This window comes from Homalodisca vitripennis, chromosome 2 (genome assembly GCF_021130785.1).
Source record: "Homalodisca vitripennis isolate AUS2020 chromosome 2, UT_GWSS_2.1, whole genome shotgun sequence".
NCBI lineage: Eukaryota > Metazoa > Arthropoda > Insecta > Hemiptera > Cicadellidae > Homalodisca > Homalodisca vitripennis.
This window is the reverse complement of record NC_060208.1, coordinates 125,684,862-125,788,341: the sequence shown is the minus strand read 5'-3', so window position 1 is coordinate 125,788,341 and position 103,480 is coordinate 125,684,862. Positions and strand designations below refer to the sequence as shown.

Sequence of the window (103,480 nt, the reverse complement as noted above, 5' to 3'; positions counted from 1 at the left end):
CTGTACCTTTGTAGCTCTGGTCACTATAGTCTCCTCAAACAACAAATTTGTTGAATCTTATTAACCCCAATTAAGATTATTCAGATAAGGTAACTATATGCAAATATCCGGTCTTATTACTAATTTTTGACGCAATTTTAAATAAATATTTAAATATGCGGTTCAATATCGAGATGGCAGTGGCTGAACAGTATGTACGTATTCTATTAGAGCTCCCTATTAAACCCTTTACAAATAGTAAAATACCAAACTAATGTTCAACTTTTGACTTTATATTACAACATAAGTAAATATCTGTGTCTACATCAAGTGGAATTTGCTACAGTTTCTTTTAAATTTGAGAAAAGTAAATATAAGTGGTGCTTACGTCATCATAACCTCAAAATGGCGATGTGTGCAGTCTGTAACAGATCAATAACTGCTAAGCAGATAAAGATAACGTGGTGTGATTGTGAGAAAGACTTCCATGGGTCATGCGTTAAAGTAAGTAAAGCTGATATTGAGTATCAAACTGGTGCTGGAATTGTATGGAGATGCAATCCATGTAATGAGGATATTGAAAGATAGAAATCAAGTGTTAGAGGACAAGTTGGATGAGACTGACCAGTATTCTAGAAGAAATTGCGTTGAAATCCACGGTGTGCCAGTTAAGGATGATGTTGTGATGCAAGCAGTGAAAGATGTGGGTAGTGCCTTGGGATTTAGAATTCAGGATACCATGATTGACGCATGCCATACTCTAGGAAAGAAACCTAATTCCAAGGATCCTCCTGGAATTATAGCCAAATTCGTGAAAAGAATGGATGCGGATACATTATTGGCAAAAAGAAGAGTTAAGAAGGACCTTTCTACAAGGCATCTGAACTTGCCAACGGACAGTCCTGTTTATCTGAACGAGTCATTAACCCCAATGAGAAGGAAGCTGCTAGCTATGGCAAGGGATGAGAAGTGAAAACAAGGCTACAACTGGTTGTGGGTGCGGAGAGGAAACATTTTTGTAAGAAAATTCGATAAGGGACCGGTAATATTAATAAAAGTACATCTATATAAAATTCCTAATTATATTCTATACGTTAAAACAAATGAATTTTGTAAAGTTGGAGGTGTTGCTATTTTTATACATTCAGTAAGTATCAATTCAGTCGAAGAGGTAACAATAAACTTCAAAACATCCGATGTAATAATTCTTACATTTAATGAATTGGGCTGTGAAATGAGTGTAATGGCTTTTTACCGAAGGCATCAGTATTCAAGTACTATGTTTATTGATGAACTAAGGGAACATTTGAGTAAACCAAGCATTAAAACATACAACAATTTTGTGATTGTTTGGGATATAAATTGGAATATTTTAGAGGATAATAATGTTGTAGATGAATATTATGATCTTATCTTATAATGGATTTGAATCGTTAGTAAACTTACCAACCAGGGTGTGTGGTAATTCCAAGTCTTGTATAGATCATATCTTAGTGAAGAATCACAATAGAAGTTAGACATTAAGGCAGAGGTTATAAGGAGTTATGTAATGGATCACTTTTTGACAGCTGTAATGTTAAAAACAATAACAGCTGGGATGCCAGCTGATGCGTTCAAGGTCACAGTTGAGCGGCCGGCATATCGTGTCAACAATGAATAGTTGATGAGTAGACTCGACTCTCAAGACTGGAGTAGTGTTTACAATCAATCAAATGCCTCGCTCGCTTATGATAAGTTTTATGACCTTCTAATTTCTATAGTAACACAATCAAAACAAATTACTAACCATAAATTACCTCGAATTGTAAAATTGAAACCCTGGATAAATTCCAATTTATGCAAGCTTATTAAAGTAAAAAACAACCTACTAAAGGCTATAAAAGCTAATCCTCACAACATTGATAAAATCAAGTATTTTAGAGGGTATGGAAATAAATTGCAAACTGACATTCGCAATGTAAGAAATAGTTACTATGCTGAGAAGTTCAACAATTATTGTGGTGATCATAAAAAAACTTGGAGAAATATTAAAGAAATTACAGGACAGGAAAGGTATAATGGTTCTGCAATAGTATTACAAATAGAAGGAAGCACTGTCCATAATCCTGAATCGATAGCAAATTAATTTAATAATTATTTTCTATCTATTGCAGGGGAACTAAGTGAAAAAGTAAAGGAGCCTAATCCTTTATTACACGTTAATTTAAAAATCGTTTTAAGCGAAAGAGCAGTTAAATCAATTTTTTTGAGACCTGTCACGGAAGTTGAGTTGAATTAAGAACAGCTGTATATTCTCTAAAAACCGGTACCTCACCGGGACTTGATGGTATTACTTCCTCGTTTATTAAGCTAATATATTGTAAGATATTAAATATTTTGTTGTATATTATTAATTTAAGTTTAGAAAAAGGAGAATCTCCTGAAAAACTAAAACAAGCTTTTATTATACCTGTATATAAAAAGGGTTCAAGGACAAGTTGTTGTAACTATAGGCCAATATCGGCAAGAGATGAGTACAGAGACAGCGTTGCATGATTTTATGGATACAGTAACGAAAGGACTTAATAACAAAAAGAAAATTACTGGACGTTTTTTAGATATTACTAAAGCATTTGACACGGTTCACCATGATGTACTTCTAAATAAATTATACAGTGCCGGAATCAGAGGAGTTGCCTATAACTGGTTGAAATGTTATCTGTCTGTGCGGAAATAGTGTGTTAAAGTTAAAGATTCGAGAAGTAAATTCGGGGATGTAAAATTTGGAGTACCTAAAGGGTCGGTGTTGGGAGCAACATTATTTTTAATTTATATAAATGATCTTTGTGATGTGAGTTTTAATGGAAAAGTAACCTCTTTAGCTGATGATACAGCACTATGTTATGTTGAAGATACATGGAGAGATATAAGGGTCAAGATTAATTTTGATTTGCAAGCACTTAGATGGAGGTTTTTAAAAATAACATGGTGTTAAGTCCGGAGAAGACCAAATTTATAAATTTTAGTCTCAGAGGAAATTTTAACTTTAAAAATAGCATAATTTACAAATGTTTGGACTGTATAAATAACAATAGTGCATGTAACGCAGAGTGTGTACTGGTAAAGAGTGAGAAATCTTTGAAATATTTAGGAGTTTGGCTGGACAAACAATTGAACTAGAAGATTCATCTAACATACTTGAAGAATAAACTGAATAATTTAATTGGAATCTTTTATTTTTTTAGGAATATTTGTGATTAAAAACTCTTGAGAATGTTATACTTTTCCTTAGTCCACAGTAGGATAGATTATGCGATCTCGTGTTGGGGAGGGACGTACATATCAAATCTCAAACCTGTAATTACAATGCAAAAACATTTTATACGAATAATATTGAAAAAGAGAGTAACAGAGTCATGTTTTCCTTTGTTTTTGGAATTGAGGATTCTACCTCTCAGATATATGTATGTGTACAAGGTACTAAAATTATTTTATATAAGAAGCAAAAATAAAAAGAAAGTAATGAATATAAATTGAGATTAATGAATGCTGACAGTTTATACCACACCAATGCCAACAAACAACTTCTTTTTAGCACCAACATTGTTTAATGCATTACCTTGTCAAATTAGTAATCTGTCGCTTATACCATTCTTGAAATGTATTAAAGAGTGGGTATTTTCATTCCAGAATGTTGAATGTTTATTAAATGTAAATTAAATGTGTTTAAATGTATTTTATGTACTGTTTTGATGTCCAGTTTTATTGTACAAAACAAGTGGGAGTGATATGCACTGTTAATGGCCATGGTTTAATAATAAACACTAATGCTGAAATAATAGTATTTTGTCTTTGTATTATGAGTTATGTACAAAATGTTGTATTGTTCGTTGATAGGGAAATGTATGTGTGGGTGTAGGAAATTGTACAATGGATAGTATTTGTTTAAAATAGATGTGGACATAATGAGGATTATAATTTATAATTTATTTTATATAATTAGTGTATGTGTGATTTATCTGTTTATCTTGCAAGTATGAATCTGAATGAATTTTGTTGGAATGATGGTTTTAGGATTATGTTATAATATTTGAAGATGTGTAATTGTTGTTCTATCACTGCTAGTTCTTTTATTTATATGAATTATGTAAATACCTCAAAACAGGGTTTGCCTTGGAGGCCAATACTTTGTTTCTCAGTATATGTATGTATGTATGTATGTGTGGCATGAATGTTAATGTGTCAATTTCAGCCAGTACTGATATACTCTGTAATCACGTGCTATGCACAAGATTATTTTGCTATGTATGTGGTTTGCAGTTATATTTGTTGTATATTTGTATTGCATATGTTGTAATGTGTGCATATTTATGAGAAATAAAGTTTATTATATTCGATATAACGAGCTAAAAACTATTTGATGAGCGAACACTCTGTGATACCTGCCCCGCTAGTTTACTTATTCTCAAAGAGACACAACTAACACCCGTGAAGAACTCCCTGTTCTTTTAACCCAGGTCAACATGACCCCTACTTCAATTTCTGAACAACCACTTTGGTACGGTCACATGATGTCCTGATTGAATTAAATCTGTTGATCAACTTGTTCTTCTGATAAAGATTACTGTAAAACACCCCACACCGTCTACTTTTTCGTAACAAACACAAATACCTACGGAAAAGCATACGCTAGGGTATTTTAACTCTCGATAAAGTCCCCCACCATGGGAATCACTGCGATTGTTCCAGATAATCTCCTAGATAAATTAGAAACCTTTATTAAAATAATATTATTATGCTGATGATGGTCCCTGCTAATCGTAAAGCCCTCTTCTGGTAATTAAAAGACATTGTAGTTATAACCTTCTTTGGCACTAACTTACTTAGGTTATAATATTTAATTCAATATTCCTGAAATAATAGATATAAACCTTGAAATTTTGCACTAATAATTGAAGCTTAATTGCCATCTTTTCATCAGATTAGAACATCTGATAACTGGACATTATTCACTTTTAACTACTCAAAAACAACAGAATAGCTGTAAAATGCTACTTATAACGGCCACGGCCTAACCAAATTTCATTACCCAAGTTGGAATACATAATCATGGAAAATAAAATAAGATGCCTACAAAAGTAGCAGCTATTTTTCTGTCGTATCTCTAACAATTAAGCAATAAAATGTCTGGAAAACCAAATTCCAAATTCGGCTAATTCTACACTTGGACGAATTTAGCTGTGTTCGTAGGGCCCAAATACTACCCTTCCAACAAAGAAACGCTGTCTGTGTGGCGGGTTCCGTTTACGTGCTAACCGCTGAGATGAAGGAGAAACAATTTCTATGACTTTAAACTCACGATTTTGATATGCAGATTATTACTGGCAAATACGTTATTTTCAAAAACACGTTAAAACAATACAACAACTTAAAAACAAGGATAAGTCCTATTATTGCAATTATTAGGTATTCTCTTATCATTGAATTCCACCACAACCAGCCCTGTCACAAAACAGACTTATTGTAGCGAGTTTGATGAGTTATTTGGGCCAATACGATTCCTGTAAGGAGGGTTTTACCCATGAGTCACAGGAAATGTTTTCGGGACGCAGCGCATAATGCTACCCCGCTACCCCTCCCGCCTAAAGCTAAAGTCCTCGAACTGTACAACAGCGGCTTGAGGGCGCAACCTACTAAAGCAGAGTTGATCTTTAAGTGCCACGGATAAGTTCGTCTGCCATGCTTGGTACCCGATTACATTGCAATATTATGACCGTTCCAATTTTGAATAAATAACATATAACGTTTAATCAGGTCAGGGATAGTTTATAAATATATATATATATATATATATATATATATATATATATATATATATATATATATATATATATATATATATAACCCTAAGACACCAGATAGAACAGTTGAGAGGGGTAAAATCCAGGGTTCGAAAGGGAGAGGTAGTTTCCAAGTTCAGCTCAGAACCGAATTAATGTAGAACCAAAAGCCGAAGCAAATACAGCACCGATGATCAACGGATCAACATGCTTTCATCATCGCAGACTCGGAAACGAAAGGGAATAAAGGGAAGGAGTCAGCATTTACTTTTGGATAACTGTTCCACTACCTACACGTTCCCTAATACGACAGTTGCTAGTTCAACTGAAGCTCGAAAACGAGGAACGCTGTAGCCAATTTACGTCAAGAAACCCAGCGGCCTCTAAAAGAAACGATGAACTAAATAAAAACTACATGAGAACACTACTTCGCTCGAAATCGCGCCTAGCTCGATTCGAGCTCGAAACTAAGGAACGCTGGTGCCAATGTACGTTAAGCGACCCAGCGGCCTCGAAAAGAAACGATAAACTAAATAGAAGCTAAATGCGAACACTAGTTCGTTCGAAATCGCGCCTAGCTCGACTAGAGCTCCAAACTAAGGAACGCTGGTGCCAACGTACGTCAAGCGACCCAGCGGCCTCAGAAAGAAACGATAAACTAAATAAAAACTCTTCGTTACTCTTAATAGAATCTAATCCTATTCGTACTGATCTATTTTCTTGCTATACTTTATATCTAAAATTATATTCTGTTAGAAGCTTAAGTACGCAATGTCATGTACTTATCCTATCGTTAGTGACTAGGCAAGTTCAGGTATAAGCGTGTTTTGGCAGGTAAATAAGTACCTGCTTACTTGCACCTTATCGTGGCGTGTGTGGGGGCGGCGACTCCGACTCGACGACTCCGACTCGACGACTCCGACTCGACGACTCCGACTGCTAGACACCGACCGAAAGACAGCGACCGAGAGAGCGAGGAAGCCAGACACAGCGTAATTACGTACTGTAGTACTGGAGTCGTCCGCTGTAAGGCGCTTCAGCCCTTGAAGCGAACTCCGGCGGATGTATCCTGAAACTCCGCGTCTTACCCGGTCGAGCCGGACCTCGCCAGCTGACGTCTCCCGCGATATCGTTGAGCTACTGGAGTACAATTGTAGGTGGAAGAAATAAAAATCATAACATGTCATTAAACTAAAAAAAATATTCTCCTCTCAAAAAAATAAAAATGCCTAATTTAAAACCCCTGTAAAAATGACATGTTACAAACAAACAATCGCGTTATAAATGGACCTAGAGGTAAAAAAATTATGTTTCATAAATATTTTGTAAAAGGCAATACTTCAATCCCATATTTGAACGTTCGTTCCGATATAGCGGATATTATTTTTTAAATAATCACAACTCGATCTTGTATTTAAATATAAATCATATTAATACAAAAGTTGTCTACCCACATTTTTGACAGCGAGAAAGGACTATTGTATTAAAGCTTCAAAACTGGTTCTAACCCCTAACATTTATGATGTTTTATTTGTGATTGAGGATTGACATTAAATAAAAATGATTTTTTAAATTAAAAATACAGCAAAATAATGTATATTTTGAGAAAGAGAAAGGCATTCTTTTTATTGATAACATTCATCTCAAGAGGAATAAAATTACTAAATATATAAAATGTGAAGGAAACTATCAGTTACAATGATGCAGGGATACTGCATTTTGTACAACTCTGTTTGTTAATATAATTATATTTTCACTGCATCATATCTTTAGAAAATTACTGTTTTCTAAAAATTTTAAAAAATTTTACAGAAGTAGGATAGTTCGGAGTTACACTCTCCGGTCTGCCAAGTGTAAGGTTCGCTTCTATACGGAAACTATCAGAGGCATCTGGCTCTCCATATTTCCAGTTGGTGTGCATAAACCTTTTTCCTGTCGACCTCCACATATAACACCTTTTGAAGTCCAATCGGACCCAGACAACTACATATAACGTTGTATCCCTGAAAAATATGTGTTGGTAAAAGCAAACAATTCATTAGTAACAGGGGAAATAAGTATAAACCTAATTGGAAACTTTTTTTATATCCATAGAGGGTGAAAACGTCGTAACGACCCTCCTTCTACTTTGTTATAAAGCTTATACAGTATAAGGAGATATTTAAGTAGTGGTGAAATGTAGAAAATAAGTTTCAATTGTTGATTTTGAACGTTTTTTTTATATTTCCCAAAGATGCGGGTTTCTGGGAGCAACTAAAAAAATGTACATAAACCCCTTTCAAGTGATCATTATTATTAATTATTGTAACGTTTGCAAATGCAGTTCTCCTTTATCCATAATAAAAAGTGGTTCTAATATGGAATTTCCAAAAATCCCGACCCAAATATTTATTTTTTCTGCGTATTGGGTGCAGGATTCACGAAAAACATGGATATTTTCTCAAGCACCTGCAATTGTGTTTATTTACACTCCACTGATAAACTAAACTGCATTAATGACCGAATTACTGTTAATAGGGAAAATGGGCATGAATTTGATGAAGATATCGTTCACTTCCAGCTATCTCCAGCTTTCACATTCCTGTAAGCCTTTTTATGCTTTTTAAAAGGAGGGATGAAACCTCCTCTCCATATTTCATCACTACCCGAATGATATATCGATATATAAACTTTAGCACAAAATATGGTGGGAGGGTTATGACTTTTTATTCGTGTTTTTGGTACATATTATTTCAGTTTTACTTGTTAAGAGGTTCAAAAACAATTCCACTGGCTGTTATTTCCTGGTTTGGACGTGAATAATTATTTCCAGTTATACTTAATTATATTTAATAACCCACTGTAAAGTTTGCCCTCCTTATGAAGAAAGTTAATCTGAAAAGTAGTCTTTGGTAAAAAAAAGTGACTACTTTCGGTCATTTGAATCTACTTCCAGTACAAAAACAGCGAGTGTACTATTTTTCTGGAAGAAAAATATACAATACCTAGATCCGAAAATGTAATTGTTATCAAAAGGTAAATACAAGCATTTTAATTTTTATCATACTCAGAGTATTTTTGGGCGCCACAGTAGCGTCTAAATTGTTATCATAATACAATAATTATTTACATACAAAGGCCTAGAATGTCTTCTGCTATAAAAACGTGTATACGAGTACTCTGCTCCTAGTCTTAGGTATTTCTGGCATTATATGTGTTTGTCATGTTCTTCCAGTAAAACAATTTGCTTTAAAATATTAATTCGTCAAAACAGCGACCAATAATGATCATTTCAAAATACCAATGTTAAAGGTGTTTTTGTGTGGTAGTAGAGCTTGAAATTTTGCCCTGATCTTGAAAATATATAGATATATCTATGGAAAGTTTTTTTTGTAAAAAGCGACTACTTCAGGTGATTGTAATATTCATACGATCTAAGGTGTTGAAGAAATTATAAAAAACGTATATAAATTTATACATATGCCGTCTGGAAATTTTAAAGTAATTATAGATATTTTAGGGGTTGCGATATAGGTAGAAGAGGGTGCCATCTGTATGAAAATTCGGTTGTCTTTCTATTTAGCTGATGAGAAATCGTATATAAAATTTCATCATAAAGAATGCAGGAAGTTTAGAACAATAATGTAGTTCTTATAAGTTTTGAATACCTATTTCCGTTCCTATAAATTGTAGATTTTCATGGAAAAATATTTTTTAATGTTGAGATCATGAGGTGTGTATGTGTAAAGTTTAATATTCATAGAATATTAAATCGTGTAGACCCCTTTGGCGGTTAATCTTCGTGAAAAATCTGTTCTTTGTCTGTTAATAGTAGGAATCGTGTACCGTATATCTGCTTATGACATCTAAAGTAAAACGTATAGTTCTTCTAGGGATTGCAATCACATTTCAGCTCCTATGGATCGTAGATCTTTATGAAAATGTATGTATATGTACATATATATTTTATATGTGTGTGTATATATATATAAAACCTCAAACTCAAAGACTGGATTATTGGTAGGTTTATCTATGAAAATACGTTGAGATTGTAATATTAAAACTTAGTTAAAAATAACAATTGATATTTCAAGTGTAAATTAACAATATAATGTAACATTTCTGTAACAATATCTAAAAAGTTACGAACCAGAAGCGATATATGTTCTCTGAATATCGGCCTGTTCTTTTGCGCTCATAATCGTAGCAAGTTGCATGCCCTTACTGCGGCATCGCTCATTAGTAGACATCCGATTTACCCGTAAAGAAAGTGAGACTAATAGCAAATTTATTCCTGCTAAGTCTGTCGTGATATGTTGTAGTATACAGTTTAGTTCAATTTCAGAATAATATTTTACCCATAGGTGTGAATCAGCTTTAGTGTCTCAATCAAAAAGGCTGAAACCTGGGCGTAAACTTAAAAGTTAATTTCTTTAATTGCTGTTGTTTTTATCGACTTCAAGCAAATAGGCGTATATATATATAAATTGCATTAATATTGCATAAAATTGCATTAATTTTTTTATTTGTGTTATGTTTTGTGTTAGATGTGTACATATTTATACAAAGATAAACATGTTAATTTGTTTCCATCAAAGCAGAATGGCCCATAAACAAATGATCGGGATATCGTACAAAACACATTGATTTTGGGGGAATCTCGTACATGTTCAATGCTTACATATAGAGTATATTCGCCACAAATTTGAACATTGTGTTTGTCTGCCTGACCACTAGCATGGAAAGTCGCTCACAGAACACGATACGTTGTGCGGAAGTGTTATCATGGTCAATAGCATAAAGAATGTCATTACAAAATAACACACGTTTGCGTTCGTCATCAGGATGCAATGTGTAACAGCTGCAATTTGTACAACTTTATAACTATTTCAAAACATTGTTGTTATTGTTGTTGTAGGCAGTTTTAACTCTTTACTGGCACAAAAAAAAGATTTAAGCTTGAAAGCAGTTTAAAATCGTACAACATTTCCTTTTGGAACACGAGGGCGGCCAGTGTTCTTTACTTTACTTAACACACCCTGTATCTGCAAACTGTCAATGCTATCTCTGAATGTTCCACCACTTCGGATAAATTAGGTACCTTAACCTGAGTCGTATTTGCACTGTAATTACAGAACTTTGGAAACTCGAGAACATAAAATGATTTCTGCTGCGGAGTAGCCAATTTAAACATATGCCAATTAACAAGCGAAACAAAACACAACCGACATTGAGTGGATATTAATATAAACTAGACTATGTATTCCTTTCTCCTAAAGTTGAGCCCAGGAACAGTGACCGATAGTTTGGCAAAAATAATACTTTGTATTACCTATATTCTTTTTTAAACACCCTGTATCTAATGAATTTTAAATAACATTTAAAATTGTTACAAAACCAATCTTAATTAAGAAAGCTGTGAACCACTCAAACATAAGGTACACAAATATATGTGGCTTCCTTCAGATAGCATTTTAATAGTAGCTTATGGAAAAACAGAGAACTGAACACTAACATACCTGAAAAGGTCAATAAACTATTTCAGTTAAAAAGCGTTTACGTCAAGCCCTTGTCATATACATCAAGTCTAAAGTTTTTCCAGTACCGTTGTAGAGTTTGCCTTGTTCTGACGAAAGAATATACATACTTACGTAGGACGTAATAGTTTACCTCGTTTAAGAGGTGCTACTTCCAACCGTTTCAATTCACTTACAGTGTTACAGTATTGTTTGAATAAAAACTATATACTATGTAGCACTCGGAAATCTACATTACAACACTTTTTTATTTCCATTTGTTAGAACCTACATTTGGTCTAAAATAATTCCAGTCCCATAGTTGAGTTTGCCTAGTTTTCCCGATGAAAAAGTATATCAACACTCCTAAACGAACAGACAGTAATCTGAAAAAGAATAAGACTTTTATAACCCAAACTGTTTATATTACCAAACAATTATATTTTAATGTAGCATGAACTTATTTTAGATTTTCAACTCTTTTCTTAGTAGATAACAAGCCTCTGATCTAGATGCGTTTTGTCTAAAGTAACCTTCTCAAGACAGAAGTCAAAATCGACTATAGCATCAAAAATACCGTAGACGAAAAATAAATTGCAATGGTCTTAAGCATACACTTTTGTTTATCCAAAGAGGCTTCTAAGACCTGAAGTACTCGTACTCATTTTTTTGATCGGGGAAACAAGAAAACCTAATTCTATTTGAATATCTGAATTCATGAACATAAAACACTGATAATTAAACTTAAAGTCCTATTAATATGAAATAGATAAGGGGAATATAATATTTTTTTATATGTGGCACGAGTCGATACACTTATATGTGACAACGGACAAATCAATAATCTATCAAAACTATGCTGTTTAAGGCATTGGGATAGCCCATATTAAAATACGATATTTTTTCGTATTAGAGTGATCGTGGTTCTAATATTCGGCTAAGTTCAGTTTATAACCAATTACCTAAATAAATCAGTCACTAACTATTTAATGCATTCAGTTTTAATCAAACAATCAAATAAATGATCTTTATGCACCAATGAACAGTACTATATTCAGATAAACTCTTCAACTATTTTACATTAAATGCTTGACACTATAATTGTTTTTGTTTTTTGTTTGACGTTGATAAATATTTTAATTGTTTGAATTTGGATCGGCGATCAGTTTAATGGTGAAGAAGAATGTGGTTTATCGTTTTTTACATAATAATATTCGTATAATTTTTATTGGTTTATTTTACATCATTATCTTAAGAAATTAATTCTTTACAAGTTTTGTTAAAGAATTTTACGTGTTTGTTACACATTTAACAAAGTTAATCTACATGAAACCTAAATGAAACTTGTTTTTGGACACCGAATTTTGCGTATTTCTTCAGATATCTTAAAAATTACTGCAGCTAGAGGTCTGGTACCAATGTTATTCAATTTTTCAGTTCAATTTGCATAATATACATTAAATCTTACGTCCTGGGTAACGCCCAAAATAATTTAATAGGGCTCCCTTTTAACGATGGCACTGAAATCTGGACGAAATCTTTCACCCTGTATAGCTCGCTAACTAAGCGTTTCTGGACCTATGTGTATATGAACTTTTTTCATTATTTTCACCGTAAGAACAAGTCCTGACAGTTTCTCCGTTTCTTCATGGGACACCCTGTATATATATATATATATATATATATATATATATATATATATATATATATATATATATATATATATATGCAACACTGATTTATTTGACGGTCTTTCTCTTTAAACGTTCTGTTGTATTTACACTTGTGTTTAATTTGATCCACACCTTCTACAAAATTGTAGGCAAAATTACTTACAATATCTTATTAGTATGCTTTGCACTCATTGCTACCATTATTACTTCATTTTAGGACTTCCTTTGTTTTCTGCTCAGTAGAGTATTTAAACTCTGCCAACGTAGTACTTGTTTTTCTCTTGTATATAATCATATTGTTCACTCTGTTTCTGAAGTTAGTATATCCTTTTTTATATTGTTAGTTAGTTGGATTAGACTTCCATATTATAAATAGCCTATTCCATCCCTTAACCATATAAAGTAGGTCTTAGTCCATCCACCCTTTTATTATTTTATGTTTTTTATTTACTGATAACATATTCTATGGTGAGGTTGGTTTTCTCTTCGCATTACACACTTCATTGAATGTGAATGCAATTTTTCAAACCCCTCATTGACATCTTCTGTAACTATTGCCCTCAAATCGATGTTTGTCAAATTGTACCTTAACTTTCTTTCGTTATACAGGCCTCTTTTTTAAGTAGTTTTATGGTTATTATTATCTGAATTGTTATTTAAATTTAACTGAAAAATTATGGGTTAACGGTCTGATATTTTTGTTATTATTAATTCAGTATTATTGTTCTCAAATAATTTTCTCATAAATATATGGCCTATACTCGTACATGATTTGAATACTAATCCTAATCTGTCTTCCTCTCTGGTATACCCCCACATTCCCCTGCTTAGTCCCCAAGCAGCTAGAATTATTTCATACCCCTTAATTTGTTGATCTTTCTTATCAGTTAAATCTATATAAACATATTTTATAATTGCTCAACTTCTTAAATACTTAATCTCTATAAAGTGTCTGTATCTTTATAGAGCAATTGTTTAGCTAAGGTAAATAAGTAGAGGTTTACTGGAATATTATATAAATTTTTATTTTACGTAATCTTACTATTTTATCAGAAATAAAAAATTACACCAATGTTTAGAAGTTATATATTTTATGCCTTTCTTTAACTACTACGAGCACATTTAATTGATAATATTGTATGTATGTATATATATATATATATACATACATACATACATTTTATAAATGTTACTTATTTGTTATTTTTGAAGGGTAAAAATATTTCTTCCCCTTTCAAAGCTGGATAGAATGGAGCAATTGTAGATTGTATCTTTAGAGATGCACCACTATCTTAAGATGTAATTTTAAACTTCTTTTAAATAGAAACATAATGATTCTAAGAAAACATCGCTGTGCTTAAATACACAATATACTGCATATAATTTATCAATTAAATATGTTTGTAGTAGTCAAATAAACGCATAAAATATATAAGTTCTCCACATTAACGTTATTATAAACTTACCAATTCATATAAAATGGTAAGATTATGTAAAATAAAAATCTAATATCCTATGTTGTCTATCTGTTAAAACATCAGATTATGATGGTGGTATCGGTGATTCAACCAATATTGCAGTAAATAAATATTCACTTTCTTCACTTTCAGTCGAGCCCGTATCATACAGATGTAGGATTTTCTTCCATAGCAACCACAGAGCAGGTTACTTATTTTGCCAATGTACAGTGGACAAGGTATACAACGAAATCTACTTAACAAATCTTGGTCATAAATCATAATTGTCAAATATTGATATTTTATTAGTACAATATTATGTTAGAATAATAAAATAGTAGAATACTTACAATATTACGTTGTTGTATGATAAAAATAATGCCTACTCAATTTAGGAATTGCAATTATCAATAAATTAAAACTTTAAGGTATAACAACATGTAAATTAACCACGAAATGGCTTTAATATGGCTCTATGGGTAGCAGCTTACGTAGAGCTTTCTTAAGAAAACGTTAAAAAATCCAATAGAATAATTCCTGTAACAGGAAAGCTATCAGTTGATCACTTATATTAAAAAATTAATTTTCTGAATTTAAAGAATTACTATTTCTATTTATTGATATAGTCTATAAATATCAGGTTGAAATTTTACACCTCATATTTATGCCATTTCTGTTAAGGGTTTTGTTCTAGGTTATTATCATACTCGGAATGTAGCAGTCGCTCTTTTAAATAACGCTACAAATTAATACAGCTTTTAACCAAGATGTCGTGTCAGATTTTCAGTTGGGTTACTGGGGATATTCAAGGGACTTATTCTGTAGTACGAGTTGATGAAAACTGTCTTGATAAAGTTAAGAAGTGTGACAGTTTAAGCAGGATCTTGCTATGTAAAGTCTGTAGGTCCTTCCAGGATTACAGTTTTAGTCTGGACATGGACCTAGAGCTTGATGTGATAAATGGTGTGCTCTGTTTAGTCAGCTTTACTGCGACCATCTCGTTACTTGGAGGTTCGGACTAGTTAGCTGTACAACTCTAACTATGTAGGTTCAACAAATGATTGCATGTAATATAAAAGATACCTGATTTGTTGGCTTTACAAAGAGATTCATAATTTTGCAACACCTATAACTATTTCAATGACGAAAGAACAGAATGATTAGCGCCACTAATGATAAAATAATTTATTATTACAAAAGGACCTTCGAAGAAAACTCAATAAAATACAAGGAGTATTTAAAAAATTTAAAATGATTATTAGTATTAGGTGGAAAGAACAATATAGACTATGTCACGTACAAGAAACGGATGTGAGAAAATATATCAATACAAATATATTGACTGGCTTAGTTGCATACTTCTTTGGGGGAATATTATGTGCAAAAACATAATCGTGCTCTTAAGGATGGATAATATAAAATAATCTTGAAGTAATTGCGTGATAAAATTCTCTATTTACCCAAAGTAACTAATTTAAAGATTAATATCATAAAATACTAAATCTCATAAATTAGCCTAAATAGGTAGGATAACAATTATGTAGTAAACCCTTTTGTATAATCTATTTCTGAGCCACTACTTTTATAACTTTACTATTACAAGTATCTTCCCACAGTGTTTGGTAAGGTCCACATGACACAGATTAAAAATGCTCAATATATTAATTTTTTGCAATTTTTCTTTTGCAAATTTGATTAATCCCTATAGGCAACATGTTATGTAGAATGACCAAAAGAGTTTTCGCTATTTTATCTTAACATCTGCTACACATAATATAGTGGCTTATAGCAAGGCAAATTTTACAATGTGCAGTTGTATTAAATCTTAAGATTGCAATTGTTACTTATGCTTTCGGTTGCTTTGTATCGCTATTTAGTTGTATTTTATATAATACATATTTTCCCAATCCTGTTACTCTTTACTGGTTAATATAAGTTACATCTGATGTTCTTGGAACTAAATTCCTGTCGGATTAATAACCTAATTGGCAAGCGTATTAATTTTTCTCTCCAGAACTTTGTATCTGACCATCTTGCTGCCGAGAAACACCTCGCGCGCATTATCCTTAAATAAAATTTTATGTTAGTATTTTAAATTAGCCCTTTCATGCCAGACATCCAATTTTGAATGCAATATAAAGTAAAGTAGTAAATAATAAAGTAACTTATCTTGGTTTATGTTTTATTTAGCAGATTATTATTGATAATAGTGTGGTGATGAGATACCATGTTGTCATGAATCTTATGTTGTCTCAATAAATGGTTAATACTGTTGTGATTTTATTTTAGGCGAGTTAAACCGAGTCTTTTTTTAACTTCGAGTATCTTATTTCAACTTCGAGTGCTTCCATCATTCATGTTTTAGAATTCTAATCTACTATCTTCACTTTTTCCGACTACAGCTGCAATGTCGAGCAAAGATGCTTTGACGTCCGCGCTTGTGAGTCGACATCAATGTGAATGTAAATTTTAAAGTTTTATAGTTACTACGTTTGTATGCAAAATTCCCATAGAACATTGCAGCCATCAATCCCGCCCTTATGATATAATTTAGTTCATTGTCACTCTATTCGGCAGCAACGTGGCAATACATTTTACTTTTAACATCTAGAAGCGGTGCTTTTATGTTTATTTGCCACAAATAAACATATAAGTAAACTTTGGAAATCGAGAACTCATTACTACGATCTCAGCGGTATCCAACCCCATGTGTTTCGTCTATTAGGTACAATTTAACAGTTTACTATACTCTCGCGTTCAGCTCTTTATAGGTAAACTATATCCTTTAATACATTTATAATTATAAATACAATAGAAAGGTTGAGTTATGTAATAAAAATGTAATTTTTAACATTGTTCTCAGTATAATAGCATCCATTGTTCAATATTATGATCATAAATCCTTAGGTGCTTAACGTATTTCCAAACTCGGCGGCTTCTTCTCGTTCTTAAAACACAATTGTGCAAAAAATACTCTACTTCTAGTGGTGAAAACTACTATTTACTAATGAGTACCAATAATTTCTAAGCAAAAAGAAGACATTGGCTACAAATATTTGGACCAACAATCAGATGTAACCAACCAGGTACCGCAGTCTTATATGAGCTAAAGCAACAGGAACTTCGTACGTGATCTATATCGCAAAATACATAATTATAGCCTACTTTTTACGGTATTCCGTAGCAGTGACGTAAAATATGCCTCGGCTTAATGTTAAGAATCCCTATTATAAGTACAAGGTATACCGGTATTTATATACGATTTTCTAATGAACTATATACAGAATAAATTAAATGAAATTTTTTTCAAACATTGAATACTTATTTTAATGCACTTGCATGTAATGGTTTTCCGTTAAATAAATGTAATAACATGAATAAATAATAATAATATAGTCTTATTTTTTGTAAACTTTAATACTTTGGTATATGCTAAAGATATTATTATGAGGTTACATGGAAGGGAATTAAGAAATATCGGATATTATATTTTTATCTATTGACTGAAATGATGATCCTTATAACTTAAATTTTAGTAAAAAAATTATCGTGACTATTTATTACGAATAAAAATAACTATTTTAAGGAAGGTAAACACTACATGGTTCAGTTTTCGTCAATGATTTGCTACTAAACTCGGTTGCCGAAGCTAAAGTTTTTAGTGTTCGTGATCTTGAATATCATCTTTTTACTTTTATGATTGATTGTATCAATATTAGACTCTCTGCAGCAACTAGTATTAGAGACATCTTCTTCACTGACTATGGTTCCTACATGCTACTAAGTGTGTTGTTGATTTCATTTACTAGTAAATTTAAATACTTTATCACAAATCTGTACCTTATACCTAATGATTACACAACTTATAAAATTAATAAGGTTATATTTCAAAGTTTTTCGATTGAATTTCATAAAATGAACCCACACATTATGGTTGTATTAATAAACATTAATTGTTTCATAAAACACAATCTGTTCGTGGGTCATAGATTGAGGTTACTCTATGATAGCAATTCTTTTAAAAGTTTCATGAGCAGATGTAGTCAGAGCTCACATTTGATGGTAAAAACAACCACTGCTTTCACAAATTATATAATCAATTAGTGGGTCATAAGTCGAGGTTACTTCGTCATAACAACTCTTTATAACTTTTTTCAGATAGCCATTGAACAGATGTGCTCAAAGTTGATTTGAGACTATGATGGTAGGCACGTACATTATACTTCTTATTTTGTGTGCTCCAATTCTAGGAATACCCACAGGGAACAACATCACAGGTAATTGTAATGAGATATTAGATTGAATAAGTACACGAGCTGTTTATATTTACTGTTGTTTTCTGTCCCCAAAGCTATTCAGTGTCTACCATTACAGAAACCTCAATACAGTCACTAAAAGTAATATTCTAACAAACGCATACAAACTTTAAATGCGTCTCCATGTTTGGGTCTAGAAAACTACGTTTTTAAAGATTAATTTTACCTTAAACTCCTCGTTTAAACCTAAACTGTTTCTATATAAACTATTCTTACTTCAGCAAATAAAGCTACCCACTTTAAAATTTACCAATATATAAGTAAGATGTTTTAAGAAAGAGATACTCTGTGCTCAAATCTAGACTCATCCCTCAGTAGTGTTTCGTCTGGTTTTTCATGTGCCAGCAGAATTGAAGACATGATATATGAGACATGTTATGTTCCTTGCGATTTTGAATTATTTATTTTCAGTGTAATTTTGAAGGAACATGATAATCCATCTTAAATTTTTATATTAATAAATACAATGTAAAATATCATCTATACATGTTTTTAAGTCCAAAATTATTACATTCATTTTTGTGTTGTGTTTCAAATGTTGGTTCCAGAGTTAAAACATTATTTCTTTGTCTGTAGAATATGGTTCTTGGTTATAGTTTGGACAATATAGTACGATGTATTTTAAAAGTAGAATGAACCACAATTTTTAACCTTTTTTAACTTGCTGAACATTTTTATTTTAATACTGGGTGACAAGGACTACTTACAAAATGCGTAGGTAGCTGACATTTAGTGTTTCGAAACTATAGTTTTTAATCAAATGTACACTTTATTAAGGATTAGAAATCTGGTATAGGAATAAGGATACATTATATATTTAATAGTGTTGGACAAAGTAAACAAAAATATAATTTTGAAAGTACTTGCGAGTATATGTTTTACCGTAGCATCTTGGAAACATACACGTGTTGAATATCAGCAATGTGTTGTTCATTGATAAATACAATGAACATTAATTTGGTCAAAATATGCCTAAAATTAAAAAGTGCAAAATTTACAATATTTACATGTTATTACAAGCAACTTTGAGCTTCTATAAAAACTTTTCTGTACTCTAACCAACGCTGTTTTATTGTTCGATATTTTTATGATGATAAAAGAGATTTACAAATTGCTTCTTATCCCGCGCTGGACTAGGAAGTAACTGTATAAAAGAAAACAGACAGGTTTTTAATTTACCAAGGTTATGTAATAATTTCCCGTATTAATTGGCTACTTTTTATAAACTGGAAGGCATTTATATTTGTATAGTATGCCAAGGTCAAACTCTAAGCTTTAAAGTCTAAGAAATCATTGAAAAATTTGTTACAAGAAAAGGTGTCAGTACGAAGTTTTTGTAGAATATTACAGCTTGATAACGCAGTAATCATCCTCGTTAGGAAATTTTTTATAAAAATCATGATATTAGGCTTTTACGATATAGCAGAACGCCAACTTTACATTTAATTTGAAAATATTGATAGTCCTTATCTATCTATACTCAGCAGAGATAACGTTGACCTAGACACTTTGTGTCGGAACAAATTTGATATTACTAAACACACTCATTCTTTATATATACCACAAATAATACAAACATAAATAAATAGCCATATTACTAGGCTAAGCGTACAAACATTGAGAGCACGTATTCCTTGGTACACCCATAATATATAGAGATAAGGGTATCCTCGTACACTAGTCGAAGACTGGTCGGCTGGGTACATCAAATTGTAATATGAAGACCAGAGAAAAAATAAAACATTACAAAAATAAAACAATTAATTTTCCTTCCTTTCCCTTTTACCACCGAGTAATCAAAACTGGTACTGAGGAATTGAGTAATTGTAACCAAACATTTAGATACCACTTGTATTTAAAGTAAAATCAAGACTAATCCTGAAACATATATAGCTTATCTGTATGCCCTCAAAAATAAAATCTTAACAATCTGGCAGTGATGAAACAACCCCATTCATTTTGTATTCAACAAACGCTTTCAAATTCTGTTTTATATAAATCAGTTATGTATTCATTTTGTCAATCCATATGTATCTGGTAGGGCAATATGTAACTGTAATGGACGTTCAGATGAATGGAACGTTCTCAATTGCTCGCCAATAAGATCAAGTTCAACTAGAGGTTGGATTAGGAATTATATTGGTTGATGTGACATGGTATACCGTAAGCGTATTAGTACATAATAAAAGATGGTTTGTAATTAATAATATAATTGTAATGGAATAAAAAGTGTTTATTTCTCATAGATGAGCGTCCATAATGTGCAGCTACTGTGGTGACTTAATTCATAAAATTTGTTTTTGTTTTTTTTTTGTTTCAGAAGTTAACTGTGAAAAAAATGATGACTGTGTCTCTAACAACGTGTGTGTAGACTTTAAGTGTGAAGATCCTTGTCTTGGCGGTTGCGGCCCCAATACCATCTGCCTCTCAGGCGACGTAATCCCCGTGTGCGCCTGCAAACCGGGATTTGCTGGCAACCCTTTCAATGGTTGCTACCCTGAAGGTCACATTCAAGGTCACATACTAGTGCTGTAATTTCTGTACATTTAAGAAATGCATTTATGTTCCATAATAAACCTGTTAGCAAATTATTTGTATAATATATTAATATAACTATATTAAAGTAGTAATGCGCTGCAACAAATGTATGACTATTTTATAACTCTTTATAGTTTTATTACGTATACATATATGGCAGAAATATGAACTTCATATTTTAATTTATATTGATAAATGTAAATTTTTTTTATCAAGTATACTTTTATTTCAACTTTATGACATTTAGTTTCAGTTATATAGGTCATAAAAGTGTTAAATTAACTCCGAAAAAATAAATATGTTAATGTTATACTTTGTTCAGGCATAACAGGGCTATAAAATTATTTTTGTTTGTAATATAATCATAAAACAGTGTTCAGTTGTTTTATAAACCCTAGTAATCAAGAAAATCTTCTAATGGTTTAAGTGTAATAATTTGTATTGCAAAATATTGCAGAATGCACGATAAACTCGGATTGCCCCGAGGAACAGGCATGTTTCAACGGACACTGTAAGGACGTTTGTGATGACGCTTGTGGACTAAACAGCATTTGCAAAGGCATAAAACATCGTCCAGTCTGTTTTTGTAGTCCAGGACATGTTTGGGATGAGTTCTTTGGATGCCGAATTGAAAGTAAGACCCAATTAATTTTTGTAGGTTGATTTTGACATAACGTCAGATTAATTATAAGTTGTTTGATTCCATTATGATTATGTTGTGTTATATAGCGTGGTGACGGAATCTAATGGAAACTAGTACTTATTATAAATACTATTTTTGAAACAAGGATAAATATCTTTATAAAATAAGTTAATACATACTGTAAGTATAATATAGATAAGAGAATTAGATATACGAGTATAAATACATAATTGTCCACATGTTTATTGTTTTTCAGAGATCAAGGAGTGCAACAGAGACTCAGACTGCACATTAAATCATACTTGTATTAAAGACAAGTGTGTGAGCCCTTGTAGTGGAGTCTGTGGCCAGAATACTATCTGCTGCATCAGAAACCATCATGCATCTTGTGCCTGCAAGGACGATTACATTGGCAACCCTTTTAATGGGTGTTTTTATCAGAGTAGGTATATGTAAGACAGTAAGACATAATATTTTTAATTTAAATTTCTTTTCCTTTAACACAGTATCGACCTCTTTTTTAACTAAATTATATAAAATTTTGAGCTTTTAAATTGTTTCATACTCTATGTGTAATAAAATTATCGAGTTCTGCTTTAACTGCAATGGATTGCAAGAGAGTAGTAAAGACGTATTAGGTTTTAAGTATTTTGTTTCTGAATATATTGACATATATATGTCATCAGACTAATATGTATAACTAGAATTAGCTTACTACGGTAAGAAGAAGAACATTGTCGTTCATTTTTCCAAAAAGTTAGGTTATTTGAACTTTTATATAATATGTTACCGTACATTAAGCACGATTTAAACAAAATTAATACTTGAAATAAGTGTTTGTGCTTGTGTTACAGATAAGATCAAGTTACGCAAGAAGTACTTTATTGGAGGAGAAAAGGTGCGTTGACATCACTGTTTTGTCATTGCAGTTTCCATTGAAAACTGCTCCTGTGCAGTTTTAGACACTAAGGAGTGACATGAGAACTAAAAAAACCTAGTGAAAGTGTTAGGGCGATTGAAATAAACCCTGTAATTAAAATTGAATAATTTAATTTTTTGTTATCTGCACAGTAAGATGACTGTTCAACATAGAATTGTATTGCAAAAGATTTAAGCCTGAACAATAAGTGGAGCTTTGGATATATCCCATTTAATATGTTGATGAACTTGTGGAAAACCTCACTGTGCATCATTAAAAATTATTACTACTCATATTACACACACAGTAGTAGCACCAAAGAAATACATATTCAATCCAGAACAAAAGTAAATGTGACACCAAAGCGTTATAAAGGGTTTCCCGTAATTCTCTGTACAAAGGTATATCACGTTATTGCTCATGTCAAGAAAATCATATTTCATCAAAAGAACATGGGTCTCTAATGCTTAGTTACCCATATGTCAGTGTGTACGTGTTTTTTATTAAAAATGTTATATTTCAAAAAATTGTAAATTTAATCATACCAAATTTCGCTCAAATGTTTATGATAACAAAGCCAGTTAATGAAAAACATATAATGAAATTATCTTTAGTGTTTTCAAAATTGCGGCAATTAAAACTTTTAAAATCTTAATACCTTAAGAACCTATTTTAAAGTTGTTCTCAAGAATTACAAGAATAACGGTTCTTAGAGGATTTCACCACAAATATAATGGCACGATAATAAATAGCTAACTTAAAGCAGATTTACTGTGATAATGCATTGCCCACATTGATACCTGCCTTTAATTCAGTATTTGTATTGTTATCTATTCACTGAGAACCTAAATCTGGGGCAAATTTTGCCACAGTAAATCTGCCCTTAATCAGCTATTTATTATTCCATTTAAATAATTGTATAGTTTTATTATTTTATTCAACGTTTATGAGCTTTCGTTATTAAAAGTAATTATATCTCCAACGCCACATCCGAGTTACCCTTGCTACTCTGATCAATAAAAAATAAATGCATATATTTCGGAAACCTAATTTGACCAAAGAGTGTTTTCGTAGGCCTCGCCATAGTTGAATTTGCCTTGAAATGAAGAAAATATATATTAACTACGTATGTTTGAGAACATATTACTGGAAAAAAATCATATATTTCCCTTATAATGGAGCATTATATTCCCTATGTAATCCTCACGTAGGTCATGCAACATCCGAAAATAATCGTTTTTTGGGTTTCTGATAAAGAGTAGAAGTCTTGTTTTTACATATTGTAGTCTGGGGAAAAAATGGCTCATTGAGGCATTTTAGCGTTAATTCCTCTGTTTTTCCTTAACCACTGTAAAAATAGCAATAGAACCAAACCAGTTTTGAGTATCTTATATGAAATCATTCACAGCTTTGTTCGTTTTAGTAGGTTTTACTGCAATGTTCAATTAGTACTCCAATGTATTAGTTATTTTGAATTCACCATTTCCACAAACTAGAGTAAAATTTTGGTACAAAAATACTCTTCTGTGGGAAGACGGTAACTGAAAAATCACGCGAATGAGCCCAGTGGTTTTCTCAGGCTCATCTTATCGTTATTACTCTACTTGTTGACAGGTAGGTTGGATTACAGCTATGGAGCGATGCCGCAGTATGGGCATGAATCTTGCTTCCATTACGAGTGCGTCTGAACAGGTGGATTTACAGAGAGCCTATATCGATTCAGGTTGGTAATTGCGTTAGTAAAATTTTACAAAATATTACATAAAGTTAATGTATTGTGTAATTAGTTACTGGTATTTTTGACAGTAGTGGTTGTTAATCAATAGATGAAACCATTTGATTGTGAAAACTAAAACCATATCTGACCTATGTTAATTCACTGAAATTTAGGACTTATAGTTAAATTGTCATGTCATCAAATTTAGAATTCCTAGTATAAACTTGCATATGGTAGTGGTAACTATGAAGTAAAATTTTGGTTTTGTTGTAGTATTAAACTTGTTATTATATCTGTGTGTAAAAACTATGCAAAATCATAAAAACTATTAGGCCATTACTTTAAAGTATATATATTTACTAAAATACATTTAGATAGATATTTTCAAATTATATTTGGTTTGAATATAGGTTTACTGTTCTCGAGAAAGGTTGCATTTTTATAGGGTAAAATAGGTTGCAAATATTAATCATATTGCAAGAAATCGTCTTTAAACATGAAGAAATTAATTAGATATCCATTCCATAGTGACAATTCTTTCAAATTAAAAATAAGAGCAATCTATACAGTTATCAGATGAAACTGGTATATTTTTCTATCTCTATGTGTCTTATTTTTTTAACAAAACAGTATATCTATTTTTTTATTTCTTGTTGAAGTCTGGAAGCATAAATTAAGATGTTTAAATTCATCTTGAAATATTAAACTAAATGTGAATAATTAGAGTTAAATAATAATGTTTAAATCTTTTATCGATTGACGCTTCGTTAATGGTTTTAAATAAATAAACTTGCAATAACAATGAACATTTATAATAATAGCTATTAGCCCATTGAAAATACTTATATGTTCATTTATAAAATGTTAACTGATGTTTTGCTTTGTGAAATATTTCTTAAACATGTACAGTTGTATATAAATAAATTAAAGCATAATTCTCAAAGTTCGTACTACACACAACTTATAGACTTTACAATAAGTTTTTAGAAACAAAATTGTTAATATTGAAAAAATTCTACGGATCTTTTCATTATACCTTAATAAGTATAATAACTTAAATATAAATAATTCCAAATAAATTGAAACCACCATTACTTTCAAACTTCAGATATTAGGAAATATATGTCTTAAGGTGTTCTAAACGTGCATTAAACGGCTAGAGCTTTAATAAAGAAATATTCCAACCCCCCATGTCTCATACTAGAAGTCTAACTATTTTCATGACATTTTAAGAACAAAATGCGCCAATTGATTCCCAAAGTGTTTACTGTAAACATATAATGCAAGGTACAGTAATGAAAGCTTTTTTGGACAGAACGATCGTTATGAAATTAGTTTTCAAATGATTTTGCCTTTTCAAAATGACGGACCAAATCGTAACAAAATTTGATTCACACGTGGTATTTTTTACAAATTAAAAAATAAAACAGTTACGCTTGCAAGTGTGCAATAAATACTCTTTAAAATAGCATGTCACATAAACTAATACTACAATACTAAAATATTCACTCCAAAGAATTATGTATAGTTTTACTTTTAGTGACTCTTTTTTAGTGTAGAATAAGAAATAAATTTTACCATTGCCAGTATTATTGCTGTAGATTATACATACCACATCTTCAACCACAAATCTGTAGCACATATACGTGATTTTAACATTTTTAATTTTGTGTATCTTTTATGAATATATCTGTTTTAAAATAGCGGATCAAGCTATAAAAACTGTTAGGGTTAAAATATCCTTTACTTTATACATTGTTATAATACATATAAAGTATTAATCCCATCAAATACTTAATTTACTATGAGTTTCCTTGAAAAATTTCAATATTTTGTATTAAAAAACTCCCAAACAAAAAGTGTTTTAATTTCAAATTGTCGTAACTACAAGAATAATTGTAAGTGGTATGTTATGTGGCATATTATTTTTAACTTTTTTTAAAAGGAATTTAATTTATATCCAAGCCATTTGACTTTGTTTAACCATTTAAAAATGGTACTGTCATTATCATGTCATGTAGAGATTTTCAATATTACCAGAATAATATTAGATATAAAAATATATATATATATATATAATAATATCAGCAAAATAATACTAGGATGGTTTCGATCGAAGATTAGACGTAGAGTAATTCATCAGTTTTGCTGTAAATACGATAAAAAGCATACATTTTTATCGTCTTCGTGAACGTAAACCAGTGTAAACTGAGCCTTTATGTATAATGTTAAGTGGTATGCAAACAAGCGGCAAAAACTTCATTATTTTAGATATTTTTACTTAGTAATATAATAATAAAATGTCATACTTTTTAGGATTAATGTTAAAAATATATAAATATTTAGATAGTTAAAAATAAACAAGGAGTAATTAGTTAATAAATAATACTTAAGAACTAGTTCATAATTAAACGAATTACTCATGGAGTACTAGGCAAAGAATTTAAAAGAGAAATGTAGATTTTCTTAAAATAATTTTCCATGCATAATTGCACATTCAAGTATTTATTGATTATTAGCATATTTTTAGGTTTCCTAGTTAGTTCTTTAATCATAATTTCCTTTCAAATCATCCATCTTATAAAATAAACTGATTCTCGTTACTGACTTTGAGCCAGTAAAGAAATCAGTGAACTTGAAAAGTTGCACCTTAAGTAAATTAAGCACTCCAACAATCTGGCTTTCTGACATAAATTTAGAGATAAACATATAATACGTAACAGGCTTTCTTTAAAAGGGCCTTTTAGTATGAAGTAAGCTAGGAAATAAATTCTTCAGCGTCTAAATCGTTACTTAAAGAAAGAATTGATAACCACCATCAAGAAAACATCCTCTCAGCTAATATAAAACTCAAATAAAAAATCTTTCTTATTTAATGGAAACCAATACAAAAATATCCTTCTGACTATTCAAAATACAAACAGAACGTTTTCTGAATCTTATAAGATGTATACGTCTCTAAATAGAAAAAACTAAGACCCACAAAAAGTGTTCTTCTGAATAACAACAAAAGTTCGTCTAGCTAACTCTAGTTAGCTTTTACTTTTAAAATGTTTTCACCAATGTAGGGTGTAACGTGTTTGTAATCTGATCCTGTGCAATGACGTCATCTAGGTTCATACTTTCCAGTTTGGACTTCATGCAGTACGTTTGGTATCACTTGTTAATTAATTTGAAATTAAGTGGTAGTATATTAAAGAATTTGTTGGGTTTATCTTTCACATTTAAAGAAGAATATACATTTTAATTCTTGAAACGATTTATTATTCTTTTTTGTCTTTGGTTCGATATCCTCCTATACTTTTAAATCATCTATCATCAACAAAGGATCTCATTAAAACCGTCATTATTATGTTATTATTATTATTATAGATTTTTATAAATCTATAAACTTTAATTCTATTTATTTATTTTAAATTATAGTGTAATATATTATATTTATAGCTTATAATGTGTTTTTATATTACCAAAGTGTGATGTTATAAGATAACAAATGTGTTTGATTGAATATAAGTCATATTTAATTAAAAGTGTAAAGAAACTACGTAGACTAATTTTGAATACCTATCTGAGAACTAATATTTCTATAAAAAATACACAATTTATCACTAATTACTCAAGCCATTAGAAATTAATAAAAGAAACTTTAAACAAATCTTAAATTGTTCACTACGATTCTGGAAAACAAATGTATACAAAACATTTAAGGTCATTATAATTAAAATAATTGAAACTGGTAGTCAATTCAAAATAGAGGTATGTAGAAGTATAATCACTTCTATCTAGAATTGATTTGATATTTTGTTTGTCATTAATTGTTTTTATTAATACTCATTTTCAGAGTTGCAAGATAAAATATGGGTTTCTGGATCTCACTGGACCTCAAAAGGTCATTATGTATGGAGCTCGACAGGGCAAAGTTTTGGGTATACCAACTGGGGAATTGGCGAGCCAGAAGACGAATATAATTGCGTTGCGGTCGGTGATCAATACACTTGGCTAACCGAATCATGCGGCGTAAAGTTTTATTACGCCTGTGAGTATTTTAACAGTTAACATAGACGGAAGCTACAGAAAGAATGCTACTAACATTACAACCAAAGTAAAGTGAAGTATTCTTGTAACTTACTCGTTTCACCACATGTATATTTATTATGTGGTGAAGCTCACTGTTATCAATTCCTCCTTCTTTGGATTGTACTCTATTGCTGTGGATGATAGATTTTGTTGTGTTTTAATTATAAAATAACACATTTCAAAGTTATATTAAACATTAATAAGTTATTATGAATTCACTTATAAAACAAAATATAAATATGTATTTAGATTCTAGGTCAACATATGTTTTGGTAGTTAAATGAAACAAATTTGTATGCACGTTGGGGGTTTACATACTATATACGAGTAAGTGAGTAAGTGCTTTGGGTGTTTATGTAAACTTGGTTTGTAAGTGAAATGTCTAGATTTATTTGACTTTGAACAACGTTACCAGTTAAAAGTTTCAATAATAAAACACAATAGAATACAATTGTAACGATTTTAATTACAGTTATATAATTTATAGCTAGTTATATGATAAAGATGGAGCTTAGATTAGCATTTCTTAATTCAATAACCACGTTGAAAATCACAAGAAGAAATATTTAAATGTTGAGTTTAGCTCCAGTTCACTTCCTTTTATTGCAGCGTTGTATATGACATTGTCTCAAACGTGATTCCTGGAATGTGGAGTCACGTTCGTCTGAAGAGATCCAAAGAAAAGCTCAAACCAAACCTTTACATCGTTTCGACTTCACAGAAATCTATAAATAGGTGATGTGGCAGTCTATTTGGATAAACGACTTTCTTTGGATCTCTTTAGACAAACATAACTCCAGATGCCATAACTCAATTCTGATACAGTGTCACCAGACGTTGCAATAAAAGTAAATCGAATTAACCCTTCCTACCATAGTTACGTTATGTGTGGAAAATAAATATTTTCACAACTTTGTATTTTACGTGGCTTATCGATATCAAGGTTATATTTTGTGGTGTGTATGAAGAAGATAGCTTTACTATCAAAAGTCTTCACAAAGTAAGACGCTATGAAAATATTGGTTGTTGTTATTTTCCAATACATTGATTGAATTATTACTAGTTATAAATCACAAAAAACAAGTTATTGTTAAAATAACCCAGAGAGAAAACAAGGAAAATGTTGATATTTAATATTTTGTAAGTAAAAAAGCGAAATCATTAATTTAAAACCTCATTTCATGAAAGGCTAAAACAAAAAATAAAACTTGAGAAAATGCCATACGAGAGACAAAGTGGTGTTACAGTCTAAATTACTGAACACTGTTGGATTCCTCTTCGGAAAATAACTTCAGTTAAAATTTTTCAATAATTAGAGAGACTCTAAATTTTAACAAAATTCCTTTACAGGAAACTTTCACAAATTATTTATAACATTAAATATTACTAAATGTTAATAAAAACACTACTTTTTCCAAATTGTTTATTTTTCGGACGAGGCCTTTCGAAACCAAAGGTTTCATCTTCAGGCAACTCCACAAATAAATATTTACACATTGTTTGTTACAATTAATATTAAAATAACATATGGTGTAAAAATGTAAATACAAAAATTTTGGAAATAATTCAGCCAGTATGAAAAATTAGATTTGACTAGAGTTTAATTTTTGAATAAATAGCGAAGAAAGAAGATTGGAATTTTCAATAGGGCCCTCTTCATTGTTCATGAGTTTTTCTTTATTTTTGTTTATGTATAGTGTTTCCCAAGCATTCAAGTTCATTGGTTTTGTTATTTATTTTATTAATTTTAGATTTGTAATTGATGTTCTGTGTCCTGATTCAATGCAGTGCTTGGCTACAGCAGATTTGTCAATTCTTCCATATTTTATGTGTGATAAATGTTCTTTAAATCGTGTTTTTATTGTTCTTTTTGTTTGTCCAATATAAATTTTGTCACAGTCATCGCATCCAATTTCATAAATTCCCGATTTACTATCATTTGAAATTTTTTCCTTAGGGTTTCCTAAAATTTGGCATAATTTGTTGCTTGTTCTGTGAGTGACAGTTTTATTTGTATGCTTTTTAAAAGTTTTGCATATTTGGTTTGAAAAAGTGCTGTATGTTGTGCAAATAAATTCATATTTTGTGTCTTGAGGTGGTCTTAATGTTGTCTTATCTTTTCTACTTCTTCTTTTTAAAGCTTTTTTTAGTATATTGTCAATGAGTTGTGTAGTGTAACCATTGAACATAGCTATAGATTTGATGTAATTTAGTTCTTTCTTGTAGTTTTCTGTTGAAAGTGGTGTATTTAACAGTCTATAAATCATTGAATTAAATGTTGCTCTTTTTTGTGCAATTTTTATTAACATTTAGTAATATTTAAAGAATTTTCCAATTGCTCCAAGAGTCTACAATATTTATAACATGTTTATTAGTTAACAGTTCAGTAGTTTCAAATCAAATTTGACTGAAATCCTTCTAGTTGTTAGGTATTTAGATTTCATTCCTAAAAGCTTAAATGGCCATTTGTCTTGTAAAAGGTTTGTCAAGAAAAGGCTTTCTTCTTTAAAATAAAATGAATTAAATTAAAGTTAACTTCTTGTTTCAAAAATATAGTCTAACTAAAAATTTAATTTCTTTATAAAACCCAAATGAAATAAAGTTTATAATTGAAATAAAATTAAAATGTACTTTTCTCTACTATAAAAGAGGCAAAAAAAACTTAACTACAATTCCCTGTAGAATTATTCGTACCACTTAGGTCACAACATGTTACTGTTGGTACAGATTCATATTTAAAACTGTAATTTAATTAGGTTTCACCCAAAACTAATTACTAAGCACTTTCATTTTGTTATAAAAATTGTTCCGACTGTTTCATACTAAATGGTTATTACAAGTAACTTTTAAATAAAATTAAACTTGAATACTTTACTTTGAACAATACTTGCAACGACATGACTCTCTTGAAAACTTGCGCTTACTATTAAGTGAATTCAAATCTTCATATTTACGTTTTGTTTTAACATAATATAATGCTTCCTGTAAAAGTAAACTAAGATTAGTTGACAACAAATTTCCATATGAAAATTGTAATTCGACTATAAAAGAGCTACTTACGTTAAATCAAGCGCAGAAAATCGCCAGCAAACCAGAAAAATATTCTCAAAAAGACGCCAAGATGCGCGTGTCGGAGGTTTTTATACTGATCCCTTCCTCTAACTAGCCATCTAACACCGACGCCTTAGATTGGCTTCCTAATATCCAGTCAATGGCCAGAGAGAATCTTTGTCAAACCCTATTGTAATCCTGTTATCAAAGAAAACAACCAGCAAAACCTGCTGTTTTACTGCTCTATTCATACATCTGCGGAATCTTTCTTGAGAAATTACATTGTTTATTTTACCTATATTTTGAAATCACTAATTAAATTGTAAAGTATTTTTGCATATATTTTATCCCATGAACATTTAGTAAATACATTTTACCTATCAAATGCTAAAATGTTCTGTCAGTACTTGCGCATCAAAACGTTGCTGTTATATCCTGAAACAGTAGTTGAATTTTTAATTCAGTCTCAAGGTCTTCTGAGCAATTCATATGTTCGTTGATTGTCTGAAGTACTTTTTGAATAAAAGGAATCCAAAATTATTTTTCACGTAGATTTATAATTCCACCAAAACAATTTAAAATAAAATATACTGCTTTCCTTAAAAGTATTATCTCTAACATACTGTGAAAAAATAAACAAAGCGGCTGGCACAAATTAAAAATAAATGTAAATTAATTTATCAATTACTTGAAATAAAGTTAAATTAATTTTAAAATATTAACTGCGACAACTAACATGATAGTGTTGATGTTTGTTGTTTGGTTGTTGCAAGAAATCAAAATATTATTCTATTACATATTAATTTAAATATTCCTCACGATACAGTAAGTGGTGGTTTGGTATAAACAATATGGTGTATGTATAATGCAAGAGCACAGTTATTAGGTTAGTGATAATTTGTTTTGGAAATCTTCTTCAACCAGTCATACATACCCAAACCAAAGAAACAACATTTAACACAATTTTATTTAGAGAATTTCATTTTGGACTGGTATTTATGGTATGTCTAAATGATTACAGTAAATTGTATGTGAAGGAAACAGAATTTCCTTCGGATTGATCAGTTAAACAATGAATAAGTTGCCCTAGGTTCTGATATATATATATATATATATATATATATATATATATATATATATATATATATATATATATATATATATATATACAATCAGATCTATTCTACTGGTATATAATTAACCTAACACATTTAGATTAAAATAAACACAATATCATAACGTTGTAACACGAGTAGGTCTGGAAACATATCTAACATATTATTCTGAATGAAATACATGAACGATATATATATAAAAATATATATATATATATATATATCGTTCATGTATTTCATTCAGAATAATATGTTAGATATGTTTCCAGACCTACTCGTGTTACAACGTTATGATATTGTGTTTATTTTAATCTACGATATATATATATATATATATTTTATATATATATATATATATATAAAAATATACACTTAATTAAACAGAAACACTAATGATTAAAACTGATTAAATTATACATGTCATAATACGTCTCACTGATGTTTACATCTTGTAAAATACAATTCTTAAAGCATTATCAGTTTGGTATAGTTAAGCTTTAGCAAATCTGTAACAGATCGCCATTTTAGGGTTTGATCCATAGATTACAAAATACGATTATATATGGTTTGATCATAAATACGCACTAAAGCAGCTCATAACACCTGACATTGTTGTACTTATTTAATAAAAACTTAATATATAGTATTACCAGCAATTTATATACATTTAATCCCTTTATTTATCTATATTTTGAGTTTATACATGTAGTAAGGAGAATTTATTAATTATTTATAATATAAATAACTGCATATACCCATACCCATGGCTTTGCATGGAATTCATTTTCGCTGAAAAACAGGGCTTACGCATATTGTTTAAAGAAATATTCCAAAAACCCGTAGTTAAGTGTATTTTGTTGATCCGATCAAAGTATATGCACATTATTAAGTCTTAGAAGCTCATATCAGCCAAAAAGTGTATAGTCATAGGTATTGTACTCAACACCCATCAGTGTTTCTGGTACGTTGTATGAGTTGGTTTGTTTCCTCAACTAAGAAAATGCAGGAATCTTAGAAGCCAACTTCGGTCAAAAGGACTAGCGTTTTAAGATTTTCAGTAAAAGTTGGATAGCAGTTTGGTCTTTCGCATCTGCTCAAATACTGAATTCATAATATTTACTACAATTTACTTTTACAAGTGTCTTTTTTAAGTGTATGGTCTATTTCATTATCTGGGTAAACTCTGTGCTGAACAGCATTTCAGAAAACGAGGAAATAAAAATAGTTATTACTTTCATGCAGAGTATGCGATGAAGTACGTTTTCATGATTATAAATGGAAAATCCTAAACATCATTTCTGGTTCATATGTTAAAGGAGGCGCCTGCTTAAAATTAACTTTTTTATTCTTAGGACTTTTATTTTTAAACCTTTACGCCACCTACTTGGATATTTGAGGACGAAAAACAAACTTCCAATTTTGACCACTCCGTAGGGGATAAGCAGTTACAGCAATTCTTTATTGATAACAGGAAAAATATGAATACTGTTTAGGTACATTGTAAACACTTCTGAGAAAAGTCACAGCCAAGGAAATATATTGAAATTTCCTGATCCATTTTATATTTAATTTTAATGAACAATGTTTTGGCGAGTCAGTCAGGATGTATTAAAATATTAAATTGGGGATAGGCAATTGAGAATCCATATTAATTTTTTTATATTCTAAATAAATTGTTCCTTAATTCGTGTTTTATCAATGTAGCTGGCAAGTGTGTTACCATAACAGACTCTTAGTCTTACCTTCTTTCTGTATATATTTAAAAAGCATAGTGTCTTATTTAAATCTGAACCAGAATCTCAAATTTGATATCAAAGTTAATATTAAACATAAAAATTAATATTTAATATTTTACTGACGAACTATATTAAAACTATGTCTTCTAATAACATGTTGTATAAATCAAAGCTCCGTAGTAACATTTGGGTTTTAAAAGGATATTTTGATGTATTATCCCCTATGAACCAAATTTTCTTATAATCAATTTAACTTGGACTTATTTAATTTAATTGAATCAGATTGTATTTTACTGATAAAGTAAAAAATGTACTTCCACTGTTATTATGAGAGGAATTAGCGTACATCTAAAAGACTAGTTAGAAGATAATACCAATAATTCTCAAGCAACATATTAACAAGTACTGTTGCCTAATATATATAATAAATATTTTTTAACAGGACTGATAAGCGCCAATATTAAGGACATTAAGACCAACGCGGTTAATGTAAAAAGATATTGGCAGAAGAGTTGTATTTAAGGAAGAATGAGAAAAGTTTTGGGAATATTTTGAATTAGGGAAAAATAATGGTAACATTCCAAAAACAAATTTCAAGTATAAAGAACAAAGACAGCTTTTAAAACTTTCAGAAGAACTTCATTGTTTCTTTCAGAAAATGTTAGAAAATACTACCAGTGTTCGGCAGTTCCCATACGCATTTCTTCCTAGGCAACTTAGACCACCATAGGCATATAATTCTTAAATAACATAACAAGAACTGCTATAATTGATGGAGGGTACACTACACCATCCAAGATAAAATTTTCTGATCCAGTTTAAAATAATTACTAAATTTAAAGAGCAATATCTTGAAGCTCTGCATCTAGAGAGTTTTTGTCCTTAAAAGAATCATAGTGTAAAGAAAACTGCGACAAGCTCTTATTTCGGGCTTTTTGATTGTAGGAGCACTAGTTCGAAATAAATACATTTCCATCTGTATAGTTGAGCGACTGGGATACAGTAAAAAATGCATCTTTTGCCTACTTTGCGGCCATGTAGCTCTCTGTTTTTGCTTCTATCCTCGGTATTAGTTCTTCAGAATTATATGTGAACCTTCTGCAATAAACGCACTGAATTTCCTTGTTTTCCATTCTCTGTTTGGTGAACCATCCTATTTTCTTGGTTCTTTCAAGGAGTTATATATATAGTTACATTTTTGTATACCTAATCAGAATCGTATGTCTCTTTATTGTAAAACTACCCATTACCTCTTGTGGTTCTCTGCCCCCATACATTGCATTTTGTGTCTGATGCATTGCTTTGTAATCCCTTTGGTGGTCAATGGTACTGCGCTTGTTTGTTCCTACAAATTGAAGTCAAAGAGTTAATGATTCGTTGAATTGAGGGAGAGTCGCGTCCCTCCGTTTATTCCTCTACTCTGAATATATATTATACAGCAATGTCAAAAAAAAACTATTTTATACATTTTATTATAAATAAAAATGGTTTTCATTTGATCATGCATCCATTTCTGATACAAGATAAATTATAGTACTGCAATAACTATTTGCAACACTGAAGGATAGAGCTGTTGTATTTTATGCAAGTACAACATTCTGGAGTAATATAAAAAATATTGCTTTTAGAATAAAACTTTGCATATGTGTCTTCTTAATTATAATCAATATAATGCCAAGTTTTTTCCAATCCTCCCACTATATTTAGCATGATTGAGTATCAAACATACAAACACCTACAATATACAAATATTCGAACATCTAAACACAATTAAAACATTTGATTCATACACTTTATTTATTAAGCTTTAGTGATGTCATACTGACGAGACCATGTTCTCATGTTTAGAAGTTTCTCGATAAATGGCTAATCCCGTGTTTATGACGATTTCATGAGTAGAGTGACTCTTCTTCAAGGACTACTTTGATCTAACTCTTCCATTTTTGACTACAGCTGCAGTGATGAGCCAAGTAGGTGAAGCTGTTGTATTAGTTGACATCACCGATAAGATAAGGCATTTTAAAGTGTTTTATGTCCTTAAGTTTGTAGGAAAAATTACAAAGAACATTTAACCCATCAGACCCAACTCCTATTATTTTAGTTATTATTACTCTATTTTGGCAGCAAAGTAACAAGTAATACTTTTAGTTTAACATCTAAAAGTGGCGATTGTAGGTTTTATTTGCCATATTTGGAATTATAATTAGATTTTGCAATACCAAGTATTTATTACTACGACTTTAAAGATCTCCAACACCGTCTGTTTCGTACATTTAGTACAGTTTGTTTTGAAAACATTTTTTTTGTGAATGTGTATATCAGATTTGCTAGTTTCAACACCATCATATAAGTCATAGTACTACAAACTTCAGCGTACTCTTTCGAATCACCGTTACCAGCAACGGACATCATAGTTAGTGGTGATCGACTCAACATGTTCGCTGCACCAGTAACTTCCATCATACAACTGCTTCTAAACATTTTTGCCAAACAACTGCCTAGATGCTACTTTTTTATTCTATAAGGTCAAGAGCAATACTAAAAAGATATTTACATATAAGACCCGCCATTAATATAGTGAGAAAAGATAAACGAATACATTCAGGGATATATAGCCCAGTTTATGCCATGACTCGTCGAGATCAAGTGCCAAATCACTAGAATTTATACCTAAACATTTTCTACTAGAGCTTTCAATATCTGCTTGAAAAAATTTCTGGTATGGAAGATAAGAACTATTCATGATTGAATTATCTGGAAGGAGGTGGACTGCGGTTCATTACAGCGCACATCAAATCAGCTGTCGCATTATCCTTAACTATGGATCTGAGCCCTTAAACTAAGAGAATTACATAACATCATATAATAAACCTTAGTTTATATTATAGTTTATATCTACATCCTCACCAATCACCTTTGGCTTGCATTATCGTCTTTCGCTTTGATGTCAAGGTTCCATGACAACCCGTATACATAGCTATTTCCTCCGGTGTTTTTTTAAGTCTAAAGGTCACTATGTCGTATTGAAAATCAGTAAATTGTTTGTGAAATTTATACACTGCATCTTTTCTTACTGGAAGAAGACTTTTTGTCTTAACGACACAGTAAAGTGTAGATGATTATTCAAGGTTTTTCCTCCAGTTTTATAACTGTATTCATTACTGTGCCTCCGAATTGGTGTGGAGTAACAGTGTCCATCGTTCGCACTCCGGTGGAAACTTTACATTGAGTAGAGGCAAGTAGTGTACTACTATACGTGTTATGTTAGAAATTGGTGGCTCACCTTCTGGAAGATCATGGAACATTCTAGTACATTTAATTAATTAATTAAACTACTGGCTCCTCTACGACAAAACAACTCGTTGATCGTGATTATTAAAAACAATGATAAGAAAATCTACAATATTCAATGTATATCTTTTATAATTTTTTATTAATTTTAACTACTAAACTTAATATATAGACATCATTTAAACTACTTTAGAAAGAAGAATTGAATTACCAATATTATAATAAACACATAATTTATTACCGTTATCAAAAATTTTCATCCTCTGTGCAAATAATAAGATTGTTATACAAGCTATTCCTAAAACCCTAGTCAAAATTTCGCATAGGCATATGTCCTATCTCTCTTCTTTACCTTCTGCCTGTCTTTCATAGGTGTTTTGTTAATAAAAAAAATTCTACGTGGATAGAATAAAATATTATGATTACAAACAGCTGTGTTACCACATCCAACAATGAAAAAAAATATACGCTTGGATTTGTATTAATATTATACCTGTAATAAATAAAATAATTTTTTTGGTATAGGAACAAAATTATTTAAATGAAAATAAGTGTTCACCATGATTTTATGAAGTTCCAACCCCTTTACAAAGCAACCTGTATATTTAGGAGAGTTAAACGGTCTATATTAAACACATTTTTTCTTATTGAAATATTTTTTCCACTTGTTTTTGCACAGTTTGAGACGAAACATATTTAATAAAGTTGTTTCTAAGAATTTGTTGTATTACTTTCAAAAAGTAGTCCACGCAAGGTAGATCGCAGGGTATTTACATGCATTTTTAACTGTACTATGTTAAACGTAAAAATTTAGGAAAAATCAATGTTGGCAGCACTGATTTTAGGTAGCACACATTTCAAGCATTAGCTTAACCAATTATTTTGAAAAAGTGCCTTCATTGCAACACTCACAATGTGAAAGAGTCTTCAGTAATATAGTTTGAAATAGGATTCCTATAAATGTGTTTGTCGGGAGGAAAACTTTAGAAATGTTAAAAACTTAAGAGTGTTTGATGCCATTTAGAAATTTTATTTTGTTAATTTAGGGTGATTTCCAGTTTTGAAAGAATTTGTAAATTATGAATGTGGCATAAACACTATAGAAGCACTAAAAAAACTCAATGAAATTCGCCTTCGTAAAGTTCGTTGAACATCACAAGAAACAACTAAAGAAGGCAGGATTGCCAGAAGAAGAAAAAGACTAGAAGTAGATGAACTATATGACTCCCAATACTACCCAGGAGGATTTTAAGACAAATATTTCTTTATAATCAGCTGTGTTTTGCTTTTACCTGTTTCACGAAACTACACTTATTTAGGTATAAGTACATTTCACTAAAAATATAATTGACATATTGCTTTTAAAGTTGTTACTGAAGTTATATGTATATATAATGTAATAAATAGAATAGAACAATTAAATTATTTTTAAAATCAAAATGTTAAAAACAAAAGCTAAATAAATCATATAAAATTTTTCTTTAGAATTTTTAATAGTTCTGGTAGCTTTGAGGAAGAAGTCTGTTTCAAGTAAATATATATAATAAACATTGATACAAAATTTCATAGTCGTACGTAATGTGGTTCCTAAGATATGTTCCTAACGCTACTTATTTTAACATGGCCGTGATAGGTACCTTCAACTACCCTTAAACTCTAAATAGTTTATATCAATTTAAAAATTATGCTTCAGTAATAATATACAAACTTAATTTGATTTTGACTAGTAATTACCACTGTAAGTTACAGCGATTATAAGACCATTAACTAACTGCTTCAATACTAAAATATATTATATTGAGCACAAATAATTTGAAAATAATTAGTAATCAAATTTGTCAGTCCTTTAGCTTAGAATTTCATACTTACGATAATTTCGAATAGATATTTTTATTTTTCATCATCCAGCATCTTTTAAAACCTTCCTTGGCTCAACCCATGCCACCAGAACTAACATCTTGTCAATATGGTTCGCTGATAAGATGTTTTTGTAGGTAATTATTGAAAGTCTAATTACTACACAATTATATAGCTCAAGTAGGAATACGAGTACAAAGTTTCTAAAACTCCAGAGTCAGGTGTTACTTTTTTATATTCAGTGACACTAGAAAGTTCATTATTACAATGTTAAGTAGGTCCAGAGATATCCAGGAAGCTCAAGAAGAGCACGTGTCTTTTTATAGTTTATGAGTACAAGAAAGTGACGATATAAATGATAAGAAATACCTTATCTATATTTTATAAAGCCTGTCTTAACAGTTTAAAAATCTAAGTAATGTGAGTAATATTTTTTAAACAAGTTTTAAAAAGTTTTTAAAACAAATTTTAAGAGACAAGTTTTAATATTATTTTAAATACATCTTGGATACTTTTACACACATAGATTGTATCCTCATGATAGAACCTGTAGAAAAGGTTTATGAAACTTCACCAAACCTGACGTATAGAGGAAAAACACAACAGCAGAAAAATGAACCTTTCAAAACAGTTTAACTTAACATAAAATGAATCTTAGAAAATGTGGTAACTAATTTCTTTAACCATATTGTCACTCCATTCCGTTCCAACATGGTGGGCGTTCAAGTTTTTAAAAATTCCATCTTCTTTAATAATGGACCTATGAAACGGTAAACGTTGTTTTGCATATAAGTCTTCCCAAGCTTATTGATAACTTTGTAGTATCTCAAAAGTTATCGTGATTTAAGTTAATTCTGTAAGAATTTTTAGATCATCAAGTACAGGCGAATAAAGGCTAAATAAAGTTGGAACTTTATATAAAAATTGGTGTCACAATCTCGGGTATTTAATACATACTGAGCTTGGAAAACTATTTATTAAGGACAATATATTGGAATTAAATCATAAAAATTAATAAAATTTCATATTATGTACAGGCAGTGGAATGCAAAAAATGCGAGTATAAATCTAAAATCTAAATATATATATATATAATATATATATATATATATATATATATTATATACATATATATAATACATATATATATTTTAAGAAAGGTATAACATTCCAAACAGTCATAATAATTTCGGTTTAAGAATAACAAATTACACAATGTATAATAAAGTGAGAAGGCATATACAGGAATACAGTACTTTGTAAAACATTCTTTGATATACCGTTGGATTTTTCATATCATATGTTCAATAGAATATTCAGTATAGCTTTATGATAAATTAACTTCTAAAATATTCACAGACATAGTAGCGTTTAAAGGTACATCCTCTTGTTTGCCATTTGTAATCTGAGGTACTGAACGTTACGCATGGATAAACATCCGAGACCTCTGGCTCTCCAGATTTCCAGTTTGTATACAACAAACGTTTCCCTGTAGAGCTCCACACATACTCACCTACTGAGCCCAGGTCAGATCCAGATACATACACTAACCCTGATATCCCTGGAAAATATGTGTGATATTACAACATCAATACCCAAATAAACAAGGAGAAATATCTCCATCCTTAGGTGTGTAAGTTTAAAATATACATAAAATAAAAAGTTCGCCTCTATTGAAAATGTGCGAAATACGAAATGTACGAGTTGATTGTTAAACATTGTTATAAAAATTACTTTTGATTAGTTGGAAGATATAGGCTATATTAGGAACTTTTATGTGAACTAGCACTTTAAAATAACATAAAAATCTCACAAAATACTTTGATTATTTAAAGGTTTTATGAGAAATGTTCTACTTGTAAAGGAAGGCATTAAAATATATTTGTTATATCATTGCGAAATACAGCCAAAAATATTTTTAATATTAGCTTAAAATCTATCCCAATTTTATTTAATTACTTTTAATTATGAATGATATAGGAGAAAATACTTTAACAATTGTAACGTTTTACATAAAATTTAACATAAAAAGATCTACCAATATGAAATGGTTGTTACTTATATTTTTAAGATGTACCATACATTTTTAATTCTAATATACAGGGTGATTAAAAACTAAACAGCAATCTCTCGGCACCTTATTCTATAGCTAAAAACGAGTAAAAAAGTTTATATAACCATATGCCCGGAAACGCTTCGTTAGCGAGTTACGCCTAGCGAAACATTTCGCCCGGATTTCAGAACCCTTGGTGAAGTCAGGCCGTATAAAAATGGTAAAGGTAGTTACAAAGATACAAATACAATTGTTTTTTATGTTTTTATATCTGAAAAATGTATTAAAATTCGTCCCAGAGCTGTAAATGCAATACTTTCAGAGATATCTTACGTAAAACACAAGAATTGGTGCAAAGAAATAGCACATTTGTGTGTTTAACGTAAGATTACTTCCATAAATGTTAAATAAAGGTCATTTTTTTCTTAAACAGATTTGTAGAACATTTAATTCTGAAAAGATTCATGTGAATTACTTAGGAGAAAAAAATTAATAATAGGTATTGAAATTTAGCTTTATTTAAAAATAAAACAGACGCACAAAAATGCATATTCTTATCTGCATAAAATATTAACTAATGTTTAGGTTGTGAGTAACAGCGGATCATTTATTCTAGACTGAACATTAACATAAAATGTATTTACCTTTATAAAACTGTAATAATCACCTATAATAGTTGCTCAAAGTGTCCTCCGTTGTTAGCAATGCACGTTTTCGCACGACGAATCCACTCTTTTCTAGCGCGTTTCATAACGTTTGGAGTATTCTTGATAGTTTCTGCCGCCTCTGTAATGCGATTACGTAACTCCTTTATGGTGTTAATCCGTTTTGAATAAACAATTGACTTCATCCAACCCCATAAGAAAAAGTCTGCTGGCGTGAGGTCAGGAGAACGTGGTGGCCATTTTACTGGTCCATTTCGACCAATCCATTGTCTACCGTATGTATCATTTAAATAGTTTTTCACATCATTAGAAAAATGTGGAGGTGCTCCGTCGTGCATAAACCATGCATTTATTCTGTTTTGAACAGGAATATCTTCCAAGAGGGTAGGCAGGTTTGTTCTAAAAAAATTTTAGTACGCTACTCCATTAAGTCGATTAGGGAGGAAAAATGGACCAATCAAATTATCACCCAGAACACCAAGCCATACATTGACTGAAAATGTATGTTGAAAATGCCTCGTCGCAGTTTCATGTGGGTTGTCGTACGCCCAAGTATGGGTATTACGAAAATTTACAATTCCATTTCTAGTAAAACAGGATTCATCAGTAACGAGAATACGCCGAAGAAAATACTGATGTCGTAAACAATTTCTTCTTAACCAGCGGCAGAACATCTTCCGTTTATTAAGATCTTGCGGTAATAAGTCTTGAACACGTGTTATATGGAATGGGCACAACTGTGCTTCATGAAGTGTCCGCCATACGCTTGACTGGCAAATATTTAACTGACGTGATAATCGTCTGGTGCTTGTGGTTGGTGATAATTCTACAGCATTTATTATTGCTTGTTCATTATTATAGTTCCTTGCGCTACGTTGACGACCAGTATCTATTCGCTTCGGTTTAAAGCTACCAGTTTGTCTAAGTCGTCTCTCCACAGCTTCAAATGTTTTGCGATCAGGTGTTCTTCGATGTGGAAAAGTATCACGATATTCCTGAACTGCAGCTAAACCATTCTTGTTAACTTTGCCGTAAATCAGTATCATGTCCGTATACTCTTCAAACGAATACATACCATTTACATTATCTGCCATTATTTACTAAGATAATTACATACACTTTTATAAAAATATTTAATAAAATATTTAAAAAATAAATATTTAATAAAATATTTTATACACTTGTATAAAATATTTCCAAATAATCACAGGATCTCACAAAATACAAAAACCTCCATAAAGGTTATTCAAATATTACTTCATGAACTTAATTGTTGATCAGCTGATATAACCTTTGCAAAGAAAATATGACCATAAAAAGTGTTGAATAAATGATCAGCTGTTACTCACAACCTAAACATTAGTTAATATTTTATGCAGATAAGAATATGCATTTTTGTGCGTCTGTTTTATTTTTAAATAAAGCTAAATTTCAATACCTATTATTAATTTTTTCCTAAGTATTTCACATGAATCTTTTCAGAATTAAATGTTCTACAAATCTGTTTAAGAAAAAAATGACCTTTATTTAACATTTATGGAAGTAATCTTACGTTAAACACACAAATGTGTTATTTCTTTGCACCAATTCTTGTGTTTTACGTGAGATATCTCTGAAAGTATTGCATTTACAGCTCTGGGACGAATTTTAATAAATTTTTTCAGATATAAAAACATAAAAAACCATCGTATTTGTATTCGTATGGTTCTGAAATCTGGGCGAAATGTTTCGCTAGGCGTAACTCGCTAACGAAGCGTTTCCGGGAATATGGTTATATGAACTTTTTTACTAGTTTTTAGCTATAGAATAAGCTCCGGAGAGATTGTCGTTTAGTTTTGAATCACCCTGTATATATATATATATATATGTATATATATATTATATATATATATATATATATATATATATATATATGTATATATATATATATAAATAGTGTAACAGTACATTAAAATAGACAAGTCAGCATTAACCAGATATGTTTAACGTTTTCGTTCAATTGACTTTATTAACCAATTAAAAGTTATTACATATTTTCTTTTATCAAACATAATTAATTTAACTTAGTCAACTTTTATTAACATAACCTCTGACCTGATTCATTGCATGCTCTCTTTATATCGGCCTGTTCTGACGGGCTTGTAATGGAAGCTAAATACATGTCCTTACTGCGGCATTGTTCAATAGCAGCTATCCACGCCACCTATAAACAAATATTCGTATTAATTGCAATACGAATCTTTCAATACCTATCCAATAGCTCAACTGACCCACAAAAGGTGAATCGGTCTGGGTGTAAGTTTTAACGAGGTTAGATTTATTTCATATAGACGTATTAGGTCTTAGTGTTTATTTTTATATTATCTAAACAATTAAATGAAATAGCTAACTAGCATAACGTTACACTATGTGTGTCTTATTAACACTTAGTGTTGACTTTTAACCGAGCAGGCTTCTCTATCCTGCATATGTATATTTTCTTTGTCGGGACAACCAGGCAAACTTTACTTTGCATTAGAAACATCTTAGATATAAATGAGAAGGATTGAAGTAAACGCTATTTTACTGAAGTAGGTTTACAAGACCTATGTATTTGTACTTTTTATCGAGGCAACAAAGAAAACTTTTTTGGCTTTGGAATTATAACTAATGTGAACCAGAAATGCTCATTTACGTACAAAATTTTATATAAGATTCAGGTTAAGCATGAACACTGAAATAGTACATACCAGATATATGCCTACGTACGCTTTAAAAATGCAATAGGACTTTCATTGCTATAAAATAATGACCGAATGCGATTAAATGACCGTTTTGAAATCAGGTTTCAGGGCTTAATCTAACAAGTTAGAAAAAGTCAAAGAGCCTAATATTGAAGTGCTCAATGTTAAATGATCAGCTAAACTGTTACTAAAATGGATTCTAAAGATGATTAGAATTAAAATGTTTTAATAAAAATTTCAAAGTCTCACCCAAAGTTAAACTAAAACACATTATAAATTACAATAATATCACAATATATATGGTTTAGGATAGAAATAATTAAAAAGTTAGTAGGTAGAACTCGACTGGTAGGATTTACAAGACAGTCATGTTAATTCACCTTTTCTTTTCCAATGTAGTACTTCTTCCGTAATTCTGTAGTACCTGTAATATATGCATAAATATTTATTTCGTTATAATATACGAGTATTTTATTCATCATTCTTAATCTAGCATATTCTGTGACTTTTAAAGACTTACTCATAACTTAAATGTTATGAGTTAGTATGTAAATATCAACAGTTTACAGGTATTTTTAATTATAATATTTTACATATAATTTATATATTTTATTAAATACAACAAAGAATAATTTGCTTTATTAGATTATATGTGATCAAAATTTCCCCATTTTTTGGAATGAAGTACTTTAGCATTAGCGAAGTCTATCAAACGTAGGGCTGGAAAACGCTTACTTCTATTAGACTGCGTATCCTCATGATATCTAGAGAGCAAACTAATCTACATTTGACTGACTTCACATTTTATACTCAGGATTGAATTGGATGATTTCTATATATTATCCTTTTGAACGTTAATGAAGCCTATAGCTCAGAGTGACTGGTCGTAAGATATCTCGAGAAATAAATTGGGCTTGAGACATTTTGCATATAGCTTGACTTATAGGAAAGCTAATGGTGCTTGTCTCTCCACACGATGTTAGCTTATAAGTTTTTATCTAAGTCGCTTGCAACACATGTACAATATTTCAGGTTATTCATGCCTTATTTCATAGTTAATCATTGAAAAATGTATTTTAATGCTACTTTGAAATATAAAATACTATATTTTGACTAATCGACTTACTTTTATCTACACACTTCAGAAAAGGGTTGCCAACGAATCCGGGCTTGCAGGAGCAAGCAGCATGATTGTTTTTGATAATGCAGATAGTGTTTAAGCCACAGACTGCATTGCAAGTTTCAGCACACTCGCCATTATTACATGTGTGATTTGAGGGGCAGTCCTCGTCTATTGCACACTCTTTGATCTCTGGAAATACAAAAATTAGCAACTACTGAAATAGGTTTTTATACTAATACAAGTAGCATCCACAAGAAATCAATATAGTATAACTTTATATCATTGCAAATATACAGGTAGCTTCTGATAACACGTCATGTATAGGAAACACTCATGCTTAATTAATTCTTGTTACCTTATAAAATAAAATAAGGATGTTATTGTTCAAATGGTAATACGAGCATTATACTGAAAGGAGTTTGCAAGTACTAACAGTTTAAAAATTGTAATAAGATTTTAAATTTAGTAACATTTATATATTTCGAGTGTAAACATAACAATTTTGTGTCCATAATATTTTGAATAATTGACGTTTTTTATCATATCAATAACAAAATCAGATAAATATAATATATTTGTATATTTATTACATAAAACATAATTGGTCGATTAACTAACGCCTTTTCACTTTTCCTGTGTTTATAAGACTTACCATTTCAAATGGTTCTAAATAAAACTTTAGAAGAATTTTATAGGTACTATATTATTTTACAGTTAAAGCCATCTTTAGTAAACAATTGCGGGTTAAAAACAACATATATAACTCAGTGAATTAAAATCTAAGTTACAGTTTTTCTAAAACTAGTCTCATCCACTGATGTGTCAGTTCCATAAATAGTCTTATTCGTAGTACTCATATCAATATAAATAATATTTTTAACAAATAGTAACCTTGTTTTAGTAAATTTTTGCATCATTGTTTTTAGCCAGCTGTATTATTTGTTTTTCATTAAACAAAACCTTCTATTCTAGTAGTTTCATAAAAGGTTAGGAATTTATAAGAAGAAAAATGCCAAGTTTATGATTGAAAAACAACGAACAAGGATGCTGGAATTTTAAATGACTTTCAGGAAAAAGATTCATTAATAGATAAATAAAATAAATCCATACATAACAAAGGGTTAGGTAGTGCATCGTTCTGATCTTTAAAGTTTTGGTGGCATTTATAAAAAGATTGCTCTCAGCACGCATAAATGATTTCCCCTGGGATTTTACCTAAGAGACATAAATTGAAACATGGTAAGTATTGTGGTGAATTATGTAAAATTAAGTATGCGTATATGTAAAAAAGATATATAATTTTGAAAACCAACAGGAGAGTAATGAAGAATCAGAATTTATAGACATTTTAAAGCCTTAATAAATCACTTGGTCAGTCAGTTACTCGCCTGAGGAATAGATCGTACTGCAGATCTCAAAACGTAGTGATACTGATGTTTTGTATCACTGAACGATGTCTAAAAAAATATTTTTCCTTAAAATTTTAGTAGATTTTAGTATTACCTAGTGTTACAGCAATATGTATCGATATTTGTTGTATAGTTACTGTTAATGTGCAATAACAAATTCTTGTTTTTTAATTTTCTGAAAACCATTTAGCTATTATGAACTTAAATTTTCCTTGTAAATAAATTTTTCGTATTTAAGTTAGACTACATGAGCTCTTAAATTAATTCAATGTGTATAATTCCAAAATGGCTCTACACCATTAGGATTGGTTACAAAACTTGCCTTATCTATGGATAAATTTTAAATGTAAAATCATTAAAATTTGAAACTGAAAAAAATGACTGTACAGATGTTACTTCCGTGCTGTTATACAATTTATAATTACTATATTAGTTGATTATTTAATATGGCATTCGAAAAGAATATATGGATATTATAATGTAATGGATCTCAGTGCAGATAACTATCACTTCCTGCTGAAAATCTATATATGAAGATTTATATAAGGTGCCAGATTAAATTATTTATTGTAATGGGCATTCAAATACATCCCAATTCCGTAATTAGTAACTATCGATTTTATAGATCAACAGTCTACTGATACTTTTATTTATCACCGGAAATAATATCTAGGTGAATCATATACAGTGTAAGTTTCTTTATACCATAAACGTTATGAATAATAAATAAATCAATAAATATATCTATCAATATATAAATCAATAACTAAAATATCACTGGATAATATAATATAATATGATTAAGTTATCTTTTCACTTGTTATTCTCAATGTTAATATTTGAATTGTTACTGTTTATATATTTCATAACTGCTTTATAATATGTAAGACGGTCATTAAAACTATCGCAATAAACGACCTTTACAAATAAAAAGCGACCTTAATTTTTGGCAAATTGTTACTGGTATTTTAGAAGACAATTGTTTTCCCGATTTATTATATTACTGATTAGCAACATAATACATGAAATTATATATTTTAAATAAATTTTACCTTGACACCCTATTAAAGGATCCCAAACATGTTCTGGACTGCAGGAACAGATAGGCCGGTGTTTGATAACTTTGCAAATGGTGTTTAGTCCACAAGCGTCTTTACAAGGGTCCTCACAGTGTTCGTTGATGCATGCCTTCTCCTCGGGACAATCCGAGTTCATCGTGCAATCTAAAACATTTTTTATAGCATTAAATAGATGTTTACAGTTAGTATAGAGACGGTCAGTATAGTTATCGTACAATGTAATTATACAGGCGAACATGCAATAAAGGGTAATATTTCTAAGAATTTAACATATATATTGGTGAGGCATTAGTCTAAACGTAACCAGTAATTACATACGTTATCTTATTCTGGTTTATGTGCTCTTATTGTAAAGTAAAGTAAAGAAAGTCGTATTTTACCAGGTGAAGGTAGAGCTATAGAGCTCTCTCTGACAGGTAAACTGGAGACCAACGGCTTAATGGTGGCTTTCGAACATTCACCAATAGGCGGGTAGGCTGGTTGCTTGCAAGGCAGGACCGTCTATCTTACGAAAACCGCTACACTGCGCCATTGGCAAATGTGACTGGGGTGACAAAGCAACAGAGTTACACCACATGCATGCAAGTGAGATAGGTTTCACGTTCTTTCCATTGCGGTTGGGAAAGCAGCTTACAATGGACCAATGTTCACCATTTTCAGTTTCATCATAGAGATAGTAAACATTTCATTCCACATTCAATCCTCTAAGTTAACTTGACGAAGTTAACGTTGTGTATAGTTAGACACACATAAATACAATAATATGTTTTCGTTATCAAAATATCTGTTTTCGTAAGAGGTAGATGCACCAATAATTGTTGATAAGACTTCATAGTGGTTAATTTTACATTATTGATTTCTTTTGAGGGCACAACCCTACATTTTGCAACGAATAAAGTTACTGTAAATCCTTCTTTAATATATTTAAAAATCAAATTTGGTTGCGTTCAAAAAACAATAAAAATAAAGGAGCGCAGAAATACTTGCAGTATATTGATTTTTAAAATTAGTTGACAAGGTATTTTTTACGATTTAATGGTTATATCCTAGGAATATGCAAGCACTCGTATGAGTTTATAAGCGTGCTTACCGTATAAAGTAGTAAATAGCATATTATATCACTGTTATTCAGTGTCGAGCTCAGTTAAAAATTTAAAAACCTTTAGTGTTTTCAAAGTTTGTTTAAATTTGATAGTATATTTGTGCGTGCAATCGTACAAGAAAGCGAGTTAATAGAAACTATTGAACTACCATGCAAAGATCCATGCTTCATACCACTTTTTAGAAGTAATATTAGTAAATATACACATTAAAAAGACCACACTACAGTTTAAGATCAAATGCTTAAAATCTGTTTGAAATTAACCAATCCGTCATCACATAAAAACTTACTTAATAATTTGTAAGTCTCAATCTTGTAACTCTCAAAATATGCTCTTTAAAAATTGTTTATTCTGTGTTGTTATTAATTCCAACATGGTAATTGTTTCCAGCGACTAAAAATAATGTTCAATACCGACAAATAAGTAATATGAATAGAGTTCCACACCGAATTTCCACCTTTTAGTTTAATTGGTTTGGAAGTAATCTTGCGTAAAAACGTCAAATTTCATGACCAACAACTGGTCGGTGAAACTTTACTAAATGCTCGTCCATTAGTGTCTCAGACGCTGAACAGACAGTTTGATATATTAGATTCTGTTTCAAGAAATATCACGAAATGGTAATTGAGTTAATAATTATACATTATATTACTACGTATAAAATTGGTTACATGGTTTTTTAATCACTCAAACTCTCAGGACAAAGAAATATCTCACAAACAATAGTGCAGATTTCATAAATCCAGGCATGCCTAGAAAAATAATGAAACATTTCTTATTGACAATAAACATACGTCCATATTGGTGCTCTCTTTGCGTTCTAATGGCCAAAACGGGATAAAATAAGATTAATTAAGGTAGTTATAAAAATAAAATAGAAAATAAAATCCTAATATTTAATGTAGGCAGTTAAATAAGAGGGAACGTCACCAATTATACAGCTTCACAACTTTTCTATAACCTAGTTTCCACAGTTTATATATATACATTTATATATAGATGCATTCAAAAATGCTACTTACTACATTTTATTCTTGATTCAAATCGATGATTTAACTTCTGCTTAGTATAGTTTCAACTCAAATCTTTTCCATATGAGCCCGATCTGTGCTTTGTGATGGATAGCCAGGGGGAAATTCAGGTATATATATATATATATACATTTTAATTTAAAATTCTTAAAATAGTTGTGTTTAAAAACAGATTGCACCATAAAATTTAAGGTTAAAGAAGATTGTGTCTTACTTTTAATTTGGCATCCTATCAACGGTTTCCAAAAATATCCTGAAATGCAAGAGCAGATTGGACGATGTTTTATGCCTTTGCAAATACTGTTTGGTCCACAAGCGTCTTTACAGGCATCCTCACAGCGTTGGTCCCTGCACTCCTTTTGTTCGGGACAATCCGAGTTAACCATGCATTCTGTAACATTTTAAAATAACATGATACAGATATTGTTTTTTAGTATGAAAAACTATTAGTAGAACTAATATAATCGTAATAAAAAGGCATTAAAGGACTATTCTTATACATTCCAGTGTATATAGCGTAAGTAGTTGGTCTTTAGTAAAAAACCGTATTGACTTATATCACAGCTTTTTAAAATATTGTCAGTCATTTAGTTATGCTTTATGTTTAGGAAGATGTTACTCAGTCACTAAACATAAAATTTCATGTCTTAAATTTGGTTTAAAAGAAAGAACTCAGTTGGGTAATTCTATCCCATATTACTACGAGAATAATTTTACTTTCCATTAAAAAAAAAGAGATACAGATCTACGTTTTACTACCCTTCTGTTATCCATCCTCATGAGCCACTGGACTGTGCAAGGACACTATCAAACGGAATAAAAGGAAGAAACAGTTCAGTAAAAAGTCGAACATATTAAACCTAATGAATTAACAAAATTATTTAATTACGTAAATTATTATTACAACGGAAAATGATCTCAAAAATAATATGGTACTGAATACAAATATATGTAACAAAGTCTTCAAACTACAACTCCTAATTTATTCAAGTTTAAAACTCATATTACTACATTAGTTTTGTCAAATATATTTGTATAAATTATACACGTAAATTATTTTGTTTAAGTTACATACATTTATGACCCAAACGGTATTGCAAAAATAAACAACTTTTTAATTTAAAAGTAAATAGCTCCGAATACATTACTATTAAAACATATTTGAATGTAAATTTGTAACCTGTTTTATAAAATTAACAAGAACTGTATCAAAAGTATTTAACCTTTTGGGTAACATTCATGGAAAGGGTGGCCAATATAACCAGGTTTACAGGCACACATAGAGACTTCGTTGACAGTTAGGCAGACGGTGTTAGGCCCGCATCCGCCAAGGCAAGGATCATCACACTTAAAGTCTACACACACTTTGCCCGAGCTACAGTCATCACTGTTCTGACAATTAACGTCTGAAACAAAAAACATACATTACATATGTTGGTAAATATAACCAATTTACAGTAAGATTGCTTACTTGTAAGAAGAATGAATATTTATACTCGTACGTTGTTAAGGTTTAATACTCGTATATGTAACCTCCCTTTGTATCACACACTTTACCCGAGCTACAGTCACTGTTCTCACAAATATTCTCTGAAACATAAAATGTAGTCTCTACAGTTTTTACATACAAGAATAAAACTTATCGTTTTTAAATATTTTAAACTTAAGATCGCTACTCTACCTTCCATAATTTGTTACTAATTTTATATGATTATTATGTCCCAAACACAGTTGTGTGCATGCCAGTTGTGTAAGGCATCATGTTTGGAGGTACTGGATAGTAGACATTGCCTTTGACAAACTAAGTGTCCATTATCGCACAAGTATTTAAATGTTGCTAACGTCGCTGTATATATATATAAGTAGATAGTAATATGGGGTTCCTGGCGCACTTTCGGAGCCGACCGAAAAGCAATGTAAAATACTGTTCAATGTACCATAAAGGAAGCTGAGAAATAACACAGCAAATCTCAATGAAAAATTAACCGAATCTACAGTCGTTCGTCTCCAAAAGCGATCGGTACATTACTATCTACTCTGTGGAATGAAAAATTAACCGAATCTGAGCTTCTACTTTCTTAAGCTGTGCTTTGTAAAATGTTGTCAAATCTGCTACGAATAAAGGATTTATCTTAATAAAATTTAATCAATTTAAAACATTTTTACTAAAAACATACCGGCCTGCGTCATATCCGTAGTGATATCACGCCGTGAGAGGCGCAATCGTTGGTTTACAAGCACCATTTAGTTAAATAAATTTTTCTATCTAAAAGGAGCGCGATAAAATATCATGTCCGTTCTGCAAAATAGAAATTTTAAGAAAAAACTATGATCGCCATTATAATTCTAAAAGTCATGAAAAAAACAAGCAAATTTACAATAATGAACTAAATTATTTAAGACAGTGGGCTAGAGAAAATAAAATTGCCGATCACGAAAACATGTTTAATATTGAGAAATTACGTGAATTAAAGAGAAATTTCAAAGTTGAAAAGAAAAATCTCGACCTATTTAATGATGAAAAACTTCATTCAATAGCTGAAAAGTTGGCTATCGGTACTAACGATAAAACCAAGTCTGAAATGATCGAAGAAATTGATAAAACTCTTAAAGTAAAATCCGAAAATATCATTGATGTAGAAGTTTTATCCTCAATACACGGTCTTTTCAAGCAATACATTTTAACAAACTTGAACGACAATTCCATGTCAATTTACAAATATCTTTCAATTATGCGGTCAGAAATTAAAAGTTTAATCGAGAAATTTCAAGAAAATGTTAAAAATATGAAGGGCTATCTCTCTTTGGAATGTGAATACGAACGAACTTTAGTGAATGGTGAACCGCAAACATGTCTAATGTATTTTACTATCAAAGCAGACGAAATCTTTGACGTAAACGACTTTATTACTAAGCAATTTAATAAATTAACACATCGAGAACAAACGAATAATCCAAATAAAGGTTCCGGATGGACATTTAAAAGTTGTAAACAACTAGTTTTGAGCCTTAACAAACACGAAACGATGAATGCAGGATCATACATCGATTTACCAAAGAATATCAAAGATAAAAAAGCTTGTATAAATATAAAAAATAGAGATGATTTTTGCTTTATTTACTCAATAAGATGTGCTATTGAAAAACCAGAAAGAGACTGTGAACGTGTAAAGCAATACGAAAAATTTGTGAATGACGAAATATTTTCAGGTTTTGAGTATCCAATGTCTCTGAAAGATATACAAATATTTGAAAAACGAAGCTACAATTCCAAGTATAAGTATCCAACAATGTCTATCAATGTCTACAGTTTTTGATGAAAATATTAACATTGTTCCGTTACAAATTTCTGAAAAATATGACGCTGAAACAAACATTGATTTATTGTATGTTAAACAAGATGATAAATCTCATTATGTTTTGATAACCGATTTAAATAAGCTTGTGAATTTTGAAGAGAAATCCAAACCCTGCGAACAAATCATCTGCAAATCATCACGCCAAAAATACCCCTAGAATCGACCCGCCTTTTCCCTCAGCTACATCTCGCAGACACCACCCACCCACCAACCATCCCCAAGATGTCGAGGACGCTAGGAGGAAACAGTTTCCATTTCCATTGGTGTACATCGAGGGAGACAGCCACGTTCGTCATCTGGCCGGCTTAGTTCAACAACGTGTGAACCCGGCGACGAGGGTGAGTGGCACCTGCAGGCCGGGGGCCGGGCTTCTGACGGTGACTTCTGGTGATCTGCCTCCGCCTGGGAGCTGCTGCATTCTGTTTGCTGGAACGAACGATGTCGCTGCTGACGAATCCGACAACATCCTCGAACATCTCGAGCGACAATTAACTGCTCGTCTCAGCTCATCGGCCGTTATCGTTTTCCACGGTTCCACACCGGCATGATCTCCCTGAAGACCACCCCGTGAACCAGCGAATTGACTTGGTCAACTTTTACATCGAGGAGCTGTCTATTCGACATGAGGGGGTGGAGCTCCTAAACTTCAATTTGATTGGAAGACGGTGGTTCACTCGCCACGGAATGCACTTGCGTCTGCCTGGCAAGCGGCTGTTGGCTGATTTGGTGTTGGAGAGTCTCCATCGCTGTGCTCGGTTATTTGCCGCGCGTCTCCCGGCCTCGCCTGCTGCCGCCGCCCCTGCCTGTGCTTCTCATTCCTCTACGCCGTGCCTTCCTGCTGCTGCCCTGGACAGTACATCGTCTACGCAGCCTCCTTTCACTGCACCGGGGCCCCACCCTGTCGGTGCCTACTCCGAGACCGCCGTTCAGGAGCTTACCACCAATGGCACATGTCAAAAAAACTATTGTTTACTGACAGAGGTGAAAGTAGGATAGGGGCACCAGAATACGGTTTAAATTCAATCAGTCAAAATTCCAAATCAACAACATCAAAATTTTCAAAATTCAAAAATGAAACTTTTAAACTGATTCATCTTAATGCTCAAATTGCTACCAACAAGGTTGATGAGCTGACACTCTTTTGTGAAGAACTTGCGCCAGATATATTTATAATCTCGGAGCATGGCTTCACTAAAGAAAACATAAAATTTTTCAAAATCAACAACTTTGAATTGGCCGGTTCTTTTTGCCGAAACACGTCCAAAGGGGGTGGTGTAGCAATCTTTACTAGACGTTCAATTACTTTTCAACCGATCAAAGTCGGTTACAGCTGTGAACTGACCTTTGAGGTTGAAGGAATAAAAATAAAAACAAATCAGTTCGGGAAAATCTTGGTCTTTGGGTTGTACCGGTCACCCAATGGTTGTGTTGATGTTTTTTTTGAAAAACTTGAAATTCTTTTAAATTTCCTCAACACATCTCAAACAAAATTCTTTATTTTGGGGGACTTTAACATAAACGTGCTAGATCATACCCACCCCCTTACCCAGCGGTTCCGCGATTTATTGACTTCATTTGGCTTGATCTGGTCAGTAAACTCCCCAACTCGTGTATCTGGCACGACGAGTACAGCCATCGACAATGTTGTCACTAACATTTCACAAGTCAGAGTTTCCGTGCTTGATGCCGCCATCTCGGACCACCGCGCTCAGATGGTCGAGGTCATTGGGTGTTCCCCGGATGTCGAGGGCCAGGCTCCAAAAATATTAAGAGTAACTCGACAGCAGAACATTGAACAGCTCAGGAGTTTTCTCGGGGGTGAATCCTGGACATTTCTGGATCATTTCCGTGATGCGAATGGGATGTTCAATGCGTTTAACGAACGTTTCTTATTTTATCTGAACAGTTCATGCCCTTTCAAAAAATCAAAAAGGTTTCAAAATTTCAAAAAAACATCATGGATTACTCCAGGTATTCAGATATCCAGAGAAAAAATCAGGTTCTATCACTCTATCTATATATGCACTGAAAATGAAAATTTTAAAGTTTTTTTCCGAAATTACAGAAGAGTGTATAGAAGAGTAATTAAAGCCGCAAAGGCCTATGACATTGAAAAAAACCTTAAAAACATGTGACAACTTTTCTAAAACGGCCTGGTCAATTATTAATAATGCATCAAACCTTTCTAAAAAACCCAACAAAATCAAAATTATCGACAACGGTACAAAAGTAGAGGATCCCTCGGTGGTTGCTGGATTATTCAGTCGTTATTACGATTCGATGACTGTGATGGGCGGAGGCACCGAGGGACCTCTCCCCCGCGTAAGAGTTTCCCGGCGGCCGATGACGTCCATGGCTTTGGCCCCTGTGGGTGAGGGGGAGGTGGCTCGCGTCTTGCGGAGTCTCAAGGCGAAAAAGTCCTGTGACATCCAAGGGGTATCGTCATGGTTAGTTAAACAATGCTCCAAGCAATTGTTGGCACCATTGACCAAACTGATCAATTTTTCATTTGAAACAGGCACCTTTCCAGACAAACTAAAAATTGCGAAAATCATTCCGATTTTCAAAAAGGACGATCCTTGTGTGACTAGCAATTATCGTCCAATTTCTGTTTTGCCTGCCATCAGTAAAGTCTTTGAAAAAATATTTTTGGCACGACTGGAAACTTTCCTCTCAAGATTTGAAATTCTCGATCCAGAACAATATGGATTCAGAAAAAACAGATCAACAGTCGATGCAGTCACAAACCTTGTTGAACTCGTTGTCGATGGGTTGGAGAGAAGAGAACATGTGCTCAGCATATTTCTTGACCTCTCCAAAGCCTTTGACTGTGTGCACCATGCGACACTGCTGCACCAGTTAGAGGAATGCGGCATTCGAGGTTTGCCACACAAATGGGTCATGTCTTATCTCAGTGACAGGGTCCAGTGTGTACAGATCGAGAATGTCCTGTCAGACAAAACACAAGTAACCCAAGGTGTTCCCCAGGGATCAATTCTTGGCCCAGTTCTTTTTAATCTCTATGTCAACGGACTGAAATCATCTATCCAGCATGGTAAAGTGATTCAGTACGCTGATGACACGACTATTTGTGTAAAGGCAAAATCAGCTGCTGAATTAGAACTCAAATCATTTCTTGATCTAAATCTTTGCATTCAACATTTCAATGAAATGAACTTGCAAGCAAACAATTCAAAGTCAAATTTCATCAAATTTTGTTTTCAGCAGCGCAGTGAACAAAACAAAATCACTGTGATGGTGGATGATGAACTCATTGAAGAAACATCTTCCACAAAGTTCCTTGGAATACATCTTGACAAGGAGTTGACTTGGAACGGTCACATTGACAGCGTTTGCTCTAGAGTTAATTCAGGCATTTATGCTTTGCGTAACCTAGCACAATTCTGCTCCCTTGAACTCTTAAGAACAGCCTATTTTGGCTTGGTCCATACTCACTTGGAGTACGGAATCAGACTTTGGGGTAGCTGCTCTAAATACAAGCTGGAAAGGGTATTTAGACTTCAGAAAAGAGCTGTCAGAACCATCTTGAAATTGAAAACAAGAGAGTCGTGTAGAGAAGCATTTAGGGAGCTTAGATTATTGACTTTACCCTCCCTCTATATCTTGGAGGTCGCTCTGTACTGCAGGTCAAGGTGCACTTTGACTCAAGGCAGAGATGTTCACTCATATGATACTAGAGGTAGGGACAACTACAGAATTCAACCACACAGAAGTACAGCCTTTGAACGGCTGCCATCTCAAGTTGGTGTCAAAGTAATCAATTGCCTTCCTGAATGCATCAAAAATCAAAACCTGAATCTTTTCAAGACTCGTTTAAAGCATCTTTTGGTGTCTAGTGCCTTTTACACGATTGAGGAGTTTTTTCAATACCGCTGGGACAATTAGTAACCCCCCTACCCGATATTCTGGTGTTGAGAGTGTGATTGTTTGCATGATTGTTGAGAGATATGTATGTATGTTTGAGTGAGCTTCAATGTGTATGAATGGCTAGGAAGAATATGACGCTTGCAACACAATTGTAAAATTGTAACAAATGCAATAAAGAATTTATTTATTTATTTATTTATTTTGTTTCTTCGCAGTTGTCTAAACATAAAGAAAGAAAATTTTTGTGTAGAAGATGTTTAAGCCATTTTTACAAATCTGGAGATTTAACAGATCACTTAGAAATTTGTAAAAATCATGAAGTTTGTAAGCCAATTATGCCATTTCCAGGTCAAACAACTAAATTTACTAATTATCAAAAGAAATTTAACCATCCGTACGTAATTTATATGGACTTTGAGAGCATATTAGAAAAAATTCCGACATGCAAGAACAATCCACAAAGATCGACTACAACCAAGATTCAGAGGCACATTCCTTATGGTTTTACTCTATATTTAGTGTCGAATGTGACCAATCGCATGTACAAACCGATATGTTATCGTGCCAAAAATGAAGAAGATTTGAAAAACGTCCCGGCAAAATTGTTTGAAGAACTCAATAAATTATCGAAATACATAGCGAAAAAATATAATTCTAAGAACATGAAACCTATGAAATTGACAGAAGAAGAAGAAATTTCGTATCAAAATTCAAACGTTTGTCATATCTGTGAATGGTCTGCTTATGATGTTGGGTCAATTCAGTATGGTTTTACTCCTGATAGTTGGAAAGATAAGAGTTATAATAAAGTGAGAGATCATTGTCATTTAACCGGCAAGTTTCGAGGCGCAGCTCATGCATGTTGCAATCTAAATTTGAAATTTCCTCAGAATATTCCCGTTTTCTGCCACAATATGTCAAATTACGATACTCATTTGTACATAAAAGAATTGGCTAAACAATATGGAAATGTTGATTTGATTGCAAACACCGATGAAAAATATATAAATTATTCTGTAAATTCTGGATATGGCTATGAATTCGAAGGTGATAAGCCAAGAAAATTCATCAAGTTTTCGTTTGTAGACACGTTCAGATTCATGGCCTCGTCTATAGAAAAGTTAGCTAAAAATCTAAAGAGAGAAGACTTCAAACATACAAATCATTTTATACAAGATGGACTGAATGAGATAATAGAAAGACAGTCAAATGACGACGACGAGATTTTTAAAATTCTATCTGGAAAAGGAATATTTCCCTATGAATTTATCGACAGTATTGAAAAACTTGATTACACAGAAGAATTGAGAATTCAAGATTTCTATTCACTTTTGACAGATGAGAGCATATCTGAGAAAGATTTTCAACACTACTTAAATGTTTGGAACAAATTAAAAGAGAAAAATCTTGGAAATTACTCTGATTTGTACAATATCCAAGATGTTTTATTGCTTGCTGATATATTCGAAAATTTCAGAAACATTTGCCTTAATTGTTATAAACTCGATCCGGCACACTATCTAACAGCTCCCAGTCTCGCATGGGACGCAATGTTAAAATTAACGAAGATAGAATTACAATTAATTAGTGATTATAATATGTATTTGATGATCGAAAAAGGTATTCGCGGAGGCATTTCTCAGTGTATTAAACGATATGTGAAAGCAAATAACAAATATTTAAAAGATTTTGATAAGACAAAGCCCGAAAATTATTTACTCTACGTTGATGCTAATAACCTTTATGGGTATGGTCTTATGCAAAAACTGCCGTATAGTGATATCAAGTGGATGGATCCAAAAACGTATACAAAAGAAGAGTGGCAAGAAACAATTTTAGAACTCACTGGCGACGAAGATTATGGCTATATTCTTGAAGTTGATCTAGGATATCCAACAAATTTACATGAAAATCATAAAGATTTACCTCTTGCTCCAGAACATTTTAAAAACAAACTTTGCACAACTCTACTGGATAAAACTGAATACGTTGTTCATTCGAGAAATTTGAAGTTCTATTTGGAACAAGGTATGATTTTGAAACATGTGAATAGAGTTATTGCATTCGATCAGAAGCCTTTTATGAAAGAATACATTGATTTTAACACAAACATGAGAACCAAAGCTACAAGCGACTTTGAAAAGGACTTTTATAAGCTGATGAACAACTCAGTGTTTGGAAAATCTATGGAAAATGTGAGAAACAGATGTGATATTAAGCTTGGAAATGAAGAATTTTCAATGAAACAGGCCAAGAAAACAAACTTCAAATGCTTTAACATCTTTGACGACAACTGTATAGCGAGTCACATGTACAAACAAAAGGTTAAATTTAACAAACCGATTTACATAGGATTTTCAGTTCTCGACCTCTCAAAATTGCTAATGTACGAGTTTTATTACAACAAATTAAAGAAGTTTGATCCAGATTTGAATCTGTGTTACATGGATACAGACAGTTATTTTCTAGAATTGAAACGTGATCCTTACAAAATTATTAAAGAAAATATAGATGACTTTGATACGAGCGATTATCCAAAAGATCATGAATGTTTCACTACTAAAAATAAGAAAGTCATAGGAAAATTCAAAGACGAACTAAATAGCGAAGTTTTAGAAGAATTCTGTGGTTTAAGATCAAAGATGTACTCGTACAAATATCTAGACAAAAATCCAGTTAGGTGTAAAGGAATTAAGAGAAGCGTTGTAAATAAAACAATAAATATCGAAAACTTGAAGAAATGTTTGTTCGAAGATAAAGAAGAATTTAGGGAGATGACTGTAATAAAAAGCTATAAACATGAATTGTATACCATCACCATAAACAAGCTGGCACTGAACGCTAAAGATGACAAGAGAATTGTCCTAGAAAATAAGATCGATACAGTACCGTATGGATATAAAGGCGAAGCAAAATCTGATATATTAGACGAATTAAATAAACTTGGAAACTTTGAAAATTGAGAAATAACCGGAAGTTTTTACGAATATGAATTGAAAAAGTCAAAGCTGTAATTTTTTTCTATATAAATGGAGGCCCAAAAGAAATGTATAAAGTGTCAAGAATTTAAAGATTTGTCGAAGTTTTTTCAAGATAAGACTAGAAAAGATGGATTATGCTATTATTGTAAGGATTGTAATAAGAAATAGTGAAAAGAATTATATGATAAAATGGAAAAATTAACTTTAGAAGAGAAAGAGTGCACACGGTGTAAAAAGGTTAAGAATATTTCAGAATTTTATAATCTCCATTATAGTAAAGACAACAAACAAGCATATTGTAAAGATTGTGCTAAACAAATCTTTGCTAGACCAGTTCTTTGCGTATGCGGAAGAGAAATTCAACATTTCTATAGTCTTAAAAGACATTTACAAACAAACTATCATAATTCGAATGTTTAACATTTTCATCGTGTAATTTAGATATTCTATAAATCAGTCGAGATTCTGCCATATTTGTAGTAAAATGATTTCCGTTGTATAAAATATTCAAAGATTCTTTCATTTGGTTGTAGAGATTTATACTATTTGGATCTCCTTGTCTTAATAAAATTTCCATTTCTGGGTAATCAATTTCAAGTTCTTTCAATCTTTTCGGTATTTCTCTCTTTTGAGCTCTGATAACGTAATAAGGATATTCCCACATGTGATTCTTCTTAATTAATACAAAAACATGGTGTTTTTTCTTATCAAAATCTTTACATACCATATCTCTCTTCATTAATTCCATTCGCAATTCTTGATTCTCTATTTTCAATGATTTCATTTCATCTTTAATTTGTAACTGTTTTATTTCATCTTTTAACTGCTTATTTTCGTTTTCAAGTTTGTACTCGCCATATTTTCTAATACTCGGTAAAACTTCTTCTAAAACCCAATTTTGAAACGTTTCTGCAATCTTCATTTTAGATTTCAGTATTAAAGAATATATGCCTGGTTCATTGATGAAAATAGTGTCTGGATGTAATTTTTGTAAGAGTCGCGATTCGATACCCTTGTCAGAATCTATGTTTTCAAAGCTTTTTTTGTATTTTTCTTTAACATGATCTATGATAGCTTGTCTCGTATTTTTAAATTCCAATATTTCTGCAACATCTTTAGCCTTAAACCAAAATTCATTATTTTCGTCAACAATTGTAAAGATATGTTTGCTTTTAAATCTAAGTTGATTATTGAGTAGGTCTACAACTGACTCCATTTAGATAGAAAAGAAATTTAACTAGTAATTTTTATTTTGAGAATGAAGGCCAGATTCATTGATAAAAACAGTGTCAGGATGAAGATTGTTAAGGGGCCATTCGAATAGCCCCTTGTTTTTTAAGTAAAAATATTGAATTTTGTCATCATCATCAACTCATTTTTATTCCTTTTTCAATCTTAAATATATTGTTGTTTTACTCTCATTATTTAATAAATTTCCCTCAGAGTCTTGTATAGTTAGAACGATTTTTTGAATTCTTTTAATATTTTTTCTAATTGGAATATAATCGATTTCATTTGGTTTTTCACTGATTTTTGATCCATAAGCAACATTTGGGAAAAAAGTGTACAAAATTTCAGATTCTTTGTGTAAATGTTCGGTATGATTTTCAAAACTAGGTTCAACGAGATTGCAGTGCACTTCAATTACATCGAACGGTCTAAATTTTGGCGTTTTATTTCCTAAATATACCTGATTTGGCTCAATAGTTTCTTGAACAAACCCTAACAAATCTACAATAATTGCTGAAAACATTATTCTTACTGGTGATTTTATTTGAATTTTATTAGAGAGATAATTTTTTTGCATTTCAAACTTGTTTTCGTCAAAGTTTAAAGATTTATCTGATTGTTTGAATGTTTTCAGATAATTTTTAAGGGAATTTTTTATTTGATCGAAAGTATAATATCCTTTGTTTAAACCATAATATTTTGTTATGTTCTTCTCACTAAATCCTATGCAATAAGGAGAACTTTCACTAATATTTATTACAAAATTGTCAGAATAAAAACCGCTTAAACCGATAAAATAATTTGATTCTTCCTCTAAGTGTATAGGATGTTCCAAGTTTAAAACTAATTTAGAGCTTTCTGAAGTCAACTTGAACAGCTTCATTTTCGCAAGCGTTGCTTCAAGATGAAAATCTTCTATTTAAATGGAGAAATTTTTAAAGCAAAAAGATCAGATAAAACTTCAAACGTTTGAAGAAAATAAGAAAGATCAACCAATCAGATTGTTAATTGTTGGTTCAAGTGGATGTGGAAAAACAACTTTATTATTGAATTTTATCTACAATAGGTTGATTCCTTATTCCAATTTGTACGTCTTTAGTAAATCTTTAGAACAAGACGCCTATAAAAAATTACAAGAAAGATTTGAAAATATTGAGAAGAACTTAAGTAAGAAAATATCATATTTTTATAATGCTTCTGAGGACATAGTTCCGTTAAGCGAATGTAAACCCAATTCGTTAATCGTTTTTGATGATTGTATTTTGGAAAATCAGGACGTTATTAAGGAATATTTCGTAATGTCTCGTCACAAAAACATATCTTGTATCTATCTTTCTCAATGCTTTTCAAAGGTTGATAAACAAGTTATTAGAAATAATTTGAATATGTTGTGTGTTTTTAAGCAAGACGATCACTATTCGAGAAAGATTTACAACAATTATGTGGGATCTGATATGAGTTTTAACCACTTTAATGAATTGTGTGATAAAATTTGGAAAGAAGACTATGGATTTTTAACTATTAATCTAACTTTGAAGCCTAAAAATGGTAAATATTTGAATAAATTTTCCAATATAAACGTGTGATAATCTAGTTGTTTTCATGATTTTACGTTCACGTTTACGTTTCGTGTTCTCGTTTTTACGTTCCACGTTCACGTTCCACGTTCACGTTCATGTTTCACGTTCATGTTTCACGTTCCACGTTTCGTGTTCACGTTTCCACGTTCCACGTTCACGTTCCACGTTCATGTTTTACGTTCCGTGTTCACGTTTCGTGTTCACGTTTTTACGTTCCACGTTCACGTTTCAAAATTTTCCTAAATAAATGGCGAACGTAACTTCTGAAGAAGCGAAAAAACTTGATCAAATCGAAAAGTAATTAATCAAAGAATTTAAAGAACAGATTCGAATGGATGAAGAAGAACAGGAACTTATTCAAAAAATTAATCAACCTGTAACTTCTGCAATAAAAAATGTTGAGGGCAAAATTGAAAATGTTTTAAGCGATAATCAAAATTTGATGAATTTGGTTCCAGTTGTACGACAATTTGCTGATATTTCGATACCAGAATCTGAGTTTGAATTGCCAAAATTACCATCTTCAACACCATTTAGACCTCGAATCATTGAAGACTCTACCATAGTTGAACCAATAAGTCCTGGAACAACGGATATAATAATTGGTGAAATTGGTAAAAAATTTCTTCCTAGAGCAAAGGATGATAAATTTGGTTTGTATTGGGACAGAAAAAAGAAAAGTTTTATGATTGGAAATTTGCCCGTGAATTTTGAGCATAATGATATCATTATTAATGAAAAAACATATGAAGGAACTCAAGGTTTATGGAGATTATTAACAGGCACTGATGTTCCAAAAGACGGTTTATATTCTGAAGAAGACTTGAAAAAGTATACTGAAATTTTATGGAAATCTGATTCAATTTACAAAAACCATGATCCATCAACTAAGAAACCAAAGTCAAGTAAAGGTAAAAAATATCTCAATTTGATTAAACCAATTTGGGAAAAAAGAATCGAAGGATCAGGTGTGAGAAAATACAGTGATAATAAGATTGAATACAGATATATCGACGATTTGACAAAACTCGATGGAATTATTAATATCTTTAATATATTTATGCTCAAGAAAAGGCTGGAAACAACAATTTTTTGAACGAAAAGAAAGCGATTAAAGATTTTATTTCGAACAAACTTGATGAAATGATTGAAAAACCTGATGGAATTAAATATTTAAAACGAGTTTTGCCGGCAATAAGTTCATCTATGATTGAAGGTAGCGGACTTTTGAATGATTTTATCAACAATTTACCTTTTGAATTACACGTACCAACTTATCAGTATCTGGGGCCTGGCACAAAACTCGAAAAAAGACTAAAAAGAGGAGATCCTGGTATAAATAAATTAGATCAAGCTGCTATGGAACACGATATTTTTTATGCAAAACATAGAGACACAAATTCCAGACATATAGCAGATAAAGTTTTGCAAGATAAAGCAATGGATAGATTTTTATCAAAAGATGCTGGATTAGGTGAAAGATTTGTTGCACTTCCAACAGCTGGAGCAATGTTTTTGAAGAGAAAACTAGGAATGGGAATCGAAGAGAACTTGAAATTTTAACTATATAAATGGAGGTGAACGTAAATTTCAGCAAAAATCAGAAAGAAAAAATAAAATCCGCTTTTAAGAAGAAAATACCCGTTAGTATTCAATTTAAAATAGATCAACTAAAAAATGGCGAAGATAAGATATTTTTAACAAATAGACAATACAATAAACTCGAAAAACATAAGAAAAACAATAAAGGAACCAGAATAGAAATTTCTTATAATCAGTTGAAAGAACTTAAAAATGGTGGACTTTTGAAAGATTTATTAGATTTTGGAGAAAATATTCCAGTTGTTAAAAATGTTGTTCCTTATGTTCGTAAAGCTGCTCCAATCGTTAAAAAGGATGTGATTCCTATTGTTCGAAAACATTTTAAATTGGTTAGATAAAGAGTTGGAAGATGTTACAGGATCTGGATTAGATGAAAAAACTTTGAATTACGTGAAATCAAACATTGAAAAAAAAATTTAAACCTTTAACATTCAGGGAATTGGAAGAAATCTGCAAAAATATTAAACATTTTAGAGGAATCTTCATGAGAGATACATTACCTGAAAAAGTTAAGAAATTTGAATGTGGAATTGTGAATTTAGACTCGATTATGGGAAGTGGAACGCATTGGATTTGTTATTATAAAAATGATAAGAATGCATGTTATTTTGATTCGTAGGGAAGAATTGAGGACAAACCACCTATAGAATTGATTAAATATTTGAAAAAATCAAGCGTCTACTACAATGATTCTCAGATTCAAGACTATAAAGATCCCCCAATTTGTGGTCATTTATGTGTTTTTGTTTTGAATGAACTGAGTACTGGTAAAGATTTTAAAGAAGTTGTTAACAAATTATTGCTTAATAAATATGGATTCACAAAATATTTTTGACGTATTTGGAACACAAATTATTCAAAATGTACATAATAGTTTGAATTTTGATAGTTTGAGAAATGAGTTTGATAACAAGTTAGAAAATGTATTACAAAACCTTCCAGATTCAGATATGTTTGCTGTCGAGATTGAAGATTTTAAAGCAGAATATGATAACAAACTTGTAAATTTCATGAGTTCAAATGAAGTTGCTGATAAAATAAAAACATTGGAAAAAGAAGTTGATGATGGTGTAAAAAAATTATTTACCAATTTAATGTCTCACATCGAAAAAGCTGATGAAATTACTGAAGCGATCAAAGTTGAAAAGAATTATGTTAGTTTGGCTAATAAGAAAAGAATTGTCGGTGTTCGACCTGGTATTGACAAACATGATGTTGTTGTTAAAGAACAAATTTTAAAACCTCTAAAATTATCAGAAAACATCGATATTGTTGATTTACATGATCCGAATGTTAAAAATGCCTTAGATTTTAAAGGAAAAAGAATTAGCGGTGTTAGTAAAGGAATTAATCCATTTGATGTTGTTGTAATGATTCAATTAGAAGATCCTATTAAAATGTTTAATGAACTAAAACAAAATTATGAGAATCATAAACAGCATGTTAAAGATTTTACAACAGAAGTCTATGAAAAACTTGAAGCGAGAAGTAAAAGATCTATAGAAAATTGTGATGAAAAATTTACAAATTTTGAGGAAAATTTCAATCTATATAAAGGCGATCTTTATGGAAAAATAACAAACTTTTTGGAAGATTTCGCTAAATTTCAAGAGGGTTTTAATGAAACCGATAGAAAAAATGGTGAAGTTTTTAAAAGAGTAGTTACTAATCAATCTTTACTTCATGATAAATTAATTAAACTAGAAGAAAACTTTGGCGAAATTAATGAAAAAAGTTATAAAAAATAAGCAGTCTTTTGATAAGTTTAGTTTAGATGCCACAAAAACTTTTGAGAATATTGATCATAAACTCGTTGAATACAACGATTTATATCTCGATAAAGTAAATAAACTAGAAGAAAACTTTAATAAATTTAAAGAAGATGTCGATAAAACTTTTGAAAACATCGACAACAGATTTAATGGAGTAGGTGGTTACGATGACTAATTTTCCTTATATAAATGGCGCTCATATACTGTGTGAGGTGCAAAGAGAAAACTGCCACAAACGATATAAAATACTATGCAAACATTAACGGAGTTAAGAGAATATCTGGAAAATGTGCTGAATGTAACGCTAAAAAGAGCCAATTTATAAAAACTTGATTTTGAAATTTTTTCTTAATAAATAGAGATGGCGGGACATTACAGTGCTTTCGATCTTTTTATAATGCAACACGAAAGAGATTTGAAAAAAGAACATTGGGATGACATTTCTCAAAAATATGAATTATCCGAAGATATGATGAGATTATACGTAAACAAATTGAATTGGTATAACATTGCTAAATATCAAACTTTATCATCAGAGTTCATTCAAGAAAATATACATTATCAATTAAAAGATCATATGTCTGTTCTTTGTCTCTATCAACACTTGAGTATAAAGTTTTTGGATGAAAATAAAGATACAGTTGATTGGAACAATATTATAGATAGCGGTTACTATCCTGTGCAGATTTTATTGAAATATGTGACCGAGATCGCAAAATTTAAGGAAGAGAATCCTGAATATGACGAAGTAGATCATTAAAAATGACTCTAATCTTTTTAATTATTTTACTAAAATTTATATCTTTTCTTATAAAAACGTACATTAGATCGATGAAAAAATGATACATGATGTTTAAAATTTCTAAATTTTCTCTTATTAAATGGCGGACTACAGAAAATATGCTAGTGATATTGAAAGGGCGGAGTTTAAAAATTTCTATCCAATTAGTAAACAACATTTGAATGAACCGAATAAAAGAACTGAGTTTAATATTGATTTTGGAGATAACTTTTGCTCGTCTAACTTCCAGTTTTATATTTCTGGAACTTTAACAAAACAAGATGGTCAAGCATATCTTGGAACTGATAATGTTAGATTAATCGATAATTTTATACCGTTTTTATTTTCTAAGATTGAAGTAAGAAAACACAATAAATTGATAGAAGAAGTCGAAAACTGTGGTCAATTAAGCACTATTAAAGGAACTATTTCGTATTCAAAAAGTGATGTTATTTCTCAAACTTCTAATGGCTTTGAATCAGATTTTAAATTTGGTGTTTTTGAAGCAGCTGGAAATTTATCTCATTTTGGATTAGGATTTTTTGAAAATGTTACTATTCCGATCTATAAAGGAGGATTTTATCTAAGTTTTATAAGAGCAGAAGACGATGATGTGATTCTGAAGACTGCAACTGGAAATGTTATGCCTGTTGATGGAAAAATAACAATTACAGATTTTTTTATTAGAGTTCCAATGATTGATTATAAAACCACGAGTAAAATTAGATTGATTGATGAAATTACAAAAAGTCAAAACATTATGTTTAATTTTCTAGATTGGCAATGTATTGAACAAAAAGGTATTTCCGGAACAACTTATTCGTTCGATATCACAAATATTTATAGAAATATCTTCAATCCCAAGTTCGTTATCATAGGTTTTCAAACAGGTAGACAGAATAATCAAGAAAAAAATCCTTCAAAGTTTGATAGTTTGGATGTAAAAAATATCAGAGTAAAATTGAACGGTTCTTATTATCCAGATGAATTACAAAATTTAAACATTTCAGGAGGTCTTTTCAGAATCATGTATCAGATGTATCAAGATTTTAAGAAAGTTTACTGTAATAATAAGGAAATGTATTACAATCCTAAAGAATTTTTAGCGAATAGACCTATTTATGTCATTGATACAACAAAGAGTTTGACAAATATTTCTGGTTCAAAGAACGATATAATTATCAATATAGATTTTCAAAAAGCTGTTACAAACGCGATTTGTTATGTTGTTGTCTCTGAGAAATTTTTAGCCTATGATGTGATTAAGAACGATATTAGAGAAATTCAGTAAAAATCGCGTTATTCGTCGGATAGTTTTAAAACTTTACAGAATTGTTAAAGACATTGATAAAAGTATACATTTTAAATTGCATTAAAAAATTTTGAAAAATAGGGATGATATTAGGAAAAAAACTATTTCAAGGTCATGGACCGGAAGTGGTGATTTTAAAAAATACTTTAATATTTACTGATCCTATATACCAAATTTCATCAAAAAAGCTCCAATAGTTCTGGAGATATAAGAGTTTAAAGATAAGGGATGATTGGGGTAGATTTTGAAAATTTTGTTATTTTCATGAAATTTTAAGTTGAACTCGCTTGTTTTTGAAGTTTCAGATTTTTCCGATAAAATTTTTTTATTTTTCTTTGAATATTAAGAAATAGGGGATGATTTCACCCTTATGGATAAGTTAAGTCGAAAGAGTTAAGTATTTACTATATGTGTACCAAATTTCGTTAAAATCGGTTGAGTGGTTTTTGAACAACAAGGTTTGAAATAAATATTGATATTCACTTATTTAATATACATTGGAAACTATAACAGTTCTAATATCGATTGCAACCATCGATTTTTATTATCGATAAAACTTCGATATTCATAATCGTTTATCGCACGGAAAAAATTTTCATCATGGGCGTTGGCCACGTATAGCCAGTCATGCTTGATCCTCCTCTATTTTAACGAAATTTAACAAGATATATCATCATTTAGAAGATTCTAATGTATTTGTGAGTTGAAGAAAGAAGATATAGACTTTATATGAAGTAAGAAGATTGTGTGATGTTCTGTGTTTCTTGTTAAAAGTGAAGTGAAGTGTTCCACTGGGCGTTGCCATTCATAGTGTTATTATATTTTATAAGTTACTTTTATATTTGCGACTCGAAGAAAGACGTTACAAGAAGATTGTGAATTTGTGTAGACATTCTAAACTGTGATAAAACATTGTGTGAAAATAGTGATGTAAAGTGTTCATTTGTAATACAGAATTAAGTGTTTTTACAGTGATTTCATTGTCTCACACGGCGTGAGAAAAGCAAGGTCATTGTTTGGTGTCACTACTGTCCTTGTACCACACACGGCGTGTGCAAAGCAAGGTCAAGCGTTAGTGACACAAACGCCTCTCACATGTTTCAATAAAATGAGATTCGAGGTCAAGCGTTAGTGGTACAAACGCTCACAGCAGACGTCACAAATCTAGAGTTGATTGAAATAAAACATATGATACCTTTCTTCTTCTCCCATTCCCAATTTCTTAGAAGTTAAGTAGATATCGCAAAAACACGCACACTAACAACACTCATTTTGTATGTCTTTCATTATATCGTATTGAATTGCTGAATGACAAACGTTTCTCTTTTCTTCGTCAGAATCACACACACACAATATATCTGTTTCGTAAATGTTTTTTCCATATAATTTATCCCAATCTACAACAAAAGCGTGATCTCTTATAAATTCCTTTGATAAATCTTGTTGTTTACAAAGACTTGTTAAAAAACTAGCTGTATGCATATTCCTTGGCCAGTATGGATATTGTCTTCTCAACATTTCAACAAATAAACAATGAAATTTAGCATAAAAGCGATGAAAAATGTCAGATTGTTGGTGTTTTAGTTTATTTTGTAAAAATCGGAATATTTTTCTTATTTTTCTATTATTTAATTTAAAATCTCCTATTACATTTAACATATTTATACTATCTAAGTTGTCTGTAATAAATTGCATTGAACACTTTTTAGTACTTAAAAGTTCTCTGAATTCGTTTTCATTTAAGGATTCGTTTTCACTTAAGGAAAATATCAACATTTGATTAACATATTTAGGTAATTCAAAGAAGTCTTTATAACTATTTCCTGTGGTAAGTTCTTTAAATGCTAGAAACTGAAGTGATTTTGGAGAGTTCATGTTGTTTGGTGACTATTTAGTAGAAAAGTTTTTTATTTAAGAAAAATAATTTGCTAAATTCATATTATTCTCTTTCATTCCTTCTAAAACTTAAAAAATATACTCTTTCGCTGATGAAAAATCTCGATTTCTTCCGGAATAATCTTTGTAATCATATACAAAATATCCTAAATAGTTGAATAATAAAATAAAATCATTTCTCTTTATCTCGGTAGTTGAAATATAAACATAAACATTTGTGCTGAAAAATTTATATCTCGGTAGACTTAGTTCCATAATCTCCATTTATAAAAAAAATCTTTTTTTGTTTAAATGGAAGAGTATAATGCCAACTGTTACAAGTGTTCTAATAGAGGAGAAATTATCGATAAAAGATATTTAGTTTGTAGAGGTTGTAATTTAATTTTGTTAGAAAGACCTAAACCTAAGAAATTTCGAAATAAATTAACACATTTGAATAACCTGCTTACAAAATTGCAATATGGAGACAAGAAGCAAACAAAATTTGTTACAGAATTTAGAAAACAGAATAAAAATTTTTACTTATCTCTTGGAACCATTGACAAAATTATTTTCCTTTTCAAAGAATACATTAGGTTTGTAGGTATCGATACACACGTTTATTATGAAAAGATATTACCTGTATTTTTTTATTATCTAGATGTAGAATTTGTTTATGATTTTGAACCAGAAATCCTCCATGATTTTATAGTACATTTGGAGAAATTAAACGAGGAACCTCTTGAAAAGAATGCGGTTTTACTCACATTCTCCCCGACTTCTCGAGTGATTGTTAGCAAATTTCATTTTTTCCGTCTTTAAATTTTTTCTATTTAAATGGAGTTCTTGAAAGAGTTAAATGATATTGGAGAATGTAAGTTTAAAGAGTATAAGAAGTTAAATGAATTGGAAGAAAATAAGAAATACAAAATTTTGAATTTGGAGAAAATGAAAGATAAATTCGGGTTTACAATAATTGCCGAGTTGGAAGATTGTAAAGTACACTTGCCGAACAGATTTTTGACTGTTTTGGATGAGAAAAAGATTAAAGAATTAAACAAAAATGAAAAATTACACTTGATTGTTACTGGAAAGAAGACTATTAAAGATAAAGAAATTATAACAATTAACTTTGTAGAATAAAGTCTTAACTCTAAAACTTGCAGTCCCTCCCCACGTCATAGTACTGTTTTGATAACCATAGTTGGTGTCTTTCTTCATAGGAATCACATGGAATATTATCTACAGTAATACCTTTTGTTTCACACAAAATGTGGCTATATTCTATAAGAAAAATTCTATAATGCTCTTTAATGAATTGTGTTGATAAATCTTGATACTTACAAAAATTCCTAAGAAATTCATCAATTAAGTCTTGATTATCTTGAAAGGACGTATAATATGGGAAAAATGTCATAAAAAAACGATGAAAACTCTCTGTTTGTTTATTTTTTACTTTCTTTTCAATATCTTTCGTAATTATATTAAATATGTAATCCCTTACTTTTTTAGTTTTTTGCCGATAGTAAAACACTCCATTAGACGTTTTTTCTGCAAAAGACTCTACAAGTTCTTTTAATTCTGTTTCATTTAAAGACGGTATCAACTGTTGTTGAGAATAAACCGGCAATTCACTGAATTCATCTTTGTTGCACTGTTTTAATGCTAGAAACTGAAGAGAGCTTGGTGAGTTCATGTTGTTTATTTAGTAGAAAAGTTTTTTATTAAAGTATGTTTTTAGTAAAAATGTTTTAAATTGATTAAATTTTATTAAGATTTCGAAGATTTTTCCTTTATTCGTAGCAGATTTGACAACATTTTACAAAGCACAGCTTAAGAAAGTAGAAGCTCAGATTTGGTTAATTTTTCATTCCTCAGAGTAATGTACCGATCGCTTTTGGAGACGAACGACTGTAGATTCGGTTAATTTTTCATTGAGATTTGCTGTGTTATTTCTCAGCTTCCTTTATGGTACATTGAACAGTATTTTACATTGCTTTTCGGTCGGCTCCGAAAGTGCGCCAGGAACCCCATATTACTATCTACTTATATATATACATACATATATATAAATATATTTATATACATACATATATATATATATATAATTAGTTATAAAATTCATATATCCAAAGAATCATTGTACAAAAATTACTCAAGAATAACACATGAAAGTATATTTTATTCTAATATATTATATTATACAGCGCGTTCCGAAATTATCTAGAAATGTTTTCTAAATGTTTTCCTTGAGTCCGGGCAAACATATTTCACAATGTAAACACTGGCCTACGGCAGATTTGTTTTTGTTTGTCAGTCTGTTTCTCGTGAGTATTTATTATATCTCTAGAACGCATTGAGATAGCAATTTTAAATTAGTTGTGGAATGTAAAATATGTTATCGTATAAACATATGAATTTTCAATGTTTGTTAGTATAGCTATTTCAAACTTGAATAAAAAAGATTTGTTGAGAGATATTAGTTGCGCAATAAAAGAAGAACGCTCCTGATGATAGTAAATGAAATTCAAAGTTTAATGCAAAATCTGAAATAGTGGTGGATTTACTAAAATTAATGAAGTATAATAAGAAAAAACATCATAATATAAAACACTTTAAAGTACAATTTATATATTTCTCAGATGGAATAAGGAATTACTTATATTTATATGATAATATGTTACACATAAACTTTGTATATTTCAGACAGTGACCCCTTTTCAGACAAAAACCCATTTGATAAAAACTAGTAACAACAACATTGATACAAAAAGTAAAACATTTATTTTACAAAAATGTTCCAAGTAATGGCTTGTATCTCTGTATGACATTACCTAACCCGCTGATCCAAAGTTCCGTCGATATTTTTCAAATACTAGTCGGTCGTTCTCCTGAATAATTGCAGCATTGAATGGTTGCAATGTATACAAGGTCCTTCATGCAGCCCCACAGGTACAGATGGGCCAGCGATCAAAGCACACGGCCGATGCTGTACTAGCCATTCATTAAAATATTAACCTCACCTATGCGCTGTCATTCTGTTATGGATTTAAAAGAGCTACTAACACGTTTATTTTGAATATCAATTTACTTTAATAAAAACAGACTATTATTAATATGGGTTTAATTTAGTAATTTTTTCTCCTGATAATATTTGCAACACTATAAATTAGACATTATAATACAGTTTTATATTATATAGGGTTTGTTATACTCAAATCCAAGATTTTTAAAAATAACTTTAAAACTATTCCTCATTTCCCAAAAGTTAATTTAAAAGTTACAAGTTTTATTTAAAAATGGGTCCCTGAAGCACCTAGGGTGGGCACTAAAGGAACCCCAACCTTCGTTCTCTAAAATAAGCTCCTCCTCCCAACCATCTATCCCGTGCGCCTATTACTTGGACTATCTGTGAACAAGAGCGTGAGGAAGGGGATTGAGCAGGCCACTGAACTGGTCCTTGTCGTCTAATCAGCATCTGGCCAAATGTATTATTTAGTTTCTTTCAGACAATGGACAATAATGAGCTGGAGCCCCGTTATTGTCAATCCATTTCTAACTTGTGATTTGCAATGGGAGATTACCAAGCTAATCAGGGAGACCATCCCTTATATACGTTGGTTAGGTGAAAGTTAGGTGAATTATATGATACTAATCATAAATCTCATATTAAAAGTCCAGACATTTACTGCTACTTTATGTTGACACATACTCGCTATTACAGAATGATAAATTTTTTTCTTCCGGTGATTTAAGAACTCCCCACTGCTGAAACTCGTTAAGAAAAAATGTGTATAACACACACAAACAAAAAAAAACACACACACACACACACAAACACACACACACACACACACACACACACACACACATATATATATATATATATACAGGGTGTCCAAAAAGTCCCGGGTCGGTTAAATATTTTTCAAAATATTTAAAATAGAGCTAAACCTTACACAAAGTTACTGGACATAAAAAAATCTATTGTCGACTATCTATAAGATGTGTATTTTTTACATTAACCGAAGTTGCAAACTCTAGCCATCTTTGAACGGCTGTCATTTTTGACTCAGTTGGTTATCGGTTTGAGGTCTGGTTTACGGCTATGTACTCTACTAATAAAGACCTTTTATTTGATATGCATATCAACCTATGCTTACATTTAAGATTTTCTTCTAACTCCTAGCGGGCCGCCCCCCAGAGGAAGTAGCGGATCACTGAATATGTGATAAAATAGATTTTTATGTCCAGTAACTTTCTGTAAGGTTTTGTAGCTCTATTTTAAATATTTTTAAAAATATTTAACCGACCCGGGACTTTTTGGACTCCCTGTATATTTATACTGTATATATATATATATATATATATATATATATATATATATATATATATATATATTCAAAAGAACCTAAATTTATTACTCAATTCTTCCCTGGTCTACACAAAAATAATTCTATTATAAAAGTTGGATTTAATATTCTTCAAAGCTCCCCTGACACTTCAAATTTTATTTCAAAAGCACTTCGAGTTATTTTTAGAAGACCTCCAAATTTTAAAAACAAGCTTGTTAACACACTAGTTCCAAAATCTATCAACTATACAAGAAATGGATGTGATCCGTGTAAAAAATCACGATGTGGAACATGTAAAATTATGAGTTCTTCAAGAGAATTCAATAGCAGTAGTACCGGAATGACCTATCCTATAATTGGCAAAATTGACTGTAATTCAAAAAATTTAATATACCAAATTAATTGTAAGTTTTGCTCCAAACAATATATTGGCCAAACATCGAACCATTTAAGAATCCGTATGACAGGGCATAGGTTTGACATTTTTCATAAAGATGAAGATAAGCCATTGGAAAGACATTGTCTAGAACACAAACAGGACAAAATTGAAGAGTGTTTTAAATTAAAAAATTAAAAATCCATTTGGTCTAAATTTATAATAACTTTTTAAATAATTTTATAACATTCAAAATTTGCCATAAATTACAAGTTGTATTCCACCTTTGATAAAAATCAACTGTTCCAACAAGATTAAATTAGAAAAATTTCACGTCAGCTGGACTTTATCAAATGTTATGCACTGTGTTTACATTTATGTTTTATTAATTCTAGTTTACATGTTATAGTTTTGTATTCGTTTTTATTTAAGACTTCCTGAAGACGGGGGTATTAAATCCCCCGAAATATAGAAGTGAAAAAAGGTTTTTGTTTTCTTCTATTCAATACAGTGATTAGTATATATATATATATATATATATATATATATATATATATATATATATATTACATTGTATAAATGGCAATAGCCTTATTTAATTTCAATAAAGAGATACGGCCAAATACAAAATAATTGAATTGAGCAAGTACTTTTTGCGATTCAAAGTTTATTGAGATAATATATATATATATATAGTAGTAGTAGTAGTAGTAGCCTGGGTATCCGGTAGTGGTAAAATAAGACCCAAAAACTTCGGACTCTGAGACCCCGAGATATATATATATATATATGTGTGTGTGTGTGTGTGTGTGTGTGCGTGTGGGTGTATGTGTAACTTCGTATATATATATATATATATATATATATATATATACATATATATGTATATATATATATATATATGTACGAAGTGTGTACTTCAATATAGTATATATATTGAAAAAGTGTGTATATAAATAAAAAGTCCGGCTACTACTGTACTATTGTTACAGACATTCTTACGCCTAGTATGATATATGATACATTTTAACTGTCTATTTCCTTGGATCTGCTGTGGAGAGCAGTCAGAATTAAATGGGGTTTAATTTAGAACATGTTTGACGTGGAATATTCGGGATTCATTAGGATTAAAGTTAGCTTTCCTATAAAAGGAATATATATTATATTCCTTTGAGGTAAATAATCTTCCATTATCATACCAACAGTTACGAACTTAGGTGTAACTAAAATTGTACACTACTTGATTTTTAAGGTTGCTATTTAATAAAACAAGTATTTTATTAGAATCAGATAGTTTTGTTTAACATTAAATAGTTAATTAACAGCTAACCTATTATTGCTTGTAAATCAGCTTGTGACTTATGTTTTTCTGTGTATTATTTTTATTAGTGTATACATTCACTGCAATAAACTATTTACAAATAAATATTTATTATTAAAATTAAGAATACTTTTTTAATATGTGTTAATTTAATTTTTTATTAAAAAAAACATTACATCAAAGAACTGAACTTGAACTATTCCAACGTAGATAAGAAATATACGTATGTATAGTATAGTTAGTAGGTATAGTTAAAATGAAATCATTTTGCATAAAACGTATTTATTTTGTTCTTTACTTTATCGTTTTAACTAGGTATCATTGGATTTGTAATAAAATTGAGCAATTTTTACGTCTATCTACATTGATGTCTAACCGTCATATAATACCGACGTTGCAAATTGGCACAATTTTTATATGGCTTTTCTACTTGAAAATGTGTATGGCTTTATGATAAGATAACATACGTATTCATACCAAATTTAAAGTTTTTATGTTAAAACCATTCTTGTTGTAACAAATAAAATTAATCAAAAGACATAAAATTGCTTAATACGTTTGCCTTGACCCAAAGAATTAATTTTGCAGAAATAATGTGTAATGATTAAAACAATTATTTCATAATAAATTTTGCTTTATTATAAATAAAATTAATGAAATTTCTGAGTGACTAAATCAAGAAACTATTGCTCACATATATTGCTATGAAATAGTTTACTTAGGCCATTATCGGTGCAAGTTAATGCTGGTTGTAATCTTAGATCAGATCTACGATGTATCAGGATCCTTTGGCAACGTCTATAAATTCGTTTTCGTAACATACAAAAATCATGAGTGGGTGTGGACCAAAGACTTACTCTAGCGGCCTCTTGAAAAGAGTGTGTGATTTGGGCTTCGGTAAAATCATGTGGTTTATTCAAAATGTTAAATAAAAAATAATAAAGTTTATTCATGCCACTGTCACTAAAGTTGTAGTTTAAATAATATTAAGCATTCAAAATTAAAATAATATTATAAACTTGTTTACATTTTATTTCGAATTCGGCGAAATCTCAAACTCTACTTTTAAATGAACATATTTAATGCCATTACGAAAAGCATACACCTTTTTTGATTAATTTTGCAGATTCAAAACTCCTTCTAGGCATAGAAGTACTAATTATTTACAAGCCTGAGTAATGTTAAAACTATAGTCAGCAGGATATATAAGTACTATCGGCAAACTTGATTTTATCTACATTGTTTAAAACTTGCTTTATTAGATCATTTAAAATGTTCAAAATATATTTAGCTTTCAAGAAAAAACAGAAATCGTTTGGTTGTATATTATTCATATCCTTGAAATGAGATATCAAAAATGATTTTTAGACAAAAATTAACGGTGTTAAAGATTTGAGGTCTCAAATTTTAAGGTCGGCGTTATATTATAGCCAGTTCTTTAAAGGCTAGACAGTATATTATCGGTTGTACGCTATATACAACCAGTGGAATAACATAACTGCACTTTCAATCAAGGTATTGATGTAGCTAATGGCTGCAACAGGAAGTACTGTAACAGGAACACTAGCAACGGCTATAAAGAGAAAAAAGCCACTAATAAAATTTGAAGAAGGCTGAAAAAACTTTGAAAGATGTTGCTCTCAAACTTTGTTTTTTTTTTTATGTTCTAATGGGTTGGATGAACTCACACACCACACAATGGTATTCAAGTTTAAATAATGTTTCTGTACTTTTAAACTTAGGAATAATGGTTGTTTCAGTTTAAACAACTTATCTCCATGGACCACGTTGAGAACAAAATTTGTAGTCGAACTTCTTTCATTGTTATTTGTTTTATTCTGTTGTTTCTCAAAAATATTTATATTCTAAAAATTAACTGTATTATTTCCTTTTACTGTGAGCTAAGCAACATATTTTTACTATACTATAGCTATATTAGAAAACACACATTTAACTGTCAATAATAAAAATAATCTAATATATAAGCAATTAATTAATTACAAAAAATTTCTTTTTTGTAACATAACAACAAATGATATGAAATACATTCTAATAATAATAATACTACGTCCATTTATAAACTTTCCAGAAAATATGTTATTTTTACCAAATGAGATATATTACAATTTATATGAATTAAATTGTGTGAAATACACTTTTGTCCACTTAGCCCTTAAAGTCACTTGAAGAACATAAAATTATTGTCAATTTAGGTAAAGAAAAGTACCACGTCTAAGGCTATCTATAGTTTGTTATAAAGTTATAAGGAATAATAATTTTAAGAATGCAAACAGGCTTTCTGAAATATTGCGTAACCATTGACATCACATGATGACAAGAGATACGTTAAATATTATGTAAGGTCATGAAATATTCATATAGGTCAGAAATGGAAAATGTATACTCTTCGTCATCATCAAGTAAATAACAACTTGATAACTACAGGTGATAAATGTTTGATTAAAGTAAAGACTTGTAACAGCGTCGGTATAATAGTACATGTTAATAAACTTTGAAAATTCAGTCAATATTTCTTTATTTCATATTAGATATATTATTTGCTACTATAAGACTGAGGCAGTGTTAATTTATATATATATATATATATATATATATATATATATATATAATTCCAATAATATATATATATATATATATATATATGTAAAGGGTGATTCAAAAAGAGCGCCGGTTTTGAAAAGACCGGTAAATTTTATTTTATCGGTTGGCAACAATGTTTGACCTTGATTCTATTTCTGACTACATTCCGATTGTTGACGCAGCTGATATTTCTCTCATTAGTGCAATCTGTTTCTAACCATGGAGAACTTGTGCGCAACGAGTGTTAATAGTGAACACGTTTTATCAGTGTGGAGAGAGTTATGCGGCTACTGTTAAGCGACTTCGCGGTACTCTAGGACGTAATGAAGCACCGAATGAATCAACAGTTCGCAGACTCATGAAAAAGTTTCAAGAAACGGGTTCAACAGTCGATCTCAAAAGTTCTGGACGTCGTCGTTGTGCCCGAACTGAACAGAACATTGAGGTGGTTCGTGACAGTGTGGCTGTTAGCCCAGCGAAATCAATACGTCACCGTTCTCAACAATTGGGTTTAAGATGTTCTTCTGTACGGATAAATCTTCGGTACGATCTCAAATGTCACCCCTATAAATTCAGATGACGCAACAATTGAAAGTGGCAGATCACCAGAAGAGACAACAGTTTGTTGATTGGGTATTGAGAAATTCGCAGGAGGAAGAAAACTTCGCAATGAATATCATCTTCAGTGATGAAGCGCACTTCCAATTGAATGGATTTGTTAATAAACAGAACTGCTGTAAATGGGGTTCAGAAAACTCTCGCATTATTAACGAAAGGGAAATGTATTCACAACGAGTGACAGTTTGGTGCGGCTTTTGGTCGAGCAGCGTCATCGGCCCTTATTTTTTTGAAGATTAGGAAGGGCAAGCTGTGACAGTGAATGGAGACCAATACCGTATGATAATTAGGGAGTTTTTGTGGCCTCATTTGGATAACATAGAGATTGACCAGTTGTGGTTTCAGCAGGATGGTGCCACCCGCCACGCTGCCCGTGAAACAATTGTGTTGCTCCGTGACCGCTTTCAGGATCGCGTCATTTCTCGTAATTCCGACCATCAATGGCCACCAAGGTCGTGTGACTTAACACCTTGTGACTTTCATCTTTTGGGTTATTAGTCATTAGTTTATGCCAATAAACCCCGAACCATCAATGAGTTGAAGGAGGAAATTCGACGTGTTGTCGGCCAAACTGAAGTGGAAACTTGTCGTGCAGTCATGGCTAATTTCATGGACAGAGTTGTTGCGTGCCAGCGTAGCAGAGGAGGACACATGCATGACATTATTTTTCATACATGAAATCGGAAGGTCAGATGAACATATTTATGTATTTGATTTCAGATTTTCATAAAAATAAATCTCTTAATTTGATATATCAAAACCAGCGCTCTTTTTGAATCACCCATTATGTATATTAGTGTATATCTGAGTTTGAAAATCACATGTTAGTGTGCTATTCAATGTCTTTATAATTATCAATAGTCCAATAATTTTAGGATTTTTAAACCTCAATCTGCGGAAACATTCCCAGGGACCTGCATTTTGATATACACCTTCATTATAGCGTTTTAATGAAGATGTGAAAAATCGACATTGATATCATGCTGGTTACAAATGTTATAAGAGTCCAAAGGTCACGAAAATAAGTTTTTCGCGAATATCTCGCGACGTATCTCTAGGAGATCAATAAAAGTCTTTATAAACACTATTCTTCATACGTTTGTCTACAAAAATGTTTTTGTATTTTTCTGTTAAGTCAACCGTTTTCGGACTAGAGTGCTGAGAAAGCGAGTAAAATGCACTCACATAGGGTATTATGTACTGTATACATATAAGGCGTGAACTTTATTGCTTTTTATCAATGTATTTAAGTTTTCTTAAAACTAATAATACACAAATTTACTTATATATTGTGACAAATATACTTATATTATAGAGGTTTTGGAACTTAGTTAAATCTGCTATATATAATACAAATGCCCTCCACTGGCAGATGTTCCGTTCTTTTTGTTACAAGACCCGTCCTTTATACCTGCTACTCCCTGTCGGACTGTGATTAGCTCAGTTGAAAAATATTTCTTGAGTGTTAAAGACGTTATTTTCGTAGTTTTGTGCTATTGAACAGTTTTCATAATGAGTGATAAATGTTTCATATTTAATGCATCGTTATCAAGTAGTGACGTAGTAGAAGTTAGACAAGTCTACAAACATTAAAAAAAGCTAGTGTCGCTGGAAGTGATATTAACATTGAATATTAGAATACTGTGACATTTTTAAATGTTCGCAGCAATTGTCTTAAAATTTATACGAACGATTTGAGTATTGCGGCCTTGAAAAGACGCCAAGAAGAGCCGAGTATATCAAAATCACCGCGTAAAAAATGAATTCTTTTGATTTCAATAAATTATGTCTGTTTTGTGGAAAGAAGAAGCAAGTGAAGAAATAAAAAGATAGATAAAAAATATATAAACGTACTATAAGAGAAGGGAGTACTCTTACATTTAAAAACACAGTTTTAAAGCTGCAGAGACGCGTAGTGATAAGTATGGAAGAAATGTAAAGGAACGTGTAAATTTTGAGCATGACCTTGTCTCTGTCGAAACTTATAACCATGATAGTGTTTCTCCAATTTTTTTTTACTTAGTGAAAAGAGTGATGTAGGCCGTCCATTGGACGAGAATATCAGAATTGCTATGGACAATGTTTTCTAATACATTGAATACAACGACGATTGTCAATTCACATTGGCTGAGTTGATAGATCTAATTGAAGTTTACGTTCCAGATGACACGTCAATTATAAAAAATTGATTGCTCGATATGGGAGTAATATTGTAATTACCACTAAAAGCAAATCTTTGATATGATTTGCTTTCAAGATACTGCAGCTAATATTTTGAATAATTTGTGGTACGAAGAAAAAAATTAAAATACTTTGTGATGAACTTTTACGATTTGTAAAAACAGCTGCATAGATAAACAAAGAATTTATTTGTTCCATTACAATTATTCACGACTCATATTCACCATCAAGTCAGATGTTAGATAAAATTAATGATAAAAGATATAAAATTAATTGTGTTGGGAGTTGAAAAATAATATATTACAGCCAATAACAACTTTTTTGATACCAGCATCCGATGATCTACTAAACACAATCTTTTGTGATCGATATCGACGACAAATGAATATAAAAGAACATTTTATACACAACTTTTCCTCCCCTATTTTTCAATGTACAAATAAATAATTATTGAGCATAAAAAAACTTTTATTACAGATCATGGATTATGCCTACGGGGGAAACCATGTAAAAAACGTGCCTTGCATTCTACCTCAAAGATGGTGCATCGTCATAATGTGCTTTCTCAGCACTCTAGCCCGAAAACGGTTGAATTTATAGAAAAATGAAAGAGACATGTTTTTGTAGATAAGTCTTTGAGAAATAATTTGAATAATGACCTTTATTGACCTCCAAGCCATACGTCGCGAAATATTCGTGAAAAACTGATTTTCGTGACTTTTTGACTCTAACATCATTTGTAGCCGGCACGATATCAATGTCGATTTTTCACATCTCCATTAAAACGCCATAATGAAGGTGTATTAAAAAATGCAGCTCACTAGGAATTTTTCGCAAATAAAACCTTAATGAGTGGACTGCAACGCTTCGAATATTGACAGATATTTTTTCATAGTATACTAATTGTTATATTAAGTATACTGTTTATACAGATTATGTATAATATCGTACTATACATACCTGTAGTGTTGTTACTGAAGGAGAATCCTAGAATTGGAGTACACAGTGAGAGCAATATAACAAACGTAGATTCCATCATAGTTTACAATTAACTTTGAGCACATCTCTTGAGTGACTGATATAACAAACTTAAAAAGAGTTGTTATCAGAAAGTAACCTCGACTTATGACCCACTGATTGATTGCACATTTTTGGAAAACTCGTTACTATTACTAGCAAGATATGGTCGGTATCTGGATAGTTTTTTTGAATATGTGTTTGCTACATTATTTCATTTATGTGTAATAAATAATCTATTTACTACCTCCAAAATATTATTTTAAAACCACTACGTGCTATATTATTAATTCTGTTCAGTTTTGATTAAATTTTAAAAATGTCTCTTTCTTTACAAATAAAATTAATTTTTTTATCGTATTGTTAGATTTTAGTTTTGATCTCTTTTTTCATTTTAAATAGGTTAATAAAGTTTAGTAAGATTTATCTCATACTACAAATTTTATTCCTGAGAATCCATAAAAAGTTAACTAAGCTATCTATTATTTCGTGAGTAGAAGCTGAATAGCTAATATAGTGTATCATACATTTTAGGTTCGTATCGAATCCGAAGAGAGAGTCTCGGATTTTCACTCTCGAAGTCGTTGGATCGATTGTACCTGCGGGGAGGTAGGTTTTGTAGCTTGGGGATTCTTAAAAAATATTTTAGCATTTAGTATTTTAACCGTTACATTTTGTATATTATTATTTGAATGCATACCTTACTGTTTGTAAGTATTTATAATTATTTACTTTTTATAACGTTGTTTAAAAGTATTCCAATTTATTAATAAAATGTTTTATTGCATTTTAACCATTTACATAATGTTTATTTATTTTACTGAATTAAGTATTGACTTTCTATCGATATTAAACTAAATACACTTTTAAGTATTTTTATTCTATTTATTATATACTAGCAGTTACCTGTAGCTTCCCATGCAATTTCATAGGTTTTGCACCTGCATTTCGGGATCGATTAAGTTATATTTCCAACACCAATATTGAGTTTTACTTCTTCCCATGATAAAGAAAGTATTGTAAAAGTGTATATTTATGGTAATTATAAATTACTCAGGTCTTACTACAGTTTGTTCCAAAGCTGATCTTCCATCTCTCCCGATTGAGAAAATACATATTTCTAAGAGGCCTACTTATGTCAAAAGACAACTTAGGTTTCATAACACTCTTTAAATTTATAGTGAAAGCTAGACTACACTGTCTTTTGTATCTGAACTGCTAGCAATTACCCGCTGATTTGTACGCAATTTAATACACGTGACACGTTTATGACCACTGCTGGTTCAAGTAAATTATATTTCCGACGCCAATTTTAAGTTTGCCTTGTTGCCACGATCAAGAAAATACGTGAAACTGTTTATAATTATAGCCATTCTAATTTACTTAGTTATTAGTTTGTTTCGTTTCATAGTTGATATTGTTTTGGTTCCCGATCAAGAAAATATATATCGCGGATCGGTAATCCTACATCTGTCAAAATAGAACTAAGATGGGTTTTATATTAGTCTTTAATTTATAGTGACATTTTCTTTAAATTTTAGGACATTGAGAATTGGTATATAAGTTCTAAAGGAACAGTCCAGCAATATTTCATATAGCATAGTTCTTATTGACTGCTTCAAAGGGAGTCTTTGGAGACCCTATAAGGACATTTTATTGGAGACCCAATTCTAACCTATAAGGACATTTTATAAGGTAGATTAGTACTTACCTAAATCTACCTAAAATTATAGATTCTCTTTACACAATTTACTCGCTATACATGTAACCTGAGACGCCCCAGGGCATCTTCCCTAGGCACTTCAGTCATCTAGACTTTCCATCCATCCTCAAACTCCGCCCACTACGTAAATCGTTTTCATTGTTAATCTACTTGTTATCGACTTGACTTCATTATCTACACTTCAGCAAACACGCCATTCTCCCCCAGCACTAAAGTGTATGCTAAAATACACTGATGGTTCTACTCTACAGTAGTCATTGGGACATTTGTTTCAGAAGCTGCTCTGAGGAACAGCCCCGTCTTACACGGTTAAGTTCAGTTTACTCCCAATAAATGTAAATTAGTTGAAAATGATCAGAAATGTTTACACGGTTTCTCAGATTCATTCAAATCATATAATACAACTTTAGAGACCAAGACGATATTTTTCGCTACTTTAAAGACCGGAAGGGCCAACACTGATACCACTGACCAAACAAAAATAACGGCGTGTTCGACTTGGTTACAGAAAACTACGTGTTGTTTAGTATTGTAACTCAACAAACAATTGAAACCTATCCGTTACCATTTAATGGAGTTGAATACTTGTTTGGTGAGTCGTGGGTTGATTTATATGATGTGAACGACTTTGGGGTGAGCCCTAGTCTACCTCCTTGTGGTAACTAGTGCAGGAACTAGCCATGTGCTGAATTTGAGGAACTCGTACCTAGCATCAGAGTCACCATTTAAGTTCTTAAGGCGAACTTTTAAAAACAAATTAAAAATTAATAAACATAAATTCCTTTTTATTAAATTTCTCTCACTATTATACGGAACATAACCCTTTTCTTGTCAAAAAAAAAACTAAAGCAGCATACTATGATATAAAGATATATGATATTACTTTTCTTATTGTGTTATATTGCCGAAAATATAAAATAATTAAAGAACAATAAGGTAAGAGTGCTTATCTTTCTTATTAAAGTGACCGAATCAATCTTAAAAAATGTACATACAGATATTTTAAGAGTGAAAACTCACTTAAAATTAACTAATCATTTTAAGTATAACTAGCAAATATGGATATAATTTTAAATGAAAAATCTCAATAAACAAGACATTTTAGAAAATCAGTTCAACAGGTGAAGTAATAGTTGTTCTTTAGGAAACATATACAAGTAAAGATGACGTATCTAAGACTGACCTAGTGTTCCTTATTGTGGACTTACACCAAAAAAAATTAATGTATACATACAGGTTAGCCAAGGGCTTACATAAAATGAACATACATGCCTAAAATATGTACCGATTTCTATATGCCATTTTATTGAACTTTCGGGAGCAAATAGGTCAAATTCTCGTAATAACAACAGTATTAATCGTATTTTAATTGGTTTAATTAAGTACGTTGTTAATAACAGATTTAAAAACACGATATAATAAAATAAAGATTTGTAATATACTCTCAATTGTTTCTCTTTCTGTACTAAATGCTCACTATGTCGATAACAAAACTGAGAAGCTATTTAGGAAATATCCAATAATAGACAAAGAACGGCCTTGTTCAGTAATTAAAATACCTAATTAAGGTGTGTTGTAATTAGTACCCCTACCTTATTTGTTGACTTTTGCTATTAATAATTTAAGCAAAAGTGGTTATTGAATTTAAGAACAGGCTGTTATGTGGTCATGTTATTGTTATCCTCGTAAAAACAATTTTAAATTTCAAACACTATTACTTCCTCGTTTTTAATTGTAAAAAATTTAAACATGAGAAACGTACTATGTAAGATTTTGGCCATATTTTCGTTGGGTTTTGAAAAGAAATCTCAACCCTTTTTGTACTATATTATACAAATACTCAAAAGCTATACAATTTAGAAGGAGAATGCAAAAAACGTTTGTTTCAGTGTGCTATGTAATAATGCCTTTAAAATGACAATCTTACCAAAACTTTAAACCAGAAAGGAAAAAGAAAATAGTTTAGATTTAACATTATATTTAAGGATAGTTAAACAGTTTCCAAATATCAGATTTCAGTATTAAATATTCAATTAGGAAGTACCTAAAATCAAAAACGTGTACATGACTTTGGAAAAAGACCCAACTAACGATTTTAGTGCAGAAATAAAAGAATATCTCTTAGAAAATGGCCCCAAGCAAAGTATTTCTATTAATATACTGAAAACTTTAATACCAACACAACCAAAGTCACCTGTATTCTACATGTTACCTAAAACACACAAACATGTAAGACCTCCTCGTCCTATTGTAGCAAGTATTGGAGCTCCCACAGAAAACATTTCTGCTTACTTAGATGACATTCTACAACATTTTGTCAGAGAGTTCCCCTCCAATATCAAAAATACTAATCATTTCTTAGAACCTGGAACACCAATTTCTAAATTTGGCCAATACTAGAACAGCGGCCTGAGGGTGCAGCCTACCAAAGAAGAGTTGATCTTTAAGTATATCGGATAAGTTCGTCAGCCAGCTTATTACACTGTAATATGACGACGTACACTGGAAACTGAACTGATGATGTGGCATCATTAGTGCAAACTTAGTTTGTTTTCAATGTCTCCTTGAATTTAAACATGATAGCGAATTCCTGATCATTCACCCACACAATTTAATAATGATACGTACATATAAACACCTCAGGGTGTGGTTACAACTACGTGAAGACCCACACACGATTCTGTAGGGTATAGTTATGTTAGGTACATAGGTTTTAGATTATAAGACAGATTACAAGATACTACATAACATCAATGAAACACTTTAACTGACCGGATGCTGATGATGACTTTGACTTACTCTGTATTTGACATCCTAAGAACGGATCCCAAACATGTCCTGGACTGCAGGAGCAGACCGGGCGATCTCTGATGCCTTTGCAATGACTGTTTAGTCCACAAGCGTTTTTAAAGACATCCCTACAGTGTTTGTTCTTGCATTCCATTTCCTCGGGGCAATCCGAGTTCATTGTACATTCTGTAAAAATTTGTCCACATTTATAACTAGGTAACTACAAAAGGTAAAAGTGCTTGAAATATAAAATATAATACGACTAAGTATTGGATAGTTATTTAAAAAGTTTACTGTTAACAATTTAAGACTGAAAATGATATTCTGAACTATGGCTATCCATTTAGTATTGGTGTCAGAACGTGATAAAATTTCAGACTTAACAGGCAGTTTGTGCTATAATATCGGTTTGTAGAAGGATTCCAACAGTGCAATAGAGCAATCAAATAAATCTATTTCGAAGTAAAACGTACACAATTTAATATTATTACATTTTACTTGAGCTGAGATTCTCATTTTGGAGTAATACCTCACTGTAATAAGATTCACAATATATCCAAAATATTTACAGAAGAAACAACATTTATTTTGTATTATTATTATTATTTGTATAAGATTATTTCAAATAAAATAAAAACCAAATAAAATAAATTAAATAGTTGTATGAAAAGTAATAGAAATGTTATCTAAAAGTATGTGACCTTCAGGATAGCAGCCATCGAAAGGGTAGCCTAAATAACCTGGTTTACAGGCACACATGTAAACGTTGTTGACTGTGTGGCAGACTGTGTTAAAGCCACATACGCCAAGGCAAGGGTCTTCACATTTAAAGTCCAAGCACACTTTGCCCGAGCTACAGTCATCACTGTTCTCACAGTTAATGTCTGAAACAACACACAATACATAAGTTGGTATACATAATCACTTTATAGTAGGATCGCTCACTTGTAAGGTGTAATAATATACGTAACTTTTCCCTCGCACCTCACTCTCATATATTACTTTTCGATTTCATTATTGAAGATTTTTATTTTGGTATTCGTGATAAATTTAGACCCGCACATTTAGTATTGTGTTTTATATATATATATATATATATATATATATATATATATATATATATAAATCTGTATAATTGTTAATAGCCTAATTTAATTTCAATAAACATTGACAATACAAAATTATTGGCTGGCGGTGCGTGGTTGGAATACGGGATCCTGTAACTTTGAATAGGTGAGCAATAATGAAGATAGAGAATAAATTATAGTGCAAGTAGGATGTCCTTATGTTTTCTTTAAATTTACATATAAAGTTTTTTTAATGTATTTTTAAAGTTATGGCTCTGTGGTGTAATAGTAGCATATTTATCCGGCAAGTGAGAGATCCGGGTTTGAGTCCCGGCGGAGCAAGTACTTTTTGTGATTCAATGTTTATTGAAATTATATATGTATATATAGAATTGGGTTATTGGAATTTATACTCATTTTATGAATGTAGATAAAAGTCGTTCGACCGGTATGTAGTTTTCCGATAATATGTTAATTCACTTGTTTACATACATTTGTGATAGAAGCGGCTAAGAAAATATAACTAAATCTTAAAAAGCAAGGGTTTTTGTGTAGTGTTAGCAGTGAGCAATACTGCAAGACCAATGTATAAATTAAAGAAAATATTTCAAAATAAAAGTATTGTAAAATATCATTAGAACTACGCCCATGTTTTCAATATGTTTTAAATCGATTCCTGGCACGGAAATATTTCTTATCTTCAATTATTTCGTACAACATTCTCCTACTCGTATTACATACTTTGAAGTTTTTAAGAGGCCATGAATAGTAAGCAGATGCTTCATGTTCAGTTTTAATTTGACCTGTTTAATTAAGGATAACTATAATGTTCCTCAAGTAATTTAACTTGTAAGTTATTGGAGATTATTTAAATGCAGTGGCAATTTTCTACTGGACCAATACGTCTGAAGTATGAGTTGTATACCCATATAATAAAAGAAAATCAACCGTAAACAAAAAATCACATTTAATTTGGACAAACAAACGTGTTTAATACCGTGTACTTTCACAGGTGTTGATAATTGTTCTTTATTCTTAACTAACCATACAGCTTTTTTCGCATACATGATTCTGATACAGTATTTTAGTTTTATTGCGCACTCATCATTAAAGTTAATTCACTGACATAAAACTTACTTTAAAATACTGGATATAACGAATTCTGGTAGCATTAATGATGTGGAATAACGTATGAGTTTAAAATGTATAACTAATACTAATCCTGAGCCTTTTTTAATTAAAGATGTATCTGCAAGAATTACAAGCTAGTGTCTTGGATGATTTTACCGTTTTGATTCTTTTAGACTAATATTGGTTAAATGTAACTGATCAGATGGATGAACGGAATTTGTGGTCCTTAATAAATACTATGAATTCTGATATAATATAAACTTTCTAAACCTAAAAGAAATTATTTATTCAAAAGTGATACATTGTAGTTGTTTTTAATCTATACCCATTGTCTAAGGCGGTATTGTATTTCATTCAAATATTATACGGCACGCTCTTTCACTAACCTTCAGAGCCAATAAGAAGCTGGCTGGTGTTATTCGTCATATTATCCGATGCAAATTAGATACACATATATAAATAACATAGTTTTCGTCCCGAATCATAAGTTAGATTTTATGTCCAATTCCAATGGACTACTCATAGCTCTTATTCTAAACAGATCATAGATTGAAAAAAACTGTTTCATAACTAGGTACTTTCAAATAGGTTTATTGTCTAGTATATGTGATAGAAACGGTAGCCTGCATAAAAAATTAAGTCTGTTGGCAAGTTTAAATGGACGGAGAGGGAGAAACCGATTTACTGACAACATTTGGCACCCCTGTATGTGCTCCGGACAAAAAAGACCTTAAAAATAAATTGCACCGCACAATGGAGTTTTAATCTATTTGGAAACAATATGTACGCTCGTATATAAACTTGGCTAGCTTTTGTATTTAAAAATAAAAAGATAGTGAACAGGTTAAATGAAATAAAGAGGATTGAAGTTTATTTCAATTACCGCTTAATTACCGCTCACATAGTTATCAAAGTTTCAGTAATATTATATTTTTGTCTATTTGCTTTCGATTTTGAACTTAAAAAAAAATTAAATTACAATGCGGTTCACTTACAGTCTCACCTAATGCTAGTGTTACTTACTCCAAAATATTCGCTTTAAATTATTTATTTATTTCTTTGATACAGTCCACTGCTCTTAATGGCTTCACATAACGTTTTTACCATATGAGCCGGATAGGTTTTAAATCTTTTGAAAACTAATTAAGCAACCTTTTAGTTCTTTTTAGATAATGCTCAGTATTTCTTTATCAGTCTATAGTTCAGTTTAAAAGTAAATGTTCACATTTGCTTTTAAACGGAACTATAGACCGATAAAAAGTTGTTTTAATAACTGATCATAATTAGTATTAAACTTGGTGTGGACATTTTTTATTGCCAAAAAAATATAACTGAGCATTCTCTAGTTGCACGTGTTGTAGTAACAGAAAGTTTCATGTTTATACCAATATCCTGATTCTACTTGAAATTCCACTGTTAGGCACACTTGTACAAAACTTAGAATGATGTTCAAAACGATGTTTATGCGGCAAGCTGATCGCATATAATCTCGTCTGGATAGTGTTAAGGGTCAATTTGCGGCTTTAGCAGCCACGGTGACCCTCATAGAACACCAGTTATCTAAGCTTAAATTTTGATGACTTATCACTAATAATAAATATACCGAGCTTGAGAAATTTGTTTCTAAAATTTATATTATAGCACTGCATCTCTCCCTGACGGCAACAATGAAGATACAAAACCCCCAAGATGGCCAAGAATTTATAAAACTTTAAGAAGCTATTTAAAATTGTTTTGTGTCAATTTAAACCTATATTAATAATATATTGTTGCCACCTGTTAACGACTGAACTGACCAGAGTAACTTGAGCCCATCTCAACCAGTTAAAACCTCTACACCCTCCGTGAAATTCCTGAAACTGAATCTATCTACTTTCAATTACCGACCAAAAATTGAGTTGCATTTTACATTTTGTTTGAAAATACTATGAATAAAAATGAGAGTATTTCTAACGTGGAAAGGTTCACTTACCTATTGTCTTGCCTGTGCAATGAGCCACTAGATATGATCAAATCTTTGCCGCTTACCAATGCTAATTATTTTGTAGCTTGGCAAACAATTTGAAACATTACCATAATTCATAATTGCCCATCACACTTTATGTTTAAAATATATTAAATTTGCTTAAAACTAACGCCCCTTCAATGGAAAATATGCGCGCTTTATCCAAATCTTACAATGAAAATGCTCAAGCCCCAAAGTCTTTAGTCCGTGATATCTCAAAACAGCGTTTGTTTCTCACTTCGCACGTCCTAAGAAAGTTTGACGATGAAACTTGTAGATGTTTGCCTACAGTCTTTTTTTCAGAAGCCACTCATTGAAGAAATTAAGTATTCCCCAAACAAAACTTAGCTCTTAAAAATACAATAAGTTAAGTATGTTCTATTCTGCTTAGCCTCAATGGTGTACCTATTGTTCCTCTACAGCGCATAATATTTACCGCTGCCCTGTATTATTGAATATGTCAGTTCAGAGTAGACAAATGTTTATTAAAAATAACAGCCTAAGCATTAACTTCTTTGTTAATCACAAGGTGACAGACTACTAGTCCCAACGCAACTATAGTGTTTGTAACAAGCGACACCACAGCATGCTACGTAATACAATGTATACTATGCCTCCGGCCGCTCGCCAAGCTACTTTGATTTCTATTCATGGTAAATTGGTCACTTTTTACGCTTTCTCTCAAACCATTTTATTAGTAATAATAATAATATCACTTTATTGCGGTTACCATTATAAAATTCCATACCAAAGTCATAAATAAATATTTAGATAATAAAAACGTCATAAATAAATATTTAAATAATAAAAGGTAGGCCTACAATTCATTCACTCACGCACACAGTCACATGTTTCTCTCATTCACTCTCATCTTCATTCTCACCAGACAATCCTGCCACTGTCACACCAAAACCAGAAGATTGATCGTGTTAGTTTTGAATTTCGTCCCAGCGGCTCTCCATAAACTCGTCAACTGAGTAAAACACCCTCGACACAAAAAGATGTTTTAGTCGAGTATTAAATTTTATTTGGTCATTCAATTGTTTGATCTCTCCAGGGAGCTTATTGATTAGCTTGACACTTTAGTTTTTAGTGTAAGTAGTTTTGGGCGTCCATGACGTGCTTTCTTTGGTCTTCGATGGCTTTACATTTGATCGCATAGTTCAATGAGCATAAATTTACTTTAGGACTATTTTTCATATTAAGAGATTAAAAATAAATTTCTTGGTGGTCTCTTGACAGTATAGTTTAAATATCTATACTTAAGCGACTTTTATTTTGATATGGCCACTTGGATGCCGTCATCTACTAGAAATTTCGAGGGCGTAGAGAGCAACGAGGTTATTGAAGCCCTGCTCTCTGTTAAGGTAGCGGTGATTAGAGTAGAATGGTGTATCGAAACCTGGGAAATTGGTCACATTGTACGCTTCCTCTCAACAACACCATTTTTTTAGTTTTTAGTGTAAGTAGTTTTGGGTGTCCACGACGTACTTTCTTCGGTCTTCCGATGGCTTTACACTTGATCGCACAATTCAATGGGGATAAAACTACCTTAGGGCTATTTTTCAGTTTAAGATATCCAAAATCATTTCCTGGTCTATTGACAGTATAGTGTAAAAATATATAGCAAACATTTTATCTAATTTCATTGAACAGTGTATAAAGTGAAATAACTAAGTAAAATGTATGCAATATTAAAAAGATATACTTGTAAAATTTTAACATGAATGGTGAAAAAAAAAAATAGTTTAAACACGTAAAGAACTTTAGGAATACACTTTTTATGGAATAAGATCACTTATATTCCTGCTTTGTTAATTCTAAAAATATTATTCAGATGACATGTGTTATAAAGCTCTCGTTTGATTTGTTTTTCTTACATAGTTTGTAACTATGTCTTAGGTTAGTTATTTACTTGAATAAGAGATTAGATTGTATATCTTGTTAAGTAGTGTTACTTATTTCTTGTATCTCTGAACAATGGCAGATGTCCGGAAAATTTTGTTTTTTTCACAAGCCTCCATCGTGAATAACAAATTTCACCCATGTTTTCGGAACTCTTTACATCGATTCTAATGTATATATATATATTTGTAATTTTCATAAATTTCATATAAAATCCTTGCACACATATTAATTATTTTGAGCATTTTATAAAACCATGAATAGGATGCAGATACTCCTTGTTCAGTTTTACCTCTAGTAATTTAACGTGTAAGTTATTTGAAATGATTTAAATACGAGCTTGTACAGCTGCACAGGTCTAGTAATTTACAACAACCATTCTAGGCCTATTATATAACCTTTATGATATATAACTAAACAATAAAATTTTAATTTTATATAAAAGAATTAAATTCCATTTGTCCCCACAAACATGTGCCTAATGCGTTATATGTTTTGATACTTCGAGTTATTTATTTTTTACTAACCACAGGGACTTTTTTTCACATGCATGATTGTGATTACAGTAATTTGAATTTTATTAGGTACTCATCATTACATTTAATTCACTGACATACAGACTGATCAAAATACTGGACACAACGATTCGGATGTAATTTATGGTTGTGGATGTGTGAGTTTTAAAGTTGAGACTAATACTATTCCTTAACTTGTTTATTGAAGATATTTCAAATATTACAAGCTAAGTTCTTGGATTATTTAACAATTTTGATTCTTTGTGACCAATATCGGTTTAATGGCACTTATCAGAGAGATAATCGCCTAATTTGAGGTTGGGACAAATCAAAACATCACTAAAAATAAAAAAGGTTTTACTAAAAGAATTTGCATGATTTTTTATTATTTTATACTCATTGTCTAAAGCTGTTTTGTATATCATCAAAATTCATTTATTATTTGGCACGCTCTTTACCTAAAATTTATAGCCAGTAACTAATTATTCTTCATATTATTGATGCAATTTAGATACAAATATATGAATAACACAGTTTTCATCACGAATAATTTGATGAAATGGGCTAATCGTAGCTCTCGTTCTAAACTGATCATAGATTGGATTGAAGAACATTACGTAAAAAAACGTGTTTACAACTAGGTACTTTGAAATCGGTAGATTGATTAATTGTGAATTTAAAACTGTACCCCGCGTAAAAGATTAGTATGTTAGTTAGTTTAAGTGGTGAGAGGGAGGGGGAAACAGATTTACTGACTACATTTGGCACCCCTGACTGTGCTCCGGACAAAAGATCATATAAATAAATTGCACCGCACAATGGAGTAGTGCTCTATTTGGAAAAAAATATGCACGTAAACTTGCCTTGCTTTTGTATTCAGGAATAAAAAGAGAGAGAAGAGCTTGAATAAAATAAAGAGGATTGGGGTTTATTTAATAACAAAATAGGGTGTTCATATATGTATTTTAATATTTACTTATTCAATATTAAAACAACAAATAAGCTTTTATTATGCATATAATATAGTTTATGAAATGAAAGAGTAAGACAAATTAAGCACTGTCTCAGGCAACTGTAATTCCGTACACATGTTTTATTGCACAATAGACTTACCTCTTCTTGGAAGGGCTTAATTACAAATTAAAAGCTTGATTTTCGTATTATTTAATGCTAAGTAACCTTAGACCTACATTTATTCTTGTACATCCAATCCATACAATACAACGCTTCAGAGAATACTTACTGGTAAGGTGTCAATATTTTCAAAACAAGATATTTAGTATATTATTAATTTTACAACACTAAGGAGTGTTTGACCAGGCGGACTTAAGTGTTTGGATGATATTTTAACAATCGAAAACTTGCCAACTTGATACAGCTAGAAGATGTTGGATAGGAATGTGGAGATTAAAACATATCACAATTATCAATAACAACATCAGAACATATTTATAAACATATGGCTATTCAAGTTTACAAAACCGATTGAACTGAATAAACCAGATCATTACATTGGTATGTGATTATAGCAGATACTTATGATCCTTACGACTCCAAGGGACAACTCCACTCATCGGAATACGTAAAATTGTGCTTGACGACACCTTTGCGCCTCGTGCCAGATGAAGAATGACTGGATGTGGAATTTTAGAAAGCTTATCACTGGCGCTAGGCAGCTCAAAAACACCTACACTTCTCACGGGTCAGTAGGCCTCGCCTACAATAATATTATCAATGAACTGCCATGCAGTTTTTAAACATGTTCGTCCATAAACGGACCTGTGAACGTAGGTTATTATACTATTATGCGTGGAAAAATGCGCGTGCTTGAACATGCCTTCACTGTGAGTATAAAATATCACCATACAATATCAATATCACAAATGTGGACCCGATGCTACTGATAAACATTGGTGACCATACGTGTTATCTTCATTTATGGAGTAAACGCTTCTTCCTTATATGATCGACAGGCCGTACTAATAAGTACAATAACTAAATAAAAGCACTGACAATCGGTTGGGGTCGCCTGCAACTCAAAAGGTACTATTATTACATTAAAAGACTGTGTTGAGAAAGTTTTCTAATAAGTTGAAGGCTAAAATATTGTATCTTCTGGAGCGTGTATATATAATCTTAATTTATTAATTACACTTAGTGAACGTGATACGTAATATGGACGTCACTTTTTAGGATTTAATTTTAACGTTGTTAGGAAAACTCTTTCTCAAAAAAACCCAGTTAAAGAGTAATTTTTACGCAGAGAGATGCTGTAACCATCCATAGTAATAATGCCAAGATTAACAGTGTGGCGAGAATTACCTCTAATATAAGGGCGCAGACATGAGAAGTTACAGGCGTTGTTTGTTTTTTCCGGTTAATATTCTGCTCTAACTCTAACTGCCATTTTGTAACTCGAAGACCGTATCAATTAAAACAATATGCTTTAAAAGCACAAAAATGTTAATTTCAATGTCCTAAGGTGTATTGTTTGTAAATATTATGTGGGTGTATTCACACGTTTACGTCTACTTCTGGTGTTAGATAAATTCACTTCGTATCTAATATATGTAAGTTCTCAAAATTGAATTTACCTGATTGCCTCGACCAAGGAAATAAGTACGTAAATGGGTCTCTGAAACCTAATTTAATCGAAAAGTATCTATTTCTGGTTATTTTAAACTAATTTTAGTCTAAGATATTTCAAGTGCAAACATTGAGTTTTATTAAGAAGCCTACTATAGTCAATAACACCTAGTTCATGCAACATATGAAAATAATCTTTTGTAATGAGTTTTGCGAGATAAAAATGTTTTTCGCGCTTTGTTTGTGAAAAAATGGCACTTTTATACATGCCCATGTTTATTTATTTTTTTATTGAGCCACTGTAAAAAAAATTATGTCATGATGTCAAAAAACAAGCCAGTTTAGAGTATCTTACGTGCAAGTTTTGAAAGCCCTGTTTACTCATGTAAGTTTTATAATGTTCTTTGAAAAGTATTTCCAATGCACTAAATGGTTTAAATTAACTTGCCAAATCTGGAGTAAAAGTTCAATAACAGCAAACATTTGTTTACTATCTGCATTACCCTGCTTATAAAGTCGTATAGTATACATAATATTCTCTTAAACTGGAAAGAAATAAGGAGCCCCAACACTCCAACAGTTATTCTCTGCAGTAAATATCGACCATTCCTTCTATACCCACATATAACTCCCCACTGTAGATTAGTTTATTGGGTTGGCCAGATCTATGTAGCACATCGTACTTTGTTGTACCCAGTACAAGTTATAGTGGCAGATATAAACTAGCTAGAAGTGAACATTCATGTGGTAAAGCCAGAAAGCATTATTTTCCAATAATATAAACATATATAAGCGTACTCCTAGATTGAGAAAATATCTCTTATATGTCAAAACCTCTGATATGTTAGTAACTGTTTCATTTTCTAAATGTTAGGGTGTAAGAGGAATTTCAAAATTTAAAAGCTATAAAGCTGTAGTTAATATTAATTCCTCCGACATTATAGTCACCTCAATGATAAATAATGCAAATATTCCAGTTTCCAATTTGCATTATTAAAAGTTAGTGGAGCGTGTCAGGATGTACTGATTTAACTGGGGATATCTATACGTTTCCACACATACTTTTGAGCAAGAACAACAGTATGCTCAAAACTTAAGTATAAAATGAATAGAGACCCAAATTTATATACTAACAAATATACTTTTAAAAGGTACAGTATCATACTTTTAGGTTACTCTTTCACAAGTGTATTTGCTGTGCTCTTTTACGTTTCTAGACGAACGCAATATAACTTAAGAACATTAAACTAGTTTTTTTTGTTTATTTACTATTTATTTATGCATAATTAATTAATTAATGGTTCTGCTAAGTTAAACAACTTGTCAGCAGAGTCCAATACACAACGTTATATATTATAGCATAATCTAAATATATTTTTATGTATTAAAATATTTTGTTATTTTTTACTTATTGTCTGTATTTAAAGTCTATAGCACTGGATGGGCTTAAAATAACAATTGCAATAGTGGCTAGTAAAGATAATTACCGCAACATCAAAAAACGGACGTATCGTCAACAATATAACTGACAATAAATATATCTATGCAAAACTATAACAATAACTCAACAGCAACAACAGCAACAGTGAAATCATAACAGAAACATTCAAGTAAATTAAATAAATATTACCATAAATAGAGTAAAAATATGCGAACATTTCTATTAATTTTAGCAATGGTAATAACAATATGTTTCATTCCTTTTTAGACAAGTCAGTATCATTGTCATCTGCTATATTGGCAAACAGACCCAATACTTTGCCCATGTAGTAATTATTACTTGATTGTCTGTATTATTGTGGCTTGGTTGTTAGTGAAAGTGTGAACCCTCCTTATCAGCAGTTGTATCAAACAGCATTTTTGTAATACGTACTGTTATTCCCGTCCTGGCCCCGTCGCGCGCTAATCGACCATGTCCACCAATATATCAGAATGCTTAATTTTTTACTGACATAAATAAATGATAAACTTCCAATAAAATATTGTACAAAACAAAGCTCCGTAGTAACAACAGTTTTTTAAAATGATAATTTGGGGTATTATCCCCTATGAACCAATTTTTCTTATAATAAATTTACCTTGGACTTATTTAATTCGACGGAATAAGATTGTATTTTACAGATAAAGTAAAACATGTATTTCTACCGTCATGACTGGAAGAATCGGCGTACATTTAAAAGACCAGTTAGAAGATAATACCAATAATTCTCAAGCAAAAAATGTATTAACAAGTAGTGTTTCCTATTGTATATAATAAACATTTGCTAAACAGGATTGATAAGTGCTCATCTTCAGGACATTACGACTAACTCTGCTATTCTAAAAACATATTAGAAAAAGAGTTTTATTTAAGGAAAAATTAAAAAAAATTGGTAATACTTTTTAATAAAAAAAATAATAACATTCGAGAAACAAAATTCAAGTATAAAAACTAAAACAACTTTGAAAACTTCAGATGAACTTCTTGGTTTCTTTCAGCAAATGTTGAGAAATACTAGCAGTTACCCACGGTTTCCATGCGCAATTTCTTTCTAGGCAACTGAGACCATCATAGGCATATAATCTTTAAATAGCATAACAGAAACTCTTGCGATAATTGATGGAACTTACATTATACCATCCATGATACAATTTTCTGATCCAGTTTTGATTATTTACTGAATTTATAGATCAATATTTTGAAGCTCTTCATCTAGGTAGTTTTTGTCGTTAAAAGGATCAGTGGGTAAACAAAACTGCGATAGGCTCTTACTTCAGGCTTTTTGGTTGTAGGAGCACTAGTTCGAAAGAACTATATTTCTATCTCTATAGTTGAGCGTCTAGCATGCAGTGGAAAATGCGTCTTTCGCCTACTTTGCAGCCATGCAGCTCTCTGTTTTTGCATCTATCCTCGGTATTCGTTCATCAGAATTATATGCACACCTTCTGCAATAAATGCACTGAATTTCCTTGCTCTCCGATCTCCGTTTGCTGTACCATCATATTTTCTTGGTCCTGTCAAGTTGTTATGTACAATTTTGTATACCTAATCAGAATCGTATGTCTTTTTATTGTAAAACTGCCCATTGTGGTTTTCTGCCCTCATACATTGAACTTTGTGTCTGATGCATTGCTTTGTAATTACTTTTGTGATCAATGGGTACTGCGCTTGTTTGTTCCTACGAATTGTAGTCAAAGAGCGAATGATTCGTTAAATCATTGAAAACGTTGAATCGGGGGGAGTGTCGACTCCCTCCGTTTATTCCTCTACCCTAAATATATGATTTACAGCAATGTCGAAATAAACTAATTTCTAAAATTTTTAATAATTAAAAATGATTTTAATTTGTCCATGCATCCATTTCCTGTACAAGATAAATGGTAGTACTGCCATAACTATTTGAGGCACCGAAGGACAGATATGTTGTATTTTTATGTAAGTACAACATTCGGGAATAATATTTAAAAATATTTTTTTTAGAATAAAACATTGCATATGTGTCTCTCTTAATTATAATCAATATAATGCCAAGTATTATTCAACTCTTCCCATTAGATTTAGCATGATTGAGTATCAAACATACAAACACCCGCAATATACAAATATTCGAATATCCAAACACAATTAAAAATATTTTATTCACGCAATCTCATATACAATATTAAAATTATTAAGCATACAGTGTTTGTTCAGTAATGTAATGCAGTTGGTAAATAAAAAATTACTATCGGACCATTGTACATATTGCAAAGTTTTGACAAAGCTAAATCATTGATTGCTTTATAGATATTATTTAAACACTAAATATTACATAAAACCCACCGTGATAAACAAAGCTGTAAATTTTTACACACGATGTGTATGACAGTGGTTAGTTTCCTTGCAAGTGGAAGAGCATTTTTATAGTGGTTCAGGGAGTAGGTAACAATCGCCATAAGTAAATTTTATTAATAGGTATACTATTCTCAAGCAAACATTTGTATATATCTTTTTATTGGGGTAGGAGAGCAAAACCAACTATACAAGCAGTAATATTTTAAACCAGAATTAGATAAAAAATTGTAGAGGTACACACTTTATGGCCTATATATGATTATGAATTCTATATATGTATATGTTTTCTTTCTAGGGCAAAGTTATTTTTCGGTACAAAAGTGTACAGAATTTCATCGATGCTTAATTAATATTTTACGTTACGAGTGTTACCTTAAAAATATTTATGATAAAAGACTGTGCGTTAAAGATTTTAACACTGGTTTTATATGGATAATTAAAACTTTTAATGGAAATAATGATTGTGGTTATTAGTTAGAATTTTTCTGAATCGCTTAGTGATACTTACGCCAGGTATTTTCTGTATTTAGGCAAAGCGAGTGCTTTGATTTCTCATTCGATCACTGTGAACTAAAATACTTTACCCAGACTGCAGCTTCATGACGTTGGCAGAAGATAAATGTCTCAATATGACTAGTTATTAATATTATTGTATCTGAAGGATTGATGTATTTATTAGTCCGTGTTTTCCACCACCTTTACTTCCATCTGATAGTAACGGTTGTATTTGTCTCAACCGTGGTTCGACAGCTCGCCGGTTACAAACTCGCGTGCCTTATTCGTAAGTAAAATTTAAATTTTTCTTATTATAAATTAGCCCTTTAATGTGAAACATTTATTTTGAATGAACTTAAAAGTAATTTGTAAATAAAACGTAACTTACCTATGATTATGTTTTATTTGCCAGATTAATACAAATTAAGCTGTGGTGATGTCATACTGACTAGACCACGTTGTCGTGTTTATAAGTTTCTTGATAATATGATTAATCCCGTGTTTTAGACGAGTTCACGAGTAGAATGATTCTTCTTCGACCATTACTTTGATCTAAATCTTCCTTTTTGTAACTACAGCTGCAATGATCAACCAATTAGGTGACGCAGCTCTATTAGTTGACGTCAACGTTAATCGAAGTCATTTTAAAGTGTTTAAGTCCTTATGTTCGTAGGAAACATTCTAAAGAACATTTGAACTACCAGACCCAACTCCTATTATTGTAGTAATTCACTATTCTATTTTGGCAGCAAAGTGACAAGTAATACTTTTAATTTACCATCTGAAAGTGGCACTTTCACTTGTTTGTGGCACTTATTTGCCATATTTTAATTTATAAGTACATTTTGCATTACCAAGTATTTATAACTATGACTTTAGAGATCTCCAACCCCGTCTGTTTCGTCCATTTAGTAGAGTTTTGTTTTGAACACATTCAGTTTTTCTAGTTTCAACATCATCATATAATGCATAGCACTACAAAATTCATTGTACGCTTTCGAATCACCAGCATCGGACATCATAGTTAGTGGTGATCGACTCAACATGTTCACTTCACCAGTAACTTCCAACATACAACTGCTTCCAGATGTTTGCCAAAAAACTGCCTAGATGCTGCATTTTTATTCTATCAGGTGAAGAGCAGTACTAAAAAGTCTTCAACATCTAAGACCCGCCATAAATATAGTTAGAAAAGATAAACGAATCCATTCAGGGATATGTAGCCCAGTTTATGCCACGAATAGTCGAGATCAAGTGCCAAATCACTAGAATATTCATTTATACGTAAACATTTTCTACTAAAGCTTTCATTATCTGCTCAAAAAAGTTTCTGGCATGGAAGATAAGAACTATTCATGATTGAATTACCTGGAAGGAGGTGAACTGCGGTTCATTACAGCGCACATCAAATCAGCTGTCGCATTATCCTTAACTATGAATCTGAGCCCCTAAACTAAGAGAATCACATAACATCATATAATACACCTTAGTTTTTACTATAATAAAAACCAAGATGCTCATTGATCACCTTTGGCTTGCATTATTGTCTTTCGCTTTATTGTCAAGGTTCCGTGACAATTCTTATAAAAGAATATTTCTTCTGGTTATTTTTAAATCTTAAGGTCACTATGTTGTATTGAAAATCATCAGTTAATTGTTTGCAGCATTTATACCCTGCATTTTTCTTACTGGATGAAGACGTTTTTTCTTAACGATACAGTAAAATGTGGA

At 31.2% G+C, this 103,480-nt stretch overlaps 2 protein-coding genes across 2 annotated transcripts; one reads left to right on the top strand and one right to left on the bottom strand.

Moving 5' to 3' along the window:
- Positions 1 to 18,563: 18,563 nt before the first annotated feature.
- Positions 18,564 to 29,084, top strand: LOC124354683 (neurogenic locus notch homolog protein 2-like). The gene is made up of 7 exons (XM_046805320.1): positions 18,564 to 18,700; positions 21,060 to 21,254; positions 21,735 to 21,911; positions 22,177 to 22,362; positions 22,775 to 22,818; positions 24,454 to 24,562; positions 28,398 to 29,084. Exons 1-7 carry the CDS (start codon positions 18,622 to 18,624, stop codon positions 28,610 to 28,612), a joined length of 1,005 nt encoding a protein of 334 aa, XP_046661276.1. The 5' UTR covers positions 18,564 to 18,621; the 3' UTR covers positions 28,613 to 29,084.
- Positions 29,085 to 40,810: 11,726 nt separating this feature from the next.
- Positions 40,811 to 83,773, bottom strand: LOC124354681 (adhesion G protein-coupled receptor E1-like). Its single transcript, XM_046805314.1, has 8 exons — positions 83,662 to 83,773; positions 52,093 to 52,275; positions 51,084 to 51,260; positions 48,709 to 48,879; positions 46,251 to 46,436; positions 45,505 to 45,548; positions 44,496 to 44,604; positions 40,811 to 41,244 (listed from the first exon to the last, which is right to left on the bottom strand). Exons 1-8 carry the CDS (start codon positions 83,738 to 83,740, stop codon positions 41,021 to 41,023), a joined length of 1,173 nt encoding a protein of 390 aa, XP_046661270.1. The 5' UTR covers positions 83,741 to 83,773; the 3' UTR covers positions 40,811 to 41,020.
- Between the last annotated feature and the right edge of the window lie 19,707 nt (positions 83,774 to 103,480).

Excerpts from the sequence above, each read along its gene's own strand:
- LOC124354683 (XM_046805320.1), top strand. The coding sequence starts at position 18,622 with ATGATGGTAGGCACGTACATTATACTTCTTATTTTGTGTGCTCCAATT. Across the intron at positions 21,255-21,734 it reads CCCTGAAGGTCACATTCAAG|AATGCACGATAAACTCGGAT; the intron begins GTCACATACTAG and ends AAAATATTGCAG. Across the intron at positions 24,563-28,397 it reads GAGAGCCTATATCGATTCAG|AGTTGCAAGATAAAATATGG; the intron begins GTTGGTAATTGC and ends ACTCATTTTCAG.
- LOC124354681 (XM_046805314.1), bottom strand. The coding sequence starts at position 83,740 with ATGATGGAATCTACGTTTGTTATATTGCTCTCACTGTGTACTCCAATT. Across the intron at positions 51,261-52,092 it reads CCATGAATGTTACCCAAAAG|AATGCATGGTTAACTCGGAT; the intron begins GTTAAATACTTT and ends AAAATGTTACAG. Across the intron at positions 44,605-45,504 it reads ACTACATTGGAAAAGAAAAG|GTGGCGTGGATAGCTGCTAT; the intron begins GTGAATTAACAT and ends ATTTGTTTATAG.